This window comes from Mytilus galloprovincialis, chromosome 3 (assembly GCF_965363235.1).
Source record: "Mytilus galloprovincialis chromosome 3, xbMytGall1.hap1.1, whole genome shotgun sequence".
Taxonomy (NCBI): domain Eukaryota; kingdom Metazoa; phylum Mollusca; class Bivalvia; order Mytilida; family Mytilidae; genus Mytilus; species Mytilus galloprovincialis.
In genome coordinates, this window is record NC_134840.1 from 54,760,938 (window position 1) to 54,892,885 (window position 131,948).

At 32.6% G+C, this 131,948-nt stretch overlaps 3 protein-coding genes and 1 long non-coding RNA gene across 5 annotated transcripts; 2 read left to right on the forward strand and 2 right to left on the reverse strand.

Moving 5' to 3' along the window:
- Positions 1 to 17,462: 17,462 nt before the first annotated feature.
- Positions 17,463 to 51,815, forward strand: LOC143068343 (exportin-1-like). The gene is made up of 24 exons (XM_076242317.1): positions 17,463 to 17,583; positions 27,183 to 27,335; positions 27,688 to 27,862; positions 28,368 to 28,474; positions 29,014 to 29,129; positions 29,467 to 29,581; positions 29,891 to 30,010; positions 30,649 to 30,703; positions 31,100 to 31,173; positions 31,742 to 31,900; positions 32,270 to 32,470; positions 35,004 to 35,142; positions 35,691 to 35,794; positions 36,282 to 36,359; positions 37,991 to 38,147; positions 38,482 to 38,645; positions 39,197 to 39,436; positions 40,066 to 40,251; positions 45,158 to 45,280; positions 46,442 to 46,589; positions 46,981 to 47,208; positions 47,695 to 47,857; positions 48,318 to 48,414; positions 48,913 to 51,815. Exons 2-24 carry the CDS (start codon positions 27,204 to 27,206, stop codon positions 49,057 to 49,059), a joined length of 3,228 nt encoding a protein of 1,075 aa, XP_076098432.1. The 5' UTR covers positions 17,463 to 17,583; positions 27,183 to 27,203; the 3' UTR covers positions 49,060 to 51,815.
- Positions 51,816 to 60,190: 8,375 nt separating this feature from the next.
- LOC143068344 (dynein axonemal light chain 1-like) lies at positions 60,191 to 69,082 on the reverse strand. The gene is made up of 10 exons (XM_076242318.1): positions 68,971 to 69,082; positions 67,339 to 67,380; positions 66,468 to 66,577; positions 65,862 to 65,917; positions 63,932 to 63,987; positions 63,454 to 63,543; positions 62,766 to 62,819; positions 62,489 to 62,525; positions 62,013 to 62,099; positions 60,191 to 61,068 (listed from the first exon to the last, which is right to left on the reverse strand). Exons 1-10 carry the CDS (start codon positions 68,971 to 68,973, stop codon positions 61,031 to 61,033), a joined length of 573 nt encoding a protein of 190 aa, XP_076098433.1. The 5' UTR covers positions 68,974 to 69,082; the 3' UTR covers positions 60,191 to 61,030.
- A 2,393-nt stretch (positions 69,083 to 71,475) lies between these two features.
- LOC143068345 (uncharacterized) lies at positions 71,476 to 79,957 on the forward strand. Of its 2 annotated transcripts, none has more exons than XR_012976155.1 (3): positions 71,476 to 71,624; positions 72,744 to 72,851; positions 79,824 to 79,957. It is a non-coding gene; the product is annotated as an uncharacterized LOC143068345 (long non-coding RNA). The 2 variants fall into 2 exon arrangements; XR_012976156.1 differs by lacking the exon at positions 71,476 to 71,624 and adding an exon at positions 71,627 to 71,658.
- Positions 79,958 to 115,304: 35,347 nt separating this feature from the next.
- On the reverse strand, positions 115,305 to 116,358 carry LOC143069817 (uncharacterized; the record flags this gene model as incomplete). Its single annotated transcript, XM_076244622.1, has 1 exon — positions 115,305 to 116,358. A coding segment is annotated over one exon (924 nt), but the record flags the coding sequence as incomplete, so codon positions are not given.
- Positions 116,359 to 131,948: the final 15,590 nt, after the last annotated feature.

A 131,948-nucleotide genomic window follows, 5' to 3' on the forward strand; every position in this document is an offset into this window, starting at 1 on the left:
TTCAAATTTTAATATGTTGATACTGACTACAAAATGGAGGTCAAATTTGATATTGACAATTTTCACTTTCAGCATATATCAGTTATGGTTCTTGTGATATTGCCAGGACACAAATAAATGTTAATAAATCCAGTTTGCTGTCGTTGTGACAGCCTCTTGTTAACCATTTTTCGTAAATCTTAGTAATCTTTTACAAAAATCTTCTCCTCTGAAACTACTTGGCCAAATTAATCCAAACTTGGCCACAATCATCTTTTGGGTTAGTAGTTTAAAAATGTGTCCGGTGACCCGGCCATCCAACCAAGATGGCCGCCATGGCTAAAAACAGAACATGGGGTAAAATGCAGTTTTTGGCTTATAACTCAAAACCCAAAGCATTTAGAGCAAATCTGACATGGGGTAAAATTGTTTATCAGGTCAACATTTATCTGCTCTGAAATTTTTAGATGAATCGGACAACCTGTTGTTGGGTTGCTGACCCTGAATTGTTAGTTTTAAGGAAATTTTGCTGTTTTTGGTCATTATCTTGAATATTATTATTGATAGAGATAAACTGTAAACAACAATAATGTTCAGCAAAGTAAGATTTACAAATAAGTCAACATGACCGAAATGGTCAATTGCCCCCCTTAGGAGTTATTGTTCTTTATAGTCAATTTTTAACAATTTTCATAAAATTTGCAAATTTTTACTAACATTTTCCACTGAAACTAATGGGCCAAGTTCATTATAGATAGAGATAATTTTAAGCAGCAAGAATGTTCAGTAAAGTAAGATGTACAAACACATCACCATCACCAAAACACAATTTTGTCATGAATCCATCTGATTCCTTTAATATTCACATATACCAAGGTGAGCAACACAGGCTCTTTAGAGCCTCTAGTTTCTTCATGCTTAAAGATATTCATTTGATATTTGGTGTATTGTTTTATCATGACAATTTACACATGAAGTTCTAATTTTGTTCTGGTCGGATGAATTTGTGCAGAGTTATGGTCCTTGGACTTAGAAAATTCACTAAAATAATCAGTTTTCCTCACTATTTTGGTCATATTGATTTGATAATTGGTATATTGTTTTATCATGGCAGGTTACAGTTTAAGTTTGAGTTATGGTCCTTAGGCTTAAGAAATTCACGCAAATAATCAGTTTTCCACACTTTTTTTCGTCATGGTTGAAGATATCGACTTTGTATTTGTTATGTAGTTTACACCATCACAAATTGGATTTTTATTCCAATACAATAAATATTTAACTGTAGGGTACTCATAGAATGCTTGTTTCAGATTTAGTAAGGCAGAGTAATGACATTTGTGATGTATTATATTTTAATGGAAAAGTGCATATAGATAACTATAAACTTGAAATGTCTATGTAAAATCAAAGTCATAATAAACATTGTTTTGAAATTTTTGAAAAATTGGGTATGATCCTGGAAAAAAATATTGATTTGCAATCCAAAGATTTACAATAATTGTAACTTACTAGTCATTTAACCTCCCTTAAATGCACCATATATTTTGATTGCAATAGTATTAATTTGGTAATTTATAAGGTCTTATTCTATCCACTTGGAAACCTATGATCAGAATCACCTGGTATGTTGGTCTGTCAGAGGAACATTTTAGCAAAAGTGACCAGGAGAGCTGTAGTATTCATTTGGTATCTGTTGTTTATACATATTATCATCTATTTCTAACATACCTTCTGTAAATTCAGAAATTATTGCTGTCATATGATATTGTGATTGTTCACCAAAAGACACAAATCTGTATTTTATTATTGAGACTTGAGGAAATGTTGCGTGTAAATGATTCTATCAAAATAAAAAATGTCAGTTTTGTTATATGACATTATTTTGACATCTAGCTCGATAAATTATTCGGACTTGAGAAAATGCTGCATCAAAACGATTCTATCAAATTAAAAATGTTATTTTTGTCGAGCCTTCGACTTTAGTCGAAAAAGCGAGACTAAGCGATCCTACATTCCGTCGTCGTCGGAGTCGTCGTCGTCGGCGGCGTCCACAAATATTCACTCTGTGGTTAAAGTTTTTGAAATTTTAATAACTTTCCTAAACTATACTGAATTTCTACCAAACTTGGACAGAAGCTTGTTTATGATCATAAGAAAGTATCCAGAAGTAAATTTTGTAAAAATAAAATTCCATTTTTTCCGTATTTTACTTATAAATGGACTTAGTTTTTCTGCGAGGAAACATTACATTCACTCTGTGGTTAAAGTTTTTAAAATTTTAATAACTTTCATAAACTATCCTTGATTTGTACCAAACTTGGACAGAAGCTTGTTTATGATCATAAGATAGTAGCAAGAAGAAAATTTTGTAAAAATAAATTTCCACTTTTCCGTATTTTACTTATAAATGGACTTAGTTTTTTTGCTAGAAACAAAACATTCACTCTGTGGTTTAAGTTTTTAAAATTTTTATAATGTTCTTAAACTATCCTGGATTTCTAGCAAACTTAGACAAAAGCTTATTTCCGATCATAAGATATTATTCAGAAGTAAATTTTGTAAAAAAAAAATTCACTTTTTCCGTATTTTACTTATAAATGGACTTGGTTTTTCTTCCAGTTAACATCACATACAGTCTGCAGTTAAAGTTTATAAAACATTTATTAGATTCATAAACTATCCTGGATTTTTTTACCAAACTTGGAAGCTTCTTTCAATCAAAAGACAGTATCGTGAGGGAAATTTTTATTGATGTTTTTCCTCATTTTGTTGAGTCTGCGATTAACAGAAAAAGTAGGCGAGACACCGGGTTCCGTGGAACCCTTACGAATTTTTCATTTAGCAATGTCTATCTTATTCAATTATTGAGACGAGAAAATGCTGCATCTAAATAAAAAATGTCAGTTTTGATTTTTGCGACATCTATCTAGTTGCAATAAAAAATCATTGTAAATTTTATGGGATAACCGTATATGGAGGATCTTTTAATGAAATTTCCAACCAGATGAAAAATACGGCTGCAACTGCAATAGAATCTTTCTGTAAGATGAATGCTCCAAATTCTTTTAAAGCTAAAAGTCAAAATGTTTTGAACTATATATAGGAGATTGAAAGAATCTTTACACCTTGTACTCAATTAATATTGATCACAGTGGCAAACAGCAGCATTGATGGTGCATTGTTTCTGTTTAAATCCTGGAAATTTTTCCTTTTTGGAAAAGGGTTGGGGGGGGGGGGAATTGGCAGAAAATGCAATCAATATCCTATGGTACTGATTTGATATTCAAATCTTCCAAGGTTTCCATGCTTATTTTCAAAAATATATCCATGAAATAAAAGTTCAGATATTCAAGTTACAGAATAATGTTATACTTTTCGAGAAAATTGCATAACTTGTGCAAAGTGCAGGAATCTAACATCGGTTCTAAAAATATTCTTTGTTTATAAAGACTTGTGCCCTAGGCCAATGGCATGTGTTTTTTTTTTTTTTTTTATAGTTATGTGATCTGAGAGATATATTTGTGAGTTTTCTAACAAATGTACGGGCCACTAAATTGTGGAAAGATGGCACTTCTTCCTGTTCAAAATTGTAAACAGAGGTCCTAACCTTACTAATTTTCTTTTTCTTCGAAGTGGTTTCATGGAATTTTTATTGGTATGAAGTCGTCATCGTCCGAAGACAGATGGTTTCCGGATAACAACTTTAGTATAAGTAAATAGAAATCAATAAAATATTAACACAATGTTTATACAAAAGAAAGCTTGGGATTGATATTGGGGATTATGGTCCTTAAGGTTTAGGAATAAGGGCCAAAAACAAGCAATTATCTAGTGTCAGTACAAAAAGTTGTGTATAAGTATTTCAATTGTTCTGAAATTGTACCACAATGTTTAATACAATAAGTAGAAGGTTAGGATATATTTTGTGGGTTATGGGGCAGACAGTCTATGAATAAAGGGACAAAACAAGCATTTTTTAGTTTCAAGACAATAAATTGGAGTTATCCTTCTTTGTCAGAATGATTGTTGAATCGCCTAAAACCAATGCTTTATGAAATCTTCTTTGAAAATTGAAGTTATCTTTCTTTGTCCAGAATAGTAGTTGAATCAACTTAAATCATTGCTATATACAATATACACTGCAATATGAAACTTTACTACCAACTGATAAATTAAAGCAGTCTTTACCATTCAGTGATTACAAGCACTTTGATTACCATTCCCCTTTACAAATGGAAAAATTGAAGAATTTTTTAGTTGCTGTTCTCTTAACTTAAGTTTGTCTCAACTAAGTTTAATGAAATGTGTATATAATGCTTATTACCTCTAAACTCAGTTTAAGTTCAATTTTTGGTAGCTTCACTTTTACAGTTCTTGAGTTATGCCCCTTTATAACGTTATATGCTAGTGGGGGCATAATCTGTGTCCCTTTGGACACATTCCCCATTTATTTTCTTAGAAGTTACTATTAATTAATATTAATTTTAACCATGACTGTATGACATTTTATATTTTAATATTTTATGATGTATTTAAATGAGTAGTTATTGTTGCAAAGTCCATTAAAAATTTGAATTGAGATATTTTTTGGAATAAGGGAAAAGGGGGGTGTTAAATTTTTCTCATTTCAGATTTCAGAAATTAAAAAGAACATCTCTTCAAATATTTTTTGTTGTTGAGAGGATAAATATTCAACAGCATAGTGAATTGCTCCAAAGCAAAAAAAAAATTTTAAGTTCATTAGACCACATTCATTCTGTGTCAGAAACCTATGCTGAGTCAACTATTTAATCACAATCCAAATTCAGAGCTGTATCCAGCTTGAATGTTGTGTCCATACTAGCCCAACGGTTCAGAGTTCGAACTCTGAGGTCATATAAAGCTGCGCCCTGCAGAGCATCTGGTTATTTTTTTTTATGGAAAAAGAAGAGTCTACAGCTTCATTATATGACTTCTTTTTAAAATTATGTTCTCACTGGAAAATGTTGAGAGGGATATAAAAATACCAGGCTGAATCCACTCGGTCTTGTTTTTATGAAACTTCTATCGTAGATTTATATCAGCAGTAAGGTTTGATTATCTATTTTTTTTTTAAAGAAATGTGCCCCTTGGAAACATTAATTATATTGAAAATTGCATCGCTAGAACTCTCATGTGTACAATTCTTGACAGATTCCTGTGTATTGTGGATAGATAAAATATTTGCAATGTGGTAGACATTGGAATTCTGTTCTTTTATTAAAGTCTGTTTCTCTCTTCCTCTAATAATTTTCGAGATGAAATGAAATAATTTTAAAAATGGTAAAATGCATCATTCATGGGCAATAACTCCTAATATGTTGTCTGATAGATCTCAGCATTTTGACCATTTTAGCCACTGTCTAGTAGTTTTAAGATATATAAACAAAAAGTGTGTTTTATACCTATGTTCTATTTTAGCCATTTTGGTTGGTAAGGAGGGTACATTGTCCGAAGATATATGGTTTCCAGATACTAGTTATAACTTTAGTATAAGTAAAAAGAAATCAATAAAATTTTAACACAAGGTTTATAACCACTAAAGGAAGGTTGGGATTGATTTTGGGATTATGGTCCCAACTGTGTAGGAAAAAGGGACCCAAATAAGCATTTTTATACGACCGCAAAAATTTTAATTTTTTGGTCGTATATTGCTATCACGTTGGCGTCGTCGTCTGCGTCGTCGTCGTCGTCCGAATACTTTTAGTTTTCGCACTCTAACTTTAGTAAAAGTGAATAGAAATCAATGAAATTTTAACACAAGGTTTATGACCACAAAAGGAAGGTTGGGATTGATTTTGGGAGTTTTGGTCCCAACATTTTAGGAATTAGGGGCCAAAAAGGGCCCAAATAAGCATTTTCTTGGTTTTCGCACTATAACTTTAGTTTAAGTGAATAGAAATCTATGAAATTTAAACACAAGGTTTATGACCATAAAAGGAAGGTTGGGTTTGATTTTGGGAGTGTTGGTCCTAACAGTTTAGGAATAAGGGGCCCAAAGGGTCCAAAATTGAACTTTGTGTGATTGGAAATTTGCCAATATAAAATGTTGCTGATGAAGCTTTTTTTCCTTATCTTATCTAAAATGTTATTAGATAATGTATGTTGGACATTTGCCAGACATGACTATGATGTCATTTTCTATTTTTATTTGCCAATAACTTTATATAAATAACTTCATTGGAAATTTGCCAATATAAAATGTTGTTGATGAAGTTTTTTTTATTGTTTTATACAATAAACAATGTATATTCACTTTTACTACCAACCAATCTTTACCATTCAGTGATAACAAGCACTTTATTTTACATTTTAATATTTTATGATGTATTTAAAAGAGTAGTTATTGTTGCAAACTCCATTAGAAATTTGAATTGATATCAGTTTTGGAAAAAGGGAAACGGGGATGTGAAAAAAAAGGGGGGGGGGTAAATTTTTCTCATTTCAGATTTCATAAATAAAAAGAAAATTTCTTCAAACATTTTTTTGAGAGGATTAATATTCAACAGCATAGTGAATTGCTCAAAGGCAAAAAAAAACTTTTAAGTTCATTAGACCACATTCGTTCTGTGTCAGAAACCTATGCTGTGTCATGATCAACTATTTAATTTTAGATTTAAAAAGTTTGAAGAAGAAATCTTTAATTGATTTGTAAAATCTTGACATTTGTTTTGTGTAAAAAAAACACCATGTAATGTCAAAAATTTGATCACAATCCAAATTCAGAGCTGTATCATGCTTGAATGTTTTGTCCATACTTGCCCCAACTGTTCAGGGTTCGACCTCTGCGGTCGTATAAAGCTGCGCCCTGCGGAGCACCTGGTTGTAGTTTCCAGACAATAATTGTGTTAAAGTATATGAATCTCTCTGAAATTATACTACAAGTTTCCATACTATAAAGATTGACTTTGGGGGTTATGGCTCAAACCATTAAAAATTAGGGGCAAAAAAAATAAAAACAAGGTTTTTTTGGGGGGTTAAAGAACAATTGGGACAATTTAAAAGCAGTTTAAGGGAGGTAATCCAAATCAATTAAAAGATATTAGCTGTCAATTTAGTTTTTAGCAGTAACTATTGATTAATATTAATTTAAGCCATGACTATGTATGTCATTTCATATTTTAAGACTTTTATGGTGTATTTAAATGGGTAGTTATGGATGCATAAGAAATTTGAATTGGGATACTGACCATATCTTGAGGGAAAGAATTGTTTTTTGGAATAAGGGAAAGGGGGTAGGTGGAAACAAATTGAGGGGGGTGAGTACAATTTTTCTCATTTCAGATTTCAGAAATTAAATTTTTTTTTTGGAGGGGGGGGGTAATAATCAACAGTATATAGTGTATTGCACAAACGCAAAAAAAATGAATATGAATTCAATAAATATAACCAATTTTAATTTATTTGAAGTTCTTTTATTACAGTTATTCTGTGTCAGAAACCTATTATGTGTCAAAAATTTAATAACAATCCAAATTTCGGCCTGGATCAAGCGTGAATATTGTGTTCATTTTGGCCTCAACTTTTCAGGGTTGGACTGCGGTCGTATGCAGCTGCACTCAGCGAAGCAATTTATTTGTATACATTTTCATAGTATGATTGTAGCAATATTGGGTCAATGTCAAACAAACTTTTTCTGACATTGACCTAATAGTGTATATATATCGCAGGGGCGGATCCAGCCATTTTAAACAGGCCGAGGGGAGGGGGATTCCCAACCCAGAGTAAGGGGGGGGGGGTCCAACTATATGCTCCCATTCAAATGCAATGTCCAAAAAAGGGGGGTTCCAACCCCCGGACCCCCCCTCCCCTGGATCCGCCAATGTATCGCCGCCAGTTCACTGACATACCGTAATATACATAGGGAATTGTACTAATTACTGATACATATAAATATGTTTAGTGAGAATACATAGTACATGTACCAAAAACGAAATTTGTAGATGTATACTTCAGTAATTTTATTAATCCTATATTATGCAATAGAGAATGTGGAAAAGTTGTCACATATAGGAAAAGCTAATGACATACAATGCAATATACATTATACGTCAAAGTCGACACAAGTGCTCAGTAAACATAATACATGTTTATGTAATCTCTGATAGAAAGTCGGTTAAATGTTGCTCGAATTAGATCAGTAATACATAACAAGTACTTCACGAATAATCTAATCAGGCAAATGTTGTTATACGTTATGTTATTATAAATAAACTGTATTTTTAAAATCTCAAATTTTTGTATGCAATATCCGAAAAAATCTCGAAGTTTTGACCCACTTTTAAAGTGCTATAAAGGGATTTGTTTATAGGCTGTAACCAGGTCAAAAGGTCAATAGGTAAGTAGGTGTCACCGTTACAAATGTCATAACAACTTTAGTGATCAGAATACGCTCCACTATAAACTACCGTTGTATCTGCAGAGTCTGTCATAATTGATTGATTGTTAACGTCCAGTGTCAGATATTTCATGCATATTCAGGACGATTGAGCCTGTCATGCTGTCTAGACTTCCTTTATTACATACCTCAATGCGATTCCGGGATTTTTAAAAGTGTCTGGGCGGAATTCTCTTAATATATTTATATATTAAGATTTTTTTAATATGATTGTATGCTACAAAATGAAAAAAATCTCCAATCAAAGGTATCGTAAAGGGCGTACATTCCCTTTTGAGACTGAGTTGGAAAATTGTAACCAAAAAAAAATAGTTTAAAAAGAATTTCATTGAATCCGCAACTGTACCCTGCATACAAAGTTTGGGACATATAGATTATTCACGACAAACTTTGATAATATGCAAACATCACCATATGAAAGGTTTATTAATTCTGGTTGATTATAGATTCTCAAGAATTATGCTTTTTCATCTTTTAAAGGTTTGCCCTTATATATATATATATATATATACAGAACCAACCTTATGGAAACTCATTTATAGTTTATCGCATCTACATGAATACTGCATCGTTAGATACTAATATGCATGTGATCTGAACATCAAGTTGGTATAGGTTGTTTCCGTCCACTGGTTTGCACCCCTTTCAGTTTAAGACATGTTAGCCCTCTCCAACAACGACCTTGTCATCGTGCTCCTCTTGTATCTACACTTGGATTATTAGTTCCGTGAACTCAAAAGCAAATAGTTCCCTAGTGTGCCTCAGCAAGCCCCTAAATAAAAATGTGTATACTAATTCCGTGAAAATGGACGTCATACAAAACTCAAAAACATATAGATGCCTATAGATTTATCATTAAAAAAACATACAAGACTAACAAAGACCAGCGGCGGGTTAAAGATGTTTTGTGATATTTCGATCCATTGTATGGATTAGAGCAGGACGGAATACAAAAAAAATGCTAAATAAAATACCCCCACCCCTAGAAAAACACAAAGATAAATATATGGGGTAAGGGGTAATTTTTCAGCTCTTATCCATACAATATTACAATAATAGTAATTTATATATTCTGCCGTTCCATCTTAAAGCTCCTCCGTTAGTGTAGCGATAAGTGAACATAACAACAACAGCCGTCCAGTTTATACTGGTATATGCTGCCACTCTATTCGTCAAACTGCATTAAAAAGCGCTATTAATATCTCGAAGGACTTAATATTTAACAGTACGATAAATATGATAAAAAATATTGTCTCTTTAAGCATATTTTGATTTTTAAAAGGTAAAAAATAGAAAAGAAAATATGTTTACAAAATGATTATCTGTTCATATTTGAGATACTGTGTCGTCGGTTAAAAATGTTATGTGTGAATTTGTCTTCTAACATACATTCAAACTTGTTAATCTTCGCTGCTACTTTTTCTCGGACATCTCTGGCCATCTTCATTTATACAGATGTGACCAGGGAAAAAGCAGCTTCATTTTATTGTTCAGGACTTTAATATGAAATTCTCATCTTGATATTTAGACTTTAATTCTCAGTGTCTAAATGTCAAAATTTAGAATTTTACATTAAAGTCCTAGACAATAAAATGAAGCTCCCTTTCCCTGGTCACACAGAGACGGTACGTGTTCGTAAGACCAAAGACGAATGCTAGTTATACGTCCTTGGTATGACAAATGCAGCCGGTGAAGGAATACATTTAGATTGGTCGGCTAGTGGTTTAAAGTTATGAAAGTGACATATACAGAAATACTCACAAACATTATACTAACATAAGAAATTAATTTGAATAAATTTGAATTCGGGTGTATGCCTTTCTATTTACTTTTAAATTGAGGAGATCTATATATTGTGTTAAACTAGTTTAAACTATTCAGATATCAATGTGTCTGACCCAAGTCAGTAATCACGTCTGTACTACTTGTCTATGTTATTTCTTAATGTTTGGCTTTATTAGTGTACTGGGTGTTGGAAGAAAATCTTCTATTGTCTTTCTTTAATACATTCACTAATTATCATGCGCATAGACTCGGTATAATTGTGAGTTTGACATCTGCGACTTCTGTCAAAGTGATCCGACGAAGGCGACGGCGGTGGCGGCGGCGTTATCAAATTCAGATGGTAGAAGAGCTAGATACTTAGTACTTTGTATATAGATGCCTTATGTCATGAAGTTTCAGTCTGTCATATGTCCATTGACCTTAACCTTATTTTCAAGGTTGAAAATAAGTTAAGATTTTTAGTATTCAGTAAATTTTTCTCTCATTATGAGTAATAGCCATCAGGATAACTATATTTGTGCGTACCTTGCACGGTCAAGTCCATATCTCAGATACTAGAAGCAATAGTCTACTGTATTTGGACGCATTGCATTTGCGCCAATTTTTGCAAAATTCAATCTTCCATTTGCGCCACAAGGTGATATTTCATTTGCGCAAACAAAATAAACTATATTTGCGCCACTTTACAGGTAACATATAACGGAAAAATTTTAAATTTGCATTGCTACATTGTGAATAAGATCTCCATGGGTAACTAAGTATATAGTGTTTATATGTTTTAGGTGTTGGGGTTGGGGTTGGAGTTGGGGAGGGGGGAGGGGGGGCGGTTGGGTGTTATCGCCGACCATGCGGTGTGGGTTTTTCTCATTTTTGAAAGCCTTACGGTTGCTTATAATTGCTTCCATCCACTTCATTTGAACTTTGTTGGATAGATATTTCATTGTCAATTAAACCAAATCATCTTATTTTTATTTATAATGGAAATAAGTCTATATTGTTTATGACCATACATGCAGTCATCTAGTGTACATGAGTACATCCGAGTCGTTGCTTACAAGTGTTGTGTAAGATTTTTGTTTGTTTGAATCAAGTGTACTAGTTTAATGCTCTTTGACACATTCCCTATTTCCATTCTCAATTTTATTTCTTCTAGGTTTGATGATCTCGTTAATTTATAACAGAACTGTTTAACAGTCTCTTATAAGAACATATCAGTGTATACCATAATGAAAGCGCTATACAATGCTATGTTCTTATAAGTAGGGGCGCACTGACTGCGTAGTCATGCTTACGTGATTCCCTCAATAATCGACCAATATTTTCCAACAAAAGGGGAGCATCCGCCCCTCCCCCCTAAATCCGCCTCTGATTTTATACATTTTATAATAATGTTAAACATTTCGGAGGAATGTGTTTTATTATACAGTCAAAAACTGTAAAGTATCCTCTGAATAAAACTATTTGTCTACTATTTACCTGTATGACTATCATTCGGGTGCAAATGAAATATTTCTATTTTAACGCATATGACTGAAATATGCATGGGTAGTGGCGCAGAAGAAATGCTTATTGACACAAAAGCAAATCACCGCTATATGTGGTGTATTGAATGATTGTAACGTGAACATGTCCAACTGACAGGTATCGTCCAACCTTGACCTTATTTTGATGATTCAGTGGTTATTTTTTGTGTTTTGGTCTTTTTTCCCAGTACTGTATGCAATAGGTCAACTTTATTTGGTGTATGGAAACATTTTACTCTGCATCCATGTCAGTCTAGTATGTTTTATTTGACATTGACCTCATATTTACGGTTCATTGATCAATGTTCCAGTTTGGTTTATTTTCTTGTCTGTTTTTCTAATTAAATAAGCAATAGGTCAACTATGTATTTGGTGTATGGAATGATTGTCAGGTTTATATGTCTGTGTGGCAATCATCCGCTGACCATGACCTCATTGGTCAATCTTAAATTTTCCTGAATAAGTTTGTTTCTTTATACTATATTCAATAGGTCAACTAATCAAAAGTATGTACTGATTGCAAAGTGTACGTGTCAGTCTGACAGGGTGTATGGAATGATTGTAAGGTTTATATGTCTGTGTGGCAATCATCCACTAACCATGAACTCATTGGTCAATCTTAAATTTTCCTGAATAAGTTTGTTTCTTAATACTATATTCAATAGGTCAACCAATCAAAAGCATGTACTGATTGCAAGGTGTACATGTCAGTCTGACAGGGTTCATGTGACCCTGACCTCATTTTCATGATTCATTGCTCAATCAGTTAAGTTTTCCTGGTTAAGTTTGTTTCGAAGATGTGTAATAGGTCAACTCTATTTAAAGCGTATTTGGTATATGGAATGATTGTAAGGCGAACATGTATTTCCAGTTTGATTTATACTACAAGCTGGATTTATACAGACTTTCAAGGAAGACAATTAAAGAAAATATAATTCGTCCAAACATCAGCCCAACAATGTAAGAGCTGTAAATTTTCTTTCGCAACTTGTTTTTCCTCGACGGAATTCCAACTCATGCTACGAAGATATCGAGGCACCAAATCGCCTTGCACTATGCCTGACGCACTAGACCACAGTGCACTCGACCACCTAGGCTATACAATAATAAAGTTTTCGGTGGCCAGGTGTTTCCTTTCCTCGTCTGTTTTTATCTAGCGTCATAACACAGTACATGATAATCATATATAAGGCATGAAGATGGAATTTTTGCAGATCAGCTGAATGATCTATCCTGAAGAATCTTACAAACTAATGCAGGATGCATTCACAAAAATAATTATATTAGAATGAAATTCAAAACAGTGTGGCTGTGGCCATTGATTGACACATTAAATTCATCCATTGACTGGGACAATTTAGGTGAACGTTTGTATGTAACGACCTCTGCTCACTATGTACTTTTTAAAGACACTTAAACTATGGGGTCACCAAAGGTTCTCAACACCTTAATAAAGTAATTCGAAAAATTAATCAGAAATAACACGATGTTTTGATTTATATCAATTATATAAATCAAAACATAAAGGTTATTCCTGATTAATTTTTCGAATTATTTTATAATTAAAGGCGTTAAGAAACCTTTGGTGACCCCACAGTTTAAATGTCTATCGTAGGTACGTCGTGAACAGTGGTCGTTACAGACAAACGTTCACGTAAATTGTCCCAGTCAATGGATGAATTTAATGTGTCAATCAATGGCCACAGCCACACTGTTTTGAATTTCATTCTATAAGTACGTCTAAACTAGTGAGAACTCTGCGACAGATTTTATACAACTGATCACCAGCAGTGATGGTGATACAAGGCTGAAAATACATTCTGTATAGATAAATCGTCTAAACATAAGCCCAACAATGATAAATCTGTAATATGCTTTCGCTAAATTTTTGTTCTTGCCTCGCCAGGATTCAAACTCATACTACTGAGATATCTTGGCACTAAATCGCCTTGCACTGTGCCCGACGCTCTAGACCACTCGACCAACTAGGCTCTACCGTGAATAATAAAGCTTTCGGTGGCCGGGCGTTACCATTCCTCGTCAGTTTTTATCTAGCATCGTAACACAGTACATGATAAATTAAAGAACCTTAGTGAGCACGCTCACATACCCCACGTCCCCACATTGTCATTGGAGAAATTAAATAAGTATAAGAAAAAAAATTGTATAATAAAAAAATACTGAATAATAATTTCCTGTCAATATACACATCTACATAGTATGTCCTTATTATCTACAAAATTTCATGAAATTCTGTTGTGTGTTTTCAGAGGAGTTGAGATGACAAACTGTTGCAGAAGTACATTGAAGCAAAAAAGTTCAAAGGGGCATAACTCCTAGAAAAAAAATTGAATCGTAATTTCCTGTTGATATGCACATCTACGTAGTATGTCCTTATTATCTACAAAGTTTCATGAAATTCTGTTGTGTGGTTTCAGAGGAGTTGAGATGACAAACTGTTAAAGTAGTACCTTAAAGCAAATAAGTTCAAAGAGGTGTAACTCCTAGAAAAAAAATGAATCGTGATTTCCCGTCGATATGCACAACTACATAATATGTCCTTATTATCTGAAAAGGTTTCGTGAAATTCTGTTGTGTGGTTTGAGAGGAGTTGCGATGACAAACTGTTGCAGTAGTACATTAAAGTAAATAAGTTCAAAGGGGCGTAACTCCTAGAAAAAAATTGAATCGCAATTTCCCGTCGATATGCACAACTACATAGTATGTCCTTATTATCTGAAAAGGTTTCGTGAAATTATGTTGTGTGGTTTGAGAGGAGTTGCGATGACAAACTGTTGCAGTAGTACATTAAAGTAAATAAGTTCAAAGGGGCGTAACTCCTAGAAAAAAAATGAATCGCAATTTCCCGTCGATATGCACAACTACATAGTATGTCCTTATTATCTGAAAAGGTTTCGTGAAATTCTGTTGTGTGGTTTGAGAGGAGTTGCGATGACAAGAAACAGGACTGACGGACGGACGGACGGGTCGAAAACATTATACCCTCTGCAACTTCGTTGCGTGGGGTATAATAAGGCATGAAGATGGAATCTTTACAGATCAGCTGAATAATCGTAAAGGATCTTACAAAATAATGCAGGATGAAGTCATAGAAATAAGTATATTATAAGTGCGTCTGAACCAGTGCCAACTCTACAACAGATTTATCCATCGGATCACCAGCTGTGATGGTGATACAAAGCTGAAAATACATTTTACATATGTAATTCGTCGAAACATCAACCCAGCAATGTTAGATCTGTTAATTTGCTTTCGCAAATTTGTTTTTCTTCCCTCGCCGGGATTCGAACTCATTCTATCGTGTCACCAAATCGCCGTGCACTGTGTCCGACGCGCTAGAGCACTCGACCACCTGGAGCAAGGACGAAGAATTTATACAACTTTATATGATGTCTTTTCTGTTATACATATAGTGTCATATTGCAACCGTTTGCTTTAATTACTATTTTTTAATACTAGTAATATGATTTATTTTCACGTGTGTTATTGTTCTTATATATCGGAATGTTACAGTCACTATAGATGGTTTATTCGTGTTTCCACGTTTCCACTCGGCTTCCTCTTTTCGAAATATTAAAGAAAATCTAAATTAAAAGTATGATTTCTTCAACCACTGAAGCACCAACTTAGCGCATGTGGAATTATGTTGATCAAAGAAGAAAACAATCACGACTCTGATGAACATAAAACTTGCAGCAGGAAGAATTCCATCTATGAAAATTCATAAACAACTTTTAAAACAAAAGTCATTGAAGTTCGGCAGCAGCGTAGATACAATTGACGATAGAAACAATTGAGTGCGAGAGAGATTAAAAGCGGGGTCATTTCACCCTGACCCCGTATTTTACTGTCAGTTAGATAATTTTATCATGACAAATTGTGTTCCTCTTTTCAAGAAAGACTATTAAAGAAAAGTGATGCATTGGGACTGATCTGTTTAACTTCCGGTATATGATGGGATCAAAGTAGAATGACAGCAATCCAAAAGTAACCCGTACTATACCTTAAGAAATACATCAGATTCAACAAAAAGTATAATGACAGCAATCTAAAAGTAACCCTAACTATATACCTGAAGTAATGCTGATTAGATTCAACAAAAGGTGCAAGTTCAAGGTAATAGTAAAATGTCTTTCAAATTATCTTTATATCGGAGAATTCAAAAGAAGACATGATGAGAGACAACAACTTGAAACATTTATTCATTTAGACACATGGTAAACTGTGGACGCTTTCACCTTTTACTTGATTTAAAAAAAAAAACTGTGATACTGCAATTTATAATCTCTACCCAATTTGAGTTTCAGAGCTAAGCCTCGTAAGGATAGATTTTAAAAATTCAATCACAGAAACAGACATGAAAAAATCTGGCCAATATTATACAGAAATAAAAGTGTTCTAACGTCCAGAGTTAAGGAATGTTATGTCACGGTTCGAAACGACAGTCAATAATCATTACAAAATGTTATTATTAAACCTTATAGTGATCGTGGGTAAATTGCATTCAACTCGTCCGCTTGTATGTCTCAGGGGCGGATCCAACCAATTACAAAAGGGGGGGTCCAACTATATGTACCTATTCAAATGCATTGATCGTCCATTAAAGGGGGTTCCAACCCCCGGAACCCTCCCCCTGGATCTGCCATTGTGTCTGTCCGTTCGTCTATTATATACAATTCTAAAGAAAATGAGACAGAACACAGGAACTGTTGAGAAACATAACATTTCACAACACAAATAAGTGCTCAGTCATCAGAGCTTCCCAGTGGGGAAAAGGGGTGTCGCCTCAGATCAGGGGTTGCTCTAAACGTGTTGGGACATTTTCTGCGACCCACAGACCTGCCATCAGAATAGAAGGGCATCAAATTAAACTTGTGTTATCTTTATATCGGAAAGCAAGAGCACATTAAATCATTGAAGTGAAAATTGGTAAGACTATTTACTAAAAAAGCAAGAGAAATATTTAGAAAAAGAGTACATTTCAGAATGACAGTCGTCTGTTTATTCTGATTCAAAAGAAGTTGCTCGGATAGAAAAAAAACGCTACTGTCAAACTGTACATTCTACTTTTTGACACTGTTTAAAACAATTATATCTTACCGTGATGAAATCTATGATATCAAGTTAAAAGTCAGTAATAATCTCATTTATTTTTTTATATTTCAACAAATTCGTAGTACTTGATTGTCCATTATAAGTCTTACTAGAATTAACAAATCTGTCTCAAATATGATCGAAACTTGGCTTGGATAAAAGAAATGAGACAGCAATCGTCAGTCTAGCTTTTTACAAAAGCTATTACTTGCATTTTGATTGAGTGACCGATTTTTGAAATCGAAAGTAAAAGTAGGTCAAATATTGCGTTTGAGAAACTGTATTTGATTGGATAAATGATAAAAAATTTCCATTTGAAAATATCGACGTATTTTGCTAATAAGTGGGAACAAAAAAAATCTTTTAAAATAATCAACTGTCTAACTGGTTTAAATATATATCTATCGACTTTCGAATATGTGTTATTTCTAAATTAAAAAGTAAAATGTATTTTATCCTTGCGAGAGCACAAACCAATCAAAAAGTTGCTAACAAAATATGTTTTTACGTTAATTAATGAGTTAATAAAGTTTTTACTTTGCAACTATAAATTTATTTAGTCATAATTATTTCTTATATACTATTGAATAATTGCCAGTTTACTAATAATTCATTATTTTTTTCGTAGAATTTGTCTAAAGTTAAATTACGGATTTTACCGAAGACCAAACTGAATGGCGGTTCCTTGCCAGTTTCAACCGGTTAGTCAATTTTTGATGCTTTCTCGCAAGGAGTTGGGTTTGGCCAGAAGAAGAATTAGAAGAGGTAAAATTGGCTTTTAGGGGAAGTTTTTGTATTTCGTTGTTTCAATGTCATGTTCTGAACATTTTCATAGTTTCGTTAAACACGTTTGGAATTTCTCTCATGGAGGCAGCCATATTTGAAGATACAAACAAAAACAAACGGAAGCCTGTTTGGTCATGTGATTTGGGACGTAAAATTCAAACTGTTCAGCGGCAGTGTGGTGGAAATTTCCACTATCATTATGCTCATAAAATTAAGTTAAATTATGTTTTTCGTGATTAAAAGTTAATTTCTGAAAATAAAGAAATGAAATTATTCATATTGTTTTCTTTTTACAATAGTTTTTCTTCATCCAAAAAGTTGCCTATGCCTATGACATATCCCCGAGGAACCAGTAATGACGCACCTAACGTTGTGTTTGTCTCTATATTTAATCTTCCATTTAAAAGAATTAGAAAAACGGAACAGAATGAAAGATTGATCACTTGTTAAAATATTTCAATCATTAAACAGTTTATTTTTGAAACAGTAATAGCAATAAAAATCATGTTTGCTAACATTACAAACGGACTGTCAACCTTATGATGGGCACCAGTAATGACGCACTGTAAACAAACCAGTAAAAACCACTTGCACGTACCTGATGTTCGAAAAAATGCTTCAATCCGGATAATTTAAAGTTAACACTATTCAAAAAATTCAATTTTATTAACAAATTTTGACATTTACAGTCACTTTTATGATCATGTTGATAGCAACACAATTTTTTACATTAATTTAATTGTAAGTTGTATTTTATTTAAAATTTTATATTAAATTGTTCAAAATTTATCAAAGTGACATATATATTCCAAATACTTGAAAATATGAAGTAATTGCATTCATAAAACAACATTGACAATAATACATTTATCAATGTATACTTCATACAATGAATGAAAAAAATAGATAAACCAAAGAAAATTATATAAGCGATGATCATTTGTTCTACAGTGATTCCCGCTTAAATGTAAAACCATGTCACATGACAGTCACATGATTTGAAAAACACAAACTGGGGAAGCATGCGCTTACATACTTTTGCCGATCAAAGTGGATTTAGGACTGATTATCATTTGGGGAAGGGTAGACTGTTTTTTACCTTAATAAAATGTCGGAAATTGCACTATCTTTAATAATTCAAGCAATAAGAACATTTCTGGACAGAGTTTTAGGCATCTATGTTGTAGTCATATGACCTTCACCATTATGTTATGAATTGTAAATTATCAATGACGTCACGGCTTTTGTTTAGAAATATAAAACCCAAAACTAAATTGGTGCGTCATTTCTGGTCCGCGTCAAAACAGGTACCAAGACGATATCCACATGGGTCATTTTCAAAAAATGTCGATTTTTCAGTACACCCATGCTAACTTTTTTTTTATTTCAAATGGAAAGGAGTATGTTCGATAAGGTCCTAAAATGGCCTCCTTTTTTAGCGTAAATTTCAAATTCGGATTTATTGACCAAATTATCACGATAAATTATAGCTAATACATTGACTAGATAGGATATAAGCCATTTTGTTGAAAAATTTACGCTTCTGCGTTTCATTATGATGTCACAAGTTTTACTCATGTTGATTTTTTACGAAAAAATCAATGAAAATGGGTAAATTTCCAAAGATTATTTGACAGGAAACATAGAGCGCATACGTCGACAACAAAGATCTTTTAAACACAGGCACTTGTCTCAGAAAAAAATTTCCTATATACCTTATTATAACACAAGGTACTTAACTTGCATTTTAGAAAAATGTCAGGTGGTGACGAAGTTCCGTTATATGCCGCTTTATAGGCTGTCAACCCCACTAAAACTTGTTATATCGTAAATCTTAATTGATTTATCTTTACAATGGTGTATAACATGCCTACATTTGTTGTCGGAATCATCCGTAGCAATCCTACCAAAGTATGTCAATCGTAATAATTTTGCAAACCGCTGAAGAATTGGCAATACACGTCCGCAGTAAATGATTTATTATAAAAATTGTTTTAAAAAAAACCTGTTAGTTTTCGTATCAATAGAACTTATCATACAGTTAGTAAAATTGTATAATATACCGTGAAAAAAATCTAACAAGTGTTGTTTGTGGTATGTCTAATAAGTTACAAATTTTCCCATGACGTCAATGTCTTGCAGACTCTCTCTTTACTTTACGTATGAAATGAAACAAGATCAGATAACTCCGAGAATCATTTAGACTTTCCCATAGAATTGACCAATCGGAAACCGAGATATACAAGGAGATGTGACGCGTTTATTGCCAATTCTTCAGCGGTTTGCAAAATTATTACGATTGACATACTTTGGTAGGATTGCTACGGATGATTCCGACAACAAATGTAGGCATGTTATACAACATTGTAAAGATAAATCAATTTAGATTTACGATATAACAAGTTTTAGTGGGGTTGACAGCCTATAAAGCGGCATATAACGGAACTTCGTCACCACCTGACATTTTTCTAAAATGCAAGTTGAGTACCTTGTGTTATAATAAGGTATATAGGAAATTTTTTTCTGAGACAAGTGCCTGTGCTTTTAAAATAATGTTTGTGAAGACATTTAACATGTCTTATTTGAATATTAAGCTTGTCGACGCCTGCGCTCTATGTTTCCTGGTCCTTTATTTGTTTGAAATCCAGCTGATTTTGTCAAATTTCACCCAAATCCCATATCTTGACCTTTTTGGGATGTACAAATCAACGTGTTAGAATTAAACTTTGACAAAAACAGCTCTGTTTAACTTTCTCCCATGTCTCTAAGGCAACTTAAAACAATTATTGTCTTGTAACCATGAACTTTATAATTGGGGCCAAATATGGCACTTACCGTACTTACTCCTTTAAGTTTTAATGGCTTAAATGAAAGCTTGTGGGATTAGTGATTCAGAACATTAATAATAAACACACCTTACATCTATTTTGATAAGATCAAACTGCATTTAAGTCCGATTTTGGGGGTATTTGTGTGCGTACAGTGTCAGAAAACCACTTTTCAAATGATTTTTTCGATTTTTGATCGCCTTGATATCTTCAAAAAGGACTTTTTAAGAACGTTAATAATTACTCTAACGAAAAATCGTAGCTTCTTTATTATTGTATGTAACATATTATCTACAAACTAAATCCAATCAGCATACAGGAGTTTCATGTCTCTCCTGTTACCGCTACTTAAATCAGTCATTAAATTATTTTTCCTATGAATATTCAATCAGTCAGTGTTGATTTCAAAAGTGCAAAGTAATCTTTACATTTAAAACGCCTCGTTTCTTGAAGTTTGAATACAGAGACTGAGAGTAACCAATTGATGCACTCTGAAAGTTTGAATACAGAGACTGAGAGTAACAAATTGATGCACTCTGAAAAGTTTGAATTCAGAGACTGAGAGTTAGGAGATAACTGTATTGTATTTTAAGCTCTGACGGCATCAATTGGGGATTTGATGGTTGCAAATTAAGTTTACTGGTGACGCGTTAGCGGAGACAGTAAACGGGTATTTGCGACCATCAAATCCCCAATTGATGCCGTCGGAGCTTAAAATACAATATTGTTATCTCCATTCTAATGAAACTGACAGAAAACAACATTAAAACAAGTATTTAAAATCTGTCATATGCTGTCTGCGCTTGGGCGTAAATAAGTGATGTTATCCAATCAAAATGAACGTTTCAAACAGACTTGGGGTCAATTACATTGCAATGTAATTAATTAAATTACACATTACATTGCAAAAATGATCAATTACATCAATTACACATTACACAGTTTTTGAAATGTAATTAATTAAATTACAATTACTTTACTAATGTAATTAATTAAATTACACATTACATTTGATCATGATATTTTTTAACAATATTTTACATGTATATATATAATGCATGTGTAAAATATTCATGTAAGCATAGTTTAAGCGTTGCATTTGTTAATTATTTAATTTAGTTATTTTAATGTTTTGTCATTTAGACTGAATCTGTTTGGTCTGAAAACAGTAATTGTAATTAGTCTTTCGACAGGGGCTTATAAATGTGCTAGATATTGCTCAATCAAAAAATGGAAGTTTTATGATTAGAAGATCATCATGTTGATAGGAGAGGATATTTGTTCCTATTAACTTGCCAATACATCAAGGTGTATTTTGACATCTCAGAAATGAACTCATTTGAATTAAACATAAGAATAAAAAAATATAAAGGAATTAAAAAAAAAATATAACAATGTATATAATGTCTAAATATTAGCAATATTTTGCTAATTAGATAAAATACATGTAATAGTGGCATTGCCCCTGGACATTTTACTCTGATTATAAACTGCTGTTTGTTTTTACAGCTGTTAATTTTTATTTCTATAATCCTTTTGTGTATACTAATTTGACAAAATTATTGTTACACAGTGACACATTTTTTTGTTTTTGTTAAACAAGGTGATTGATTACTTATCAATCTATATAGTTAAAAGATCTTTCTTAAAAACTGAACAACCCCTATATATTGTCACATTTTTTAAATTATCAAACTATTAAAAAATAATCTGTAGGTCAAATAAATGATATAAAAACTTCAGAATAAATTACAGACTTCATACATTAAAAAAGCATGTGATATCAATATTTGAAAAAATACATATAATTTAAGTTTATATTGTTAAATACAAATCCTAATCTTTAACACCATAAAAGTACATGTAATTGAAATGTAATTCAAAAGTAATTGAGCATTACATGCTTTTTTCATTGTAATTAATTAAATTACCATTACATGTAATTAAAAAAATGCTCAATTACACATTACATTCAATTACATGGAAAATTGTAATGCATTACACTCAATTACCATTACATTTTTAATTACCCCATCCCTGGTTTCAAAAGTTGGTGCATTAGAATAACCAATTGATGCACTCTGAAAAGTTTGAATACAGAGACTGACAGTTGGGAGATAACTGTATTGTATTTTAAGCTCCGACGGCATCAATTGGGAATTTGATGGTCGCAAATTAAGTTTACTGGCGACGCGTTAGCCGAGACAGTAAACAGATATTTGCGACCATCAAATCCCCAATTGATGCCGTTGGAGCTTAAAATACAATATTGTTATCTCCATTCTAATGAAACTGACAGAAAACAACGTTAAAACATGCATTTAAAATCTGTCATATGCCGTCTGCGCTTGCGAGTAAGTCCATAGCATCAATTGTCAATTGATGCCATGTAAATAAGTGATGTTATCCAATCAAAATGAACGTTACAAAAGTTAGTGCATAAGAATAACCAATTGATGCACTCTGAAAAGTTTGAATACAGAGACTGAGAGTACCGGTAACCAATAGACGTATTTACACTTGTATGCAAATTTGTCCGCCATTACGTAAAATCACACAGGTTCCGTAAACTTTGACATCATAATTTAAAATATTTGACGTCACAATTTAAAAGTAATTGTTGCTTCACGTCAAAAGGTGATTCATAGTAGATCTAAGGTCATTCGGAGACAAGATTCAGCTAAATACCAAAAGTGTAAATACGTTTATTGATGCACTCTGAAAAGTTTACAAGAGATGAACTACTCTAGATAAAGACATTTAAAATGCATTTACATTTCAGAATATTAAAAGCTTATTTTGATTATGGATTCCTTTTTAGCACACTTGACCACAATCATTGGTTGGGCATTTGGTTTTAAAAACGTGTCCTGTGATCCAGTTTGCACCAATAAGGTCAAGATGGCTAAAAATAGAACATAGGGGTAATTTGCAAGTATTGTCTTGTAATTTAAATGAAATGTGAAATGATTGTCAATAAGAAAAATATCCACCAGAGTTAAAATGAAGTGGAAGAACGCAATAATAGGCCACCATATGACCTTTAACAAAGAGGGAAAACCCATACTGTATAGTCAGTTATGAAAGGCTTGAACATGAAATAATGAATAGAGAAAACAAACAGCCTGATTTACATACACCAGACAACCACTGTACTACAGTTGGGACATGTACTTATAGAATGTAGCAGGGTTAAATGTGTTAGCAAGGACTTAATCATACCTCTAACCTAAGATATATAGTTATTAACTGTTAAAGATGGAGAAAAATTGACTGGGGAAGAAAAGTTCATTTTTAGCTCACCTGGCCCGAAGGGCCAAGTGAGCTTTTCCCATCGCTTGGCGTCCGGCGTCGTTAACTTTTACAAAAATCTTCTCCTCTGAAACTACTGGGACAAATTAATCCAAACTTGGCCACAATCATCATTGGGGTATCTAGTTTAAAAAATGTGTGGCGTGACCCGACCAACCAACCAAGATGGCGGCCATGGCTAAAAATAGAACATAGGGGTAAAATGCAGTTTTTGGCTTATAACTCAAAAACCAAAGCATTTAGAGCAAATCTGACAGGAGTAAAATTGTTCATCAGGTCAAGATCTATCTGCCCTGAAATTTTCAGATGAATCGAACAACCCGTTGTTGGGTTGCTGCCCCTGAATTGATAATTTTAAGGAAATTTTGCTGTTTTTGGTTATTATCTTGAATATTATTATAGATAGAGAGATAAACTGTAAACAGCAATAATGTTCAGCAAAGTAAGATTTACAAATAAGTCAACGTGACCGAAATGGTCAGTTGACCCCCTAAGGAGTTATTGCCCTTTTTAGTCCATATTTAATTTTAACCATTTTTCGTAAATCTTAGTTATCCTTTACAAAAATCTTCTCCTCTGAAACTACTGGGACAAATTAATCCAAACTTGGCCACAATCATCATTGGGGTATCTAGTTTAAAAAATGTGTGGCGTGACCCGTCCAACCAACCAAGATGGCCGCCATGGCTAAAAATAGAACATGGGGGTAAAATGCAGTTTTTGGCTTATAACTCAAAAACTAAAGCATTTAGAGCAAATCTGACATGAGGTAAAGTTGTTCATCAGGTCAAGATCTATCTGCCCTGAAATTTTCAGATGAATCGAACAACCCATTGTTGGGTTGCTGCCCCTGAATTGATAATTTTAAGGAAATTTTGCTGTTTTTGGTTATTATCTTGAATATTATTATAGATAGAGATAAACTGTAAACAGCAATAATGTTCAGCAAAGTAAGATCTACAAATAAGTGAACATGACCAAAATGGTCAGTTGACCACTTTAGGAGTTATTGTCCTTTATAGTCAATTTTTAACCATTTTTCGTAAATCTTAGTTATCTTTTAGAAAAATCTTCTCCTCTGAAACTACTGGGCCAAATTTAACCAAACTTAGCCATAATCATCATTGGGGTATGTAGTTAAAAAAATGTGTCAGGTAACTCTGCAAACAAACCAAGATGGCGGCCATGGCTAAAAAAAGAACATGGGGGTAAAATGCAGTTTTTGGCTTATAACTCAAAAACCAAAACATTAAGAGCAAATCTGACAGGAAGTAAAATTATTGATCAGGTCACGATCTATCTGCCCTGAAATTTTCAGATGAATCGGATAATTGGTTGTTAGGTTGCTGCCCCTGAATTGGTAATTTTAAGGAAATTTTGCTGTTTTTTTTGTTATCTTGAATATTATTATAGATAGAGATAAACTGTAAACAGCAATAATGTACAGCAAAGTAAGAACTAAAAATAAGTCACTATGACCAAAATAGTCGATTGACCCCCTAAGGAGTTATTGCCCTTCATAGTAAATTTTTAACAATTTTCTTAAAATTTGAAGATTTTCAATAACATGTTCCACAGAAAGTACTGTTATAGATAGAGATAATTGTAAGCAGCAAGAATGTTAAGTAAAGTAAGATCTACAAACACATCACCATCACCAAAACACAATTTTGTCATGAATCCATGCGTGTCCATTGTTTAATATTCACATAGACCAAGGTGAGCGACACAGGCTCTTTAGAGCCTCTAGTTCGTAAATCTTAGTAATCTTTTACAAAAATCTTCTCCTCTGAAACTGCTGGGCCAAATTAATCCAAACTTGGCAACAATCATCTTTGGGATATCTAGTTTAAAAATGTGTGACGTGACCCGGCCAACCAACCAAGATGCCGCCATGGCTAAAAATAGAACATAGGGGTAAAATGCAGTTTTTGGCTTATAACTCAAAAACCAAAGCATTTAAAGCAAATCTGACAAGCAGTAAAAGTGTTTATCAGGTCAAGATCTATCTGTCCTGAAATTTTCAGATGAATCGGACAACCTATTGTTGCGTTGCTGCCCCTGAATTGGTAATTTTAAGGAAATTTTGCTGTTTTTGGTTATTATCTTGAATATTATTATAGATAGAGATAAACTATAAACAGCAATAATGTTCAGCAAAGTAAGATTTACAAATAAGTCAGCATGACCAAAATGGTCAGTTGACCCCTGAAGGAGTTATTGCCCTTTATAGTCAATTTTTAACCATTTTTTCGTAAATCTTGGTAATCTTTTACAAAAATCTTCTTCTCTGAAACTACTGGGCCAAATTAAACAAAACTTTGCCACAATCATCATTGGGGTAATTTGTTTAAAAAATGTGTGGTGTGACCTGGCCAATCAACCAAAATGGCTGCCACGGCTAATAATAGAACATAGAGGTAAAATGCAGTTTTTGGCTTATAACTCAAAAACCGAAGCATTAAGAGAAAATCTGACAGGGTTTAATTGTTTATCAGGTCAAGATCTATCTGCCCTGATGTTTTCACATGGATCGGACAACCCGTTGTTAGGTTACTGTCCTGAATTCGTAATTTTAAGGAAATTTTGCCGTTTTTTGTTATCTTGAATATTATTATAGATAGAGATAAACTGTATACAGCAATAACGTTCAGCAAAATAAGATCTACAAATAAGTTTTGCATGACCAAAATAGTCAATTGACCCCCTAAGGAGTTATTGCCCTTTATAGTTAATTTTTAACATTTTTCATAAATTTTTGTAAATTTGTAGAAAATATTTTCCACTGTAATTACTGGGCCAAGTTCATTATAGACAGAGATAATTGTAGCAACAAGAATGTTCAGTAAAGTAAGATCTACAAACACATCACTATCACCAAAACACAATTATGTCATGAATTTATCCGTGTCCATTATTTAATATGCACAAGCTAAGACCAAGGTGAGCGACACAGGCTCTTTAGAGCCTCTAGTTTAAGATTTATGTATACTAAAATTAAGCATGTTAAGGTGACCAAAACTAACTCTCAACTATATTTAGAATTATTGTCCTAAATTGACTATTGAGATTTTTTTTTGAAAACTTGAATGAAGAGCCTGAGAGAGACACTTGAAAAAATGTGAAAGTGATCACTCACAAGATTTACAAATAAAGCAACTTGACCAAAGGTAACATAAGGTGATTTTTTACACTTGATAATTATATTACTGTAAATTCAGAAATTATTGCGAGATTTTTTATTAATGCAAATGACGCTATTGGGTTAGTCAGAATAACAAGAACCTGATATTTAAAACACATCTGTATACAGCTTTTCCATAAATCACAATAATTAATCTTGCATTTTTCTTATTCTTCCAACTTCTGATTATAAATGCATGCAATAATTTCTAAATCAACAGTACAAGTATACATGTAGTACTATTTTTATTTTAGGGCAAGATAAAAAAATTGTGAATGCCGCCCATAGTTATGAACTCGGCTAATTTATCCGATGAGGTGTCCAAGCTTCTGGACTTTAGCCAGAAGCTCGATATCAACCTTCTGGACAATGTGGTTTCCTTAATGTACACTGGCAATGGCACTCAGGTATACAGTATATTTATTTATTTCTATTATATATGTTATTTGTCATCAAATGCACAACATCACAACATCTAATTAGATAAAAGAATAAGTTGATGGTAATCTACATTCTTGTTTTAAATAAAAAACCTATTATATTTTGATGAAGTAGTAGAATTTAGAAGGAGGTCATCATGAAATGATTAAACAAATATATTGTAGTTTACATGTATGCAAGATTTATCGTATTAAAACCATATATATTTTTAGACTTTGATAGGTCTGTTTAATGATTCAATGAAATGCCACACTTATAAGTTGTATGTTTTTCGATTGCTAAATATCCATATGTCTCTATTTAAAAAAATCTTTTTAGCAAAAAATGGCACAACAAGTTTTAACAGCATTAAAAGAACACCCTGATGCATGGACCAGAGTGGATACAATTTTAGAATATTCTAGTAATCAACAGACTAAATATTACGCACTACAAATATTAGAGAATGTTATTAAAACAAGATGGAAGGTTCTTCCTAGAGCTCAATGTGAAGGTATGTTGATAAAAGTGCTAGTGAATTAAGAATTTAGGGTTTCATTTATATAAAAAAAAAATGTTAGGTAGATGCAGCATATTATGTACAAAAAAAACGTTATAGTTTATAGAATTGTAACAGGTTTTCTTCTGCAGTGAAATGCATGTTTATGTTTACCCACTGACCCCAACTTATTTTCACTGAAAAATTAGCACATTCATTAACCTTTTAATCTTCTTGACAGCGATGTTAAACAGAGTAAAAACACATCTGACTGACAAATATAACTAAGAAAATGCTGCTAACCAAATATATAGTTAATGCAAAACTGGGTCTGTAACCTGATAAGGCTATTTCTCAATTGCTGACCTAATAAAACAAAAGAAAAGCGGCTTTGCTGACCTTATGACCTTAATTTTTTTCAGCAGGTGACAGTTGATGCACATATTATTATTTTTTGTCCTTACAATTTCAAAAAAACGTGTGGTGTTAAAATGAAATCTGAAAATGTTGTATTTTGTAGGAATAAAGAAATATATTGTTGGTCTCATCATAAAAACGTCATCAGATAGTGCTTCACTAGAAAAGGAAAAGGTTTACTTAGGCAAACTTAATATGATTCTTGTGCAAGTAAGTATTAATTGTCCAATAAAACATTTTAAAATTTTAGAATAAACTGATATAACTAGCTATAGAGAATATATTTATAGAAACCAAATGTACAATGTTGTGTAAAAACATCAATATTTACTGATGCAACACCACAAAAACTTAACTACTTACCAGAGAGAACCACATTATTATTTATATGCCGACATCAGTGATTGTTCTTTTGTTTTATTAATTGTGTAAAATTAAAATGTGGAACTTTCAACATTGATTCTTGCTTTTAAGGAAAAGTTATAAAGGGAGCTAAAAATTCTAGAAACCAACAGTTATTTAATTCTTTAGAAAAAAAATTCTGTCTTGGGAATTTCAGCAGACTTACTCTTAATGATTGGGGAGTTGTTACACAAAACCTGAATACCAGACACTTTACATCGTCTAGCACAGTACTTAATCCATACTCCCTTTTGCAAGCTTTATTTATTTATTTTTTTCAAAGTATAGCCCTTTATTTTTCAACTTTATCTATGTAACACCGCTAACCAATGTTTTTCTTTTTGCAGATATTAAAATATGAGTGGCCAAGAAATTGGCCTTCTTTTATCAGTGATATTGTTGGTGCTAGTAAAACAAATGAATCACTTTGTCAGAATAATCTTACTATCATGAAATTATTAAGGTTAGTATTTTAATCACTTCTGGTAAAAATTGTTAAGCCCAGCCTTGAATAGTAGGGAGCATTATTTTTTTTAGGTTTTTACTTAATTCATCCTTCCAACTTCAAGTGAGTTTTTGAAATTTTATTCTTATAATTCAATATTTCTTTGAATGTCATTCAACTTAAAAAGTCACAAAGAATCATACACCCAACTTTACATTAGTTAGATCCATGTTAAAGTTTGACAGTCATAAAATATTAAGTTGTGGTGTATTTATCACACTTGGGGGAAAGTTTATGGTTGACTTTAGATATCTTTATCTAGATTGTAAATAACAATGTTGTGTATTTTTTCCAGTGAAGAAGTATTTGACTTCAGTAGTGGTCAGATGACACAAGCTAAGGCAAAACATTTAAAAGACAGTATGTGCAGTGAATTTTCATCAGTTTTTCAGTTGTGTCAATTTGTTATGGTAAGTAGAATTTCAAGTTTCACTGAGAACCATATAAAGTAAATTCTCACTGATAAGCAATAAATTTTCATTGTCGGAAAGTTTGTTGAAAATTTGGCATCAGGAGGGTAAACTATCTTATAGACATGATAGAGGGTACAGATACATTTGTATAATCCAACACAGTTTGAATAATTGATATTACATTCTCACATATATGATAAACAGGAAAGGCTTTTCAAAATGACAAAGAAAAAATATTTAGTCATTGTAAGTTGTAAATGTTTTGATGTACATAAAAGATGTAGCTTGTGTCATTTTAATTTGTAGGAAAACTCCCAGAATGCTCCATTAGTAGGATCAACATTAGAAACATTACTAAGATTCCTTAATTGGATTCCCTTAGGTTATATATTTGAAACAAAACTGATCACAACTCTAATTTATAAGGTAAGCATTCAGAATATGGTAGCTACTTGTTATTTCTCCAGTTTAAAAAGGAGACGTAATGGTTTGCTCTGTCAGAAGTGAAAACTTTTAACTCGACTAAATCAGTTACACTTTACTTGCGAATGAGAGCTATTTATGACAGAATAGCTTCATATCATTTATAGTTCTGTATTTGATTTTTTTCCAAATTAATTTTTTGGGGATGTGGTTTCATTCCAAATAGATATAAGAAGCTGTGGTATAAGTGCCAATGAGACAACTCCATCCAAGTCACAATTTATAAAAGTAAACCATTTTAGGTAAAAAAAAAACCTGTCTTTTACACAGAGCCTCAGTTTAAAGCACACACCTGGAAGTCATCTTAAGACAGTTTTTTTTTCAAATTCTTAGTAGTTGTGATTTGGTGTGTACCTATAACACAGTCACATGAATTCTGATCTTTGAAATCTGAAGTCGCTTCTCAGAATACTTTTCTGTAGTTTCTAGTATCTCTTTTGTGTTGTTTGTTTAATTTTTTGTAAAGAAAATTAGTACACTTATGTGCTTAGAAATTTTTCACTGGAAATACAGTTTCTTTGAGGTAGATGTGGCAATTAATTTAAAATTATGATACATTTTTATTGTATTTTTTATTTCAGTTTTTGTCTGTGCCAATGTTTAGAAATGTTACTTTAAAATGTCTCACAGAAATAGGTAAGTTTATTGTTGATCTCCAGATGTATATTATAGAGTTGTTATAATAATGAGCCTGAAGAATATTTATGGGGAAATGTATGAATGTAGCCTAAGTTCCCTTTGTGAAACGACAAAAAATGAATTTTCCATTTTTCTGAGACTCTTGCTACACTAAGTTTACATAAATCATTAACTTTTATACCTAACGATTGATTAGTATTGGATGCTGAACATCTAGTGGCATATATTGCATGTACATTTACAACATATATCAGTCTGTTTGATCTCTAGATAAACAGACCTGGGAAAGGGTCATGGATTTAACAGTTACTATGAAACAAGTTTTGTGTATGTAAGATATTGATGGCCTTTTTTTCATATCATGGCAATACGAATACAAATCTTCTTTTACAGCCGCTGTACAAGTATCGCAATATGATGAACAGTTTATCCAGTTATTTACTCTTGCCATGACACAACTCAAACAGGTAAGTCAAAAGTCATTTACTATGACTAAGAGATTTAAGCATGTAGGCACCTTTAAACTCCAGCATTGAATCCAATCCTCATCAAACCATGCTTTATGCTTGGCCATTGATCAAATTTAATGCTGGTTGATTTTCACAAATATTTGCAACACAAATTTAAAAGACAAAATAATAGATGCAACAGTGCAGTTCCAGTTGCATTTAATCTTCATCAAATATTTTTCAGGGAACTATCTTTTATGATATCAAGATCATAGTTGCCTGAATTCATTCAAAAATAGCCATTTATATATTACAATATTCTGTTTTTAAATTGTCGACTGAATCTTAAAAGAATGTTGGAAGTGTTATAGAATTCTTTTAATAGTTGTTTTATTTGGTTTTTAAAACAGGAAACAAGCATCAGTGCCAATGAAGTAATAGACTTGAATAAAATTACTAAAATATGCACACATAAATAAAAGTAGCTTATGTATGTGTTGTACTATGAGAAAGATGTTGTTAATCTTACTTTTGTAATTATTTCAACATATACAAAGGTCAGTGATAACAAATATATGTTTTGCAGGTTTTACCTTTACAAACAAATTTGAAAGATGCCTACCAAAAAGGAACAGATGATGAACAGAAGTTTATACAAAATCTTAGTCTTTTCTTGTGTACGTTTTTAAAAGAACATGGCATGTTAATAGAAAGAAAAACAGAATTACATGAAGAATTGTTGGAGGTGAGTGTTCTGGGTATCTCTTATACAAAGCAGTTAAAGGATTGTCTTTAATTTTCTATTTTGGTTGATAGCGTCATTGATGATGGTTATATTTGTACAAATGCTGATCAATCATTGCTTCTTGTATATTAATTATTTGGGGGCTGCTTATATCAACACATATAAGTTGTTGATTAATCATTTTATCAACCTCATCGAACTTCAACGATTGTTTAACATTTTTCAAAGTTGTGTTTTTTAGATTAGGGTCATTTAATTCTGTGTTCAAGGAAGCTATTTAATGTTCACTTGAATTAAATGGAAGAAAGAAACTTTGAAAAGAATTATAATTAATTTAAACAGTAAAAATATGTGATATTTTGTTTGTAGGCATTGCATTATCTCATCCTCATCTCTGAAGTAAAGGATGTTGAAATCTTCAAAATAGTTTTAGAGTATTGGAATACCTTAGCATCAGATTTATATAGGGAAAGTCCATTTACAACATCCACATCCCCATTGCTAATTGGAAAGTCTCATCATAATGAAATGCCAGCTAGAAGGCAGTTGTATAATCAAGTATTATCTAGGGTTTGTATTTAAATTATTGGGTTTCAACTGGTTCATACTGGACATTCTTTGTTGATAAGTGATACAAACAGTTTAAAAAGCAAAGTACACACAACAGATGTTGTTCAAGATAATAAACATACAATTATTTCCAACAGTAAATTACTATGATTACTGTATAAAAAAATTATCTTTTGGCTTAGAAATGCTTCAAGGTTTTAGTTATTTCCAATTTTCTTAATCAGAAATTAACAGTCACAAAATTTCATTTACAGTAATAACAGGATAAATATTCTTAACATGACGGATATTAGGCCAAATAAAAATATATGTCTGTTTAAGGTTACATCCTTCAAAAAAATAGGGTAGGTAGGTAGGTATTTCCATTTATTTTATTTTTTCATTATATTTTTTTGGCGAGATGTGTGATGTTGTTACATGTTGTAAATTTAAGTGTAACGGTTTTGTGACACCCCTGCAGACCATACATATTATTAAATGGGTTAGTCTTTATAAAATGGTCAGTACTTGGCTAACCTCTATAAGTACTAAAAATTACCCGCAGAATTTATAAATAAAAAAAAAAAAAACATGCCTGTTTTAACAGGTTAAATTCTTGATTTGAAATATAATTGCAGGGATTGGTGTTATGTCAATAGGGTGACGTCAGAATTCTTCTTATTTAAACATTGACATATTCAAACATCTTCAACAGCTAAGTTCCCGTCAACATTAAAACCTTCACCTTGTTGAATTTCAGTCTTCCAAGTCACTGTTACTTTGTATGATTTTGCAGGTTCATGTTTACTATGGTACAGATCGAACACATTGGTATCAATTTTTAACTTTAATGCGACCACGCTTGCTGCCTCTGACAGCCTGTTGGGCCATGCAAGCTGCCATTGAGATCTAGATCATCATCATGCTTAATATAGAGGATGCGATTTTTGTCGAGCCTGCAACTTTTGTTGCAGAAAGCTCGACATAGGGATAGTGATCCGGCGGCGGCGGCGGTGTTAGCTAACTTCTTAAAAGCTTTATATTTTAGAAGGTGGAAGACCTGGATGCTTCATACTTTGTATATAGATGCCTCATGTTACGAAGTTTCCGTCAGTCACATGTCCAATGTCCTTGACCTCATTTTCATGGTTCAGTGACCACTTGAAAAAAAAGTTCAAATTTTTGTAATGTTGAATTCTCTCTTATTATAAGTAATAGGATAACTATATTTGATATGTGCGTACCTTGCAAGGTCCTCATGTCTGTCAGACAGTTTTCACTTGACCTCGACCTCATTTCATGGATCAGTGAACAAGGTTAAGTTTTGGTGGTCAAGTCCATATCTCAGATACTATAAGCAATAGGGCTAGTATATTCGGTGTATGGAAGGACTGTAAGGTGTACATGTCCAACTGGCAGGTGTCATCTGACCTTGACCTCATTTTCATGGTTCAGTGGTTATAGTTAAATTTTTGTGTTTTGGTCTGTTTTTTTCCATACTATATGCAATAGGTCTACTATATTTGTTGTATGGAATGATTGTAAGGTGTACATGTCTAGCGGGCAGATGTCATGTGACCTTGACCTCATTTTCATGGTTCAGTGGTTATAGTTAAATTTTTGTGTTTTGGTCTGTTTTTTTCATACTATATGCAATAGGTCTACTGTATTTGTTGTATGGAATGATTGTAAGGTGTACATGTCTAGCGGGCAGATGTCATGTGACCTTGACCTCATTTTCATGTTCAGTGGTCAAAGTTAAGTTTTTGAGTTTTGGTCTTTTTATCTAATACTATATGCCATAGGTCAACTTTATTTAGTGTATGGAAATATTTTATGATCTTTATGTCAGTAGCGCAGGTTTCTTTTGACCCTGACCTCATTTTCACGGTTCATTGCACAGTGTTAAGTTTTTGTGTTTTGGTCTATTTTTCTTAAACTATAAGTAATAGGTCAACTATATATGTTGTATATAAGCATTGTTAGCTGTACATGTCTGCCTGGCATGGTTCATCTGACCTTGACCTCATTTTCATGGTTCATTGGTCTTTGTTTAGTTATCTTGGTTAATGTTAAGTTTATGAGACAGTTGTAATAAAACTTTATACTTAGGACTATCAACATAATATCAATGATTAGTATAGAAGGCGAGACATTTCAGCGTGTGCACTCTTGTAAAATTTAAGCGCACAGATGATCATGCAACTTCTTTCACTTTTGTATTAAACTGAAAGTAGGTGTTTCCGACTTTGTACTTTCACTCTCGATTTCATTTTTAAATAAAATGACATAGGGTCGGCAGACTCGGCACCCAATAATAGGGACAGTCGAGTTACCGTAAACTGGCATATATTCTTTTGGCCTTATCAGATCACATTTTATTTGTTTTGTCCTGATTTTAAAAATCAAGAAGGGGTTCTTTTAATTTGATTTTTTTTTTTTGAAAAGCTTCAAATGTAAACTTTATATCTTAAATGTTGCAAAAAGATTCATTCTCAATGTTCCATTCATTATTTTGTTTTGCTTTATTTTATAACACATATTATTTTAATAGGTAAGGAGAGTTATGATATCTCGGATGGCTAAACCTGAAGAAGTATTGGTTGTGGAAACAGACCAAGGAGAGGTTGTCAGAGAATTTTTAAAAGACACAGACTCTATTAACTTATATAAAAACATGAGGGAAACATTAGGTATGCTTGTTCTTAAACATCATTTATAAGAATTTATGTTACATTTTTCTATGAAATATGTGGAAAGGCATATTTTAGTCCTGTCTGTCCATTACTAGTTGACCCCTGTGTAATGTAGCCCCTTTTATTTTATTTTTTTATAAGGAATTAAGGTTATTGGATTGGAATCAAGCTCTAAAGAAACAATTGTAGTGTATACCTTGAACAGATTGGTTTATGGGGTTTCCCATAGCAAGACATGGACCCCCGCATACAAGTTTGTCAACACAAACTCGTGCAAGTTTCATTTAGTTGATTGGAATGAGGATATAAAGCTTGAATGAATTGATTCATCATTAATGTTTTGTGCAGATCATACAAATTTCTAGAAGTTGTATTTATTTTGGTTATTTGGGACGAAAGGAAATAGAGACATAAAGGTGAGTCATACAATAAACTTTTAATTGGGTTGTTGTTTTAGCATTAATTTGATTTGGTACATTTGTAAATTAATGAAAAATCAAAGCACTTTGGTTTTAAAGAGAGTAAATGTATGTTTTGTTTTACAGTTTATTTGACTCATCTTGACTACGCAGACACAGAATCAATAATGACAGAAAAATTACATAATCAGGTCAATGGGACAGAATGGTCGTGGCAAAACTTGAACACAGTAAGTTGCTAGAATATTATCTCAACAAATGTAGAGAGAATAGGTGTAAAATTGCATTTTTATGTAACAGTTATATCTCATTGGCTAAGATTTAATGTTGAATCTCCAATGAACAAGTTGTTACTAGATTGAATTGCTTGAATCAACAAATGCATTGACTACTTTGTAATCGAAAAGAAACCATTTATTACAACATAAACATAAATAACACCCTTTATATGTGATAATATAAAATTTTAAGTTTTTATTGGAGTGACATCATGATCAGCCTTGAGATTCATGATGTTCACAGAATTTAATTTTAATTTTTGGTTTATATAAAATGTTCCTATGGAATGAATTTTTGGATTTCATGCCATTCAATTTTTAGAAGTTTTGTTCATTCAAAACAGTTGCAATTAGAAGACACTGATATTTTTTAGTTCATGAAAATACAAACTTTGTGAGAATTGACATCCAATTAAGTTTTTAAAAATTTCTCTTCTAGTTATGTTGGGCAATAGGCTCAATAAGTGGGGCTATGCATGAAGATGATGAAAAAAGATTCTTAGTAACAGTTATAAAGGTAAGAATAAAACCAGTTGTTTTCAGATTTTTATATCTCCATGAACATTGTTTACGAGACACATATTTGATCATTAGTTCTGTAAACAGAATGGAATCTAGTGTTGGATATCTTTTCATAAAAACACTGAATTCTAAACTGTTTATTATATCATCATGTGTGGATAGAAATATAGAAAAAAAAATGTTTTGTTTACAGTGTTCATGGTACTTGTTAGACCAGCTTATTAAATTCCTTTATTCTCATATCCTTCCTTCCAATTATTATCTGCAGATTCAATCTCTTATTATTATTGGTAGATGAAAGAAAAACATACATTTTAATATGGAAATTGTTCTTTCCCATACCAGAAAAAATGAAATAAATCTGCATGACAAAATTTTAAAAAATTGAAATGAGAATCATGGAATTATTTTGTTTGGCCTCATTTCTGTTGAATATAATTGGTGTTATCAGTTCACAAGAAATTCATATTATTGTAGTCATTGACACATCTTTTAAAAAGATCAGTGAGTACCTGTCTGACATAAAATATCTTGATTAACTTATATACTTTTATGATAAAGTTTTCACCAAAAAAAATAATATATAGTTCAGAATAATACTAAGTTGAGGTTTGAAGAACTGATTGCACCAAGAAAGTACTTTATATGGCATGTATATATTTTTCTTAAACTATACATCATCACTTGTAACCTAAGCAAAAGTCAACAGATAAACTAGAATTTAGAATGTTAGATTCAGACTAATCGATAAGAAATAGCTTACAAGAGGTGAAATAGTGACACTGCTACTGTTTCTTGCAGGGTGATTGGCTTTTTAACTGACTGTGATGGAATGGTTTCTGCTAATTAGTAAATATATTACATGTCATCATGTTCAGTAAATTAGAATTAACAATATAAAACAAACATATTATATGGGAAAGACATTTTGAGATTTATGTATGGGTTGGTTCTCCTTTAGAACATTTTCATAGTACCTTCCCTGGGGCCCATACATTAATGGTACAATAAGGCCTAGTTTTTTTTTTTAATTTGTGGTTTACAGAGTTCAATTTGAAATCTTCAGGACATCTGCTTTAGGGAGAATCGGATTAGATAAACGTGAACAGCTTAATAGTGAAACATGACAAGAAAAGAAAATGACCAATTTACAAAGGTTTCTTATGTTCAAGAGAAAAAAAGCTTTAAACTTTGATTTCTCTCTGAAAAGTAAAAAATTGGCAGATCTGTAAACCAACAAATAAAAACTAGCCTTGCATTAAATTTGTTTTATATGTGTGAAATATTTATGCATGAACAGAGGTTTTCTGAATTGACGACATTTTCTATATAAAAGAAAGCATGAATTTAATTAGTGCAATTTGTATGTTTTATATATATATATTATAGGTTGCTGTTCCGAAAAATATAAATGTTTTGGTTTTCAATATTCTTTTGTTTTAAAGTAAAATTTCTTCACTGATTATATATTTCATGTTAAGATAGTTTGATTTATTATAATAAAGATAAACAAAAGACAATGGAGAAATTTATGTTCTTTTTATTGTTATGATTGTCATGATTTTCATTGTTTTGAGTTTATATGCATGTTTCCAATCTTTGACTAATATATATTATGCATTGTAGGACTTGTTAGGGTTGTGTGAACAAAAAAGAGGAAAAGACAATAAGGCAATAATAGCTAGTAATATTATGTATGTGGTGGGACAGTATCCAAGATTCCTTCGTGCTCATTGGAAATTCCTGAAAACAGTAGTTAACAAATTGTTTGAATTCATGCATGGTAAGTTATTATTTTGTATAATATTAATGTGGATTACTGTAACACACTTTCTCTTTCAATCTCACCTAGTCCTTTATCCATGTGAGCTATTGTTATCATTTAGTATCTGTCTTCTTGGAAACCATAGTATCTTTCAAACTTGTGATAAATGATTCTTAGAATATCTTATTCAAAGTTTTGTGTTTTTGTCCTATGGGAATGTGATGGTGCAAGGCCATCTTGTGATTCTGTGGAGATGACTGCACTGTGTGGTCATGGCAATGCTGTTATTTGAATTTGTACATGTTGAATGTTTTGGCACGAGTAATTGAAGTTGTATTGACATTTATTTCAGAGACACATGACGGTGTGCAGGATATGGCATGTGATACATTCATTAAAATAGCACAAAAATGTAGACGACATTTTGTACAGGTCCAGGTTGGAGAAGTGATGCCATTCATTGAGGAAATATTAAATGGAATTAATACAATTATTTGTGATCTTCAGCCACAACAAGTAAGTTGTTTTGTATTGAGAAAATTATTGCTGGTGGACAAAAACAATTTTCAACTGAAAAGTTTGTTCAACAAAAAACCATGTAGGCATCAATAAGTTGACCTAAATGTCGTTGTTGTTCTCTTATTCAGTATGAACTGCCTCTCGTAAGGTGATATCAAATAAGTACCTCTCATAATGCCATACTAATATAATTTCTAGATAACTTGTTACCATATTTTCTGTTTCTCTAGAGTGTTGAATACTACTAAATGAATTTTCTAAATGCAAATTAAACATAAAAACAAATTGAAAATCTTGTGCACAATCTTGTTATATTTGACAAAGATTTTAAAGTGCAGACATTTAATGTTAGTAGATGTGTATAGCACTAAGTTTATCTCTATCTGAAAGACTATTTACATGCATAAATATAGAAAACAACATAAAAACTAATGGGAACAAAAACCTAGCTCAAATTTCATAGAAATAAAGACTAAAGATTAATGAGTGTGTTGCATTGTAGCTCCTTTTAGATAAACACATAGGTGAGATTTTTTTTTCAATTAAAGGTGCATACATTCTATGAGGCAGTAGGTATGATGATAAGTGCTCAGACTGATCAAACGGCTCAAGAACACTTGATAGAACGTTATATGTTGTTACCTAACCAAGTGTGGGATGGTATCATTAACCAAGCAACACATAATGTGGAAGTACTGAAAGATCCTGATGCAGTAAAACAGTTAGGAAATATCTTAAAGACAAATGTCCGAGCTTGTAAAGCTTTAGGACATCCATATGTTGCACAAGTAGGTTTATTTAGTTGATCTGTCAAAAAATAAGTTTTGATTTAATGTACACTTTTTTAATTTATTTAATGAAGAATACTCGAACTAAAAAATGTTAAAAGCCAAGGATGTATGAATGCTTTGAAATCTATATGACCAAAAGGGAGATACAAGTATAGCAAAATACATGTTCATCTTATGTCAGCTTTGCCTGTGGGAGTTGGAAGCTTAGTTTCTTTTATACCTAAATCAGATTGAAGGTGTTTCAGTAGCCCAATGATGTAGAACTTAAAAGCAGAGACTGTATCAGTATGTTATAATTGCAACAAATCTACCAAAAAATACATTTCTATTCTTTTCATTATTCATTCTTAAATTTTTCTCGACCCTGTTTCTTCTGATATTCCAGATTTGTTGTAGTTATACATCACTGTTGGTCAGTGACAAGTGATTATGAGAGCTGAGGGCTTTGATTTAATAAGGAAAATGAAATAGCACATTTTTTTGGGGTGAAATCAAACAAGGAATACCTTTCACAAAGCACAGTAGTTTGTGATGATCAGCCATTTCATATGAGAATATACTTAGATACATGTATAGAAAAATTTTGCAAGACACTGCTACTATTTATACAATTGTGTATATTTTAGCTTGGAAGAGTTTACTTAGATATGCTGAACGTTTACAAAGTAATGAGTGAGAACATTAGTAGTGCAATAGCCAGCAATGGTGAAAGTGTCACCAAACAACCTCTCATTAGAAGTATGAGAACAGTAAAGAAAGAAGCGTTAAAATTGATCTCCGGATGGGTTAGCAGATCAAATGATCCTCAAATGGTATGTTAAAAGTTGATAAAATGTTTCTGGGGTATATGATTGAAAAGGTTGACAATTTGATTTAACTTGAAATAATGAGAACTGCATTAATCATACTTAATTTATCTATTGACAAATATGTTGTTGAGTGATATGTTTAAAAGGGTTCTGTGGAGACCTAATATTTTCCAGCTTGTGGCAAAAATAGAAAAGAAATCCTATCTACCAACCTACCTTATAACATCTAGGAGGGTACCGAAGATACAATGCATTCTGTTTGGGATATTTTGAGCACAATGTTACATTCAGCTTCTCATTCTAATATATATATTTTAGCGTATAACCATCATACGATATTACATATGTATATGTTAACTTAAAAGTTTTGGTATTTGTTAATAACCTAAAATAAAATATTCTGTTTAATAAAAATCTAGGGTGGAGATGAAAAACTTTGTAAGCCCAATGATGTAGAAATTCAAATCAGAGACTGTATCAGAATGTGAAATTGCAACAAATCTACCAAAATTGTTTGTCTTAAAGTTATTTATTATTTTTTAGTTTCTAGCAAAATTACTTGCTATTATAGATTTGTTGTAGTTTGACAGCTCTGTTGGTCAGTGATCATGTGATTATGAGAGCTGAGGGCCTTGACATTATTTTTAGAATTTTACAACTATATCCTACATAAAAATGATCATTGTACTTAATTTTAAGTTATAGTTGCCTTTAAAGTTGACCAAGTGAATATGCATGAAAATGTTAATGGAGCAACAGTGTGACAATTGTCCTAAAAAAAATTTAGATTTATTTTGCTTGATGCTGACAAAATGTGGCAAAATTAATTTCCCAAATTAGCTCTTATAATTAACAAATCTTGAGATCCCCTTTAAATACATTATTAGTATTCATCAAAATTTTCGTCTTGAGGGGGAAAAAAATTGATTTGTTTTTATGCCCAATGTAATTGAAAAGTGGACCATATCTTCAAACTCTTTTAGATCATTTTTTAGTAGCAATAAACAAAAGAACTATGTCAATTGGACATGCTTTGATACTATTTATGCACTTGAATTTTTACTTGATAACATTTTTGTTCGCTTTGGAGATTCCGTATATCGTCAAGTTATTGGAATTCCAATGGGGACTAACTGTGCACCACTTATTGCGGACCTGTTTTTGTATTGTTATGAGTTACAATTTATGACTAAAATTAGCAAAGACCCATCAAAACAACATTTGATACAAAAATTTAACAATACTTTTAGATATTTGGATGATATATTGGCTCTAAATAATGACGACTTCAGTATGTATACTAAAGAAATTTATCCTGTAGAACTTACTTTAAATAAAGCTAATGATAACAATGACCACTGCCCTTTCCTCGATCTTGATATCTATATCATAAACGGGAAGCTTAATACAAAAATTTATGATAAAAGAGATGATTTTTCATTTCCTATTGTTAATTATCCATTTTTAGATGGTGACGTTCCCTTGTCACCATCTTATGGTGTTTATATATCTCAACTTGTACGATTCGCTCGTGTATGTAACAATGTATTAGATTTTAGCGAGAGAAATTTATGTATTACTGAAAAATTATTACACCAGGGTTTTCGATATCACAAACTGGTCAAAACATTTACTAAATTTTATCACCGGTATAAGGAAATAATTCGTAAATATAACTCAACATGCAGACATCTTATACGTTCAGGTATTTCACATCCAAAATTTTATGGAAATATTCTTTATAAAGCACAAAAATGTCAGTATTCTCCTCAGAAACTAACAAAACCTTTAAATAGACTTATTAAAAGGGGATATAGTTACGATACTGTTGTCAGGTCATTAAAGATTGCATATTTTGGCTTTAACATTGATTCACTGATAGGGTCTTTGCATCGGAACTAAACACATTTATTTCTTAAAAAAAACAGTTGTTGGCATGACACGGGTTATGTTCTTCTCATACATTTTATGATAGTATGATACTAAATCCCTAACGGGAGGGATTGTACCTGATATTCATATGATGAAGACATAATCTTTCAATCAGTTTAATTGAGGTCTGGAGCTGGCATGTCAGTTAACTGCTAGTAGTCTGTTGTTATTTATGTATTATTGTCATTTTATTTATTTTCTTTTGTTACATCTTTTGACATCAGACTCGGACTTCTCTTGAACTGAATTTTAATGTGCGTATTGTTATTCTTTTACTTTTCTACATTGGCTAGAGGTATAGGGGGAGGGTTGAGATCTCATAAACATGTTTAACCCCGCCGCAATTTTGCGCCTGTCCCAAGTCAGGAGCCTCTGGCCTTTGTTAGTCTTGTATGATTTTAATTTTTAGTTTCTTGTGTATAATTCGGAGTTTAGTATGACGTCCATTATCACTGTACTATTATGCATATTTTAGGGGCCAGCTGACGGACACCTACGGGTGCGGGAATTCTCGCTACATTGAAGACCCATTGGTTGCCTTCGGCTGTTGTTTGCTCTATGGTCGGGTGGTTGTCGCTTTGACATATTCACCATTTCCTTTCTCAATTTTATTGTAGAAAAAAAATCCTAGACATTCATTGTTTTTGTCCGTTGTGGTATATTTATCACAAATGTTTCATGCAACTTCACATGCTGATATATAACACAGATTTAAAGCGGTTTGAATGGAGTATGTAGGTAAATGTAATATCTTTGGCTAGCTTGCTTGCTAGCAGAACAGTAGAGTCATTATTAGGTAAGTTATACTACCCTCCTTTCGAATTAGCCTAGTCCTACAGACCGATAGATTTGTTATCTGTCAGGCCAGTCTACTCCTAAAGAAGGGTAGTTTACCTAACTTAATAATGACTTCTCGGTTCAGCGAGCAAGCAAGCACCTTTACCTACACACTTAATGCAATCAGCTTTAAAGGGGCACTAGCTACGATATATATAAAAAAAATAAAGTATGATTTTTTTAGATCAATCATTAATCAAATTGGAATAATGAAATAATAATTTGCTTTAAGCAATCAATTTCCAATAATTTTGTTGAAATAAGCGATTAAACATAATTTTTGACTGATTCACTTGCAAGTGAAAACGTCATCATCATTCTAACCGGTATTCATGTGAACTTCAAGTTAACCCTTAGCTAGAGATTGACAACGCATGCATTGTACGTGTACTGGTTATTTAAAGAAAAAGAATGTCAACAATGAAAGTGAAACTACGGTTAATCATTTGATTACTAATTCGATGCACATAAAATCATTTTTATATGGTTAAAAACAATGAGAAACATCTATTTTTAATCTATAAAATAAAATCAAACAGACCTATAAAAATCCAATTGCACGTGTTGGTTTAATCTATTCGTATCTTTATTTTTGTTTACATCGCTTATATGGTCATCTGAGGTCAAATCGATAGTTAATTAGATGGCGTCTGGACCAAATTACACACGAAACGAACCTATATATTATCTACCCCATGCTCTGTTAACTGTTTTTTTAGACTTTTGATAGTTTGGATAAATGTTTTACATTGTTATAAACCAAATCTGAGAATTTGAGTAAAATCGGTTACAATGAATTTGACAGCTAGTGCCCCTTTAACATTGATAAGAAATAGATATTTTTGGAGTGGCAGTTGTTCAGTAGCAATGTAATCATGAAAATTTGTTAAAGAATTTGAAATAAGTGCGCTATCATATAGAAAACTAGGGAATAGAGAAAAAAACTATATTAGCCCAATGATGTAGAAATTCAAATCAGAGACTGTATCAGTATGTTATAATTACAACACATCGCCAAAATTACTTTCTTCAGTTTCCTATTTAATTTATTTTTGACTTCTTGTTTCGAAAAAGACAGCTTGCTGTTTTAGATGTTTTAGATTTGTTATAGTTATACATCACTGTTGGTCGGTGATCATGTGATTATGAGAGCTGAGGGCTTTGACATTAAAGAACATTCATGAAGTATGAATGTTCTTAACTTTATCTGACATGAAAATGATCATTGTGCTTAATTCTAAATTTATTTCAAACAATGGTTTATGAGAAATAAGTCAAGTTTTGTTCAATATTTCATGCAGTGTATTGTTTGTCAGCTATAGAATGATCTACTGTAGAAGCAGAAACTTGCGTGGAGGATTAAACTTCGTTTATTTCGTGGAAAGAATATATCCACAAAAATTAAAACCCCCCCCACGAATATTTAACCTCCATATATAATACCAATTACATTTAAGGAAACCACGAAATTTAATCCCCATGAAAATCTATTAGAGAGACAAAACCACAAAATTTTAACCCCACGAAAAAATTAATGTTCCTACAATATGCTAAATTTAAAAAAAATGATGCATATATGATTCCATCAAGGCATTCACTGTTCAAGCTAGAATGTGTTTATTCACAGAACTGACTAGTTACAGTCTTTGATTGTGGAATCATGATTTATAGTGCTATGGGGAAATAAGAGGATAAAAGAAAAATACATACATGTAACAGTTGAGTCTAAATGGCTCAGGCATATGTGTGTGTTTTTTTTTTAAACCCTAAGGACAATCGTTACCATGTAGGAAGGTAACCCTAAACATTGTTTTTTTTTGCCATTTCTTTACATTAGAATATTGGGGTGAGAGGAAAAACTTTGTAAGCCCAATGATGTAGAAATTTAAATCAAGAGACTGTATCAGTATGTTATAATTACAACAAATCTCTCAAAAAAATTAATTACCTTATTTTTCAACTTTTTGTTTCTAGAAGAAAACAGCTTGCTGTTTTAGATTTGTTTTAGTTATCAATCACTGTTGGTCAGTGATCATGTGATTATGAGAGCTGAGGGCTTTGCAATTATTTTTAGTAGAATTTTGTTTGTTTTCCTTTAAATTGTACTCTAGGCATTCACTTAATATTGTTGTATTTACAGGTTGCTGTTAATTTCATCCCACCATTACTAGATGCTGTATTGTTAGATTACCAGAGAAATGTTCCAGCAGCCAGAGAACCAGAAGTCCTCAGTACAATGGCCTCAATTGTTAACAGATTAGAGGTGGGTAGTAATTTATTAATTAATCAGTAGGTATAAACCCTAAAGTTTTCAAAACAATGTCCTCAGTTGTAAATAATATAGTGTTGATAATTGACAACATTTCAGTAGTAAATTGACTGAGATCCTCCTCATACGCAGTAATATAACTTGATATTCCTCAGGTATTTGATGCAATATTGAATGTTTTGATATTTGTATTTTCAGGGTAACATAACTAATGATATTCCTCAGATATTTAATGCAATATTGAATGGCTTGATATTTATGATATTCCTCAGATATTTGATGCAGTATTGAATGGCTTGATAGTTGTATTTTCAGGGTAACATAACTAATGATATTCCTCAGATATTTGATGCAATATTGAATGGCTTGATATTTGTATTTTCAGGGTAACATAACTAATGATATTCCTCAGGTATTTGATGCAATATTGAATGGCTTGATATTTGTATTTTCAGGGTAACATAACTAATGATATTCCTCAGGTATTTGATGCAATATTGAATGGCTTGATATTTGTATTTTCAGGGTAACATAACTAATGATATTCCTCAGATATTTGATGCAATATTGAATGGCTTGATATTTGTATTTTCAGGGTAACATAACTAATGATATTCCTCAGATATTTGATGCAATATTGAATGGCTTGATATTTGTATTTTCAGGGTAACATAACTAATGATATTCCTCAGATATTTGATGCAATATTGAATGGCTTGATATTTGTATTTTCAGGGAAACATAACTAATGATATTCCTCAGATATTTGATGCAGTATTGAATGGCTTGATATTTGTATTTTCAGGGTAACATAACTAATGATATTCCTCAGGTATTTGATGCAGTATTGAATGGCTTGATATTTGTATTTTCAGGGTAACATAACTAATGATATTCCTCAGGTATTTGATGCAGTATTGAATGGCTTGATATTTGTATTTTCAGGGTAACATAACTAATGATATTCCTCAGGTATTTGATGCAGTATTGAATGGCTTGATATTTGTATTTTCAGGGTAACATAACTAATGATATTCCTCAGGTATTTGATGTAATATTGAATGGCTTGATATTTGTATTTTCAGGGTAACATAACTAATGATATTCCTCAGGTATTTGATGTAATATTGAATGGCTTGATATTTGTATTTTCAGGGTAACATAACTAATGATATTCCTCAGATATTTGATGCAGTATTTGAATGTACATTAGAGATGATCAACAAAGATTTTGAAGAGTTTCCAGAACACAGAACTAATTTCTTTCTGTTGTTACAAGCAGTCAATACACATTGTTTTCAAGGTAATTTTTAGAAGTGCTGAAATCAAAGACAAAACTTCTTTTTAATTGCTGATTATTTTTACACACAGTTAACAAGGCATAAGACGAAGGAACGTATGTTGATGCTGTTCTCGATCTCAAGGTCATAACTATAAGGCTAACTATTAAACTGAAATCATTTAAATGTTCTTTATTTTTTGATTAAGAGAGTTAGAAAAAAATCAGCAATATGTATTAAAGCTGTCTTTTTGTTGTTGTATGTTTTGTGAAAAAGACTTCCTAGATAAATGTATTGACCCTTAAAATGCATGTATATCCTAATAAAGGCATATTTTTTCACATATTACCTAGATATTACTGATCTTTTATTTTTTAAGCACCTGATGATATAAACTTTAATTTTCTTTTTCAGCCTTCCTAAATATTCCACCAGCACAGTTCAAATTAGTGTTAGACTCTATAATATGGGCATTCAAACATACAATGAGGAATGTAGCAGATACAGGGCTCGACATTCTCTATCAGTTATTACAAAATGTGGCACAAAAGGAAGAGGCAGCTCAGAGTTTTTATCAAACTTACTTCAAAGATATCTTACAACACGTTTTCTCTGTTGTAACTGATAGTTCTCACACAGCAGGTAAATTTACATGTAACTCAACTAACTTGGGCAAACTTACTTTGAAGACGTTTTACAACATGTTTTCTGTTGTAACTGATAGTTCTCACACAGCAGGTAAATTTACATGTAACTTGACTAACTTGGACAAACTTACTACAAAGATATCTTACAACATGTTTTCTCTGTTGTAACAGATAGTTCTCACACAGAAGGTAAATTTACTTGTAACTCAACTGTCAGAGTGGGTTTGATTCCAGACTTAATTGACTACTATCATGAAGATTTCCAGTTTTCTGTTGAAGGTCTGTAGTTCTCTTGAGACTGCCATGAAATAGCAAATGATGCTAAAGTGCTGTTTAACAACAACAAAAATCAATCAATCATTTAAAATTCCAATTACACGACAAGATAATTTCCCCAGCTTAATGTTTGTATATAAAAAAAGAAAATAGTAAAAATTTGCCTTCATTAAAGAAAAAAATAAGTTTGTTCTTTGCATTTCAGGGTTAACCACACAGGCTACAATATTGGCATATATGTTTTGTTTGGTTGAAAATGGTAAAATTACTGTGGCTTTGGCAGGCAGTGGTGACAATTCACAGAATGTTCAGCATATTATGCAGTTCCTGTTAGAATTACTCAAGCATGCCTTTCCACATCTAAATGAGTGAGTAAATAATTTTTAAACAAAGGGATATATTTTATATCCTTTTATTGAATAGAAGATGCAATTCCAAATTAGTTTTAATTAGCACAAGAGTTGTTTCTAGTCAAATTACTGTGTCTTTCTGTCAGTGCTTTATTTTGTGTTGTCAGCAAAGTTGTTTACCCTACATTTGTACAGTATATATTAATTGCTTGAAAGAAACCCAACTAACCACAGCTGCATATTAATGAAAATAAAAATAAAAATATGATAACAAATCAATGAGAAATTTTTAGCTGTTTAAAAAATGCTTTATAAATCATTGTCAATTACTCAAAAACAGCTTTCAAAAGGTAAAAGATAAATGGTTTTAATACAGAGCCATCTTGATTTTTATTGACAAATTATATGTTGTATTCAGTTTTGCTTTATTTAAAAGAGGTAGTATAATGTGTAAAAATCATTTAATTTATTCTTGCAGGCCACAAATCAAAGTATTTATTGAAGGACTGTTTAGTTTTGACCAAGATATTCCTTCTTTTAAAGAACATCTGCGAGATTTCTTGGTTCAGATCAGGGTATGTACTTTATTAATGAATGTAAGATACTGCATGGAAATGAAATTTTATAGGAAATAGACCAGTTCTTCATTTAAAAGTCTTAAAAATAAAATAAATTTTCTGTTTCAAAATCTGCATATTTCATTAAAGATCAATACCAATTCATAATATACCTTACATGTCACAACCTGGCTAAAATAGGCTTGGATCAGTATTCTAACATTTTAGTATTTGATGACAGGTGAAAGTAAAGATCCCTTTTGAATTTTCCAGAGTAATGGAATTCAACAGTCAAATTTTAATCGATTTTTATTTGCCTTGTGCTGTCTTCCAGTAAGTTTTTCTGTAGGGTCATATTTCTTAATTTTGATTCATTGCTTTCTACATCGTTTCATTTTCTTCTTTGGATATGTATACAACTTTTGTATCCTGTGCTCATAGTGCAGCTGTTTATGGTTGAATATCTGGTTTTCTTTAAGTAAATTAAGCATTTAAATTTGGAATTTATGATTTCAGGAATATGCCGGTGAAGACAATGCTGATCTGTTTTTGGAAGAACGAGAAACAGCAATCAAAAGTGCACAAGAAGAAAAACGTAAACAGCAGCTAGCTGTTCCTGGTATCATTGGACCACATGAAATCCCAGAAGAAATGCAAGATTGACATTTTATTGATTATTTCACCCCATGAAATAATATTTTACATAAACATTTACTTTTGAAACTTTTAGATATCCTCTTTCAACTTGTATGCATGCCACATATACATGCACTTTGAAAATAACTGTTTGGTTTATGTATAACTTTTTACCTGACTCGAGTACACATATTTCATTTTGCCTTTTTTTTAATCAAGCGGTAAATTATTTTGTCAATTGAGATGGATCATGTTTATCTCCTGTTAAATTTTTTTGAAAGACTTTGTTCCTTTCAAATACATAATACTACTTCATAATGAAGTTCAATTATCATTGTTCATTTTTGTTAATGCCATTTTGTGATATGAAATATCTGTACATCATGGTAGTATATTTCCATTTGTGTAAATCCTAAAACATGAGATGTTTCAGTGCTTTCATTGTGTATTTAATGGCATGTACATTTTTTGTGTAAATTTGTAAATACATAAAACAAGAAGTATATATGTATATAAGTGTTCATTCTACATGTAGGGTCTGAACTGGCAATGTTTGTGTCTCATAAAACATGTCCCTGGTTATCTAGCCTTCTCTAGATGTCATATCATTCAATTAAGCTCCCAAAATACACAACATTTAAAACTACATAGCCCATGCATTGTCATTTTAATTGGTATTTAACCTTATTAGTTGTAGCAGATCTTGATAAAGACAATTTGTTTATTTTTTTTTCCATTATAAACAACTGCCAAATTTTATAAGTTTCTTAAATAGTTTCGTAAATATCTTAAAAGAAATATAGTAGTTATCCATGGTCTGTAATAACTTGTTAGGTAAATAATTAGATATTTGAAGAAAAATGAATCGTTTCAAATATATAAGATAAGCTTGAAAAATGTTTATAAATAGAATGCTTATTTATCTGATTATAGATTAGGTGTCAGATTATTATGTGATGATGAAGATAATGTAGACTGTGTAATCCTGTACCAAATAGGTGACCTTTTTCTGTGGTCATAATGTCTTAAGTAAGGTTGTATATGACAGTATAAAGTAAGCCTCCATTTCAATCTATTTAGTCTGGTTTGTTTTTATGCAATTACTGTTCTGCTTAAATATTATTTTGTAAACTGGTTGTTCTTCACTTAATTTTTGGAATCAATATATCAAAACAAATTGCTTGATGAGTTAATTTATGAAATACATTAAACGTTTGGTAAATAGCTTTTAAAGCATTCTTTTTATAAGTATTTAAATTTTAATATTTGAAAAGATATGAAGTTATATATCTGTTTTGGAGGTGTGATTTGCACACATTTTGGTCTTGTTTCAATTATTTAGGAGAAATCATGTACACTATAAATGTTCTTGTGAAAAAGTCCTAGATAATATTATATGATGATGCATATTAACCTGAAAGTTGTCATTTTTACTCATCATTTTATTCATTATATAGTTTTTCAATAGCATAAGACATAACTTATAATATACCTGTTGCTGTAGGTTATACTGTATATGTACTTTTATTCATGTGTGTTTAATATTTGCATTTTTCTAAAAAAAAAAAAAAAAAATTATATAAAACAAAAGAAACATAGATTATCTAATCACCAAAACAGTCCTCTGTTAGATAGAGGTTTTTATCAGAATAAGTTGTTACTAAACATGAAACTCATATTTGGCTTTTAGCATAATTAATAACCTTTAGTCCTTCTATCCTGAACCCTTTTACCTACAGATGATGATTAGTTTAGGTTTTCTGGCATCTGCATACCTCTTTTATATTTCCTGCTGAAAAACATTGCAAACATGTCTAATTTCTTTGTTTGTTGCCCAGAATCAATGTGTTAACATGACACTTCTGATGGTTGAAAATGATGGGAATTTACAACCATGTGAAAAAATTCACAAACTTTTTGGTTAAAAATTTACTATTTTGTGTCCATGGACAAATTATTAATTTCAATGCTGAAAGTTTTATCAAAACAGAAAGAAAACAAATAATGTCCATGATAAAAATATAATGAAATAAATGAATACCGATAAAAAAAAAAAATAATGTCAAGTTCTTCGACTTACAACCAGGGAAGCCATTGTCTCAGAAAAACTAGTCAGGGCAGCTATTAGTGAAAGGGTTAATTGAATTTTGTATGGATCACTGTTACTGTATCATAATCAAAGTTCAATTGAGGTAATATAAACAAGTTAAACATGCATGTACAATTGGTTATTCCAGTAATATTTATTCAATCAATTTTATATGCATGCAAGCTGTTTTTGTATTCACATGTACATAATTTTGCAAAATTCAGGAAAATAATACACAGCTGAAAAAAAGTACACATACAGAATAACATTTCTAAAAGAAATGCTTGACTGTTGAATATTTGGTGAAAATCTTGGTCTCTTTTCACACAAAATCTTATGACAAAAATTGAATGTTTGTATACTAAAATGTTCATGACTTGCAAGTATTATTTCTTAAAAGATGTATTGTGAACCAAGTCACTTGTCTCAATAAAAAAAAATTAGAACATAAGCCAACAAGATGTTTTGACAGTTTATGATAAAAAGAAATTACAGTAGTGTAGTAAATACAAGAAACTATTGTGTCAAGATATAGGATGGTGTATATTTGTGATTATGTCCCATGTTATCATTTTTGTGGTCATATTTATAGTACATGTAGTCATACACGTTTGTTCATCATGTGTTAGTTATCTACATTTTCTATTAGATCTGTGAAAATTACAGACAATAAAGTATTGAAAACCCTTGGAAATCAGAATTGTTATTCCTTGAGTACTGTCTTCAAATAGTCAATACATTTCAAGCTTTGAAGGAATCAGTTTACAGGAAAAAAACCTAGTGCTTTTTAAAAAAGAGTATTTTCCTGTTCAGGTTAGACATGTAATGGGGTTCAATGAAAACATAATAGACACATGGACACTTTTAAATCTCAAACTAGGGGTAAGTGTGTAGTACTTTTTTGAAAGGGGAAAAAGCAGGTGAAATTCTTGGCTGGTATAGGTGGTTACTCCATTTTAAAAGTGCCTTCCCTTTATAACCATATATGTTTTAATTGAACAGCCATAAATTGTTAGTGGAATTTTAAATTTACTGTCTGACATATTATGGCAAGGAGCATGCAGTGTTACTCCCTGTACACCCTCTTAAAATCAAATGGGTATTTGTCATTGCTTTATTCCTGCAGAAAATGGTCAGATTTTTGGAACACAAGTCTATGATGACTAACAGATGAAGTTTGCATTTCTTTCTGTTTGACAACCTCTATGGTGCAATTTCAACCCTTTAAATTTCATGAAATTTGTATTCTTGGATCTGTGAAAAAATGGACCTAAATACTTTTGTGTCTGTTTCAGGTTAACTAAATAAGTATTTGATGTCAACTTTAGGATGAGATTTATACATTGATAACAATGCTTGACAGATCTTCATTATACCTCCGCTTTGAAAAAAAGGGGGGTATACTGTTTTACCTCTGTCCTTCCGTCAGTCCATCAGTCCGTCAGTCCGTCCATCCCATGAATATTTTTCGTCACATTTATCTCAGGAACTACACTACCAGGATTTCTGAAATTTGGTTTCAGGCTTGATATATATCAGCTATACTGTGTGATGCGTTTTCAGATTCATCACTCGACAACTTCCTGTTTACCGAACACTTGTATCATTTTTACACCTGATAGCCAAGTTGAAAATTTTTCGTCACATTTTTCTCAGGAACTGCACTACCAGGATTTCTGATATTTGGTTTCAGACTTGATATAAGTCAGCTATACCGTGTGATGCGTTTTCATCACTCGACAACTTCCTGTTTACCGAACACATTTGGACGGGGTATCATCAGTGAGCAGAAGCTCACAGTTTCACTTATTTTTTTAGAGGACTGACTTGATATCTCAATCTTCCAAGGCTGATCACTATGGTTTTCATACACAAAATATAGTGCAATGATCATAACATTCTATACATTCTATCAATGAAATTTAATGTTGTTATATGTGACCCGCCATGACATTTGCAGGCTTATGGAGGTAGAACGTCATTGTTAGAAAAATTATAAAGATGATAAATATCGTTTTCAATGAAATACATATTTGTGAAGAAGAGATAAACACTTTCCTTGGCTTCTTTTTTGCTGACGCCGAACTATACATCATATATAAGTTTTGAAGAAGTTTTACTTTATTGTTTGAAGTGAAAAAATATTTGAATCTACGTTTTAAATTGATACAAAAAAAACATCAAATTTCTGCTCTATAGATTTCCTTTCATAAATGAAATCTGAACTATATCCCTAACAAATGCACCGTATAAAATGCATATAAGAGAACACCTAATTATAAACTGTTACCTGTCGCTTACTCAGTATAGAGACATGCATAATAAATCTAAATTAAAAAAAGGAACTCTAAAAGCTTACTTTGACAAATTTTAAACTAACTTCATTTCAACAAGTTAAATTACATGTTCTAAAATAGAGCTACAAAAAAAAAAAAGGTCTGCTTTATAAATTTTCTCTCATAAATGGAGTCTGAAATATATCCATAATAAATGCACCGTATCAAATGCATATATGAGAACACCTACTTATAAACTGTTACGCGTCGCATACTATGTTCGAGACATGCATGATAAATCTAAATTAAAAGACAAATTTAAAAAAAAGGAGTTCTTAAAGCTTACTTTGACAAATTTTAAACTAACTTCATTTTATAAAACAAGTTTAAATTACATGTTCTAAAATAGAGCTAAGAATTGTTTGTATTGTAGTTAATTTATGTCTTTGAAATTTTATTCAAATTCACTATTGAACATTACTAAGAGCCAATAAATACAATAATTTTGTATTTTATAAATTAGTGCCTTCAATAAATAAAAGCCATCACAGAACAGTCTCATTTTCATACCGATATTCGAAATGACTTGTTTCATTGCTATTACAACAAATATGTCATAATAACATGACAGAGAATTTTCTAGATAAATATACAAAAAGCAAATTTTAGACAATGTACCCTCCTAAGCCTGGAAGTGGCTAGTCATATATAGTTAACGGCGTTTTTCTCACAATGACGTTCTACCTCCATGAGCCTGGATATGTCGTGGCTGGTCACATATGTGCTCAGATATTTAAGGCACAAAATAATGTTTCACTTGTCTAGAAAATTACATAACTTTTGCAAGGTACAGGAATCTAATATCTGTTCTAAGAATATAAAATATGTCATTGCTAACCTCATCTTTAAAAATTAGAGTTGGAGTAATCTTCCTTTGTCTAGAATAGCTGTTAAATCAACAACAACCAATGCAATATTTAATTTTACTTCCCACTGATAAATTGAAGCAATCTTTATAGTTCAGTGCTTTCAAGCACTATGATTTTAGGTGGATCTGAAGCTTGAAATTGTAATGCCATATGACCTAATTTTCTTGCTCCAGTGTTGAGGATAAAAATATAGACTAGGTCTGTATCTTAAAAATTGTAGATGGTATTACCAATGTTATTTCAACTGATCGGGCGGAGCTTATGTTTTAATTTGCATAAGGACAGTCTATTTGAAGATGTGTGTGATAAGGATGATTGCCGTTATAATTATTACTGATTTCTAATCACCTATCAGTGTCATCAAAAGAATTTACAAAACAATGACTGGACACTTCATTGATGAGTTTATCCTAAAACACCTAACTATAGATGGACTGGTTTATTGTGAGCGAATCCGTTAAACCCCGCCCAGTCAAGTGAAATAAATAGAGTAATAGGTTTGAAATATTTTGTATCAACAGAAGTACATTGTACAATTAATTTTGACATTAAACTTGAGTACTTTGATGCTTAAAATAATTTTGTTAGATGGGGTGTTAGGCGTATTATACAGCAACTTAATTCACCAGTAGTATTTTGTTAACTTACCTGGTCTGAAAAGCCAGATGAGCTTTTCTCATCAACTTTTACAATAACAAAAATCTTCTCAAATGCTACAATTTAAAAGCTGTGTAAGGGAGGTAATTAAAAAAACAGTTACCATACAATGGGGTGGTAGTAGTTTTCAAATTTTTTTTCTTTCAAATTTCTCAAATTCCAAATTTTTGAAAAGTTTGAAGAAATCTTTATTTGCACAATATTACATAATAGATTTGTAAGATCTTAACATTTTGGATCAGAAACTCATATGTCCAAAATTTGATCACAATCCAAATTCAGAGCTGTATCAAGCTTGAATGTTGTGTCCATACTTGCCCCAACTGGTCAGGGTTTTACCTCTGCAGTTGTATTTAAGCTGCGCTCTGCGAAGCACCTGGTTGCGTTTTGGTCAGATTTTCTTCAACTGTATGCAATAATTCAACCATATTTGATTGCAAGGTGTACATGTCTGACTGACAGGTGTCATCTGACCTTGACCTCATTTTCATGGTTCAGTGGTCCTTTTTGTTTTTGAGTTTTAGTATTTTTTTCAAAAACAATACCAAAAGGTCAACTGTTTGGTGTATGGAAATATATTATAATGAACATGTTAGTCTCGCAGGTTTTATTTGACCTTGACCTCATTGTCATGGTTCAATGCTCATTGTTCAGTTTTTATACGACCGCAAAAATTGAAAAAATTTTGGTCATATATTGGTATTACGTTGGCGTCGTCGTCCGAAGACCTTTGGTTTTTACACTCTAACTTTAGTAAAAGTAAATAGAAATCTATGAAATTTAAACACAAGGTTTATGACCATAGAAGGAAGGTTGGGATTGATTTTGGGTGTTTTGGTCCCAACAGTTTAGGAATTAGGGGCCAAAAAGGGCCCAAATAAGCATTTTTCTTGGTTTTCACACAATTACTTTAGTATAAGTAAACAGAAATCAATGATTTTAACTTAAGGTCTATGACCACAAAAGGAAGGTTGGGATTGATTTGGGAGTTGAGGTCCCAACAAATTAGTGGTCAAAAGGGTCCAAAATTAAACTTTGTTTGATTTCATCAAAAAATGAATTATTGGGGTTCTTTGATATGCTGAATCTAAACATGTACTTAGATTTTTGATTATGGGCCCAGTTTTCAAGTTGGTCCAAAATTATAATATTAAGTATTGCACAATAGCAAGAAATCTTCAATTGCACAGTATTGTGCAATAGCAAGAAATTTTAATTGCACAGTATTGCGCAATAGCAAGAAATCTTCAATTGCACAGTATTGTGCAAAAGCAAGAAATCTTCAATTGCACAGTATTGGGCAATAGCAAGATGATCTAATTGCACAATATTGCGCAATAGCAAGAAATTTTCAATTGCACAGTTTTGCGCAATAGCAAGAAATATTCAATTGCACAGTATTGTCCCGTTTTCAAATTGGTCCACATTAAGGTCCAAAGGGTAACCAGATGCCCTGCAGGGCACAGCTTTATACGACCGCAGAGTTGGAACCCTGAACATTGGGCAAGTATGGACACAACATTCAAGCTTGATACATCTCTGAATTTGGATTGTGATTAAATAGTTGACACAACACAGGTTTCTGACACATAATGAATGTGGTCTAAGAATTTAAACTTAAAAACTTTAAATTTTAAATTAAACATTACCTATTATGGTCCAATATCCAAAATCTAAATACATGGTTAGATTCAGCATATCAAAGAACCCTAAGAATTCAATTTTTGATGAAATCAAATAAAGTTCAATTTTGGACCCTTTAGACATCAATGTGGACCAACCTGATAACCGGGCCCAAACATCAAAAATCTAAATATACATGGTAAGATTAAGCATATATCAAAGAACCCCATATATACAATTTTTGTTGAAATCAAACAAAGTTTAATTTTGGACCAACTTGAAAACTGGGCCTATAATCAAAAAATCTAAATGCAGGTTTAGATTCAGCATATCAAAGAACCCCAAGGATTCAATTTTTGCTGATATCAAACAAAGTTTAATTTTGGACCAAGATTTGGACCAACTTGAAAACTGGGCCCATAATAAAAATTATAAGTACATGTTTAGATTCAGCATATCAAAGAACCCCAAGGATTCAATTTTTGTTGAAATCAAACAAAGTTTAATTTTGGACCATGATTTGGACAAACTTGAAAACTGGGCCCATAATAAAAAATTTAAGTACATGTTTAGATTCAGTATATCAAAGAACCCCAAGAATTCAATTTTTGTCAAAATCAAACTGAGTTTAATTTTGGACCCTTTGGACCTTAATGTAAACCAATTTAAAAATGGGAACAAAAATTAAGAATCTACATACAGTTAGATTCGGCATAAAAAAGAACCCCAATTATTCAATTTTTGATGAAATCAAACAAATTTTAATTTTAGACCCTTTGGGCCCCTTTTTCCTAAACTGTTGGGACCAAAACTCCCAAAATCAATCCCAACCTTCCTTTTATGGTCATAAACCTTGTGTTCAAATTTCATAAATTTCTATTTACTTATACTTAAGTTATGGTGCGAAAACCAAGAAAAATGCTTCTTTGGGCCCCATTTTGGCCCCTAATTCCTAAACTGTTGGGACCTCAACTCCAAAAATCAATCCCAACCTTCCTTTTGTGCTCATAAACCTCGGGTATGAATTTCATTGATTTCTATTTTTTATACTAAAGTTATTGTGCAAAAAAAAAGAATAATGCTTATTTGGGTCCTTTTTTGGCCCCTAATTCCTAAATTGTTGGGACCAAAACTCCTAAAATCAATCCCAACCTTCCTTTTATGGTCATATACCTTGTGTCAAAATTTCATAGATTTCTATTTACTTAAACTGAAGTTATAGTGCAAAAACCAAGAAAATGCTTATTTTGGCCCCTAATTCCCGAACTGTTGGGACCAAAACTTCCAAAATCAATCCCAACCTTCCTTTTATGGTCATAAACCTTGTGTTTAAATTTCATAGATTTCCATTCACTTATACTAAAGTTATAGTGCGAAAACCAAAAGTCTTCGGACGCCGCCGCCGCCGAAGACGGACAACGACGCCAACGTAATACTAATATACGACCAAAAAAATTAAACTTTGTTGATTTCAACAAAAATTGAATATATGGGGTTCTTCAATATGCTGAATCTAACCATGTATTTAGATTTTTAATATTTGGGCCCAGTTATCAAATTGGTTCACATGGAGGTCTAAAATTGAACATTATTTGATTTCATCAAAAATTGAATTCTTTGGGTTCTATAAAATTAATGATATTAATTCAAATAATTTGGATGAAAATTTTACCAAAATGTTAAATCCTATGTCTGAAAAAGAACTAAAATCTATTTGTATGTATATTGAAGAAGCTCTTGATATAAGAGACCACCATACCGTTTCATCAGATAATAATCTTTTACAGTAGTTTGTGAATATACATATATATATCTTATACTGTGTGTTTTAAGTAAATTTTTGAAAATCTAGAATAATACTGATGTATAAGTTTATGGTATCAATATCAGTTTATAATGTAATGACATACATAGAATTGTCTTATGACTTGTTGTTACATGCATCTTTATTTCATTTATATGTTGTTTAATATTATAATTGTCTGTATTTGGATCACGCCTCTATTGTGCTCTTTCCAATAAAATATTGAAATTGAAATTGAAATATGCTGAATCTAACCATGTATTTAGATTTTGGATATTGGACCATAATAGGTAAATGTCCAATTTAAAATTTTTAAGTTTAAGTTCTTAGACCACATTCATTCTATGTCAGAAACCTATGTTGTGTCAACTATTTAATCACAATCCAAATTCAGAGCTGTATCAGGCTTAAATGTTGCGTCCATACTTGCCCCAACTGTTCAGGGTTCGACCTCTGCGGTCATATAAAGCTGCGCCCTGCATAGCATCTGGTTGTGTTTTGGTCTGTTTTTCATAAATTATTAGCAATAGGTCAACTAAAAAATTGTTGTACAGAAGGATTGTAAGCTGTACATGTCTGCCTGGCATGGTTCATCTGACCATGACCTTCATATCATGTTTGATTGGTGAATGTTCAGTTTTCTTGGTTAAGCATTTTCTTAGAAACTATAAGCAATATGTCAACTATATTTAGTGCATTGGATGATGGTAAGGTGTACATGTATTTCTCGTTTGTTTTATATGACCACTACCTCATTTTCTTTGATCATTTAAAAGTTTATGTGATAATTTTAGTAAAGCTTGATATATAGGATTATCATATACTTAGACTAAATAACATATGATTTTTACTGTATGATAATAGCATTCAATTAACGTAAAATTCCATATTTTTCAAATTGGTGCTTAGCGGGCTGATATGAAAAGTTTATCGCATGCTTCGATTGTTATCACATGCCTTTCCGTAGCGTTATCGCATGGCATTCCGGTGATACTCGGCAAATTCCGGAAAATACACCTCAATGCTACGTTTTCGGTGAAAAACATTACAAAGTAGTGTACAAGACAATTATTTGGATACTGGAAAGTATGTTGTGTAAAATAATAGAAAAAAAAACAAACAAAAAACCCAAACAAATTAATAAATAAATGCATTTTTTAAAAGTTTCAGACATGATTTAGAATGTTACTTTAAAATAGGTTGAGTTTTCCAAACAGTGTTCATTATGTCTCTGATTGTATATTGTTGAATTTTTTTTTTTTGTCGATTCGTCAATATCAAAATATTTTTCTTCTCTGTTGAGGCATATGATAGAAAGATTTCATATCGAATGTACTAAATTTGGGATCCGACGTCCGCAAACTTTTCACTCTTTGAAGTTCTAATTGGGAACCACGTAAAATGATCAATATATGTATCTGTTATTTTCCCCATTGTTGAAGCATATGATAAAAAGATCATAACATGTCATTTTTCATATCGCCTGTATTATCAGCCCTCGGTCAATATCAGCCCTCGAGCCATGCGGCTCTTGGGCTGATATTGAACCTAGGGCTGATAATACAGGCGATATGAAAATAGCCATGTAATAATCTGATACTATCTACATAATATCAGTTGTTAGTAAATAGGGCGAGACATTTCAGGCATGAAAGCAAGGTGATGGCAAGAGCTCATAATGGCCTTTTGGGCCAAGGTGAGCTAAAATCCAAACACATATGTCCCAAATCCAACAAATATTCGTCATGGTCAAATAACAATGATAGGAAAGAAAACAATATAACAGATGGAATGTTTTATTCTTTCTCTTCAACAAATAAATATCAATACAAGAATATAAGAAATTCTGGAACTGCTTCCTTTGTAAAATAAACAGCATTTGTTTCATACCTATGAATAATATAATATAACATTCATAATTTGACTTGAAAATCTGAAATATGTTATACATGTAATATTTAAACATTATATTTAATAAGGAAAAATTATCTGGTACATTTGTAATGATAATAAATCTTTAAAAAAAAACGAATGCCTTTACTAATTGACTTTCAAGTGTTAATTTTCCTGAAGTGGTTCATTTAGTCAACTATTGTAGGATTTCACAATCTGTTACTACAGGACGGATTCATATAAAAACTTATGAAAATAAAAATAGAACAGTTAATATTGAAAAAATAATTGAATAATGCTAATTAACATCATCAACTATATCTGAATAATTAATAACAAAAAAATTATGAACAGAACAGAAACATAAATATAATTAAAATAATGTTCTGTCTAGCTTAAAATGCATCTTAGAAATAACATAACATGAACATAGTTTGTCTGTAAAAAGAAGACAAGCAACTGAAAAGAAATCCATGAAAGGCAATGGAATGAAAATCCTAAAATTATTTCTCAGTCCTAAATGTCTAAATGTCACATGATATGTTCAGCACTCATTCTTGTCAGTTAGTCCAAACTTTATTTTTTTATCACATCTATGATGATCAGTCCGAATTCCCTAAATTTCAACATATATAATTTCATAGGAATTGAGTGCTGAATTTCTTCTTTTGATAAAAATAGGCACATAATGTTATCAATGACAAGTTCAATTGGATAAAATAATTCTTTAATCTTCATCATCTTCTTCTCTGATTACTGGTACTCCTGTAAGATAAAATTGTATGTATAAACAAAGGAAATTTAGGTGTAAATAGGTCAACAAAATCAAATGCATTATTTGATAATAAGAATATTTTTTTCCAATAGCAACATAAATTTTTACAATACTACATTATATAAATAACAAATAGCTGAGAGGGTGATAGAGCAGATTGTTACCTGAGAAAACATTGTCAACCCCGGCGGAGCCAAGGTTGACAATGCTTTTTCGAGGGGTACCAATCTGCTCTATCTCCCTCTCAGCTATGTGTTATTCAATTTATTATACTGAATGTCCTTCATTATTGTCTTTTAATTTTATTTTAAAAGTATTTTCAATGACGTCACGTACATAACAATGTTATGCTGTAACGGGTATTAGAAAAAACAACAAAAGTTAAGCCAGATGTTTTATTTTTATTTGACAGCCGAATAATAAAATCTGAGCCAAAACGTAGAACTTAAGCATTGTATTTAATAACTTGATGTAAATTCAATCCATTGTCCATTAAATATCGATTTTTGATTAGTCTGGACTAGAGGGTAACATTAAAAAAAATTGTCACCTTCTCAGCCATGTGATAGAGTAAACTAACACCCTCATATTAGCCAATCAAAATATGGCATATTAACGTGAAGTATAATAAAATAAAATATTGTTTGCAATGATCCATTTGGGATGGATTAAGCCCCTCTATTTTAAAGAGTAAGAAGAGATATACAGATAATATGAACACAGATAACTCTTAACCATCCATCTTTTGCTTAAATATTAAAATGTACATAACTGTACCATTGCACTAATTTCTAGAATCAGTTATGTTCTTAGTTACTTATCTATAATTATATTATTTGTGTATCAATGTATTCTATAACTAGCCTAATGAGGTTAAAATGTTTAGATAAAAATATAACTAGATTTTTGCTAACATGAAGTATACTGAACTCACCATCTAATTTTTTCAACTTTGGAAGTTTATTAGCCACATCAGTTCTGTAAGTTCCTTCAGCGGTCAATCTTTCTTCTAGAGGATTACCTGTAAAAACATAATTATTAGTTCCTTTTGTCTCAATGTCCATTGTTAATGTACAGGTCACTAGGTAATACAATTATGGTACATGGTATTTTTATTTATGGTAAAGTAAAGTTAATATATTACGAATTTATATTTATATCCCTTCTGTAGATGTTATTCACTTATAAAATTTTTTAAGTTCATTGAAATCTTGCGACTTCACTGCAAATATGTGCATATTTAAAGAATCGAGATATGTACATTTCATAAATAAGACCTCACAGAACATCACCATCAAAGGAAAAAGTATCCCCCTTATTTGTTACATGATTCTTAATCAATGTATGAAATTTTCCTTATTTATGTTTCAAAAAAGATCTATCAAATGACAAATAATAAAATAAGCTTACCTGTGAAAACAAGTTCCTCAAGGCATGGTAAATCAGCCTGTATTAAAAAATTAAATAAGCATGAAACTTCTCATATTAATGACTCATTATAAAATTTATATAATTTGCAATCTCAAATTTAACAAGTCAGTTTTATTTTCCTTTGCAGAAGATAAAAGAGATTTGACAGGACAACCTTACTTGAATTAGACAATATTAACATGAATTGGAAATTGTTACTTGTGATTCTTTTTTGAATTGCCACACATAGATACAAATACATGCAAACTTTACTCACCAATTTTGAAAATTCAGCCATATCTTTTACACTGTTGTTGGACATATATAAAACCTACAAAATTTAAGACATAATACTTCATGTTTGATTATACAATTATTAACAATCATTGAAGAATGGTTCCAATTTTAAACACCAATCATAGGTATAATGTCACCAGATACAAGGCTTATAACTCTCATTCATTGCAATAAAAAGATTGACTTACCGGTATAAATGGTTCTCCTTTGCCTTCTTTGGCATTAAGCATGAGTTACATTGACAATTAAGATCAATTAAGGACGTCAAATTTAAATAACATAATCAAAATAAACAAACAAGAAGTTATCAGTGTTTAACTCAAAAATATAATGATTCATAGACTTCATAGTAATTTAAATATTTCTGTATACAAATAAACATTTTTCACTCTGATCAATGAACCATGAAATATAGTTAAGTAAGTAAGTAAGTAATGACTTTATTCAAAGAGGGTGACCCAATTAGCTTTCGCTAATCTACCTTGAGGCCCACAAAGAAAAGGTCACACCATCCTTTTGCCATATGAGTGACTGAATGATTTTTTTTATGAATATTCAAAGATTTTGTGTGGTATGTCATGAAAGTATGGTGTACATAAAAATGCAAGATGTATATTGTTTTAATAAACATGAGTGTTGTAATTTGAATTTTTCTTTATTATAATTACCTTTAGTTTTTTAAGAACATTGATGCCTTTCAGTTTTTCAATCAAATTATATGAGATCCATAGTTGTTCCAAAGTGTCCCCTACCGCTTCCTGTAAAATGTTTCCAAGCAGTTAAAATATTATCTCTAAGTACATCTGATGTATTTAAAATCAATTTTTTAAAGTTTAAATAATTAAAAGTTTGACAAGATGATACCCTCAAATCATTAAGGGAAGTTGCCAAAGTACAGAATACACATCTACAGAATTCATCTCTTAGGTCTGAGTAACACAGTTATTTCCTAGTGTATTTTCTTTGGACAAAAAACACATATTAAAAAAATGGCATCTGCTCTATCTCAAAATAACTTAAACAGAAATTTAAATAACACTATTTAACTTGGCCAATTTTTCAAATGAATACAATTTTTTTAAGCATAAAAACTAATTTTTTAAAGATACATTTTATAATTTGTTAAAACTTATATAAAAAACCTACCAATCCTGTTAACGACTTTATACTGTTTCTTCCCAATGACAAAATTTTCAAATGTTCTGAAAATAAATAAACAGGGTTGTTTTTCAAATATATCTTGCAGACTCTGTAATAAGGAGTCAATTTTTTAACAATTATATTGGAAAGTATTTCAAGATTCCAATTACGACTAGTATATGTGACACCAATCAATAAATGTGCTTTCTCTTTAAGTTATTGTAAATAACTCCCAAACAATTTGGGTCCCTGTGAATTGCAAAACTATAAAATGGTTTTCACCAGTCTAGGCATTCATATAGCAAGGATTAGCCCAAGAACTTTGAGGGGGTAGCAGGGGTCCTGATCCCGAAATCTGTGGTTAAAATCACGAAATCCCGATTTCAAATAAATTTAAATCCCGACATGTCGAAATTTGAAAAGAATTCCTGTATCCTGAAAGAATCAATCCCAAAATCCGGAGTTAAAAAACACCCGATTCCAGAGTCCTGATAAAGGTCCTATCCCCCCTCAACTTTGTTTTGAAACTAGAGGCTCTAAAGAGCCTGTGTCGCTCACCTTGGTATATGTGAATATTAAACAAAGGAAGCAGATAGATTCATGACAAAATTGTGTTTTGGTGATGGTGATGTGTTTGTACATCTTACTTTACTGAACATTCTTGCTCCTTACAATTATCTCTATCTATAATGATCTTGGCCCAGTAGTTTCAGTGGAAAATGTTAGTAAAAATTTACAAATTTTATGAAAATTGTTAAAAATTGACTATAAAGGACAATAACTCCTTAGGGGGTCAACTGACCATTTTGGTCATGTTGACTTATTTTTAGGTCTTACTTTGCTGTACATTATTGCTGTTTACAGTTTATTTCTATCTATAATAATATTCAAGATAATTACAAAAAACGTCAAAATTTCCTTAAAATTACCAATAATGGGGCAGCAACCCAACAACCGGTTGTCGGATCCATCTGAAAATTTCAGGGCAGATAGATCTTGACATGATAAACAATTTCACTCTGTCAGATTTGCTCTAAATGCTTTGATTTTTGAGTTATAAGCCAAAAACTGTATTTTACCCCTATGTTCTATATTTAGCCGTGGCGGCCATCTTGGTTGGATGGCCGGGTCACCGGACACATTTTTCAAACTACATACCCCAAAGATGATTGTGGCCAAGTTTGGATTAATTTAGCCCAGTAGTTTCAGAGGAGAAGATTTTTGTAAAAGATTACTAAGATTTATGAAAAATGGTTAAAAATTGACTATAAAGGGCAATAACTCCTTAAGAGGTCAACTGACCATTTCGGTCATGTTGACTTATTTGTAAATCTTACTTTGCTGAACATTATTGCTGTTTACAGTTTATCTCTATCTATAATAATATTCAAGATAATAACCAAAAACAGCAAAATTTCCATAAAATTACCAATTCAGGGGCAGCAACCCAACAACCGGTTGTCGGATCCATCTGAAAATTTCAGGGCAGATAGATCTTGACCTGATAAACAATTTTACCCCATGTCAGATTTGCTCTAAATTCTTTGGTTTTTGAGTTATAAGCCAAAAACTGCATTTTACCCCTATGTTCTATTTTTAGCCATGGCGGCCATCTTGGTTGGTTGGCGGGGTCACCAGACACATTTTATAAACTAGATACCCCAATGATGATTGTGGCCAAGTTTGATTAAATTTGGCCTAGTAGTTTCAGAGGAGAAGATTTTTGTAAAAGTTAACGACGACGGACGCAGGACGACGACAGACGCAGGACGACGACGGACGATGGACGACGGACGCAAAGTGATGGGAAAAGCTCACTTGGCCCTTCGGGCCAGGTGAGCTAAAAAGGTAATTTGAACCGTTTGTCTCCAGATCTGCTGTGCACTATTAGTTAATAAGTAAAGAGTTTAATAAATCTTTAAATATAATAACTTACTTAAACCATTCAGATTGGCAATCTTTTCAATAGTATTTGTTGAAATTGACAGCTGTCTGAAAAAGATCAAAGAAAAAAATCAATTTATACCATGGTAACGACAGTCTTTGGCATAGCATAAGTACAGTAAACTTGTGTAATTGGTATTAACACCTTTCAATGGACAAATATGGTTGTCTTAATTATTGATTGTAATAACTGATGTATGGACATAATCGTGAAAGTAAGGTTTAAAAACTAAATGATTTGAAGTTAAATGTTTAATACATGTCAAGTGTGGTTGATCAAGTAGCAGTCTATTTATTATTATTTCATCTGCTTTTCAAATTTCTGACAAAAATAATGTGTTTATGAAAAAATGGTGCAATTTTTTTTCTCATTTGTAAATGCATGAAAAATGAGGTCCGAGAAAAATAACAAGACATGAAGAAACTTATAGAAGCCTATGAAAAAAGTGAATTTAAGTTAGAATTTTTACTTTTTAAGCAATCAATTCCTTAGGTCAAACTTTAATTTGAGTTAATAGAAACCTTCTGATCAAACATAAAAGTCAACACTGTGGTGGTTTCAATATTTTAAAAAATAGTTAAAAAAGAATACACATACTCGCAGCATGTTAGTGTGGACAGAGAGGCATCCATCTTTTCTATTGGTGGAATCTGACCCAACAGTTTGACAACCTTTGCTTCTTCTGCCTTACATTCACTCTTTTCAGCCTGAAATAAGAGTCATATCTTTTAACATTCACTCAAAAGATACAATTATTATTTGAATAAACCATTCACTTGACTATGTTGCATTATTACGAATCTCAAAATATATAAAATATACATTTACAATATATACAAACACAATTATATCTATGTCCACTTGCTCATCCGATGGGTAATAAACTATGGAGTCAGTTATCGTTATGACAATTCCAGATGTGTGTCCTACATTTTGTATTTAAAGAAGAAGGTATTACATGTCCACTTTATTCATCTTTTGAATATGGAAATCAAATAGTATTGTAAATCTATCATTTTTTTTGTGTCTTTGTAGGGGTGATGTCTCATTACTGTTTAGTGTTTAACTCATTGGTTGAAACACTACCTATAAGCCAGTCCTTTACTGGTACTTATACACTGATAATTTAAATTATTAACATGGTATTATGGAGGTCAAATTTCAAAAATCACAATTCTTACTCAATTTTTAGTAAAAAATGTAAAGTTTCATGTAAATTCCTGCATACTTACTGCTTTATGCTTCAATGATGTAGAAAATTTCTCGCAAAATGTAAAGCAACAATTCTGATTATATATGATAGCAGATACTTAATTATATCGGTATTAACATTTTCCTCAGAAATCGCCATAATTGATCTCTCATTTCTGTCCATTTTTCAAAAATAGCAACAGTTTAAAATTCGCATTTTGCCATCTTTATCACTAATAGAGGCCACCCTGTATCAAAATATAACTTGTTTAATTACCCATTTGGCCAAGGCTTCTTTGATTGTTGTTGCTTTTGCGGCCTGTAAAAGAAAATATAAAATGATTGAAAATATTTCTTTTATTTTGTACTTCAGCATTTCTCAGCTCAAATACAAATGTACGTTCTTGTAGTGCCAAGTGGTATCAAACATCCTATCATCATGTAGATCCAAACTAATGTCTTGTAAAGAAAATTCTGAAGAACATTTTAAATTTATGATAATGAAGGAATGAAAATATGTGAATTCAAAATGATTTAAGACTTTAAGTTTCTGCATTCTTTTAACAGTACATAATAAGTCATACCATATGATTAAGTTTTTAAATAGTGTAAGTTCTTTTTTCTTTGATGTCACTTGAGCTATCACGTTGTTATACACCTTATCGCTAATCCTGGCTGACCCGGTCGCTTGAACTTTTGAAGCATACAACAATTACTTTTCCATTGTGGCGTCAGATATTTTGTTTTACGGGAACCTGTGTGATATCTAGTAATGGCCACAAATAGGGGGTTTCATTGGGGGGTTCCGATCCCGGATCCCGCTTATTGTTTTGTCAGATTCCTGAATCCCGCTTACATTATGTACATAAGCAATTCTCTTTTTTTTTTGTCATTTCCCGGGTCCCGCTAGACCTCATTTCCCGTTTTCCTGACACAATAATTTTACTTTCACATGTCACGCTTACAAAAAATCTGCAATCCCGCGTCACACTTAGACCCCAATGAGACCCACCAAATAGTAATGAGGTGTATTTTAATGAGATGTTAATTTGTTGGTACATGTGTCAAGCATACTTAATTCTTAAACTGATACAGCATTATTCAAAATTTCTATGACAAGCCGCTTAACCATGTTTACAGACAATTCTGCCATGTAAACTGTTCATATTATCACAGTTTCTTACATTAATCCCATTTTGCATTGGTATTTTTGCTCTCAAATTACCAATAATGACATGAATGAGTTATATTGGCGATTATGAAACAGGCAAATAAGGAAGAACATTACAATGTAGTTGTTTTCAAACATTAATGGAAATATATTAAAAAAACAGTCAATTGCAAAAAATAAATAAAAATTGAAAGCTACATGTACAAATGTATGACCACTACAAAGACGTGTTTTTTATTTCTAAGCCCTTAAATTTGTTCCAAATGCATGTAATCATCAATGTTTAACAGTCACCAATATGTGCTAAAATTAAAAGTTCAAGTGTTATTCGGATAAGTTATTCTGTCAATCGTGTTTCCCACTATAAACAAAATAGGTTCATCATCAACTCAATGGTAAAAAAAATTAGCATTTTTATCTGGGTATGTTTTACGATTTTTACATCATGAAAGACGTATAGATTAAGTTTTGATCTTGCGAACATAGTTTTACCAGAGGCAGATTGAAAAACTTTAATTTTAACAAGGGTACTTGTTCTAACATAAATGATAAAGCATATAAATCCACATGGGATACGTCATTTTAGTACTCAACTGTGACCCGTTCAGTAAAACATATATTTTATCAAATAAAATACGAAATTCATTGTGTCCCCGAAATAATCACACAAGCAACAGCTGGCAAAGTTATATGATACTGCGAAGTACCCCGTTGTAATAAAACAATAATAATACCCACCATTTTGAAGCGTTGTTGTCGTCAAGATGACTGGTACCTGTTGATACGTCATATTCTACGCGGAAAAACACAAAAATAAATAGAACCAGTAAAGTTGTCAAGGGCACATTTTAATACATTTTTATCGAAATGTCGTTTATTTAACACATTATTTTGAGTTTCTATCTGCAAAGATTAATATTGAAAAATTGATAATTAATTCAAAAATTTACCAAAAATAATTTAAAAAAAAGAAGACAACCACGACCCGTAATTCCACATTTAAGGTCAAGTAACAGTAAATGAACGCCGTCTAGCGGATTCTGCGAAATATTGCGACGTTTTGTACGAATTACGTATCATACCCTTTATCGGCCCTCTGTCTTTAGTCTTTAGTCTTTAGAAGTGTCAACTTGACACTATAATCTCTATCTGTAATTTCGATCACTCTGGTAATTTTATGTCTCTATTGTATTAAACTCATTAGTACATTTTTATTTATGATGTGGCACTGCAGAGAAACTAAATAAATAATTAAATAATTAATTGAAAAAAAAAAAAAAAAAAAAAAAAAAAAAAAAAAAAAAAATAATTAACCCTTATAAAACCTTAACTATCTATTTTGTGAACCTTCCAGTATCTTTAATACAAACCCCTAACAAATCTTGAATATCTTCTATGTGATGTTTGTAATTATCATTTTCTGTTGTTGCTAATAGTACTTCTGATTCAAGTGTTAGTTTTGATGTTATGAAATAGAGTGCAGAGCGGAGTTTTTCTCTAGCCTCCTCATAATTTTCACAATCCAGAAGGTAATGGTCAACTGTTTCTATTTGTCCACAGCTGCATTTGTCGGTGAGTTCTGGGCATATCATTGATTTATATGAATTTAAATTGCAATATCCTGTTCTTAAACTAGTAGTTATTCTATATATTTCAGTTGACGGTTTGTCTTTTGGAATTGTATTCTTAACATTTTGTTGAAAGGCATAATATCTCCTTCCTTTTTCACTGGTGTCCCATCTGTTTTGCCATTTTAACATAACACTGTCTTTAGCTCCTTTTTGTATATCTTGTTTAGTAAATAATGGAATACTTTGTATTTTTTCTGCCTCCTGTGCTGCTTTTTTAGCTAGTTGGTCTGCTAGTTCATTACCTTGTATGTCAGCGTGTCCAGGGGTCCATTCAATGGAAATAATGATTCCTTCAGATTTTAGTGCCAATATACCGATTTTAATATCATGAATAGTTTTGCCGTAATTATCTGATTTCCAATTTAAAGTTAAAATTCCAATTGCTGATTGGCTGTCTGAGAAAATTTTGATGAATTCAGTGTTTTTTCTGTTGTTTGGAATTATAAGAAAATCTATTACCAGCTTGATAGCTACTAATTCCCCTAATAAAATAGATCCTCTATTGGAAACTGGCTGTGTTAACTCCACATGTTCTGTGCTGTTTGATATTAAAATAGCTGCCCCAGCCCCGCATGGACCTGGGTTTCCTTGCAGGAGCCATCAGTGAAAGCTAATGTTGTATTCTTTTTAAGTTGCTGTATTTTTTCCAAAATGATAGTCTTTCCCTGAACTGCTTGTTCCTCTGATCTAGTCTTTGAACTTCCGAGATTTTTCCAATACTCTGGTGGTGATTTTGAGGCTGCTAACCCTCGGAATTCAAATTGAGACTCTATATAATCAGAATCAATATCTGTTGACCTCTTCATGTCTTCAGACTGTAATACCATTTTTCCAATTGGTGAGATTATCTTTTCAGGTTCATTTATATTTTTCCAATCTTCAAAAATTTGTTTAATAGGGATAGTGATTTTATATGATTTTATTTTTGCAATTTGTCTTATACCAGCTTCTTCTCTTTTGAAGTCCAGTGGTAGTATTCCTGCTACTACTTCCAAGGCTTCTATACTAGCTGTTGCTGGTTGGTTGAGACATAAGGCTAGTCCTTTTCTTTGAATAGCATTTAATTTTATATCTATATGCGTGTTGTTGTTGATTTGCCATACACTACTAGCATATAACATTGTAGACAGCACTATACTTTGATATATCTGTATTAAAATTTTTGTAGATACCTTTGCTATTCCCTTGATGTTTCTGATTATCCCTAAGGATTTTTGTGCTTTTTGCTCAACAGTGTCTATGTGTTTATTGAAATTACATTTTTCATCTAAAGTAAGGCCTAAAATTTTGGTAGGCACTTAAAGTTAACCATCGAGAGACGTTAACCACCGAGAGTCGGTTTTTAGACCCGCCCAGTGCACCTAAGCACGCCTACTTTTGGAGCTCTTTAGTATGAAGATAAGAAAAATATACGAAATTACGGAACTATGTACCCTGTTTTATCCTTGTTGTTGGTGTTTCTTGCGCATGCGCACAAAGCACGGTGATAGTTACGGTTACTGACTCAGGAACCTTGTATATTATATACCTCGGTTTACAGACGTTTAATAAACTGGATCCCTGTTGTGTTCACTTATCGATACACTACGATCGAATTACGGACCAGTTTAACACAAACATGGTAAATAGATAGACAGCTGATAATCATAATTGATTAAGAAATAACCTGGAAGAAGAAATGAGTTAACTATTGATTATAACAGAGACGAGAATGCCATCGTGTTTGTTCTGCTAAAAAAAGCAGGAACATTGGAGTTGATGGTTAGATTTTAAATATTTATTGTCTCCAAACTGGGTAAATTTGATATAGTAACAACCCCCCCCCCCTTTTTTTTTTTAAATAACTCGAGAACCACACATCGCGCTCGCTTAACAAAGTAACAATAAGAAATAATAATGGTTAGTTTCAAGAATAATTAATCGTCAAAACTTTTCCCCTCCCCGACATCAAAGGAAGTTAAATGTATTATCACAAAATTAGACCAAATTATTATGATATAAGGACGTCTTGACAGGCTATTATTTTATTTTGTTTTGTTGGTTTTTTTTTGCTTTGACGTCTTCCTCCTGTATGAAAAAAAACATAATAGACCCCCCCCCTTTTTCCCCATAATATAGCTTTTTAAGAAGTCATAATTATTTGGACTACCCCTGAATATATTTCAGACAGTCTCTTCTCTAAAAAAAATGTAAACATGATTTGAGAGAAATCTTTGGAATAGTTTTTTAAATGATTTAATTATTATGTCATGTATATAATTAACATTAACATAGTTATAAACTGAGACTACTAGTATAACACATAGTGTTATAGTAGTCTCAGCTATAAACTTTCCATTGTATTGACCAATATGACTAACTCATATGCTCTTTCCCATAAATGTCACAATATCAATATATTACAGTAAAACTGATAGTTTGATGACATTGTTTAAGACTATTGACCTCAGGTCAGCCTAAACTCAGTTTAAAACTGTAATTTATTCATTAAAACAGTTCAAGACATGTACCTTCTGAAATGTGATTGCATCAAAATTAAACCTAAGGCATAACATACTTAGTGTGCAGGAAGTGCCACCAAATAAATACTGATTTGTAAAATTAGATGATGATATTTGTGAAGTCAAAGATATTATAGCTAGTTATAACTGGTTTTAGATATAAATCTGAGTAAAAGGTTGATTTATATGTGCTCTTTCATGTTTAGATTATAATTTAAATTTAATCTTTTGAAGTTTTTTTTATAATATTAAGACATTAAAATCACAATTATTTATTTATACACAAAAAAATATTTTTTGTCCTTTTTTAGTTGAATGACTGTACACAAACATTATACACACATAATTTTGATAATTCTGTGATGTTTTTTTTCTATAGCCCCAGAATGTGACAAAAGACTTATTAATCCAGATTTACAAAAAATAGAAATAGTTCAGCTACCATAAGACTGCTATGACAAAAATTCTGCAGTTTCCAGAATTTGAGGTAGAGTATAGTTAGGAATAGTTTGATTATGCAGATGCTTAGTTTGCCATAAACAAGTATGCCCTTGATACAAAAGCAGAGGAAACAAAAAAGTATGAAAATAGTTGAAAAAAGTAATCATTATTACCTAGTCATATACTGTAAATAGAAAAAGAGAAAAGCACTGGTTATGATTTGGTATTTTTAATAGCATTATCATTTGTCCATAACTTGGAATATATACTGAATTGAGCTTGACATTTAATTAATATCATTGACACATGGATGCAAGAAATGAAAGATGGTAATTTAAACCTAGCAATTTTATTAAGATTTAAAAAAAAGTTTTTCATTTGGTAGAATATGACTTTCTTTGTTTAAGGTAGCACAATACAAAGATTTTATAACTCCAACTCCCAAGTTTTAAAATGCTGTAACTTTCTTAATAATGCTTGAAAATTTATAAAAGGGGTAGTTTTGGATAGCTAACAGATTACTCTTTCAAACAAATGCAATGTTAGTATTATGCAACAATTATGTAACCAATTATAATGTTAACTGTGTCTAAAATATTTTTCACCAAATTTCCACTTTCAAATGAAATTAGCTTCTGCATAGGCATCCCTAGAGGGTTGATTTTATTATATGTTGTTCCTATGGTCATTATCTACAAAAGGGTGTCTCAGATTTCAGATAGAATGTATAGAACAAATTTTACACCTAATTGAACATTATCTTCTTTTAGGTGGTTAGGATGTTTACACTAATTAGAGATTTATGAGAGAATGGAATACAATAGGGACAATCTGAGACACCCTTTTGAAGCCCATGATGTGTTGATTAAGATTCCGTTAAAATTTTCTGTATAGTTAAAGAGATGATAGAGCTAAATTCATTCAAGTGAACTTACCCAGATTTTGCCACTAATTACATAATAATTGATTACATAATGATTGCATAATAAATATATTGCATTCATTTAAAAGATTAATCTTTTATCTACATATATATACCTCTTTTATTATTTTCAATGCATTCATAAGAAAGTTACAGCATTTCAAAGGTTAGTGATTGGAAGTAAAAAAATCTTTGTATTGTGCTACCTTAAAGCTCGACATGTATGGATTTAGTGAGACTACTGTTAGTTTTTTTAAGTCGTACCTGAATAACAAAAGGTATACATTTGTAATGTTAACTCTGAACAACAACATGTAAAATTTGGTGTTCCCCAATGTTCTATACCTTGTCCTCTATTGTTTGTGCTATTTATAAATGACCTTCCCTTATGCATTAAAAATTGTGAAACAGACCTATATCGTTGTATATGCTGATGACACCACTATTCATAAATCAGGGGGAAACATCTAGAAAATATAAATGATGATGTTCAAGAAGATTTATACAGGGTTGAAGAGTGGTGTAAAATGAATAACATGTTCATAGATGCAAATGAAACAAAATGTTTGATTACTGGAACAAAGCAGAAACTATTCAGACTTTTCAACCAAACTTGATAATAAATTAAAGTATTACAAAATTCTTCATGTGAAAAAATATTAGTTTCAAAATTGACAGCCCACTAAGTAACTGGAGAAATCAAATTGACCAAGGTTGTGCTAATATATCATCCAGAATATACCATCTTTCTTAAATACATTTTTTTTTATATAACTGCAAGAAAACATAATACAATGGGTGTTCTGCCCCTAATTGACTACTGTTGTATTATTTGGGATTAATGTAAAAATTGAGGGATAACAAGAATTTTAAAAATCCAAAAAAATGGCAGCATGATAAATTCTAGATGCAGATCCGTTATCCCTCTTGGTATATAGGAGCACTATATTCTATGTTAACCTCCGACAGTAGGTATAAACAAATACTGTTGATAGACGGTATATAGGAGCACTATATTCCATGTTAACCACCGACGGTAGGTATAGACAAATACTGGTGATAGACAGTATATAGAAGCACTATATTCTATGTTAACCACTGACGGTAGGTATAGCCAAATACTGTTGATAGACGGTATATAGGAGCACTATATCTTATGTTAACCACCGACGGTAGGTATAGACAAATACTGGTGATAGACGGTATATAAGAGCAATATATTGTATGTTAACCACCGACGGTAGGTATAAACAAATACTGTTTATAGACGGTATATAGGAGCACTATATTGTATGTTAACCACCGACGGTAGGTATAGACAAATACTGTTGATAGACGGTATATAGGAGCACTATATTGTATATTAACTACCCAAAGTAGGTATAGATTAATACTGTTGATAGACGGTATATAGGAGCACTATATTGTATGTTAACCACCGACGGTAGGTATGGACAAATGCTGTTGATAGACGGTATATAGGAGCACTATATTATATGTTAACTACCGACAGTAGGTATAGACAAATACTGTTCATAGATGGTATATAGAAGCACTATATTGTATGTTAACTACCGACAGTAGGTATAGACAAATACTGTTGATAGACGGTATATAGGAGCACTATATTGTATGTTAACCACCGACGGTAGATATAGACAAATACTGTTGATAGATGGTATATAGGAGCACTATATTGTATGTTAACTACCGACGGTAGGTATAGACAAATACTGTTGATAGATGGTATATAGGAGCACTCTATTGTATGTTAACCACCGACGGTAGGTATAGACAAATACTGTTGATAGATGGTATATAGGAGCACTATATTGTATGTTAACTACCGACGGTAGGTATAGACAAATACTGTTGATAGACGGTATATAGGAGCACTATATTTTATGTTAACTACCGACAGTAGGTATAGACACATACTGTTGATAGACGGTATATAGGAGCACTATATTGTATGTTAACCACCGACGGTAGGTATAGACAAATACTGTTGATAGACGGTATATGGGAGCACTATATTGTTTGTTAACCACCGACGGTAGGTATAGACATATACTGTTGATAGATGGTATATAGGAGCACTATATTGTATGTTAACTACCGACAGTAGGTATAGACAAATACTGTTGATAGACATCAACGGTATATGGGAGCACTATATTGTATGTTAACTACCGACAGTAGGTATAGACAAATACTGTTGATAGACGGTATATAGGAGCACTATATTGTATATTAACCACCAACGGTAGGTATAGACAAATACTGTTGATAGACGGTATATAGGAGCACTATATTGTATGTTAACTACCGACGGTAGGTATAGACAAATCCTGTTGATAGACGGTATATAGGAGCACTATATTGTATGTTAACTACCGACGGTAGGTAGAGACAAATACTGTTGATAGACGGTATATGGGAGCAATATATTGCATGTTAACCACCGACGGTAGGTATAGACATATACTGTTGATAGATGGTATATAGGAGCACTATATTGTATGTTAACTACCGACGGTAGGTATAGACATATACTGTTGATAGATGGTATATAGGAGCACTATATTGTATGTTAACTACCGACAGTAGGTATAGACAAATACTGTTGATGGACGGTATATGGCAGCACTATATTGTATGTTAACCACCGACGGTAGGTATAGACAAATACTGTTGATAGACGGTATATGGGAGCACTATATTGTATGTTAACCACCGACGGTAGGTATAGACAAATACTGTTGATAGACGGTATATGGGAGCACTATATTGTATGTTAACTACCGACGGTAGGTATAGACAAATACTGTTGATAGACGGTATATACATTGTAGGAACACTATATTGTATGTTAAACACCGACGGTAGGTATAGACAAATACTATTGATAGACGGTATATAGAAACACTATATTGTATGTTAACTACCGACAGTAGGTATAGACAAATACTGTAAATACACGGTATATGGGAGCATTATATTGTATGTTAACCACCGACGGTAGGTATAGACATATACTGTTGATAGATGGTATATAGGAGCACTATATTGTATGTTAACTACCGACAGTAGGTATAGACAAATACTGTTGATAGACGGTATATGGGAGCACTATATTGTATGTTAACCACTGACGGTAGGTATAGCCAAATACTGTTGATAGACGGTATATAGGAGCACTATATCTTATGATAACCACCGACGGTAGGTATAGACAAATACTGGTGATAGACGGTATATAGGAGCAACTACCGACAGTAGGTATAGACAAATACTGTTGATAGACGGTATATAGGATCACTATATCTTATGATAACCAGCGACGGTAGGTATAGACAAATACTGTTGATAGATGGTATATAGGAGCACTCTATTGTATATTAACCACCGACGGTAGGTATAGACAAACACTGTTCATAAATGGTATATAGAAGCACTATAGTGTATGTTAACTACCGACGGTAGGTATAGACAAATACTGTTGATAGACGGTATATAGGAGCACTATATTTTATGTTAACTACCGACAGTAGGTATAGACACATACTGTTGATAGACGGTATATAGGAGCACTATATTGTATGTTAACCACCGACGGTAGGTACAGACAAATACTGTTGATAGACGGTATACGGGAGCACTATATTGTATGTTAACCACCGACGGTAGGTATAGACATATACTGTTGATAGATGGTATATAGGAGCACTATATTGTATGTTAACTACCGACAGTAGGTATAGACAAATACTGTTGATAGACATCAACGGTATATGGGAGCACTATATTGTATGTTAACTACCGACTGTAGGTATAGACAAATACTGTTGATAGACGGTATATACACATGTAGGAGCACTATATTGTATGTTGACTACCGACAGTAGGTATAGACAAATACTGATGATAGACGGTATATAGGAGCACTATATTGTATGTTTACTACCAACAGTAGGTAAACACTAAAACTCTTGATAGACGGTATATGTAATAGCACTATATCGTATGTTAATCACCGACAGTAGGTATAGACAAATACTGTTGATAGACGGTATATAGGAGCACTATATTGTATGTTAACTACCGACAGTAGGTATAGACAAATACTGTTGATAGACGGTATATAGGAGCACTATATTGTTTGTTAACCACCGACGGTAGGTATAGACATATACTGTTGATAGACGGTATATAGGAGCACTATATTGTATGTTAACTACCGACAGTAGGTATAGACTAAATACTGTTGATAGACGGTATATAGGAGCACTATATTGTATGTTAACTACCGACGGTAGGTATAAACAAATACTGTTGATAGACGGTATATAGGAGCACTATATTGTATGTTAACCACCGATGGTAGGTATAGAAAGATACTGTTGATAGACGGTATATAGGAGCACTATATTGTATGTTAACTACTGACAGTAGGTATAGACATATACTGTTGATAGATGGTATATAGGAGCACTATATTGTATGTTAACCACCGACAGTAGGTATAGAAAGATACTGTTGATAGACGGTATATACATTGTAGGAGCACTATATTGTATGTTAACTACTGACAGTAGGTATAGAAAGATACTGTTGATAGACGGTATATACATTGTAGGAGCACTATATTGTATGTTAACCACCGACGGTAGGTATAGACAAATACTGTTGATAGACGGTATATAGAAGCACTATATTGTATGTTAACTACTGACAGTAGGTATAGACAAATACTGTTGATAGACGGTATATAGGAGCACTATATTGTATGTTAACCACCGACGGTAGGTATAGACAAATACTGTTGATAGACGGTATATAGGAGCACTATATTGTATGTTAACTACTGACAGTAGGTATAGACATATACTGTTGATAGATGGTATATAGGAGCACTATATTGTATGTTAACTACCGACGGTAGGTATAGACAAATACTGTTGATAGATGGTATATGGGAGCACTATATTGTATGTTAACTACCGACAGTAGGTATAGACAAATACTGTTGATAGACGGTATATAGGAGCACTATATTGTATGTTAACTACTGACAGTAGGTATAGACATATACTGTTGATAGATGGTATATAGGAGCACTATATTGTATGTTAACCACCGACGGTAGGTATAGACAAATACTGTTGATAGATGGTATATAGGAGCACTATATTGTATGTTAACTACCGACGGTAGGTATAGACAAATACTGTTGATAGACAGTATATAGGAGCACTATATTGTATGTTAACTACCGACAGTAGGTATAGACACATACTGTTGATACACGGTATATAGGAGCACTATATTGTATGTTAACTACCGACGGTAGGTATAGACAAATACTGTTGATAGACGGTATATGGGAGCACTATATTGTATGTTAACCACCGACGGTAGGTATAGACATATACTGTTGATAGATGGTATATAGGAGCACTATATTGTATGTTAACTACCGACAGTAGGTATAGACAAATACTGTTGATAGACGGTTTATGGGAGCACTATATTGTATGTTAACCACCGACGGTAGGTATAGACAAATACTGTTGACAGACGGTATATAGGAGCACTTTATTGCATGTTAACCACCGACGGTAGGTATAGACAAATACTGTTGATGGACGGTGCAAAGGAGTACTATATCGTATGTCAACCACTGACGGTAGGTATAGACAAATACTGTTGATAGACGGTATATAGGAGGACTGTATTGTATGTTAACCACCGACGGTAGGTATAGACAAATACTGTTGATATACGGTATATAGGAGTATTGTATTTTATGTCAAACATCGACGATAGGTATGGACAAAATCCAACAAATACTGTATACAGACAGTGTATAGAAGTACTGTATTGTATGGTAAACACTGACGGTTGGTATGGACAATTTCTGTATCATGCATCAATTGTAAATAAAAGTATCATGTGAGTGACACAGGCTCATTGAAGCCTCTAGTTTTGATATTATTAATGTGGAGATCTGGTCTAATTTATCATTTTCTCTATTACATGCATGATAACTGCAACAATTGAATTGAAATAAAAGTGATAATATTTCTGTTGTAGGTTATCAAGATTTAGTGTTTCCATACAAGTGACAAAGATTGAACAACAAAAACATCTCAAACTTTACAGGACAGAGTAGACTTTTTTCATTGTGCTTAGTTTTGTCTTTATGTCTAAATTATGATACCTTTAAAAAAAACAATAAAATATGGAACAACATTTATTTCTATCTTATAAAGTGGAGTGAAGAAATAAGGGGTCATTGAAAACATAAGAATATATTGCTATCATATATGCAGATCAGCAGCCCATACATTTGCTATAGCACATAAATATGGGACCAATAATTTCAAGTTGCCTTTTAAAAAAGACCTTATTAATGTTATGCGAGATACCACCAAAGACCACTAGGTGTTGATCAAATGATATTGTAAATAAGAGGGTTGTCCAAAATATTTCCAACAGCTGTTTGATATACACTACCTTAATCAAACCACAATGGTAAAAAAACAGTTTTGGTCAGTCTTAAAAGAAGCAAATATAATTTAGAAAAAGTGCAAGCTGTTGATAAAAACTACAAATAACTGCCAGTCCTAAATGTGGGTGGAGATTACCATTTAGCACAAATGAGTTTCTGGACTAAAGAAAGTAATTTCGGCACAAACCGATTATACCCTTTCAAAAACTATGTGTAGTCCCTTTTATAAAAGTGGCAGATTATCTTCCTATCTAGAGTATCTATGACAACTAACTGCTGCTCCTAGTGACGTTAGTCTTTGGTTTTTGAAAAGATTGGATATATTGTCACAATTCTTTTCTAAGGTACCGGTCTGATAAACAGGAAGTAGCTAGATTAGCTACTAAATATATGCACACTGAAATATAGTCCCTTAAAATTCCCATGGCTGTGTACATGTTCAGATACGAACTATGAAAATTTTGTTTATATCTTTAGAGAAGTAAAATCAAGTATGTATGTCTTTAGTTTTGTCAAATTGCTGTCTTGTTTTGTCCTGTTATTAGGTAACAGTACTGATACAATACTGTAAAAATACGGAGATGTGGTATGATTGCCAATGAGACGCCTACATGTATCCACTCAAGTTCAAATAAAGTGGATGTAAGCAGTTATATGCAACCATACAGCCTTCAACAATGAGAAAAATCATATCAAATAGACCCTTGTAAATAGGTGTTGATCAAATGATATTGTAAATAAGAGGGTTGTATATTTCATGACGGTATAATACTAAACCCCTAACAGGAGGGATTGTGCCTGATATTCATATGATGAAGACATAATCTTTCAATCAGTTTAATTAAGGTCTGGTTCTGGCATGTCAATAACTGCTAGTAGTCTGTTGTTATTTATGTATTATTGTCATTTTGTTTATTTTCTTTTGTTTCATATTCTGACATCGGACTCGGACTTCTCTTAAACTGAGTTTGACTGTGCGTATTGTTTCGCGTTTGTTTTTTCTACATTGGCTACAGGTATAGGGGAGGGTTGAGATCTCAAAAAACATGTTTAATCCCGCCGCAATTTTGCGCCTGTCCCAAGTTAGGAGCCTCTGACCTTTGTTAGTCTTGTATGATTTATAATTTTAGTTTCTTGTGTATAATTCGGAGCTTAGTATGACGTCTATTATCACTGAACTAGTATACATATTTGTTTAGGGGCCAGCTGACGGACACCTCTGTGTGCGGGAGTTTCTCGCTACATTGAAGATCTATCGGTGGCCTTCGGCTGTTGTCTGCTCTATGGTCGGGTTGTTGTCTCAATGACACATTCCCTATTTCCATACTCAATTTTATAGTATGATTTACATCTGCAATAATCACGAAACAATCAGAGACAAGTTTGGGTCTAAATCTGTATGTCCCACATAATCAAATTGACCGAAGAGAGAGGCGAAAGATACTAAAGGCTTATTCAAACACATAAGTCAATAATAAACTGACAAAACCACGGAAAAAAAAGAGAAAGATTAAAAAACAAACAACAAAATGCAAAACACAACAAAGAACATCACAGACTGAACAAAACGAACCTCGCCAAAAAACTGGTGTGACCAAATGACTAATTTATCTCAGCCTTACATTATTTAGCAGACCCTTTATCATACCAAACCAATCAAAGTTCTTTATGGTACAATGTTTTTGATCCATCGGTCTGTCAGTCCTGTTCTCGTTATTGCAACTCCTCTGAAACCACATAACAGAGTTTTATAAATCTTTGTAGATAATGAGGAAATTATGAAATTATCAATTCATTGATTTTCTATATACTCCTACAACAGTTTGTCATAAAATCTGTCTAAAGACCACAACAGAGTTTCATAAATTTTTTAGATAGTTAGGACATGCTATGTAAATGTGCATATTGGCAGAAAATCATGATTAATTTTTTTATGCCCCACCTACGATAGTAAATGGGCATTAGTTTTCCGGTCTATGCGTCTGCTCCTTCGTCCGTTTTCTCGCTTCAGGTTAAATGTTTTGGTCAAGGTAGTTTTTGTTGAAGGTCAGGTCCAATAAACTTGAAACTTAGTACATATGTTTCCAATAATATGTTTTTTTCTAAGCTTAATGCCAAAGAAGGTTTTTCCCCCTATTTCACGGTCCACTGAACAAAGAAAATGATAGGGCAAGTGGGGAACGGTGTACGATGGACACATTCTTGTTTTTGTCGAGCCTGCGACTTTTGTCGCAGAAAGCTCGACATAGGAATGGTGATCCGGCGGCGGCGGCGACAGCGTTAGTTCACTTCTTAAAAGCTTTATATTTTAGACGGCGAACGACCTGGATGCTCCATACTTTAAATACAGATGCCTTAAGTTTGGAAGTTTCCGTCTGTCACATGTCCATTGTCCTTGAACTCATTTTCATGGTTCAGTGACTACTTGAAAAAAAGTTAAGAGTTTTTGTAATTTCTCTCATATTATGGGTAACTATGTTTAGTATTTGCGTACCTTGGTCAGCATGCCCATCAGACAGTTTTCACTTGACCTCGCCATCATTTCATGGATCAGTTAAAAGGGTTAAGTTTTTGGTGGTCAAGTCTATATCTCAGATACTATATGAAATATGTCTTGTATATTTGGTGTATGGAAGGATTGTAAGGTGTACATGTCCAACTGGCAGGTGTCATCTGATCTTGACCTCATTTCCTTGGTTCAATGGTCAAAGTTAAGCTTTTGAGTTTTGTTCGTTTTTTCTAATACTATATGCAATAGGTCAACTTTATTTGGTGTCTGGAAATATCTTATGATGTCAGCCTAGCAAGTCTCATTTCACCTTGACCTCATTTTCGAGGTTCATTGTTCAGTGTTTAGTTTTTGTGCCAAGTGTCATCTGACCTTGACCTGATTTGTATTGAATGATTGTAAGGTGTAAATGTATTCCTCATTTTGGTCATATGACTTTGATCTCATTTTCTTTGGTCATGTTATTAATAAGTTTATGTGATAATTGTAGTAAAACTTTATATTTAGGTCTATCAACATAAATAAGGAGAGAAATTTCAACGTGTGTACTCTTGTTAGGAATTAGGAACTATGCCTTCTGAACTTAGAATTTCGGCCTAAATATACTTCTGCATATCTTCTGAAATTACACAACAGAATTTCATGCGTGTTTGAACTAAATAATCTGTTGAAATTTTGTTTGCTTAGTGACAATGTCGGGCTGTGAAGTATGTGAGCGTGCTCACAAAGGTTCTTTGATTACACACAGTCAATGCATTGTCTGTGCTTCCCAGATACAGTCTGTATGCATTTTCTTTGTTGTAAATTAAATTAAGTTTATGTATTGTACGTCGTTCTTAGTCTTTATACATTGTTTATATGCTTTGACTATGAGTCTAAGATACTTCTATTGTCGGTATATCTTAGATTTAGTCGGTTAACACTGTCTATGGATCAGAGACACAGTATGTATGCATTGTAAGTTGTTCCAAGTTGAAATAAAAGTCTGTTTGTTTTGCCTGTTACTGCAAGATAAAGTGTTTCACTGCTTGTGGCTCTTATATACAGTCTGTATGCATTTTCTGTATGCTTTATCTATGGGTCTAATTTTTAGATACAGTCTGTATACAAACTGTATCTCTGACCCATATACAGTGTCCAAAAAAACTCTGTTTTAAGATCTCTAACCCATATACAGTGTGAAAATGATCTTTGGTTCTAAGATGCATTTTGTTTGATTGGCTGAATGCTTAGTATATATTGGTTTCGATATATGTTCTGTATGTATTGTATGGATCTTATATATATGTATTTTGTTCCATCTGATGAGTAAGCCTTTTTCAACTGATTAATATAGTTCGTTCTTATGTTGTACTGTTACACCATAGTCCCAGATTATTGGAGGTTTGGGATCCCGCTAACATGTTTAACCCCGCCACATTCTCTATGTATGTGCCTGTCCCAAGTTAGGAGACTGTAATTCAGTGGTTGTCGTTTGTTTATATGTTACATATTTGTTTTTCGTTCATTTTTTGTATATAAATTAGGTCGTTAGTTTTTTCGTTTAAATTGTTTCACATTGTCATTTCGGGACTTGTTATAGGTGACTATGCGGTATGGGCTGTGCTCATTGTTGAAGGCCGTACGGTGACCTATAGTTGTTAATTTCTGTGCCATTTTGGTCTCTTGTGGAGAGTTGTCAGTAGTGTTTGTGGGACAGAATGAACCCATAAAGGTGGACGTCGGACGCTAACGCTATATTTGGACCTGGGTGTGAACGCCGACGCCATATTTGGGCCTTAACGCGGACGCCATGGTCGACTATGAAATCGGGACGCGAATTTGAGGTTGGACCGTATGATTCGGACATCGAGACACCGACGCCATATTTGGGCTTTAAACTTGGACGCTATACCTTAATGTTGCATCAGACTACCCTTTAAAGTGACGTCATACCCTTAAAAGTGGACGGTATATTCTCGAAAATGGACGAGAATTTGTCTTTGATAAACGCTTACCCAACCCCTAGGTAATAAGTCTGTGATAATTCTGAAAAGAATCTTCTACCTCTTAAATAATTAACTGCTTATACATGTTTATAACAACTGTAAGAATTCTCCAAGATATACTATTTATATTAATCAGAAAAACTGTCACTCAATGCAGTAGACGGAACTATTCCCGTGTAAAAAGAATTGGATTAAAATGTTTGATATCAATACATAAAATATTTGTCTTTATCTTTTTAATTTTTGGATTTCTTATCTTATTAACATGACAATCGTGAAACATTCAGTAGTATTGCTTTCTACGGAAGCCCATTTAGGACTTCCCAAAAGTATAAAATTATTTGAATTCGAAATCACGAATTTAAATTGTTATCTCGAATTTTATAATTCGTTTTAACAGATTAAATTTGTGATAATGAATTGGTGAAAATCGTTATAACAGATCTTGTAATTCGTTATTAAGAATTAAATTCCTTATCACAATTTTTTGTAATTTGTGATAACGATAAATTCGTTATAACGATTTTATCGTTATAACGAATTGTAGAATTTGTTTAAACTGATTAAATTTGTGATAACGAATTTGTGGAATTCGTTATCACAGTTTTTATTGTAATTGGTAATTTCAGATTAGAATTCATTATCACAGATTTTTAGCTCACATGGCACACAGAATTAAGAGAGCTTTCTTCCTCACTCTGCACCCATCGCTGTTTATTACTTTTACAAAAATCATTAAAACCTTTTTGACAAAGTGAAACAAACTTGACCGCAATCAATTTAGTTTTAACGCATTTTACACTATACCTAGAAATTTTTGTCGTGTAAACGGGTGGGTTTATTAGCCAGCGACCCAGTTTACACACCGAAACTCTCCGGGGGAAAACTTGTCTAATTCTCATATTTCTTGACCGAAATATTTTTATTTTTTATTTTCTACCAAAGTTTTTTTAAGCGGTGAATATCATTAGTGTGTGTACCTGGATACATTTTACACAGATGCAACGGAAATAGTTTCGCCAACATGGTTAATCGAAATGTAAACCTAGGGATGAAAATCTTAGGTTTTACACTTCGATTAACCATGTTGCCGAAACTAATTCTTTTGCTTCTGTGTAAAATATATTAATTGGCGATACACACGAAGGAAATCGCCTGTCTAAGAAGACTTTAAATTAAGAAAAAGGAATACAAATGTTACTGTCACGTGGGTATCAAACACATTTTGTATGCCCCAGCCGCTAGGCGTGGGAGAAGTTTAGTCTAGCCCTTGTCCGTCAGTCCAGTCAGTTTGTCGGGTACGTTCCCAGAAATGGTTTCCGATTGCCTCAACCAAATGTTATAAATTCAACTTATACACTATGCCAATTACTAAAACACACAGATAAAATTTGAAATTGAAGGGCGTCTCTTTTATAGTTCGTGAGTTATGCCCCTTTACAAATGGTCAAAGACGTAGTGCTTATTCTGTAATTTCCGCTCTCTACATTTAGTTTGACTCAACCAAATGTTATTGAATTAATACACAATGTTTATTAACACAAAACACTGAGTCTGATGATCAAGTTTGAAATTGGGTGACGTCACTTTTACCGTTCTGAACTTGTGCCCATTCAGCGCTAATTTACAAAAACAAAACAAAACCAACAAACAACCAAATTAAGTGTCCAATCAATTTTGCTAATTTTTAAAATAGAAATCGTTAAAACTAAATTGCTCGTGGTCAAGTTTGTTTAACTTTGACCAAAAGGTTTCAGTAAAGAGAAAAAAGCTCACTTAACCCTGTGTGCCAGGTGAGGTAGTTCAAATTTAGGTGAAAATGTTTTTAATCTGGACACAAATTACATAAAAAAAAAATTTAATCCGTAATAACCATTTATACAATTCGTTATAACGATTTTAATTCGGTATCACCCATTACAAAAAATTGTGATAACGAATTTAATTCGTAATAATTCGTAACGAATTACAAAATCTGATATAACGATTTCCAACAATTCGTTCTCACAAATTTAAGCTGTTATAACGAATTATAAAATTCGTAATAACGATTTAAATTCGTGATTTCGAATTCAAATTATATTTGTGGGAGGTCCTATGGGCGTCCGTAGCTTTCCGACTTATTTTAACCACTTAATTAATATCCTATGGTCCTGTTTAACATGACATCTCAAATAATTAGATTACGAGATAAAGCACATATGGTGATTAAAAATAAGTATCTTTATACACTTTCTTTCAATAACATGTTTACAGGTGTACACTTTTTTATTTGGTTCTAATTAACGGACACCAATTATAAAAATATAGTCTGTGACATTAAATAATTATCTTTATCTTTTAGATAAGCATGAGAACCGTAAACATTGAGTAGTATTGCATTCCAACTCATTTCAACCACATATAATTACTATCATATGATTAGGATTTCAACCCAAATGATTAACTAAAACCACGTGTGGTCATTTAAAATTGTTTCTCATTTAACATAATCTTAACTATATATTTGAAAATTCCACGGTCGTAGTTGGTTTTTATCTTCAAAAATACACGGATAATATATATTTAATCAATCAATATTTATATACAAGGAGTTTGGATTGAGTTTACAGAATAGAGAATAATGGATGCAAAAATAAATAAAGAATGATATGGGCGAGTTTTGTTTATTTATTAATAGCGAAAACTCGCTTTCATCCATCGTTTGAAAATAACGTACGTGGCAATTTCAAAGTGCGCCTTGCAAAACGCTATACGTTGGATGGATCGTGGGAATGTGCATTGAAGGTGTCGTTCATACCGGAATTAGAAGCCTAAATGAGACGTATGTACTTCTGTTTCGATTTCGTGCACCAGTCGTACGTTAGGGAAAATCTCTCCATATTCTCCAGTCGATACGATTAAATGAAGATATCACGGACGTGACGTTTGGGAAACCAGTCTATTTCACGGTAACCAGATATGTCGTCTAAAAGATGACCATGTATTTCTCTTGCTATATTTTCGAAGGAAGTGAAGTAAATCTATAAGAGGAAACTACTCACTGTCATTAAGGAAATTACGAGTATGTTTAATTGCAATATTTGCTGTAAAGTGTATGTGTGGCCGCACGATCTTCAAAGACATATAAGAAGTAAGCATTCTTCCGATGAGCCACTATACCACCCAGGTGTTACCCAGCAGCAGCAAAAGCAGCAACAGCAGCAGCAGAAAAAGAAGCAGCAGCAGCAAAAGCAGCAGCAGAAGGCTTTCGTGTTTAGACACCCTTTCACCATGATTGTGTCCGGTCCAACCTCCTGCGATAAAACGTATTTTATTTTATTTGTTTTAACACATAAAAAAACTGTGAAGTCCTAGTCCAGACAGGATCGTTTGGTTGTATAAAAGGTGGCAACCTCATTACGAGGAAATACAACGAACATGCAGTGCTTCCACGCGTTGAATTCATTCGTGGAATTCCTTTTGATCTCGAAAGGGACGATTTTTTCGATCCCAACATTCGAAACATGATCCTATTAGATGACCTCATGTCGACATCGGACAAAGACTCCAGAATAAATGATTTGTTTACGGAAGGGTGTCACCATAGGAATTTATCGGTCGTCGTTTTTAATCAGAATTTATACTTTGGCAAAGACCCCACCCAGAGATGAAACTGTCATTATCTCATTCTCTTTAATAACCGCATTGATCGACAGCCCATCGTGACTCTTGGCCGACAGATGTATCCTTCTCGAGGGGACTTCTTCTTCATCCGGAAATTTGAAGAGGCAAAGAGGACACCTTTCGGGTACTTTCTTGTTGACCTAAAAGCTAGAACACCAGAAGCCTCCAGATTGCACACAGAGGTCTTGCAGGTCGGTCAAGGAGAGACACCAGACGGACAGAGGGATGACGACCGTCTCTCGAATACTTTTGAAGACGATAGTTCGGTCTCATCAGACGAAGATATTGCCGACGAGAAAACACATAGTTCGTCAGAGGATGCTGAAACACGGAAAGATCTCATCGCCTGTCAGGATTGCGGAGTACTTAGTGTTTGCTCACCTACGTGGATTAGAAGCCCAACTTCAGCAAGGTTGTGGGAATAAAAACGGCATTGCCCTTAACGATGACCGGGAAAGATGAAGAGGATGCTTTGAGTGGATTGCCCGTAACCGTTTGCTGTGCAGAAGACTTGCCTAGATATGTGAGCGACAGGCTTAGAAGGTTTGTGGTCAATACGGACAACTGTGATCAAAAGGGGAGTCATTGGGTTGCATTTCATTTCCCCACATCGGGTCCATCAGAATTTTTTGACTCCTTAGGACGATTACCGGAAAAGTACCAACGCTATTTCAGAAATGTACTCATCGTCAATGGACCGAAATACTGTGTGGTTTGCAATCAAATCCAACCCGATGATTCAGATACATGTGGCCTGTATTGCATTTATTACGTCAAATTGAGATGTCGGGACTCGAGATGAAGGACATTATCAACAACTTTTCATCCACTGAGACGATTCAGAATGACAGTAAACTCGTAGCTCTATTTGGTTAAATGAAAAATAATGATACAAAAAAAAATAATGAAAAAAGAAAGAAAAAAAAACAGAAGAAAAGAAAAAAAAATCTTAAAACACCTACATGGATGTATAGCAGGTCTCAAGTCTTAAAAAACTCTTTCTAGGGTCACTAAAAGTATCCACCCTGGAGGGTAGCCTGGTCAAACATTAAGATATAGCGTCCAGGATTTAAGCCCAAATATGGCGTCGGCGTCCCGATGTCCGAGTAACATGGTCCAACCCGAAGTTTGCGTCTTGATTTCAGGGTCGACTATGGCGTCCGCTTTAAGGCCCAAATATGGCGTCGGCGTCTGCGCCAACTTTCGAATATGGCGTCAGCGTCCGACGTCCACCTTAATTGGGGTCATTCTGTCCCACAAACACTACTGTTGTCTCATTGGCAATCATACAACATCTACTTTTTTATATTATATATATATTATCTATACGTATATATTTTCTATAAGATATGTGGTAATATTGCCAATGGGAAACTTATCCACCAAAGACAAACGAATGTGAATCAGCCATGAGTTACACATATGTATTCATGTAAAATTCTATTAAAACCCATTCCTGACTAGATGTGACGAAAAACGAAAACTAACAGCCCGATTAATGCTGAAACGATAAACGTAAAATCAATATCAAAGACAGCAACCAATAACAATACAGTGCTCCTATATATCGTCTACCAACAGTATTTATCTATACGGTTACCTACCGTCGGTGGTTAACATACAATATAGTGCTCCTATATACCGTCTATCAACAGTATTTGTCTATACCTACTGTCGGTAGTTAACATACAGTATAGTGCTCCTATACACCGTATATCAACAGTATTTCTCTGTACCTACCGTCGGTGGTTAACATACAATATAGTGCTCCTATATACCGTCTATCACCAGTATTTGTCTATACCTACCGTCGGTGATTAACATACGATATAGTGCTATTATATATACCGTCTATCAAGAGTTTTAGTCTATACCTACTGTTGGTAGTTAACATACAATATAGTGCTCCTATATACCGTCTATCAACATTATTTGTCTATACCTACTGTCGGTAGTTAACATGCAATATAATGCTCCTATATACCGTCTATTATCAGTATTTTTCTAAACCTACCGTCGGTAGTTAACATGCGATATAGTGCTCCTATATACCGTCTACCAACAGTATTTATAATGAAATTGAAAACAGTGTGGCTGTGGCCATTGATTGACACATTAAATTCATCTATTGACTGGGACAATTAAGGTGAACGTTTGTATGTAACTACCACTGCTCACTATGTACTTTTTAAAGACACTTAAACTATGGGGTCACCAAAGGTTCTCAACAACTTAATAAAGTAATTCGAAAAACTAATCAGAAATAACACGATGTTTTGATTTTGTTAAAAGGCTAATTTTAGTATTATTTGTGTAATAGACATTACAAGAACTTTAACTGTGACACCTGTTAACCGTTAAATAGTAATATTTTCTTAGCATCTGAATGAACTCTCTGGAACTGTCGCAATTAATTAGTGCTATTTATCTATGGCCATAAAGTTGCCACTGAAGGACATTTAAAGTTTCTGGTTATTCTAATGTGTTTAATATTCAAAGATAAAGACAGAGTTAATGTATTTTCTGGTCAGTTTTAAGGTTGTTGCTCGATGTGAAAAGTTGGTTACATGTTTGCAATATATAAATATTGTTTTAGAACTCGATGTTGTCTTTTTAATTCATATTGAGGTGTAACATAAATGGTGGCAGCGGAAATGGGATTAATTAATTTAAGTTATTAATTATTCTGTAGTGGATTATAAGCGTAATTTTCCTTAAGGATATACATGATATATGTGCTATTGTAGGATTATTGCTTATGTAGCTGATGTGATTTATCAGTGTTTTATTTTTTTGCCGTTAACCTGGCGTATATCCAGCTGTGTAATTCAGCGATTTATTGGATATAGTATATCCAGCTGTGTGATTCAGCGATTGATTGGATATGAAACTTTTGTTTAGTTTATTGGATATTGATTCCGTATTTTGGAATATATCCGGCTGTTGATTCAGCGTTGACTTTGAATTATCGAGCGTAGCCTTAAACTCACTTTTTCGTTATATTTCCATTAATAACAGGATTAATTGTAGTTAGTGATATTATCCGTAATGGCAACGGAAGGTGTACTAGAAGGAGGCAGCATAGCAAAAAATCGACCTAGAAGAAATATAAATTTAATGCAATTTACAGATGCCGAATATGCAGATGAAAGCGATATGCCAGTTGAGGAAGAAGTTTTTCAAAGACCGAAAACTCCGCCGCCGAAAAAAGCAACAAGAAAGACAAATAAACATGAGTTAGATATCGAAAGGGAAAAGCTTGTCATCGAACGGGAAAAACTCGAAATCGAAAAAGAGAAATTAGAAATCGAAAGAGAAAGAATTCGTTTACAGGGATTAAACTGTTTAAATACTGATAAGTATCAGTCACTACCATTTAAAGTAAAATTACAACCATTTGATCCGAAACTCGATGACATCTTAACATTTTTATCGGAATTCGATGCAGTAAGTGGTCAGGCAAATTGGTCTAATGACATTAGGATTTTACAATTAAGAACATTGTTGACAGGTGAAGCAAGACAGGTTTCTTCACAAGCGTCCACTTCGTACGACGATCTGAAACGTGCGCTAATCGATCGATATGGAAAGAGACCCCATGAATATTTTGTTGACTTAGTTAATGTTAGAAAAGCTGACAATGAAACTTACAGAGCTTTAATGGCGCGGATTATACAAAATCTCAACCGATGTACCAAGGACAAAGATCCGATCAAAAGTTTACAAGAGGAATTTTTTCTGAAGGCTCTTACACCAGTTCAAGCGCAATGGGTAAGAAGAAATAAAGGCAGTGCATCCGTAGTAGAAGCAGCAGAAGACTATATAGTACCGACAAAGAATGACAATGTACAAAATGATGAAAATAGAACTGACAGTAACCGTTGTTTCAAATGTAAAGCTATTGGACATTATGCACGTGATTGTGAAAAAAAGGACAAGACAACAGGAAATCTTGCATCTTATTTAGTTAAACCGCTTGTGGGGCATAGACTTATTTGTGTTTCAGGAGAAGTAAACGGGAAGCAAGTAAACTTTGTGAAAGACACTGGTACCGACATGACATTAATTCGTGAAGACCTTGTGGATAGAAAGAACATTTTACAAGGACAAAATGTAACTCTACAATCTGCTATTGGAAAACCGTTTTGTGCTAAGCTTGCTGTAGTTAACATAGACACACCGTATTATACAGGTATCGCTAAAGTTGGACTCGTACCGAAATTGGCCGCCGAAGCACTTTTGGGAATGGATATACTAGAGCGAACTAGTAACACATTTGTTCTAACCAGAGAACAAGCCAAGCGCGCCGAAGATGAGATCGAATCTGACAATGATACACATGAAAGCAAAGTTGAACATGCCATGGAAATTACGAAAATATATGAAGATGATGAGATTGTTATTGGTAACATTTCGTCTGGAAATATTGAATGTACAACGTCTACATACAGACCGCAGTCGAAGGGTAGATGTGAGCGATTAAATGGTTCTTTGAAGTTCATGCTCAAGAAGTTGTGCACTGTCGACGAATGGGATGAATTGGTTCCTTATGCGTTAAGTGAGTATCATGAAGTTCCGCACGAAGAAACAGGCTTTTCAGCGCCGTTTGAGTTGTTGTATGGCTGGCCTGTGAGAGGTCCGATGGCTATACTTCGTGGATTGTCTACTGGAGAGGATCAGAAACACCGTTCAGTTATTGAACATGGAATTACTATACGTAATTGTTTGGCAGCCATGCCAGAAATTGTAAAAGAAAAGATCAAGGCTTGGTACAACAAGCATACAATGTTCAGAGAATTTGAACCTGGGGGCGAATTGCTATTATTTTTACCGTCCGAGGCATCAAAGAACAATGCCGATGCTTTATCAGGAATATAACAAAGATTGACTGTAAGCGTTATGCTTTATTGTTTTTGTTACATCTATGTAAATTGGAGCAACGCCTTTTATTTGATTTTTAAAGTTAATTTTCGAAAACAGTGTTTTCTCTTGAAAAGGGAGATGTTAAAAGGCTAATTTTAGTATTATTTGTGTAATAGACATTACAAGAACTTTAACTGTGACACCTGTTAACCGTTAAATAGTAATATTTTCTTAGCATCTGAATGAACTCTCTGGAACTGTCGCAATTAATTAGTGCTATTTATCTATGGCCATAAAGTTGCCACTGAAGGACATTTAAAGTTTCTGGTTATTCTAATGTGTTTAATATTCAAAGATAAAGACAGAGTTAATGTATTTTCTGGTCAGTTTTAAGGTTGTTGCTCGATGTGAAAAGTTGGTTACATGTTTGCAATATATAAATATTGTATAAGAACTCGATGTTGTCTTTTTAATTCATATTGAGGTGTAACAGATTTATATCAATTATATAAATCAAAACATAAAGGTTATTCCTGATTAATTTTTTGAATTATTTTATTATTAAAGGCGTTAAGAAACCTTTGGTGACCCCACAGTTTAGATGTCTATCGTAGATACGTCGTGAACAGTGGTCGTTACAGACAACCGTTCATGTAAATTGTTCCAGTCAATGGATGAATTTAATGTGTCAATCAATGGCCACAGCCACACTGTTTTGAATTTCATTCTATCTATACCTACCGTCGGTGGTTAACATGCAATACAGTACTCCTATTCACCGTATATCAACAGTATTTGTCTATACCTACCGTCGGTGGTTAACATACGAATTAGTACTCCTTTACACCGTCTATCAACAGTATTTGTCTATACCTACCGTTGGTGGTTAACATGCAATATAATGCTCCTATATACCGTCTATTATCAGTATTTTTCTAAACCTACCGTCGGTAGTTTACATGCGATATAGTGCTCCTATATACCGTCTACCAACAGTATTTATCTAAACCTACCGTCGGTGGTTAACATGCAATACAGTACTCTTATTTACCGTATATCAACAGTATTTGTCTATACCTGCTGTCGGTGGTTAACATACAATATAGTGCTCCTATATACCGTCTATCAACAGTATTTGTCTATACCTACTGTCGGTAGTTAACATACAATATAGTGCTCCTATATACCGTCTATCAACAGTATTTGTCTAATACCTACTGTCGGTAGTTAACATACAATATAGTGCTCCTATATACCGTCTATCAACAGTATGTGTTTATACCTACCGTCGGTAGTTAACATACAATATAGAGCTCCTATATACCGTCTATCAACAGTATTTGTCTATACCTACTGTCGGTAGTTAACATACAGTATAGTGCTCCTATAAACCGTATATAAACAGTATTTGTCTGTACCTACCGTCGGTGGTTAACATACAATACAGTGCTCCATTACACAGTCTATTGACAGTTGTCTATACCTACCGTCGGTGATTAACATGCAATATAGTGCTCCTATATACCGTCTATCAACATAATTTATCTATACCTACCGTCGGTGATTAACATGCAATAAAATGCTCCTATATACCGTCTATTATTATTTTTTTTCTAAACCTACCGTCGGTAGTTAACATGCGATATAGTGCTTCTATATACCGTCTACCAACAGTATTTATCTATACCTACCGTCTGTGGTTAACATGCAATACAGTACTCCTATTCACCGTATATCAACAGTATTTGTCTATACCTACCGTCGGTGGTTAACATACAATATAGTGCTCCTATATAACGTCTATCAACAGTATTTGTCTATACCTACTGTCGGTAGTTAACATACAATATAGTGCTCCTATATACCGTCTATCAACAGTATGTGTCTATACCTACTGTCGGTAGTTAACATACAATATAGTGCTCCTATATATAGTCTATCAACAGTATTTGTCTATACCTACCGTCGATGATTAACATACGATATAGTGCTATTATTTATACCGTCTATCAAGAGTTTTAGTTTATACCTACTGTTGGTAGTTAACATACAATATAGTGCTCCTATATACCGTCTATCAACAGTATGTGTCTATACTTACTGTCGGTAGTTAACATACAATATAGTGCTCCTATATATCGTCTATCAACAGAATTTATCTATACTTACCGTCGGTGATTAACATGCAATAAAATGCTCCTATATACCGTCTATTATTATTTTTTTTTCTAAACCTACCGTCGGTAGTTAACATGCGATATAGTGCTCCTATATACCGTCTACCAACAGTATTTATCTATAGCTACCGTCGGTGGTTAACATGCAATACAGTACTCCTATTCACCGTATATCAACAGTATTTGTCTATACCTACCGTCGGTGGTTAACATACACTATAGTGCTCCTATATAACGTCTATCAACAGTATTTGTATATACCTACTGTCGGTAGTTAACATACAATATAGTGCTCCTATATACCGTCTATCAACAGTATTTGTCTTTACCTACTGTAGGTAGTTAACATACAATATAGTGCTCCTATATACCGTCTATCAAAAGTATTTGTCTATACCTACTGTCGGAAGTTAACATACAATATAGTGCTCCTATATACCGTCTATCACCAGTATTTGTCTATACCTACTGTCGGTAGTTAACATACAATATAGTGCTCCTATATACAGTCTATCAACAGTATTTGTCTATACCTACTGTCGGTAGTTAACATACAATATAGTGCTGCTATATACCGTCTATCACCAGTATTTGTCTATACCTACTGTCGGTAGTTAACATACAATATAGTGCTCCTATATACCGTCTATCAACAGTATGTGTCTATACCTACTGTCGGTAGTTAACATACAATATAGTGCTCCTATATATCGTCTATCAACAGAATTTATCTATACTTACCGTCGGTGATTAACATGCAATAAAATGCTCCTATATACCGTCTATTATTATTATTTTTTCTAAACCTACCGTCGGTAGTTAACATGCGATATAGTGCTCCTATATACCGTCTACCAACAGTATTTATCTATACCTACCGTCGGTGGTTAACATGCAATACAGTACTCCTATTCACCGTATATCAACAGTATTTGTCTATACCTACCGTCGGTGGTTAACATACACTATAGTGCTCCTATATAACGTCTATCAACAGTATTTGTCTATACCTACTGTCGGTAGTTAACATACAATATAGTGCTCCTATATACCGTCTATCAACAGTATTTGTCTATACCTACTGTATGTAGTTAACATACAATATAGTGCTCCTATATACCGTCTATCAAAAGTATTTGTCTATACCTACTGTCGGTAGTTAACATACAATATAGTGCTCCTATATACCGTCTATCACCAGTATTTGTCTATACCTACTGTCGGTAGTTAACATACAATATAGTGCTCCTATATACAGTCTATCAACAGTATTTGTCTATACCTACTGTCGGTAGTTAACATACAATATAGTGCTGCTATATACCGTCTATCACCAGTATTTGTCTATACCTACTGTCGGTAGTTAACATACAATATAGTGCTCCTATATGGGGCAATATGCGCAATTGTTTCTACATAGGCGGTAATGGTAACGTTTTCTTCTGTTGCTCAGCCCATATAAGAAACTTGTATATGTATGATAGCTTGTTTCGAAGCTGAGACATTTTTACATATGTGGTTAAATTTTCGGGGTACGAAGTGTGATTCATTTTTCCGTAAATTAGCAAACCCCGAGTATCCTTTTGCGATGTGGCTCCTCATGGTAAAAAATCCCATTTTTGACACAATAAGTTCTTTAAAAATATAATACTTTGAACACATTTAATGGCTCCATAGTTTTTACACATTTATTCTGTGTTCCCTTACTTTCTAAATTAACACAAATGGTTCAGCTTAGTCATTTGTTTATCATAGAAAGGTGTCAAATATCACTACACAGAGATTTTTTTTTTACACGTGACTTTTGAGTTCCTCATTTCAAGGCGCATTCGGGATATTGTCCCATATACCGTCTATCAACAGTATTTGTCTATACCTACCGTCGATGATTAACATACGATATAGTGCTATTATTTATACCGTCTATCAAGAGTTTTAGTCTATACCTACTGTTGGTAGTTAACATACAATGTAGTGCTCCTATATACCGTCTATCAACAGTATGTGTCTATACCTACTGTCGGTAGTTAACATACAATATAGTGCTCCTATATACCGTCTATCAACAGTATTTGTTTATACCTACCGTCGGTGGTTAACATACAATATAGTGCTCCTATATACCGTTTATCAAGAGTTTTAGTCTATAGTCTATCACCAGTATTTGTCTATACCTAATGTCGGTAGTTAACATACAATATAGTGTTCCTATATACCGTCTATCAACAGTATTTGTCTATACCTACTGTCGGAAGGTAACATACAATATAGTGCTCCTATAAACCGTGTATCAACAGTATTTGTCTATATCTACTGTCGGTAGTTAACATACAATATAGTGCTCCTATATACAGTCTATCAACAGTATTTTTCTATACTTACTGTCGGTAGTTAACATACAATATAGTGCTCCTATATACAGTCTATCACCAGTATTTGTCTATACCTACTGTCGGTAGTTAACATACAGTATAGTGCTCCTATACACCGTATATTAACAGTATTTGTCTGTACCTACCGTCGGTGGTTAACATACAATACAGTGCTCCATTACACATTCTATTGACAGTTGTCAATACCTACCGTCGGTGATTAACATGCAATATAAAGCTCCTATATACCGTCTATCAACAGAATTTATCTATACCTACCGTCGGTGATTAACATGCAATAAAATGCTCCTATATACCGTCTATTATTTTTTTTTTCTAAACCTACCGTCGGTAGTTAACATGCGATATAGTGCTCCCATATACCGTCTACCAACAGTATTTATCTATACCCACCGTCGGTGGTTAACATGCAATACAGTACTCCTATTTACCGTATATCAACAGTATTTGTCTATACCTACCGTCGGTGGTTAACATACACTATAGTGCTCCTATATAACGTCTATCAACAGTATTTGTCTATACCTACTGTCGGTAGTTAACATACAATATAGTGCTCCTATATACCGTCTATCAACAGTATTTGTCTATACCTACTGTAGGTAGTTAACATACAATATAGTGCTCCTATATACCGTCTATCAAAAGTATTTGTCTATACCTACTGTCGGTAGTTAACATACAATATAGTGCTCCTATATACCGTCTATCACCAGTATTTGTCTATACCTACCGTCGGTAGTTAACATACAATATAGTGCTCCTATATACAGTCTATCAACAGTATTTGTCTATACCTACTATCGGTAGTTAACATACAATATAGTGCTCCTATATACCGTCTATCACCAGTATTTGTCTATACCTACTGTCGGTAGTTAACATACAATATAGTGCTCCTATATACCGTCTATCAACAGTATTTGTCTATACCTACCGTCGATGATTAACATACGATATAGTGCTATTATATATACCGTCTATCAAGAGTTTTAGTCTATACCTACTGTTGGTAGTTAACATACAATATAGTGCTCCTATATACCGTCTATCAACAGTATGTGTCTATACCTACTGTCGGTAGTTAACATACAATATAGTGCTTCTATATACCGTCTATCAACAGTATTTGTTTATACACACCGTCGGTGGTTAACATACAATATAGTGCTCCTATATACCGTCTATCAAGAGTTTTAGTCTATACCTACTGTTGGTAGTTAACATACAATATAGTGTTCCTATATACCGTCTATCAACAGTATTTGTCTATACCTACTGTCGGTAGTTAACATACAATATAGTGCTCCTATATACCGTCTATCAACAGTATTTGTCTATACCTACCGTCGGTGGTTAACATACAATATAGTGCTCCTATAAACCGTCTATCAACAGTATTTGTCTATACTTACTGTCGGTAGTTAACATACAATATAGTGCTCCTATATACAGTCTATCAACAGTATTTGTCTATACCTACTGTCGGTAGTTAACATACAATATAGTGCTCCTATATACCGTCTATCACTAGTATTTGTCTATACCTACTGTCAGTAGTTAACATACAATATAGTGTTCCTATATACCGTCTATCAACAGTATTTGTCTATACCTACTGTCGGAAAGTAACATACAATATAGTGCACCTATATACCGTCTATCAACAGTATTTGTCTATACCTACTGTCGGTGGATAATATACAATATAGTGCTCCTATATACCGTCTATCAGCAGTATTTGTCTATACCTACCGTCGGTGGTTAACATACAATATAGTGCTCCTATATACCGTCTATCACCAGTATTTGTCTATACCTACTGTCGGTAGTTAACATACAATATAGTGCTCCTATATACCGTCTATCACCAGTATTTGTCTATACCTACCGTCGGTGATTAACATACGATATAGTGCTATTACATATACCGTCTAGCAAGAGTTTTAGTCTTTACCTACTGTTATTAGTTAACATACAATATAGTGCTCCTATATACCGTCTATCAACAGTATTTGTCTATACCTACTGTCGGTAGTTAACATACAATATAGTGCTCCTACATGTGTTTATACCGTCTATCAACAGTATTTGTCTATACCTACCGTCGGTGGTTAACATACAATATAGTGCTCCTATATACCGTCTATCAAGAGTTTTAGTCTATACCTACTGTTGGTAGTTAACATACAATATAGTGCTCCTATATACCGTCTATCAACAGTATTTGTCTATACCTACCGTCGGTGGTTAACATGCAATATAGTCCTCCTATATACTATCTATCAACAGTATTTGTCTATACCTACCGTTGGTGGTTAACATGCCATACAGTACTCCAATATATCGTCTATCAACAGTACCTGTCTATACCTACCATCGGTGGTTAACAAACATTACAATACTCATATATACCGTCTATCAATACTATTTGTCTCTACCTACCGTCGGTGGTTAACATATAATACAGTGCACCTATATACCGTCTATTATCAGTATTTTTCTAAACCTACCATCGGTGGTTAACATGCAATATAGTGCTCCTATATACCGTCTATCAACACTATGTTTCTAACCTGTTTCTATACCCACCGTCGGTGCTTAACATGCAATACAGTGCACCTATCTACCGTATATCAACAGTATTTGTCTATACCTATCGTCGGTGGTTAACATGCAATATAGTCCTCCTATATACTGTCTATCAACAGTATTTAGTCTATACCTAACGTCGGTGGTTAACATGACATATAGTACTCCTATATACCGTATATCAACAGTACCTGTTTATACCTACCATCGGTGGTTAACAAGCAATACAGTACTCCTATATACCGTATATCAAAAGTATTTGTCTATACCTACCGTCGGTGGTTAACGTAAAATATAGTGCTGTCTATTAAAATTATGTGTCTATACATACTGTCGGTGGTTAACATACAATAAAGTGCTCCTATAAACCGTCTATCAACAGTTTTCATTTATACCTACCGTCGATGGTCAATATAACGTATTATATGGTCCGTATATAGTGCTCATACATGTATATACCGTCTGTCAGAAGTATCTGAATTTACCTACAGTATTTCTTTATACCTACCGTCGGTGGTTAACGTAAAATATAGTGCTCCTTTATATACCGTTTTTCAATAGTATTTCTTTATACCTACTGTCGGTGGTTAACAAAGAATTTAGTGCTCCTATATACCGTCTATCAACCGTATTTGTCTATACCTACCGGCGGTTGTTATCAAAACAAACTATTTTCAATCGACAGTCCAAAGTTTCGTATCTATACTTCACTCTGAATGACCGATGACATTTTTAGTTTTCTCCCTGAACTTGTCTGAAATATTTGCGGCTGTACTGATGGCAAACAACAATCAATCAATTTCTTAAAGTACTTCTTAATCTAAATCATATATTATTTTTTAATCTAACCAGTAATATGTGATCGGTGAATGTACGTATGACAATTACGCCAATTTTGAAAAAGCATATTTTTTTTCATTTGCGCACATTGACATTTTTTAATTTGCGCCAAATTGATTCGAAAGGTTAGGTCTGATAAATTTAGATGATAAAATTAAACTTGTTTAACCAAACGCAGCAATTCAATGAACACAAGCTACAATATAGATAAATGTGTGTATAGACACATGTTGAGCTCATGGGTATCATCATTTAATCACACTTCTGGTACCCGAACATTTACTTTCATATATGGAACCGATGCCATAAAGAAAAAAACAGGCTTTAACTTATAAAAATTTTGATAAAAAAGGGGATGCTTTATTGTAGAGAAGATATCACAAGGTTGCAGTTCAACAGAAGTGTTGCATGACAATACTCAGTTAAAAAGATTTGTGCATATGCAAATGTGCTTTTTATGTCAAACAGTTACAATCTTATTTTATAAAGTGCTACTTCAAGTGTGATGTACACTTGCAATAAACTTATCCTGCTTTCAATCCCCCTCCTCCTCCCCGTCACGTGTGAGCAAGTGGCAGGTGGCAAAAGGCCAGAAGGAATATTTGTGTTATTATATAAATAAATTCTATACATCTTATATGCCTCATGACTTGTGTTTACCTGTTAATTTGTGCAAATGAAGAAAATAAATTTGGCGCAAAGAAATAAAAAAAATAGGCGCTAATTAAGTGCAGATTGGCGCAATGGAAAAAGCCGAAGCAAATATAATCTTTTCTCGCATCAAGATTTCAAGATTTTATTCATAACCTCAGACACATACTTGTGTACAAGAGGACAATAATATATACAACCATATTAAAATAATATATAGCGAGACAGGACAAACGAAACACAAATACATAGTATATTTTAAAAGACAATTGGTATAATTAGATTAAGTATTTTATGATTTTCTTCACGAAAATTGATAATTTCCTTTGAACTTGTACGTTACATATAGACAACAAGCCAGTGAATTTCTTCTTGCTTGGATTCATTACATAGTAATTTGGTACAAACTTTGATCTAAGAGCAGAAACATCAGCATTTTTACAGGTAAACAATATATGAAACTCATCCCCTATTCCCTCATTACATAATGTACATATTCTATTTTCCCTCGCGATCCCCGCCCATCTACCCGTCTCAATAGGTAACTTCAAATTCGAGCATCGAAGTTTAGATATGTAATATCTGTCCTTGGGTAATAATCGCAATAGATACGGTTCCAAACCAAACTCGAGTTTGAATAAAGAATAGAATTCACCCCTATCAGATCAAATTGGTGTTTTCTTTCTTTTTTTCGTTCAGTTTCATCTAGTCCATTTGTTCATTTGACTCTGTCTCCATCACGACTAGGATGCATTTTAATTTATAATGTAAAGTCGTTCAGGTTTTTGTTTTATTATATAAAAAAAAGAAGATATGCCATGATTGCCAATGAGACAACTCTCTAAAAGAGACAAAGTGACACCGGAATTAACTATTAAAAAAAACCTTTAACAGATCACGGTACGCTGACGGTACAGATGTCTGTAAATTCAGAAATTAATGCGAGGTTTTTATTATTGCGACAATAATTAAGACTCGCATTTTGAAGTATTGCGTTTGAATTATAAATCAATCAAAATCTCATTTCAGGCTATAATGACACTCATCGCATTAAATATTTAACAATTGCACGCAACAAATTTACATTCAAAAATTTGATGTATATTTGACAAGATTAGTTCGTTTAAAGTTGTTAAAAATTCTATAATTAGTGTATTATTCTCCCAAGTTTATTTGAAAAGGTATAATTCCTCTATACAAATGGCAAAATCTTTCATAAAATATCCAGTAAGTTGGATAAACGTTTACCAAATCATCCCAATACAGTTTGATTTATATATTCACTTTGCTATTCCGTTCTTGCACAGTGATATAGTTCATTTTGCGTCATCCCATATTCTAGCAAAGGGAGATTATCTAAGCATCACCGTTACATCAGTACTAGCTCTCGTACATAAACTAGTTAGCTCGAACTGTATGATCCTGTGTGAATCTGATCTTTATATTAAAAGTGCATAAATGGTTCACATATGGGTCTTATTTAAAAATTAAACAGTATCAAAACAATTAGTGCATTATAATATAACCAAATAGGCATGCAAAAAAGAATCAATAGGCAAAATATGCTTGTCTACCGTCTAATTCTAATTGCTAATATTTACTGTATTGTACATAGCTCAGTTCCATTCCATTCCATTCAATTTTATTTATTTTTTAATTTTCAGCAGAAAACAGTATTTCTAACAATTAAATTGAATTAATTTGATATGACGTTGACACACGGTCATCACTCTCATGTTTTTATTTACATCGCTGTCAATCATCCGGTAAAGATGAATATTCATTACTACCCTCGGTAGTTAACGTCCCTCGATGGTTAACTTTAAGTGCCTACCTAAAATTTTGGGGTTAGGATTATATTTTAATTCCTTTCCTTGTAACATTATCTTGATGTTCTCCTTTGTCATACCATTTCTGGAAAATACACAAAATTCTGTTTTTTCTATACTGAGGTTTATTCTCCATTTTGTTGACCATTCATGGATAGAGTTGATATCTTTTTGTAACTCCTTCACTAATTCATCTGCGGCTCTTGGGCTCATATCATGACCTAGGACCGATAAAGGGTATGATATGAAAAATGCCATGTAATAATCTATACGTATTGTACGGTAAGACTATATATCTCCCATATTTTGAAAATTATCACACCAGTCGGAACAAGTAAAAATATTTTCAAATTAAAGAAAAGGAAATGAACCACATAAACTAATACTGGTCATAAATTCGCCGCTGCTGTCAGTCAGTCATAGATGGCACTTAACTATAATACACTTAAATTAATTAACCTTGTTCACGGTTGGAACAACAGTTTAATATTCAGACACAGTTTTTAGACTGTAACAAATTAAAAAAATAAGCAAAAATGATGTTTCACGATCATTAATCCAGCGACATTTTGTAATGTAACGTTTTTTTTTTGTAATGGTGCTTTCTTTCACGTCCGCAATTTCGATGTTAAAAATAGAACACAAATCTTTAAATAGATACATGTATAAATAGTAGATGGTTTGAATATTTATACAGGGCTTAGTATCCTAATAGTATTGATTCGTATGGTTGTCTCCTCAAAGGAAATTGTTATATATATATATAGGTAAAAATTAACCGAATAAAAAAAAAATGTACCCTATAGCTGAAAGTAGCATCTCAAATATACAATAGAACTGTTCTCAATTCTCACGGGGGGGTCTCTTCCTATATAAAGGTATATACATATGTGCCGCTGGAATGGGTCCCTTTTTTGATCCGTCAAATATATCAATGGGGTGCAATTTTACCGAGGAAATATATCAATAGGTAGTAATTGACCGATTGTGATATATCAATGGGTGATAAATATATGAATGGGTTATGATTTCGCTGTGAAATATATGTATAGGTAGGGATTTCACAATTATTCAATATATGAATGGGGGGTGTTTTTAAAATCCCAGCTGCACACCTGTACCCAAAATCCCATGTTGAGACCCCCCCGTGTCAATTCTATTTCACTCATAAAACTTGAAGGTTGAGAACGAGATTATATCGATCAATTCTATATCATAGTACTACTATATATACCGACTGAAAAATATGCACAGTGTCACAGACTTTAGTTTTAGTACCTAAAGTTAAATGTAAATCCCGTAAGTAGTCAGTACTTCAATAAGACAGCAACCAGACAACAACACAAGGTTAAAAGAAAATTAAAAAGGAAAAGACATCTTATGATATGCATTTGACGGGGGTGGGGGAGGGGGTGCAGGGGTCCTGATCCCGAAATCCCGGACTTAAAAACATGAAATCCCGAGGTCCCGAATTTATAGAAATTTCAATCCCGCCATACCGAAATTTGAAAAAAGAATAGCCGGATCCATAAAGGATCAATCCCGAAATCCCGTGCTTAAAAACACCCGATCCCGGAGTCCCGTTTATTTTTGTAGGCATATTAAACATAAATATGTACATCTGGAAAATACACTGTACTACAAAGATCGTGCAATGTCTTGAGAGAAAGCGAAATTCAGAGAGAGAAACACATTAATTTATTGTCACATATAATTAGATCTCAAAGGGAGTTGCAGAATAGCAGATACTGGCGAATGTCAAAATTGAACAAAAAATTTTAAAGAATAACAACGGAAAATAAAATAATTATTTAATATAATAGTGTAGACCATGTACAGAATTAAGAAATCATGTAATGATAGAAGAATTTTACAAAATCGCTAATTGAAGATTTTACAGAATAAGCGTTATATTTAAAGATAAATAAAATTGAGAATGGAAATGGGGAATGTGCCAAAGAGACAACAACCCGACCATAGAGCAGACAACAGCAGAAGGTCACCAACAGGTCTTCAATGCAACGAGAAATTCCCGCACCTGGAGGCGTCCTTCAGCTAGCCCCCAAACAAATATATACTGGTTCAGTGATAATGAACACCGTACTAAACTCCAAATTGTACACAAGAAACTAAAAGTTAAAATGATACAAGACTAACAAAGACCAGAGGCTCCTGACTTGGGACAGGTGCAAAAATGCGGCGGGGTTAAACATGTTTGTGAGATCTCAACCCTCCCCCTATACCTCTAGCCATTTAGGTCCACACTTCATATGGACCCTTAAAAATCGTTGGATTATCTCGGTGTTGTTGGTCAGTAATGAATAAAAAATCATTGGTCAATTTAAAAGTTGTTGTATATAAGTGATGCAATATATTCTTATTTTCCTGTTCCCCTTATGTAACTTTCAGTTTTATTAAAGTTTACATTCATCAAAGCCTTAGTTTAATTTAGTTTCCTGTCATTATACTACCCCCTTTATGTGTCGCATGTTGTGTATCATGTACTGATTCTACTTCGAGCATACATATGTACACTTATGGAACAAAAACCATTTAGTAAAGATGTCATTATGTCTGCGTGTTTTACTTGTTAACTTGAAGATGTATAAATAAGCACACGACACTCTTTCAAGAATTTGTAGAATCATTGATATAATGTTTGTTTATATATGCGAAGTTATGCAGCAGTATATAGACAGAACACATTCTTTCGTGATATAGTACCAAAACACAAGCTATATTACATGTTCCGCTGCTAAAAAAAAGTGTAAACAGATGACTTACAAGATAGTCTAAGAAATTTATGTTTTCGTTACCCAAAAATGACAAAGTTCAACTATCTCTAATTAGAGCAAATATTAATAAAGATCAAAACCCTGACCACATGCAAACAGAAAGCAAAGTACGTTCTAGGATTCAAACTGTAGATGTTTTGCGGAATAACTATAAACTATAAAGGGGACGGACGGACGGAAGGACGGGCGGCCAGACGGAATGACGGACGGACAGACGTACAGAGGTAGTTGAGGGGGCATAAAACATATAGCTTCAATTACATCTTTTATTGCGTCAACTTGTAGACAGTAACCCTGATGATTTCTATTTTTAAGTTTTTACCATTTTTGCGTTCATGTACTTACAACGTATTTTTGTCTGAATTAGTAATTGTTTTAGTTATGTATATTGATAATGAACATAAATGTATCACATTTTTTACAACGTATAATTTCTTTTTAAAATGTTCCATAAAAGAGGGTCTGATTGGGATTGACGGAATACAGAATAATGGGCAAAAATTGCAGAATAAAATGCAAAAAAGAAAAAAAAAAAAAGAAAAGTGTATAATGGGGTGCTAAAATATAAAGAATAAAGAATATTGGTAATACTAAATAAAAGTTTATGATAATTATCCAGACTCTTATGATAAAAAGAATCTATCAATACGAAACACATAATCATCGTGCATAATCAACACGAAGAACGTTGGAAATTATTAGCATGATAACTTGACCTTATAAAATTACGACGTCACGAATTTTGATGGTTTTTTTTTGCCAAAATGTTGGGTTTGCGTCGCTTCTACAGGGAAAACGAAGTCGGTGACCATATTTTTTTTAATACCATCTAATTCGTAAGACAAAGAGGAAAAAAATATTAATTTAAAAAAAAAATTCTATGGAGCGGTTCTCGTGATTTATACCAGAAACCGAAAATTGTAGAAGAAAAATATAGATTTACCCTATATATCCAATGTAATTTAGTACCCTCTCGGACCATTTTAAAAATGGATTTTTCTTGAAAACGAAGTCGGTGACATATACTTTTTTTTTACATTTTCTGATGTATATTTTCAATATCTAATTGAGTTCTAAATTTTAAAAAAATCTATGGACTAGTTTATTTACTGATCCTTGACCTTAAGCCTATATTCTATGATAATTGTAATTATAATATTTTTTTTCAATAAAATATCAAGCATATTAATTATTACATTAAGTATATACGATACATATGAAAGCTCCAAAGCTTGTTTCCAATGGGGTCCCTTCATGTAAGATCATGTAAACGGCTTAAAGTTTCGACATACAAAATATGATAATGTAAAGCAAAATTATATCCGTGTGAAATTTGATCCGGAGGAAAAAATGTCACAGTAGTTGTTGTTATTTTTTTTATCCGGAGGAAATATTTCCCTGGGATATTTTTTCCTTTGCCGTGAAATTCTATCTGGGTAGTTAACTTATTAAATAGTTATTAAAAAATGTATTATAATGGGAAATAATTTCACAAATTATCCTTGAAAAAATTTCCTAAAATATTACAGTTATTTCTTATAATTTAATTCTAAATTCCATTTTAAACCGGCGTAAATCATGAAAAAAACGTTGATTACGTCATGGTCACATGACAAAATTGTGTCTATAATATGATAAACAAAACGACGTCAGCCAATCAGAAGACGTGTTATATTCAAAATTAAATTATATAAAAATAAGTTTAATAATATAAAAAGGAGTCTGCTGAAGTCGCACTATAACTTTTGGTCAAGTACTCTTTAACGCTAATTTTGAATTCTTTTATTTTCTTTCTTTTTTTTTAGCATTTATTGGCAACATATTCCAATCTTGTATGCCATTAAAATAAAATGTATCTTTTTGTTGACTCTTTACTGTTGGAACCCAGAAGTTATATTCACTATTCCGTGTGAAATGATGATGTAAATGTCTCATCTTTGTAAAATATGTATACATGTTACAGTAAATAGGTGAAATTAGGAATTACACGTAATTACTAAACATGTCAGTAAATACCTATATTTACTTGCCAATTTAGTAATTACATGCATTTACTAGTTGTTTCAGTGATTACTGGTATTCACTGATTTTCTTTGTCATTTTTACAGCTGGTCGGGTGGTTGTCGCTTTGACATATTCACCATTTCCTTTCTCAATTTTATTACTAACTTGATATTTTAGTTTTAAAATTAAAGATATAATCCAAGATACAAAATAAGAAAGTAAAAGTGTAGGTATTTTAGGGCTGACTTAATTAAGGATTAATGAATATAAGGCACACCTTTAGTGGTTGTGAATTGAAACTGAAAAATGGTTGTTTTAAAAGTATTGAAACTCCCTTAATATCATTTGCAGCATGCAAGACAATGATATCAGTCCAAAATTGAGATATACATTTGTGAGAAGTTTATAGGCAACTTTGCCAGCTCTTTTTGATGATAAACATTTGATAATGCCAAATTTGGTTGAATAATTCTTAAAATCTCCTAATTTCTTAATATTGCAATCTCCATCAGGCAATACTCTGCTTATTTCATTTGCTTTAATATTTCATATTAATCAATTAAATCAATTCAATCATATTATGTCCTTTTTAACCTATTTTTAATTTACTTTACATTATGTTTGAAAATTATATTGTAATTGTTCTGCTCATTTTGGGCGCCGTGATTGGCAAATAAAATATTTGTTGTTTGTTGTTGTTGTTGCATATAAACTTGCCCAATGACATAAGTCAAATTCCTTTTACAAAATAGTTTTATTTACGACTTCTTTTGTCAGACTGTTGTGATAAAGCTGACATTCTTCACAAACAAATTTATACAATTTGATGGTGTTAAGAGTCACATTTCATATTTTTGTGTTTCTCTTTTTTATGAGTTTTTCAAGACTTCCAAACTCCAGCTTATATACCTGCAACAAAATTTTATTATCGTTTTTATCTGTATAAGAATGATCTTTTGTGGATTGAATAAGCCATTTCTTTTGATTTTCCTTCAATGTTGTCATTATGATTATGTTTCTTTTTGTCGAGCATGCGACCTTTGTCGCAAAGGCGAGACACAGCAAACCATTCTGTCGTCAGCATCATCCACAAGTATTCACTATGTGGTTAAAGGTCTTTAAATTTTTATAACTTCCTTATCCTGGATTTCTACCAAACGTGAACAGAAGTTTGACTACAATTATGAGATAATTTTCAAGAAGTAAATTTTGTGAAAATAAAATCAAGTTTTTCCGTATTTTACTTATAAATGGACTTATATGCCAGTTAACATTACATTCACATTGTGGTTAAAGTTTTTAAAATTTTGATAACTTTCTCAGAATATCCTGGGTTTCTACCAAACTTGTTCAGAAGCTTGTTTATGATCATAAGATAATATCCAGAAGTAAAGTTTATAAAAAAAAAACCTTTTCGTATATTACTTATAAATTGACTTGGTTTTTCCCCCAGTTAACATTACATACACTCTGCGGTTAAAGTTTTTTTTAAAACATTTATTAGATTTCATAAACCATCCTGGATTTTAACCAAATTTGGACAGAAGCTTCTTACAGCACTAGTCAAAAGATTTAATATTTTCACCCATTTTTGTTGAGCCTGTGACTAACAGCTAAAGTAGGCGAAATACTAGGTTCTGCGAAACCCTTACAATTTCAAATGTGAATACATCGGTAACTTATCTCCAGCTAGGAGTAGAATTGAAGGTCACATGAATACGTATTCAATGAGGTCCAATTATTCACTTGCAAGTGCAAAATTCATCAACCATGTTTCTCTGCTTATTTTAGTAAAATAGAACCAGATTGACTGCTAAAAGTGAATTATAATTTCACTATATAATTTTCATTAATGATTTAACAAACAAAAAAAAATCATATTTAATTTATATATATTTCGTTGCTAATGATCTTATAACAAAAAAGGTACATTTTAGGCTGATCTTTCTTTAAGAGTACTCACGGATCTTCTATAGCTGGAATTACCATAACTTTTGATCAGCTTACCATATTACAACATTGTTTTAACTGTTAGTAAATAGGTGTAAAAATTCAATTTAAAATTAGTAATTACTGGGAATAACTGGGCCGTTTCAGGAATTACTTGTATTTACTAAGTACATCAGGGATTACATGTTATTCCAAATTTTAGTAATAACATGTAATTCCTAATTTCACCTATTTACTGTAACATACATATGATTAGGACAATGTTGATAATAAATATTATGAACATAGTTTAATCTCAATTGTTTAATACGATTTTCAATATTAACATAACCAATACTGTTCAATACATTATGGTAAACTTTTGATTTATATCCAGTTTTTTTTTTTTTATAAATCTAACACATTTACAGCGCATGGCTCGAAAATATGTAGCATCATTCGTGTGTATTTAAGTCTAGACGCCATCTAATTAACTATCGAGTTGATCTCTGTACAACTCGATGACCATATAAGCGATGTAAACATACATAGAGATAAAAATAGATAAAGCGAAATCGTGTATTTGGATTTTTCTAGGTGTGTTTAATCTCGTATTGTAGAATAAAAATACATGTGTTATCATCGTTTTTACCTGTATAAGAATGATTTTTATTGTAGATCGAATCAGTCAATCAAATGATTTACATTTGTTTAACTTTTAATGTTGACATTATTTTCCTTTAAATAACTTGTCACGTGCAATTCATGCGTTATCCATCTCTAGCTAGGGGGTTAAATTAAAGTTTACATGCCGATGATACAGATTCAATGAGGTCGAATTATTCACCTTTATACAGTCAGGATCCTACTTCGTCAGAATTACCTCTCCACTGCGCCAGTTCATTTTTTACAATCGTAGAAATGGAAGCCATTGTAGGGATGACGCGCTACCAATTTTGTTCATGGAAACCGATAAATTTATCCACATTGCACCATTACGATCCTTATATATCAGTTGTATTTTAAAAGACAAATGTATCAACTAGCTAATGAGCATCAGTTAATGATCTTGTCTGCATTGATTCAACTTAAAACTATTGTCTGATCGGTTGTCAGGTGGAATTTTCGAAAATTCATAAACATTTAAAAAATTCTAATCAAAAATTTCGTGGAAGGGCAGACTAGATTTTTGTAGTGTATAAAGACTATAAACCCTAGTTTTCACACACAAAAAATTATATTTTTTCAAAGATATACATTTTCATCATCCAACTTGAAAGACTGTCGTCAAGTACTTTCATCAAAAAATAGCTATTCGAACACACCTTCTCTGTTTTTGTGACTCATAAGTTAGGTATTTCACTTGACCCATATATTTCATCTTTTAGTACTGTTATTTTTTTTGTGTTATAAAGTTAATCTGTAGCTTTGATATATAAAAATAATAGAATCTGAAGCGAGACGATGTATGAAATAATCCTACTTTGTACGATATCAAGACAAAATATTCAACTCAAACACGCCCTAACATAAAAAAGGTGCACTCGATTTTCTCTTTTCGATACAATTGTTACCCATTTTTAGGAATTTTTTCTTGAGTAACATAATGGAAGGGCAGACACGAAAATTTTTGAACTAATAGATTGATATGTTATAGGTCCGTGGTAATTTTTTTCCAAAAAAATCGGAGGTTATGCATTTTCTTCATCCAACTTGAAAGATACCCATGTCGTCGACTTGAAATCTAATTGTTCTGCTTAACTATGTACTAGATAAATTGAAAACTTATGCAAATGGTGTTTTTAAAATAAAACACCTCGTAATTGAGAAGAAAATTGTAATTTTCTTTGTTTCTACTAACTTTTAAAATTTTTGTCACTATAGTAAACAATACAGTACACATTTATCGCCTTCTCTAACAAAGAGCTTCGATTCTTTTGTTCTATTTCAACCGGGTTTCCGACTGTATAGCTTGCCGTTCGATGTGAGCCAAGCACGGTAGGTATAGTGTCCGGCATGGATCGTGGTTTTTCGAGTGATTCGGTCCGTTTTTTTCGAGTATAGTTCGGGCTTTTTTGAGTGATAAAACATGCGATAAGATCAATTAACTGCTATTTTGTAATTACAATAATTTTTTCATGACTACCCAACTTATTTTGATTACTAATAATAATAATGCTATACATGTTTTGATCAACAATGAAACACAATTTCCTTGTATCTAACAAATAAAATTAGTGTTTATTATTGTCCGGGCTTTTTCGAGAGCAACTAGTTTATAACTGTAATCAAACGAAGGACAGTATCATATCTTCCCAACAAATCACAAAACCATATTACTACGATGATTAAAATTAACCTTTTTCAAGTCAATACTTAACGGAAAACGTTCCACTACAACTTTCAAGTATTAAATTAGAAATTAGTATTGAATCCTTTATGAAAAGTCATTAGAACATAGTGCAGGAGACTCATAATCTTTTTAACATCATTTCATGGTTCTTTTGTTGTCAAAGTTAATAATCTTTTTTTGTGGAAAACCCCGGAGTTTTTATACGGGACGTATTATGGTATACCGCTGTCCGTCCGTCGTCAGCAAGTCGGGGAAACAACTCAAAAACACTACAACCAATTTACATGAAACTTCAGAGAATTGATCTATTGTATCCACCCATTTCGAATTTCATAAATTTTAGATTTTATTAAAAACTAGATTAAAATTTTACACGAAACTTTGGTGACCGATAAACATAGAACCTCCCTTAAGTTTTTGTTAAATTTTTGATATGACATTCAGATATTATTGATAGGTGTCATAACCAGTGAGAACGGATATCGCTTGATATCAACTCTAGTTATTTGGATAAGCAAATCAAATTAACGCAGATTTTCGTATCACTTTTTCGTATCACACTCTGTGCAGAGTGCTACGATAAATGTCTATTCATGCAAGATATAGATAATAAGCCACAACCTTAAGAGAATGAACTTTATTCTTTGAAAACGCTACGGACGTTGCATGCGCTCATGCCGCAGCTGTTTATCAAAAACACAATATGAAAAAAAATACTGGACAGCAGAGAAGAATCAGAAAAATGCTATATATTTTTGTCGTAAAGAAAATACACTTAAATTGTACTAATAATTGTTTTGTCTCTTGACAAAGTTTCGTGCAAAACCGCGAAGATGTATACGTCAATGCCGCTTTAAATCTTTATAGGGAATTCCTTCTTTTTTTGCAAATCCATGATATTAAATAAAAATAAAAAATTATTTTAACAATATTTCAGCAAATTTTACAGATCTAACATTGCTCGGCTGATGTTTAGAGGAGTTGTATATATATTCATTCATGATTTTTCATTTAATTAACATTCACATCTGACATTTGAAAAATTTCAAAAGAGGTATCGTGACAACTAGACCTGAAAAAAATATATGTTTATGATTTTTTTTTACATTTAATTGAAATACTCATGAACATATATAATAGCATAATTAAAATATGTTTTGTTCATTTGTTTTTAAATATGTATCATTACAGATTACTGTTTATTGATGAATTTTCTGCAATTTTATTATATTTCTATTCATGCCATATATTTTCATACATTTCAGGTTAAAGTGCTGCTAAAAAAGTGATCACTTTCAATAGTCGACCAAAAATGGTTTGCATTACCAATATATTCTTTTACCAGCTGTTTATAACAGATATATATTTACAACCATCATATGCTGAAGGTAAATTATACAACAAAACAAAGCACAAAAAAAAAGTCGTAAAAAAGAAGGGTTGACTGCGACTATTAAATAATTGTCGTCCTTCCTTCCTAGGAATTGTGAAGACTTCTCACCAAAAACTGGTTAAGGTTGGAGAACAGATAACATTAGGTTTTTTCAGTAAGGTTATCATCTCCTATTTTGGCAGCGAACTGTGAAGGATTTGTTACCACCATTTCGTCCAATACAAATACAAAAAAGGGGTCACACACAAGTACAGTGGTTCTACTACATCTGTACCATCACTGTTCATATCAACTACACAGTAAGGACCATGACACTTGCCATTGTTTCGCAAGTAATGCCTTTGGAACAGGACAAAGTCATAGCATTGTATTGGGTGTAAAAAATAAGTGTCATTTATTAATATTTAGGATTGAGTGTTCATTATAAAGGTAAATTGAGAGAGAAAAATTGCTCTTAACTGAATATACTATAGTGCCTAACATAACAAGATTTTGTGATGGAATTTGATGTTTGCTATACCACTGTTTATTTCAACGCACTTTATGAGAAGTACCAATCGAAATGAAAATTTTTGCAGTGTTTTGAGAAAAGATTTTACTTTGTAGTAACGTATTGTTTTGGAAACATATTATGTTTTATAAGGACAAATTTTTTGATAAAGTCAATAATTATGTGGACTTTTGAAGCTCAAACTTTGTATGGCCTTAAATACATAAATGAAAGATTCAAAAACTGTACTAATACAGAACGACATGTTTATGAAATTATAGCAAAACTTTTGGTTGACAAATTTTTATTCGTTATTGCAAAAAAAAAAAAAATTTTGAATATCTTACATTTTCTCCCTACCCAGTTTACCCCTATTACTTATTATAAGTTGGACCAGTCATTGTTATTGAATATTACGCAATTTGATTGGGTTAAGTTATTATTAGTTTACCTTCAAACTGTTAATGCTTTACATACATGACTATTTATTAAATCAGAACGTGCATGAATATGACAATAACTGAAATGACCTTCAACTGGACACTGGATGTATCTTTATTTACCAAAGTCATAACAACTATAGACATATAAACTACACAAAGTATACATAGATAGCAGAAGGTAATGTGTTAAACATATTACATCATGTTAGATCTTAATTTTTGTGCACGAAATATAAATTTACCCAAATTACATAATTCTCTAAGATTATTAGAACTCATTAATTGTATATATTTATACATAGAAGGTTTTCTCCAATAATATGGTTTAAATAAGATCTAAGACCTTGATAAGTAGGAAATTTTAAAATAAAATGCATCTCATCTTCAATGTCATTTTTACAAAAACTACATAGTCTATTACTTCTTGGAATTGCAGAATAGCGACCACATTCTATAGCTAAATCATGACTACTAAGTCTTATTTTGGTAATACATGTCTTATAAATAACTGGTATTGGTTTACATAAATAATTTTGTAAACAAAAATTTTGAACCATATATCTATAACTTGTACATTTAACTAAATTATTCATTTGGCTGCCAAAATCTTGCTTCAGACAATCAAACAGGCGTTGTTTAATTATCAAGTAAAAACTACTGGAGAGCTTACTATCTAAAAATAAACCTTGATTATACCAAATATCACCTAAACCTTTACTGAGCAACTCATTTTTAATAAAATACAACCAATTTGTCTTATTATTTGGACATTTTTGTAAATCGTCATATAAAAAACAGTAACAGTTTTTCAAAATACAGTTTGTAATACACAACAGCTTAACCCAGTATTTAAAAATTCGACATTTTCTGGTGTGCAATAATGGCAATCTACCTAGCTCGTAGTACACCATGACATTACTAGTAGAGCTTTTTACTTTCATAATATTTTTACAATAGCCCAGATGTATCCTTTCTATAGCTGGTGCCTTGTGAGCACCCCAAATTTCACAACCATAACAAAGTACACTGTTTATATAAGTATCAAAAAGCGAAAGTAAAGTTACAAAATTCAAATATATATCTTTAACATTTCTCCTTAAGGCAAACACAGCTTTTCTACCCTGTTCTGAGAGTTTCTGCTGTAACACAATATATTTACCATTAAAAGGAGTAGGTCCGGTAAGGCCCCTTTTTGGCCCAAAAATATAACAGTTTTACAAAATTGTTAAAATGTAAACTTTTAGTTATTTATTGGACAGTTGGATGCTTCTGCTACATAAATATGGGCTGTTTTTTGACAATACAATGCACATATATCGGGTTGTAGCACCATTAAGTCATGCTAAATTACTGAAATCTTCAAAATTCTATCATTTTAGTTAAATTTTATACGGTTTCCGTGTAAAACGAAAGTGGCCGCATTCGTGTTCATCCTTAATATTGCAATGTAAGTTGTATTTTATGATAATACATAACATATATAAAGGTTGTGGATGAACACGGATGCGGCCACTTTCATTTTTGACAAAAACCATCTGAAAAGTGACGTTTTTTGGCATATTTGAGAGATTTTTCATATTTGAGCTTCAATCGGATCGTTTTTAATGACTTAATCAGTTAAAATCTTTCACATAAACTAATTGAATCAAGTGAAATAGACACTTAAGTGTTTAAAAAGTGGTCAAAATCTTTCTTCAGATGAAACTGAAATTTGAGGCCAAAATGAGTCCTTACCGGACCTACTCCTTTAACAAAATACCAAGATAACTAAACTTATCTACAACTTCTATTTCCTGGTTATTATAATACCATTTCTCATTGTCATGTATTTTTCCACCCTTTCTAAAAACAACAATTTTCGTTTTTGCTATATTCACACTAAGTGACCATTTGGAGGTATAATCATACAAAGTACCAAGTAATGTTTGTAATCCAGATACAGTTTCTGAAAAAATAACCATATCGTCAGTGTACATTAGTAAAAATAAATTTAGTTCCTTCATATCATAAGGAATAGAGTCACTATTTATAAAAGCCATTTCACAATCATTGACATACATAGAAAAAAATATCGGTGATAATACTTCACCTTGCATCAAACCTACTTCGTTAGTAAAATAATCAGAATTGAACCCATCAACACTTACACAAGAAGTGACATTAGAATACATTGCTTTGATAACCATTAAAAATTTACCTTGTATACCAATTTTTGATAGTTTATACCATAACATATATCTTTGAACAGTGTCAAAAGCTTTCGTGTAGTCTACGAAACAACAATAAAAACGATTTTTGGCTGATAAAGATTTGAAAATTAATGATGTAAGAGCAAATATAGGATGAGTCCATGTTATATTTTATCAATGAAAGTATAGGTATGAAAGGTAAGAATTGCCAATTCTCCTATTACCACAAATTTTTCCAAATACACAGTAGATAGATTATTTTTTAATAGTCAATTGCGGAGAAAAGCAGAAAAAGTTTACAAATAAGACGTTTTATTCCAATCAACAAGTCATTTTTCGGAGAGAAATGCCAAAATACACTTTACACACGGCTACGCAAGGTTAAATAATTATTTATCTTACAAAAAAACAACATTTTTCAGTCTCATAGGAACATGCTAATTACAATTAATCCCAAACTAAGGTAGTCATTAAATAAAGTCAAAATATGTCCGATCTACCTATTTTTGGAGCAAAAAAGTCAATACGATCGTTTTAAGGTCAATTTCGTCTACTTCACAAAATCTTGTTAGGCACTATAACTTATTATAAAAGTCCGTCAGAAAACACTTAACTTGAAAGGATGACTATTGAATTGTTTCCTCCGAGGGTATCACCAGCCCAGTAGTCAACACTCGGTGTTGACATGAATATCAATAATGTGGTCATTTTTTTATAAATTTCCTGTTTACAAAACTTTGAATTTACCGAAAAACTAAGGATTTTCTCATCACAGGCATAGATTACCTTAGCCGTATTTGGCACATTTTTTTTTGGGGATTTTGGATCCTCAATGCTCTTCAACTTTTTACTAGTTTGGCTTTATAAATATTTTGATATGAGCGTCACTGATGAGTCTTATGTAGACGAAACGCGCGTTTGGCGTACTAAATTATAATCCTGGAACCTTTGATAACTATTTATACCACTGGGTCGATGCCACTGCTGGTAGACGTTTCGTCCCCGAGGGTATCACCAGCCCAGTAGTCAACACTTCGGTGTTGACATGAATATCAATAATGTGGTCATTTTTATAATTTTCCTGTTTACAAAACTTTGAATTTACCGAAAAACTTAGGATTTTCTTATCCCAGGCAAAGATTACCTTAGCCGTATTTGGCACAACTTTTTGGAATTTTGGATCCTCAATGCGCTTCAACTTTTTACTAGTTTGGCTTTATAAATATTTTGATATGAGCGTAACTGATGAGTCTTATGTAGATTAACGCGCGTCTGGCGTACTAAATTATAATCCTGGTACCTTTGATAACTAATTTCAATTATACATGTATCTTTTTAAATGAAAATACACGGATTTATTATTTCATTTTTTTATGTTATTGCCTCTGAATTACAGTTAAAAATAGTGTTACATTGATTATAGTAAATCTAAATTGAATATCTACGTAGTAAGGGACTTATCATTTTTTACATGAGAAGGAGGGGAGCTGGTAATTTTGAAATCAAATCAAATCAAACATACAAAAATTCTTAATACCCCCATAATATTTCACTATTTTTATTTGATCCCCCCAGTAAAAACATTTTAAAAAAATGACCCTTCTGTATTAAACATGCTAAAATTTTAATATGCAAATCACTTATGTTATTTCACGAAAATATTGAAAATTAAATGTTCTGAGTGGATTGAGTCCAAAAACATATATGAGGGAAAATTGTCTTGAAGTAGGTCTCTTCCATAACGCCTCTTCCATCAATTTAAGAAGGTAGAGCAAGCTACTGCTTTGAGTACTTTTTTCTGACTTTTTTTTCCAATTTCCTATATTGTGCTATTAAAGAAAACATTATTGAAACCTCAATTGAGTCGCTAAACTTTTTTTTTTATGGATAGCTATATATAGTTCATGCTTTAAGCTTGAACAATTCAATTACTCATCAATTGTCACATTTCATTCATAAATGTGTGATAGTAACCTCAAAATTTAATTTTTTAGGCTAAAAAGTGGAAATTTTGAGGGAGTAAGAGGTATAAATGGACCTAAAGGGATCTTGTAATGAAAACAAAAAGATACATTAGTGGTATTCATCATCTCAGAATCATCTGCTGTATCAAAATTCAACTGTTTGTATCCAGATTAGAAGAATATTTAATCATTTATTGGAGAATTTATTGCTAGATACACTATATTCTTTTATGATGCGGCGTGATTTGTATTTTTAGACAAAATGTTGCACAAATTGCTGTAGATTTCTTTTAATGATTGTTAATTTAGTGATTAAAGTGAGTAAAATACATGTAAATTAAAATTTTAAACTTGTTGCCTTTTGTTAGCTATTATTCGTGTGTTTTTTTGTCAATTGTGTTCTCCTATTTATTTATATTGTAGTCCTGTAATGTTGTGTTGTCATTTAATGTTATATGTCACATGGCCATAAAAGAGGGAGGTTTGGCATGCCACAAAACCAGGTTCAACCCACCATTTTTTCCTTTAAAAATGTCCTGTACCAAGTCAGGAATATGGCCATTGTTATATTATAGTTTGTTTCTGTGTGTGTTACATTTTAACGTTGTGTTTCCGTTGTGTTGTTTGTTTTCTCTTATTTTTTAGTGTGAATTCACATTACTATAAGACGTGTCACGGTACTTTTCTATCCAAAATTCATGTATTTGGTTTTGATGTTATATTTGTTATTCTCACAGGATTTTGTCTAATGCTTAGTCTGTCTCTGTGTGTGTTACATTTTATTGTTATGTCGTTGTTCTCCTCTTATATTTAATGCGATTCCCTCAGTTTTAGTTTGTTACCCCGATTTTGGTTTTTTGTCCATGGATTTATATGTTTTGAACAGCGGTATACTACTGTTGCCTTTATATATATATAACGACTTTAAAATTACTCGGATTTTGCATTTTTGCACCTATGCAACTTCCTACATCACCTAAGTCTTGTGATGTCTTATAAACTACTTAACTGTATATGAAAAAAATAAAATCACAAAAATACTGAACTCAGAGGAAAATCAATTTGGGAAGTCCATAATCACATGGCAAAATCAAATAACAAAACACATAAAAAAACGAATGGACAAAAACTGTCATACTCCTGACTTGGTACAGGCATTTTTAAATGTAGAAAATGGTGGATTAAACCTGGTTTTATAGCGCTAACCTACTCACTTTGATGACAGTCTCATCAAATTCCTGTTAAAAATATATTTCGATTTGACTGTTGTAACATTCTTTTGACATTTTGTCTCTTGAAGTATATGAAATACTTATTGCCATGTGTAAAATATATTGATACCCCTCTTTGAATTTATAAAAAAATCTGAACCCCCTTTTCCACATACAGAAGAAAACTTGATCTCCCCTGTGTTTTGACCAGCCAACTCTCCCAGATAAATAATGATAAATCCCTAATATAATCTCTTTTACCTGCAATAATAATACAAAGCATCTGACTATGTATACGGTTTATTTTAGTTTATTGTTTTAGTCAATTTAACAAATAACGTCATGATCATTTAAAATCAGGTTTATCTTTGTAATGATACCACCAGCCATCCAAACTGTGACAATCAACTGTCCTCTTACTCTGTAAACTATAGCGGACAAATTACGTTAGTATTTATTGTATCGTCTACTACAACAAAACAAGTATTTACTGGAAGAGAACAGTCGAAAATGCTATCACTATAATAACATCCACTACCAACACCAACAAATACAGCGCCAGTGAGTACTTCTACAGTTCCTTCACTCACCATATTCAATGCAGATTCAAATGATGCTGGAACATATAGTTATCAAAGGTACCAGTATTATAATCTATTTAGTATAGTTGTTTTGCTTCAAACAATGTTGGAACAGGACAAAGTACTAACACAGCAAGTCTATTTGTTACTTCAAATAGTAAGTAATGTTGATTTTAATGACTTTTTTATGTCTAGTAGTGGCACTCTATTATACATGTGTAGTACTAAAATTTCTTATTTTATCCTTGTGTTCACTACAATAAGAAAAACTCAAACAGAACTAAAGGCAATTAAATAATAATTTTAGAATTTATTGTATCAGATAAAAACAAGGAAACCAAGGCCTTGTATTGAATCTGCCAACTGTATATAAAATCTTCATTTCTCACAGTGACAAACATTCCTATAAATTACTATTTCTGATCTGTTACAGCTGTTCCAACAGTGACAAATAGACATACATCATACTTAATCAATACAGGAAATTCTGTGACCTTGGCATGTATTGTATCATCAACTCAACTGTATCAAATGTTAACTGTCAATGGCGTTATCACTACAATTACATCCACTACCAATATTGACAATTACAGCGGAAGTACTTCATCTATTTTTAAATCACCATACTCAATGCAGATTCAAAAGATGCTTGAACATAAAGATGTTATGCGTCAAATATAGTTGGAACATGACAAAGTCCTTAATAACTAATCTGTTTGTTACGTTGTAAAATGAGTAATGTTTTACCTGTACTGTATGTTTTCATGCCGATAAAAAGCTCTCTTTATTTTCCTTTTAAAGTTCTCATTTTGTTTCTGTACACACTACAATAGAATTGTAGAACAAGATTACATAATCCTGGTACCTTTGATAACTATTTACACCACTGGGTCGATGCCACTGCTGGTGGACGTTTCGTCCCCGAGGGTATCACCAGCCCAGTAGTCAACACTTCGGTGTTGACATGAATATCAATAATGTGGTCATTTTTATAAATTTCCTGTTTCCCAAACTTTAAATTTTTGAAAAAAACTAAGGATTTTCTTATTCCAGGCATAGATTACCTTAGCCGTATTTGGCACAACTTTTTGGAATTTTGGATCCTCAATGCTCTTCAACTTTGTACTTGTTTGGCTTTATAAATATTTTGATATGAGCGTCACTGATGAGTCTTATGCAGACGAAACGCGCGTATGGCGTACAAAATTATAATCCTGGTACCTTTGATAACTATTTACATTTTATGCAATTACATGATTTTGTGTTAGTTTGTTGACAAAATAAATAAATTATAAGTAAAAAAAAACCTAAAATAAAGTTTCACACATGGACATGAATATTTCTAAACATTCTAATCAGTGAATATGGAAAAGATGAAAACGATCAGGCAATCACATTCAAGGCTGTTCTAAATTTGCTTCTATTGCTATTTCTAAAGGAGTAGATTCAGTAAGACCCTATTTTAGCCCCAAAATATAGCAGTTTTGCAAAATTGTGAAAATGTAATCTTTTAGATATTTGTTGGAAAGTAGAATGTTTTTGCTACACAAATATGGGCTGTTTTTGGCAATACAATGCACATATATCGAGTACTAACATCATTAAGTAATACTAAATTAATGAAATCTTCACAATTTTAGCATTTTAGTTAAATTTTAGACGGTTTCTGTCTTAAATGAAAGTGTCCGCATTCGTGTTCATTCATAATATTGATATGTAAGTTGCATTTGATGATAATACATAACATATATAAAGGTTGAGGGTGAACACGGATGCGGCCACTTTCATTTTTGACAAAAAACCATCTGAAAAGTGACGTTTTTTGCATATTTAATAGATTTTTCATATCTTAGCTTGAATCGGAGGGTTTTTAATGACTTAATCAGTTAAAATCTGTCACATAAACTTACTGAATTAATTGAAAAGGACACTTAAGCGTTTAAAAAGTGTCCAAAATCTTTCGTTAGATGAACATGAAATTTGAGGCGAAAATCGGCCCTTACCGGACCTACTCCTTTATTTTTGTCAATTGATCAATTTGTTGGAATAGGCTTTATATTATGTCTGACACTAAATTCTTAAAAACTAATGTTACACTCCATATATTATTCAAGGGTCAGCTTGCTAACAAACTCATATTTTTCATACAGAAAACAAAGCATTAGTCTCTTACTAGTATATAAACATCAAACCAGTTATGCAATTGATCCAGCCTGATGTGCTGTAAACCATGCTATCCAATCCAAAACGCAGTTTAAAATGGGTAACATCGTCAACTGTGGACCAGTTTCCAAGATTTCAAACCCGATGCATATAATATCCCAGACCTAAAAGTATTTCATTAGTCTAATTTCGGAGTGGGTCAAATTCTTAGATTTCCAGCACGTTGCCAACATACATCCATATGATTTCATTTGTCTAATTTTGGAAATGAATTTTGACGGCTTACGGATATATCAATTTGGAGAATACAACCTTTTAAAGCATATCAAACAGGGTTGGTATCGTTTGAGTATCTTCGCCAGGAAAATTAGTTCCAGTATATAATAGAATAGTCAACTACACTATTACACATACATGTTTTAATTTGGGTTTTTTCTATCATTGAGCGGTAAATCACATAAACGTAAATACTGCAAGTACCTACATGTACCCTGCCTAATCCGACACCTGAGTATTCCAACATTGATCAATGAGAAAATCTCCACATCCAAGTAACGAATTTCCAGTACTATCAGTAAACAATTTCAGCTACCCATTTGTAAGCCATTAATGTTCACAAAAAAGGTAATCACATACAAATATCATCTGTAATAACTTTTGACGGACGCCAAGTGATGAGACAATCTCAATTGACCCTTCGTACCAGGTGAGCTGATAAAAAGCAGTTTGAACGCCCTGAGTGAGAGAACTACAATAAAGTAACATTATTTCGAGTGACTGAAGCGCTTGTAAAGCGATTTTTGTTCAAAACAAACATTAGTTTCTGTCTTGTTGGTTCTAGTTTGTTCTCAGGAGTTTAGATCACCATCCCAAATGATAAATTTCAAATCCAAGAAAAACAAGAATTTGATAGGAACAGCGTTTTTTTTTTTTTCATATGCTAGAGGAACATCTAATTCCTTTTAAACTAGACAAAACTTTTCATCATCAAGTTACAGTACAATGTTCCTGTTATTACGGCTATTACAAATCATCAAGGGATTCAGTATAAAACATCACATTGATGACAACCAGCGAGTTTTACAAAGAGTAAATATTAATGCTAAAAGGCTCATTTGTAGGCATTAAGACTGTTGAAATTAGATATTGTCCCTAAATTAAAATCGAATAAGACAATCGTCGGGATGACGAATTAGTAACCTAAAGTTGGAAAGGATATCCATCTTCGCAATATTGCATTTTACCTAGTTTGCTTTTGTTTCTAGTACTTTATTAAATCAGGATAAATTGACCGTGGAATTTCTCTATCAATAAAAGTATAAACACTTTTGTCGAAAGGATAGGACAGATGTTGAATGAGTTGCTAATCACTAGATGATAGCTTCTAAATAAGTCAATTTGTAGTTGGGGAGTACCGTTTTTCATTGATATGGTCATAATTATAAGTAACTGTTGATTTCTTGAAATACTAAGGCTTATCTGCCTCAGGAATAGATTACCTTAGCTATATTTGGCAAAACCTTTAGGAATTCTTGGTCCTCAATGCTCTTCAAATCCTGGTATCTATGCTGAGTTTATTAAAAAAAAAATGGCAGCAATTGTGATTAACTCTACTTCCTTCAATTCTTTTTCTCCAGTAAATGATATTCATATCCATGATCATCATGTAGACTTGTACAATTTGATGACAGTCATTTGCCCTCATAGCTTAGTTTTTAACCGAATTCAAAACCATTATAAAACAATTTTGTATCGTGTCTTTTCAGAAAAAAATCGTATAATGCGGGGTTTACACATTGCCAATTATTGCTCCCGTAAGAGATCAAACAGCGATAAGCCACGAAAAGTGAAAAAAAGTCGGATTACTATCCTCAATTATCGGGAATGTCCTAGTCCTATCAATGTCCGAACGCTGTCGTTTAAGTTCGTAACAGATTCCTACGTATCGAGAAGGGTCCGAATAGTTCGGCGAAGCACCCGACAGTTAGGTGCGTCCCGTAACATTCGGGGAAACTAAGCCGATTTTGTCTAGTCGGATTACAATCCTGCCTATATCGTGACAGATTCTGTTGTGTGGATCAAAATCCTAACAATGTTCTGTGTATTCTGGACGGTGTCCTGTGGATCGGGAATGATCTGGAGAAATTTTTCATTGCTGTTTTTCTGCCGATTGAGTCCAGATTGCATCCAGATCTTGTCGATTACGAACAGTTTTTGCCGAAAGCGATCCGGAACTCTCCCGTTATTAATACGAAATTCGTCAATGATACCCATGTCAGAGTCGGGACAATGAACAGAATACAATACGACTGAGATCAGACTAAGCCTTTTGCTATGCGATAGAGCGGACCGTGATAGGATTACCTTCCGACAGTAACTGATCATCCCGAGTATGCCGACAGTTTTCGAACAGATAACTTCCGTCAGAGTCGGTTCACTGTCTGGTCACTGTCTGATCTCTGTCGGATTACATTCGGTAAAATCGGGACGCAGTCGTGACGGACTCAGTCGAATTTTACCAGGTGAAAGATACAAATTGGATAAGAAGCGGATTGAGAACGGGATTATCGGGACTAATTCGCTTGAAAACGGTTGAATATCAACGCTTCCTGAACAATATCTGATTGTTGTCGTGATTAAATTATTTGTGTTACAAATTTTAATTAAAGTTATAATTTCCATCCATGATTCACAGGATCTTGATCAGACTTTTTGACAAATTTTAATCTGGAATGGTCCTGTCAAGGACGGCAGTAAAAATCGTGAATGTGTGACCCCAGGTTAAGTCATTTAAATTCGTCGATATTACTAGTAAAGACTGTTTTTTTTTAAAGCAACGAAAATTCTTTTGAAAAAATATAAAACAACACGTTTAATAATTTATTGCGTCCGAAGCGCTTTTATGGATTTACCTTCATCAGGAACGCTCAAAGCCAAACATTTGAAATCCGAAGATGTATAAGTACCGAAAATCGTTGAAGAGCTATATGTTAATAATACCTAAAATAAATAGCCAAATTCATCTAAAACCAACTTTGCCTGAGGGAGTTGAAACCTTAGTTTCATAATAATTTCAAATTTATAAACGGACAATTTTAGTAAAGTTTGTTTAGTGGTATCAAAAATTTGAAAAGACGAAACGACAACCACTGTCGTATGATGTCCGCTACATTTTATCCATTTATGTGCGTACCGATAATAGAGATGTACACATTTCTCTTTGTCATTGCATCATAACATTTTTCATAATCAGATTTGAACTTGGTTTATATTCGGTGGTAAAAAGCTGTTCATGTACAACTGCCAGAGTTTTTGATCAACGATGCTCCACGAACTGGTTGGACAGATCTTTTGAATATAATGTTGGTCATCATATCTCCAGCTAATATCATGGCTTTTACAAGCCCCCAATATTACACTATACATATATTTTAATAACCTGTAATCTCCGGGTGTGAAGAAAAAAATAAATGTTTGTGTGTATAAAAAAATATGTCTATCCGCATATTATGGCCAAATATATTCTTTACAGATTTAACTTTCAGTATCAATTGACCATTTGTAACAACAGACGAAAAATTATAATCAAAAGTTTCATTTTTCAAGTATTGATCCCGAATCAACGTATTCTCCGTTGACTCTGTTCTTTGGTCAGTTGTAATACTGTGACACTAAGATCGTCAGTGATGTTTTTAATCGTTGCAACCTGAAGTCGAGTAGAAATTGTAATAAATGAAGAAAAATGCAGGTGTTGTACCTGAGGCTTGTTCTTGTTCTAACATGTGATCTGATGATCCCCTGTCAAAGTTCCGAACTAGCTGTTCTATTTCTGAAACAGCTGACTCTTCTTGATATTAGTTAGTAATGATGTTAGAGTGTCGAATTATCTCCCTTAAAAAGCACCGTTTCATCTTCTTTCGGAGTGTCAATTTCCTCCTTGGCCTCCTATGTCTTTCTTGAGTTGCATGGGTTGCTGACTTTGGTCATGTCGACATCCGATCAACCGTTGTGTGTTTGCGACTACTATCATATGCATTCCCCGATTTATCATTCGAAATTCCCGAGTCTTCCCCATATTTAACAGTGTTTTTCAAATCGAAGCACTAAATCAAATTAGAATTACTACTGATACAATTATTAGTATTAACTGGAACATAAAGTATATCAACAAGCAGTAAATTTTACGTATTTATGAAGTCCTATGAAAACAAAGAATATATTGAAGCACGAATTGTATAAATCTTGTGAGAGTTCCAACAGGGCAATCCTGTCATGAACCACGTGATGATGTAAAATTTAAGAAGATATGCTAACATAGTTATGAGCACATTTTGACGAGATGTCGACTACGTAACAGATAAATGTTTAAACATGCTTGCAGTGGTCGATTTCATTTTTAAAAACTTTTCAATATATATATTCGCAATATTGTTATATCTTCACTCTAATAATAGCAACAATATTGACTTAAAATTACAGCCCATAACATATATGCAATACGTATCTTTAAATAAAATGTGTGCTGCCGTTTTCTTCAGACATGCAAGTTAAAAAGGCAGCGTGGCGTTTAATGATTTGTGAAGTATATCTACTGTTGATGTGAAAAATAAAATGGAGTTAATGAATATGTGTTTCCATGCTTAAAGCGGGATAACTCCTTTGACAGGATTATCAGTTCCTAGAATGATTTCAGTTAATATGCCAAGAGATTTTATTAAATGATCTTTGCAATTTTTTGGCGATCATAGTCTTGTTGATCATATTTTCAATTCAGTAAGCTAATGAATAGGTGTAAAAAAAAATCAGGTCAGTTTGCCTGGACTGCGTAAACCTGATTATGTAATTTGAGTTTGAGGTCAAAGTTTACGTAAAAGACCTTAAAATTGTTAGAAGAATTATCATCCAGGTTTATGCTTCCGTCTTTACTTAGTGGTTCAGTTTCAAAGCGAAAAAAATATCAATCATAGAAGTATCAAACAAATCACGTTTTCCAATCGCTTATTGAAGTAATATAAAATTATATGGATTTTCAGGCACTTTGAAAGTGCACTAGCTACGGGATATATGAAAAACCTAATATATCATATTTTGGCTCAATCAGTAATAAAATGCATGTAGTGAAATAATAATTTCTTTTTAGTAGCCAATAAGGTTCAATTTTGTCAAAATAAGCAAAAAAACATTGACAATGAATTACTAATTCGACCTCCTTGAATCTGTATTCATGTGAACTTTAATTTTACCCCTCAGCTTGAGATAAATACCACGTGAATTATATGTGTAAAGTTATTTAAAGGAAGAGAATGTCAACTTTGAAAGTGAAACATTTGATTGACTGATTCGATCCACAAATAAACATTCTAATACAGGTAAAAACGATGATAAACATTTTTTTTATATGTAATATGAAATTAAATAGACCTAGAATAATTCGACAGCATGTGTTTGCTTAATCTATTTATATCTATATTTATGTTTACATCGCTTCTATGAATTCACATTACTATAAGACGTGTCACGGTACTTTTCTATCCCAAATTCATGTATGTGGTTTTGATGTTATATTGGTTATTCTCATCGGATTTTGTCTAATGCTTAGTCCGTTGCTGTGTGTGTTACATTTTAATGTTGTGTCGTTGTTCTCCTCTAATATTTAATGCGTTTCCCTCAGTTTTAGTTTGTTACCCCGATTTTGTTTTTTGTCCATAGACTTATGAGTTTTGAACAGCGGTATACTACTGTTGCCTTTATCTATGGTCATCGGACGACTATAGAGGTCAACTCGATAAATAATTAGATGTAGTCGATACTCAAATATACACAAAACGAAGCTACGTATTTTCATGCCTGTACCTTGTTTATTGTTTTATTTAGACTTTTAATAGTTTGGAGATATGTTTTACACTGTTATAAATCAAATATGAGAATTTGATTAGAATCGGTGAACATAAATTTGACAGCTAGTGCCTCTCAAGAAGATTCTTTCTTTGCTATTTTTTTTTTCTTTCTACAATATTACAAGACAGAGATTCATTGAATGGTAAATAGTTAAATGTAGCTTATATAATTGATACACTTAGTTGAAAACATTGCATACAAACAGGCATTTAAAAACCTCTATACATATATACATTTCAGATTTGAAGTAAGTCTGACATATCGTTTTACTCTTTTAAAACTAAAGTTTCTTTTGAAAACTGGTATTGGATCGAGCACAATACGTCGACATTTGACAAATTGTTCGCTAAAGGTAAAGGGGTGTGCATAGTCATTTTCAGGTATGCAGATGGCTAGATCTAAGCAGTAAGTTTTGTTTATATTTTTGCAATATTTGTTTTACAACGAAATTTTACATTTTTTACATTTATATTTAAGAGTGAGTGATTAAAGATGGGCATCGTAGAATATAATTTGTTTTAAAAAAAACTCTAGCCATTTTATTATCAAGTTTATTATGATAAGATACTTTCTCTTTATATGGTTGGGGCCTGTTATCTAACTCCCACGTGAATAGATATTTTTCGTATCACACCGTACGGAGTGTGATATGAAAAAGTGATATCAAAATTACGTTAATTTGATTGGCTTATCTCGTAAATTTCCAATATTTTCATTGGCCGTTGATCAGGTCATTATTCACTGGAAAAGGTCATGCCGGGACTACTTTTTTTCTTGACAACTGATTGTTTACTTCCGGTTTTCGCGATTTTCGTCTGCTTTATCGTCTGCATTATCTAATATAAATCTTATCATGGACTAAGAAATAAAGAAAGGAACCCGTGTACGGTTATGTAACGGAGCAAAGGGCATTATAACTGGCACAACTTCCAATTTCAATTTCCCTCTGTATGCGACAGTAAAACTACCGATGGACGTCCGCAAAGCTTCAAATACAATATTGTTTTCTCTTATGCCCGTGTCACACTGTCCCGATTTTTACGCCGATGGCAACACGATAATGGAAATTTTCAAAATCGGGACTGGTCGTATCCAGATCGGGCTATTCGTAGTGCCATCTTTTACCATCGTAGAACCATCGGCCACTTTTTCTAGGCTTCGGGGACAACTTCGGGAAGGGTTCTAAATTTTTTAACATGTTAAAAAATCCCCGAAGGGGCGTCCGATGTTGAGGGTTCGTATTGAGTTCGTATCACCATCCTCACCATCGTAATGTCACCGGGAATGCATCTTTGCACATCGTATTGCATTCGTGTTTCCATCGTTTCCATCGGGCAGTTTTGACATTACGATGTCTACACGAATGAATCACGAAGATACCCGAAGGTCTTACGATGGCAACACGACTTCGTGAAGACCTCGTAATCCCGTCGTGTTGCCATCGAATAAAAGTACGAAGGCGACAAGATGGAACTACGACGATAATAAATCCAGCTTAATGTAAGTTAATTTTCGCGCTAAAATACATTTAAAGTGCCATGCGCGATATGCACTGGTCAGTCTAATACGACAGTTAAGAAAGACGTTCACAAAACATGGAGCTCATATCATATGATTCTATGAGAACAAGAAAGGCGACAGCGTTGTTTCTATTAATTCAAATGCAAAGAGCAGCTATTACAAGCTCAGGATTTACTTTTACAAGTAAAATATTATTTTTTGTCAATTTTTTATATCAAGTAACATAATGAAAATCATAAACGCGCCTCGTACACCAACACTGCAGGTACACGTATATAGGGAAACCAACTTTTTCTTCTTTATTCTGATTTTTTATGTATCGTCTGAGTTGTTGTCACACGAATGTTTACTCCATTTTGTTTTCTATATGTCATATTTTGCCGCATTTGTTGCTTTCCCCACATCCTTCCTTTTGTCTATATTATTATGATATTCTCCTGGAAAGAGCTCTTTTTGAATAAAAGGAATCAACGAACCCATTACCTTACCTTTAAGATAGAAGAGTAAACATGGGCATAATTATGGGTGATTATTCAGACTAGTGCACTCATTTTACAGTTCAAACAAGGCAATGCCGAGCGTGGCATCCCCTCGTATGTAACATATTTGGGACAAAAATGGACACTATATTTGTATATGACACATGCAGAAAATGGTAAATTGAATATGCATATTTGATACATAAACTATTTTTTTAGAAATCAACCAAAACATTCAGTAACTGGAAATACCTTTAATATTGTCTTTAGAACCAGCAGGTAAAAAAATGAGCAACCAATTTCCTGTGTATTATGCTATTTCAAGGAGAAAAAACAAGTCAATCTGCATGACCTTTACCTTTGGCCTTGAACGTAAAAAATGTCAGATCATTATAAGGAGGAACAATATACCAAATGTGGTTAAAATCTTTTGAAGCATATTGGTTTTAGAGTGTCCACAAGGGTGATATTGCCTTGTATTACAACTGCCACTGTGACCTTGACCTTTGAACTTTAAAGTCAATAGCGCTTAAGATATTCTTAACGAGTAACACCATACCAAGTTTTGAGCATTTTGGTTCTAGAGTGTCCATAACAATTTTATCTACACGTAACTTACATGTAGTAGGAGAGGGGATAATAAACTAAGTTTTATACGAATTAGACAAAAAGATCGATTTCCCGCCATGCATGGCAGACTTGTACAGAAACGATATGTTGTCGAAATTCTGTTCGTATCTTTTAGACATCGTATGGCCATCGCGCCATCATCGTAATCCATCGTGT

Bases quoted from the DNA above. Each gene is read 5' to 3' on its own strand.
- LOC143068343 (XM_076242317.1), top strand. From the start codon at position 27,204: ATGCCGCCCATAGTTATGAACTCGGCTAATTTATCCGATGAGGTGTCC. The intron at 28,475-29,013 runs GTAAGTATTAAT...TTCTTTTTGCAG, and splicing joins TTAATATGATTCTTGTGCAA to ATATTAAAATATGAGTGGCC. The intron at 38,646-39,196 runs GTAAGTTGTTTT...TTTCAATTAAAG, and splicing joins GTGATCTTCAGCCACAACAA to GTGCATACATTCTATGAGGC.
- LOC143068344 (XM_076242318.1), bottom strand. The intron at 65,918-66,467 runs GTATGTGTATTC...GATCTTTTTCAG, and splicing joins TCCACACTAACATGCTGCGA to ACAGCTGTCAATTTCAACAA. The intron at 62,100-62,488 runs GTAAGCTTATTT...ATGTTTTTACAG, and splicing joins TGAGGAACTTGTTTTCACAG to GTAATCCTCTAGAAGAAAGA.